At 44.9% G+C, this 144,179-nt stretch overlaps 2 protein-coding genes across 2 annotated transcripts in view; one reads left to right on the forward strand and one right to left on the reverse strand.

Annotated features, from left to right (window-relative positions):
- UBE2S (ubiquitin conjugating enzyme E2 S) overlaps positions 1-8,799 on the forward strand; it is a 24,622-nt gene extending 15,823 nt beyond the window's left edge. The window contains exons 3-4 of the mRNA XM_068241028.1: positions 211-401; positions 8,267-8,799. Of these exons, the coding sequence (XP_068097129.1) occupies positions 211-401; positions 8,267-8,560 (485 nt within the window). The 3' untranslated portion in view covers positions 8,561-8,799. The remainder of the gene's footprint in view (positions 1-210; positions 402-8,266) is intronic.
- A 35,139-nt stretch (positions 8,800-43,938) lies between these two features.
- On the reverse strand, positions 43,939-107,263 carry SHISA7 (shisa family member 7). Its single transcript, XM_068241029.1, has 5 exons — positions 106,500-107,263; positions 93,750-93,904; positions 57,312-57,371; positions 48,244-48,399; positions 43,939-47,081 (listed from the first exon to the last, which is right to left on the reverse strand). The coding sequence occupies exons 1-5, from the start codon at positions 107,054-107,056 to the stop codon at positions 46,498-46,500; spliced, it is 1,512 nt and encodes a 503-aa protein (XP_068097130.1). The 5' UTR covers positions 107,057-107,263; the 3' UTR covers positions 43,939-46,497.
- Between the last annotated feature and the right edge of the window lie 36,916 nt (positions 107,264-144,179).

Below are 144,179 nucleotides of genomic sequence, written 5' to 3' on the forward strand. Positions count from 1 at the left end.
AGTCCCTATATTAGGTTTTAGATTTTAATTATTTTTCTTTCATCAGAACACAAATGAATCCTAGTCCTTTCTCAATAACAATGTGGGCAAATTTGGTTATCAATATTTTTGTAGCCCATTGGCCAAATACAGCAAATTAACACATGTTTTTGAATGACTGTATTTGTCCTATTTTATGTTGGCTCATTATTTTATGCATTGCATTTGCAGAGGGAACCCCATATGCAGGAGGCATCTTCCGCATGAAATTAATCTTGGGAAAAGATTTTCCAGCAGCACCTCCCAAAGGATACTTTCTCACTAAAATCTTTCATCCAAATGTTAGTTCCAATGGAGAAATATGTGTTAATGTTTTAAAGAAAGACTGGAAAGCGGAGCTAGGGATCAGACATGTCTTATTGGTGAGTATAGAGATGTCGGTTCTGCTAGTGACTAGTGATTTTTCACTAGCAAAGCCTGGGATGTGTGCAGAAAATTACAATGTGATCAGACTCCTACCCTATCACAGAATCCTGACTCGTTTGTCAGATTGTTGTCCTAAGTATCAACTTAGAATGTATATTAAAACATTGCTTGTAACTTGACACACATACACTTTCAGTCTTGCTGCTTTTGTGCAGAGATGTTTAGTACTCTGTTGCAGTCTCTGTAAGCTTTTTGGCATTGTTAGTACAGGTTTTTATAGGTTCTTTTGGGCAATTAGATCATGGTATGGATTGGGTTTCTGTAGTGAATGTGAGTGGAACTATGTATGGTCACATTTAAAGGATGACGATCGTACTACGTAGGGAGCCTATCGGTTAACTATTCCAGAGACCATGAATGGGACACACTGTTGTTTAAGGTTGATGGTGAGACCTTCTATTTGTAAATGGGCCCAGAGGCTATGAGGTAGATTTTAGGACATGACTTATTAGTTATTCATTTAGCAATAGTTGCCCTTCTCAATCACCCACAAAGTGAAGGGAAAGGGTGCAGCAGGCTTTACTAGGAGATCATGAGAGCGCATTCAAGGTAAGCCGTGACTGTTTTGGGAAGTGAAGCTTGCTGAAAGAGGTCATACCATTGTAGGTTTTTGGGAAACCAAAGTACTGTTTTGTTTTTTTATAAACCTTGATCAAACTATATGTAGGATGCCTGGGTTCACTTCCTGCAGTGTGGTGGCTGCCATATTTATTTCCTATTAAACGTGTTGCCCCATCACCACCTTTCTACTTTTGAATGGTGCTGTGGGCTGTATTCTAGTGAACCATGCTATGTGGTTGCATCAGTTTCCACTCATGAGGAGTAATTGCTTTCTTGTTTGACACGTGAGTTCCCAATGGTTATCCTAACATAATGCTGTTGGCTGCCTGAGTTGTGGTCTTGCTTAACTACTTTAAGACCGCCTCACGCCAATGGGCGTGACTGCGGCCGCAGCCCAAGGACCGCCAAACGGCAATTGGTGTTAAGTCCTGGGGCTGCACTTTGCATCTCCTGCTCGGAGTGGAACTCCGCCCCGCCTTCAGCCTTCGCTCAGGAGACTGTTCGACGACGTAATCGCCGTCTATTTACATGTACAGCGCTGCGATCAGCAGCATCGCTGTACTGGGGACAGCCGTGTCCCCTCCATAGGCTGGGCAGTGATCAGCTGTCATAGGTTGAAGCCTATGACAGCTGATCACCCTGATTGGCTGGCGAGGGAGCAGGGGAAAGGAAATAAAAAAGCAACATTTATTAATTAAAATAAATATTTATAAAAAACCTGGAGCGATCAGACCCCATCAACAGTTGGTGGGGGGAAAGGGGGGGGGGGGGAAATCACTCGTGTGTGGTGTTGTGCGGCACTGCAGTGGCCATTTTAGCAATAATTAGCCTGGTCTTTAGGGGGGGTTTACCACTGTGGACATCAAGTGGTTAACTCATGGCGCTACGTGCACCTTCTGCTATAAACCCCCTAATATTCCTCTTCCACTGCTACTTGATGGACATAATCACTAGTTAGGTTTTAAGGGTAGGAAGGGAAATAGATGGTCTTTATATAGTGCTTAACCGGATCGGAGATGAAAAACTAACTAGAACAAGTAACTTGTATATATATCTTATCTGAAGTTTAGATAGTTTACACAGCAAATCTAGCTGCAAACCGCTTCAATAGAATATTTCTTCCTGTAATACAATGACAGCAGCCATGTTTGTAAACATTAACCACTTCACCACCACGCGTGTGTATATCTACGCTCCTTTTTTTACACCCTTTGCCCACCAGGAGCGTAGATATACGCACCTCCCGCCGCTGTCCGCGCTCCCGCACGCCGCCGGCCGCTTGTCCGGAGATCAATGAACGGGAAAAAATGTTCCCATTTGTTGATCTCAGCCCCCCAGCAATGATCGGCTGCTTCTATGAGAAGCAGCGCAATCATTGTGAAAGTGTTTCCCAGCCTCATTGTGCTTCCTGTAAGCGTACTTCCGACGCATACAGGTGGAATGAACAAAAAATTACTGTGGCCATCTTGTGGCCAAATGGTAAAACTACATCCAAAACATTTTTTATACACAAATACATACTTTTACACTATAAATTAACTCATTACCTCCCACACTCCCCAATTTATTTTTTGTAATAAAAAGAAAAAAATTACAATAAAAAACATAAATAGTTATATTAGGGACTGAACTTTTTAAATAATTGTCAAGAGGGTATTATTATTATTATTATTTATTGTATTTATAAAGCGCCAACATATTACGCAGCGCTGCACAATAGATAAATGGGTTAACATACAGGTAGAACATACGGAAACTCACAACAAAACAAGATCATGCAAATGATTTGATAACAATACAGTGTCATAGGTCAAGATAGACTGTTCGAGTCTACAAGAAGGGTGGTTGTGAGTAAGATTGCATAATCAAGATGGATACATTAGGGAGGATGGCCCTGCCAGAGGCTTACAATCTAAAGGGTGGGGTGGAGACAATAGGTGCGTCTTTTGAGAGGGGGTCTAACAGAACATATTATGATACTGGTGTAGGGGGGTATGCGAGCGTGAAGAGGTGAGTCTTGAGAGCTTGTTTGAAGGTATTAAAGGTGGGGGCGAGTCTGACGGCTGGTGGGAGAGAGTTCCAGAGAGTAGGGGCAGCCCTGGTGAAGTCCTGCAATCGTGCGTGTGACTGAGTTATGCGTGGTGCGACTAGGCGCAGGTCATTGGAGGATCGGAGGGGGCGGGCTGGTATGTGCCTGTGGACCAGATCAGAGATGTAGGTCGGGCAGGTCTTGTGCACTGATTTGTAGGCCAAGCACAGGATTTTGAAATTGATCCTAAAGCTGATGGGGAGCCAGTGTAGTGCTTTACAGAGCGGAGTTGTAGAGGCACTGCGGTGAGAAGAATGTATCAGTCTGGCTGCCGCATTCATTACCAATTTAAGTGGGTCAGTACGGTTAGAGGGGAGGCCAGATAAAAGAGAATTGCAGTAGTCTAGGCGGGAGATGACAAGGGCATGGATAAGGAGTTTAGTGGTGTCAAGTGACAGGTAGGAGCGGATCTTGGAGATGTTGCGGAGGTGGAAGTTGCAGGATCTGACAATACCTTGGATGTGGGCTGTAAAGGAAAGTTCAGAGTCCAGAGTAACGCCTAGACAGCGGGCTTGGGAGGTAGGGTGGATAGTAGTATTTTCAATAGTGACGTGCAGATCTGGGAGGGGTGCAGCTGTGCGGGGTGGGAATATTAGAAGCTCAGTCTTGTCCAAATTAAGCTTCAGGTACCTGGCAGCCATCCAGGAGGAAATGGATGTGAGGCAGGCAGAGACTTTGTCCATGGTAGAGGAGGAGATATCTGGGGTGTGGAGATATATCTGGGTGTCGTCGGCATACAGGTGATAATTGAAACCCATGGAGGAGATGATTTTACCAATTGAGGCAGTATAGAGTGAGAACAGGAGTGGTCCTAGGACGGAACCTTGAGGAACACCAACTGAGAGGGGTGTAGGAGCGGATGAGGAGCCATTGAAAAATGTTGTGAAGGAGCGGTTGGAGAGGTAGGAGGAGATCCAGGCTAAGGCTAGGTCCTGAATGCCCATTAGCTGCAGGGAGTGGAGGAGGAGGGAGTGGTCGACAGTGTCAAATGCCGAGGAGAGGTCCAGGAGGAGCAGGATGGAGTATTTACCTTCGACTTTGGCAAGGGCAAGGTCGTTTACCACTTTGGTGAGGGCTGTTTCTGTAGAATGGGCTGTGCGAAAACCAGACTGCAGGGGATCGAGAAGGGAGTTGGAGTTAAGGAAGTTGGTCAGGCGTTGTTGGGCCAGGCGTTCAAGAATTTTTGAGGCAAAAGGGAGGAGAGAGATTGGGCGGTAGTTGGATGGCAGAGCAGGGTCAAGTGAAGATTTCTTTAGCAGGGGAAGCACAGTGGCCTGTTTGAATATGGAGGGGAAGATGCCGGTGGAGAAGGAGAGGTTGAACAGATGGGTGAGGACAGGGGCCAGATCAGAAAAATGTGGGCGCAGAGAATCAGATGGGACCGGATCTAGGGGGCAGGAAGTGGCAGGTGAAGTTGCCAGCAGCTGGTTGACTTCCTCCACCGTGACAGGATTGAAGGAGGTAAGGGAGGAGAAAGAGGCAGGAGTCGGATGTGGTGGGGAGGCGGGGGCGATAGAGTGGAGGAGAGAAATATCCCTCCGGATTGTTGTAATTTTGTTGATAAAGTAGTTTGATAGGTCAGTGACTGAGAGGGTGGAGGTTGGGGGGGGAGGTGTGGGGTTAAGTAGGGCATTGAAGGTGGCAAAAAGACGACGTGGGTTGGAGGCTTGGGTAGCGATCAAGTGAGTGAAGTATATCTGTTTACTATCAGCGAGGGCAGTATGGTACGTCTGCAACTTGGTCTTGTATCCCAGGAAATCATTGTTGTGGCGGGATTTCCTCCATTTGCGTTCTGCAGCTCGTGTCTCATTTTGTAGTTTTTTTGTGAGGGCAGTGTGCCAAGGTTGGGGGTTGGGGCGACTGTTGGTACGAAAGGTCAGGGGAGCCGCATGGTCTAAGGCTGCGGAGAGGTTACTGTTGTATTGAGCTGCTGCTTCGTTGGGGCAGGTTAGGCTGGGGAGGGAGGAGGAGAGAGAGTGGAGGGGTGTGGCTAGTACATTGGGGTCAAGGTTGCGTAGATCTCTCTGCCAACGTCCAGTTTGGGGAGGGAGACAGGGGGTGCTGGATGGAGTGAGGGTGAAGGTGATGAGGTGGTGGTCGGAGATGGGGAATGGTGTAATGTCCAGGTTGGTAAGTGCGATGGCTTTGGAGAAAATTAGGTCCAAAGTATTACCAGCACTGTGGGTTGTGGCATTAGTATGCTGAGTGAGGCCAAGGGAGTTGGTGAGTGAGAGAAGCTGAGTGGCAGCAGAGGTGGTAGGCTCATCAATTGGAATGTTAAAGTCTCCGAGGATGATTGTTGGGAGGTCGGAGGACAGGATGTGTGGGAGCCAGGAGGCAAGGTTTTCTAGGAAGTGCGATATTGTACTGGAGGGGGGGCGGTATAGGACTGCAATAATGGCTGGGAGGGGATGATAGAGGCGGATAACATGGGCCTCAAAGGAGGTAAAGTAAAGAGACGGGGGAGGGGTAAGGACACGGAAGGTGCAGGATGGGGAGAGGAGTAGGCCCACCCCTCCCCCAGGCCTGTTATCTGGTCTTGGGGTATGGCTGAGGTGTAGACCCCCGTACGATAGGGCTGCAGCTGCAGGCAGGTCAGAGGGGGTGAGCCAGGTCTCGGTAAGGGCAAGAAAGGTGAGGGTTTTTGAGATAAAGAGGTCATGGATAGTTGTAAGCTTGTTGCGGATAGATCTGGCATTCCAGAGAGCGCCAGATAGCGGAAGAGATTGTCTGAGTATGGGGCGGATGGGAATGAGATTGGGGCGAGAATGTTCGTGGGTATGGGGAGGATGGGAGGTGCGGCGGGGAGAGGGGCTTGGTGGGTGAATTTGGTTGTGGTGGGTGAGGGAGGAAGTATGAGGAGGGGAATGGGGGGGCTGGGAGACTGGAGTGGGCCTGGGGTTAGGATGTGTGGTGAGCAGTGGACAAGGGACCAGGGGGAGGAGCAGATGGAGCCAGAACATGAGGCACCAATAGGGCGGGTGATCAAGGGAAAGAGGTGGTATGAGGGGGGTCCGCATAATGTGTTGGGGATACATACTGTTGCAATGGGAGTGGTGGTGAAAATAGGTAGGGAAAATGGTGTAGCAGAGGTTGGAGGATATACTTGGTGGTGGGCTTACCTAGGGCAATGGAGCAGTGTTTAGTCGTTATCAGTACAGTTTGTGTTTATTTGGTGGGGTGGCTTGTAGGCTGTGCAGTTCAGAATCAAAGGCAGAGATAATCTAGATAGACAGCAATAGTGTGCAGCAATATAAGCAAGATACAACAAAGTTAATGTTACCTTGATGTGGTGCTTATTTCTGCTGAATTACTGGTGAATGCTGGTAAATTCGTTGTTGCCCTTTGAAAACTGCCCTTAGAAAGCGAACCGACTTGTCGAACCGACAAGGCCTTTCTCCTTATATACACATAGCTATAGCATTAGCAATGTGTAATCAGGAAGGAAGGCCCAGTCAGCTGGCAGACAATATGCAAATTAAGTAATAGGGGTGGTCTTATTTCCTGCAACTTCGAACAGATCTGTATGTGATACAGGCTTTGATGGAAATTGCAGATCACACCTTGTTTTCTGGTGGCTGAACAAAAGCCAGAATTCAATAGCAATTACAATACTGTCTGTAAGGAACTCAGGTGCTAACACTATTACAGAGGAAATCAGGAAAGCAAAAAGTGTAGCAAATTAAAAAGAAGGCAGAGATTACACATACACAGCAGATGCAGCAGGAAATTAAGCGTTTGCTTGCAGATATTTTCAGAGCAGTTCAGATTTAGGGATTACACATACCTGTTGAGAGAGGATAAGGAAGATCAGGGAGATTGCAGATTGGGTCACAGATGCAAGTATTATGAGTCATAGATGAGTCAATTAGTTATTTAGTCATAATTGAATTCTGGTAAATTCGTTGTTGCCCTTTGAAAACTGCGCTTAGAAAGGGTATAACACTGTTACTTTATAAACTATGGGCTTGTAATTAGGGATGGACGCAAAACTGAAAAAAATGCACCTTTATTTCCAAATAAAATATTGGCGCCAAACGTGATAGGGACATAATTTAAACTGTGTAATAACCGGGACAAATGGGCAAATTTCATGGATTTTAATTACAGTAGCGTGTATTTAAAAACTATAATGGCCGAAAACTGAAAGGTGATTTCCCCCCCCCCCCCCCCCACATTTTTCCAATTTTCCCATTCAAACACATTTAGAATAAAAAAATTCTTGGCATAATGACCCACCTAAAGAAAGCCTAATTGGTGGCGAAAAAAAAATCTAGTTCATTTCATTGCGATAAGTAATAGTTATAGACGAATGGAAGGAGCGCTGAAAGGTGAAAATTGCTCTGGTGCTCAAGGGGTAAAACCCCTCACTGGTGAAATGGTTAAACACAGGCAAGCTTATCTGCATCTTACACACTGAGCCTGTGAAAAAAACCTAATCCCCCTCCCTCCTCCCCTCTGCCTCTTAAATCTCTGGCTAGTAATACTTCCCCCTCCTCCTGCCCAGACTGAGCTCCCATGAACCCTTGCTACTGTCTGAAAATGCCTAGGCTCTCTGAAAACCTGTGGGCAAGGCTTGTTTAGTTTATGGGGAATAAGAGTTAAAACAAAAACAAAGTATTTGGCTTGAGGAATGCTCTATAAACAATGGGAAAGGAACACAATTATGCAATGAGTAAAAGTTCATCTCGGATCCACTTTAAAGGGCACTGAGTACCAGGATTTTTGTTTTTTAAATAAACCTCCCCACAAAGGGAGTTGTAATAGTGTGTTGGGGGGGGGGGGGTTATGGTGAGCCTCGCTACTTAGGCAAGGGAACAAAAGTGCTGTACCCTGTAACTATGTGAGTTGAACCATCTTCTCCACAAACCCAATCACATCTGCTAAATTTTGTTTCCATGGATGCAAGTACAGAGATGTTCACTCGTGAACAGCATCTCCCGGCATGCATTGCACGCCTGAAACATTGTTGAGAACTACAAAATATGGCAGTCAGTCCATGGAGAAGATGGTGCATCCCATATAGGCCGGGGACCAGAAGAGAAGCAGCAAATAGTAAGCCTCACACCCTCCCCCATGGCACATTTCATAAATGTCTAATATTTGATACTAAATGCATAACACTAATTGGTCATTTTGTTTTTTTTTCAGACAATAAAGTGTTTGATGATTCATCCAAACCCAGAGTCAGCATTGAATGAAGAGGCTGGCCGCCTTTTATTGGAAAACTATGAAGAGTATGCGTCTCGTGCAAGATTAATGACAGAAATACATGCCCAGAGCTCAGCCTTAAGGAGCAAGGACCCTACAGACCCCTGTTCTTCTGCGTCCGCTACATTGGCTCTTGGTGATGGACCCATGGCCAAGAAACACGCTGGAGACCGCGACAAGAAGCTTGCAGCAAAAAAGAAAACGGACAAAAAGAGAGCCTTGAGGCGGCTTTAAATTGCATAAAAACAATAAACATTACCCAAAGGGACAGGGAAGTATTCAGGTGACATTGAGTGAACTCTGGTCAGGTGGGGGGGTGACGAAGAAAGTTGGGGGATCTCTTACATCCATATCCTTTTTTTTTTTTTTTTTTTTTTTCTTTTCCCCAGTTTGTTTTTTCTAAATGCTTTTTTGTTATTTTTTTCAGTCTAAGTTATTTAAATTATAAGTCTATTAAAATACTTTTTCATAAAGCATTCTGTGAACAGTTTTTCATTGCCTGTAATGTGTACATGACTGGTAATCCCAGTGATGGGTTGTAAAGAACTTCTCAATTTCCTACCTGTTAAAGAGACACTGAAGTCTTGTTTTTACCTTGTTTTTTTTTTTCATATAATCCTGTTGTACACGAATGTCCCACTATATTCGCCGCATCCCCACAGCAGGTGAATGATTTATTCCTGTATAATGGACCAGCAAAGTTCTACGACTTGCTGGTTGCAGATTGTGCTGCCCTGGCTCGCTTCCTGGAGAGGCTGAGCTTTGAGCTGTAGCTCAGCCTCTCCGCAGTCAATCTCTGCGGATCTTCGCCTCCTCCCTGCCCCTCTCAGTGAAGGAAGACTGAGAGGCGGCGATCAGCAGGGATTGACTGCGGAGGAGGCAGAGCTACAGCTCAGAGCTTTGCCCCTCCAGGAAATAAAGCCCTGTGAAGCCCGGGATGTTTGCAGGGCTGTTACAGAGGAATAAATCATTCATCTGCTGCAGGAATGTGGCAAATCTATTGGGACATTCATGTACAACAGGATTATATGAAAAAACAAGGTAAACGAGACTTTAGAGTCTCTTTAAACATCCTTTAGGGCTCTGTTATGATTTATGTATTGTCTTTGTGTGTTCAGAAACTGTATTGTGTCCAAATGCAAAAAGGGTCACCATGCACTCAACCAAATTTCCAGTCAAAAGGGCAAGTCTAAACTGCAGCAAAAAACTCAGCCTGGATTTTAAGTGGCCATACTGCAATATCGCATTACGTGCGGAACCAAAGTAATAGCATGACGTTTCGGTCTCCATAACCTTTCTAAAATACGGACTGGTGCACGTAGCTTTTATAAATTGGTGATGTCACACAACGCACCATATTAGGGGCTGGGTACAAACTTGGAGAACGCAGGCAATATCCAAAATCAAAAGAAGAAATAAACCTTTTTTAAAGGCCAACTGAAGTGAGAATATTATGGAGACATATTTATTTCCTTATAAACAATACCAGTTGCCTAGCAGCCCTACAGATTTATTTGGCTGCAGCAGTGTCTAAAGGTACATACACGCGTCTGTCTGTTTTTTCCAAACGACTGGTCGTTCGGACCGGTTGTTAGGATGTCAAATCGGGCATGTACAAACGGTCGTTCGGCTGATTTTAACCAGCCTTATCTGCCAAACGACTGTTTGTACACACGCCCGATTTGACGTCCGTTTGGAAAAATCAGACGTGTGTATGTACCTAAACACCAGAAACAAGCATGCAGCTAATCTTGCTGGATCTGACCGGGCATGATTCGAAAAGCTTTTTAATCTGTTTTCCTGTTTTCACCTTATCTGTTTTTTGTTTTTTTTTTAAAGTGAATCTGTATCATTAAAAAAAAAACCCTGGGGTACTCTCCTCAGGAGTGGGAAGCCCCTGGATCCTATCGAGGCTTCCCCTGTCCTAGGTCCCATGGTGGGCTTGCTGCAGGTCCAAGAACGGCGGGCATGTAAATATTTACCTTCCTGGCTCCGGTTCAGTAGCGGCTCTCGGCTCGGAAATGGGCAGAAATAGCCGATCCCAGTCGGGTCCGCTCTACTGCGCAAGTCGCCAAGCCAAGAGCTGCAACAGTGACCCCGCTGGAGCCAGAAAAGGTAAATATTGCCCAGCCTGACAAATTGTCGGCTGTGCATTCAGACCAGAGGGAGACCACTGTGGGACGGGAGAAGCCTTATTAGGATCCATAGGCTTCCCTCGCCGGAGGTGAGTACCCCGCAGGGTTTTTTTTGTACAGAGTCTCTTTAAGCTCCCAAAACCGCCGCTCCTGTGGGCCGCAATGGTCCACTTTCACTTGCGTGACCTATAGGTCACAACGCTGCAACGAGAGAGTGTCTCTTAGCATGCAAGGGATGCGGCCAAGGAGAGAGCTGCCCAATGACAGTTCTGTAAACCCTGTAGGAACGCCCCTCACGGGCGTTTTAAACTGGGAATTCTCTCCTCACAGTTTACCTCTGAGACAGCGACAATTATTGCTAATCTTGGGGAGGGGGTGGGGGGGAGAGAGTGGGGAGGGACACAGAGGCATGTCAGGAGGCAAAGAACATGCCCCTGTCCTCTGCCTTTCCAGCTGTCAATCAGTTCGCTCCACCTCCACCAGCTTCCTCCAATCAGCAGCTAAACAGGGCCACGGAGAGCGGTGTAAGGTGGCACAGATTCATCCGGTGGGTGGCATGGAGCTTTTTTTACTTTTTTCATGCAGTTTTCTTTAAAGAATACGTCCAGGGAAAATGAAAAACAAAAATCCATGTACCAGAGGCTCCCTCCAGCCCCTGACAGCCGTCCTGTGCCCTCGCGGCAGCTCCGGTGGCTCCCGGTCTTCTCCGCTGCAGAAGCCGACTTCCCCAGGTCAGGGTCAATGTCTCATGTGCTCAAACGCTCCTCCGCTGATGTCATCAGCACTGCACAGGTGCAGAACTGCGCTTGTGTGGTGCAGTGCTGATGACAGCAGAGGAGCAGTGGAGTGCATGAAAAGCCGACCTGGCGAGGTTGGCTTCTGCAGCGGAGAAGACCAGGAGCCACCAGAGCTGTGGCAGGGGCTGGAGGAAGCCCCAGGTAAGTGTCCTTTAAGTGATTATTTTGCTTCTAAATGTGCTGTAAGGATATTTTTATCAATTAGGTGATCAGTCATTGATGAGAAATTTTGTAAATGGAGCCCATTGTCAAACACCTGATCTGCTGCATGCTTGTCCAGGGTCTATAGCTTGAAATATTAGAGGCAGAGAATCAGCAGGACTGCCAGGCAACTGGTATTGCTTAAAATGAAATGAATATTGCAGCCTTCATAACTCTTGCTTCAGTTGTCATTTAAACTGCAATCTTCATTTAAACCATTAGGTGTCAGTGTGCAACAACAATCCATCTGCTTTCACATTGTAATAACCTTGTGGTCATTTCATTCTTGGAGAGACACTTTGCAGCATGCATCACCACAGGTCACTAGCTATTGTGTGAAGTGCCTACCCAAAGGAAATGCAAATGTACTCTTAAGTTTCTCTATCCCTGCTCCTCTGCCCACAGCAGCCAGGTGTCTGTGAAGGAAATCTTTGAGCGGAAGAAGCCAATTTCTGCCAGTCACCCACTTGCCCTGGCGTCTGACAGCTGGCTTGGAGGAACTGATGGCTCGCTAGCTGTTACCATACCAGCTGGTGGACTTTGAGGCCTTTCATAAATTTGTGGCCTTTGGGACACCGCAGTGGAAGATGCCAGGCTGCAATTATTTCTCTAAAAAGGCAATACTCAAACTGTACCGTGAAGTTGAGGCAAGTGGTGTGATCTTTGGCACACCGCGTTGGGTCAAAAGTCCACCTGACAACGGATGCCTGGACTGCCAAGCACGGTCAGGGAATGTACATTATTTACACAGCTCATTGGGTCAACCTGGTGACCGATGTCAAGCAGGGAGTACGTGGCTGAGCAGCGGACCAACTGGTGACACCTCCATGGCTTACAGGCAGACCTGCTGCCACCTCGTCCTTGGCGGAGTGTCAGTTCAACTCTACTGGTGCGGCGATCTCCTCTCCAGCTACACAGTCCCAGCTCCCCAGGGCCTATGCTGCGTGCCATCTTAGACATGTCTTGCCTCAAAGCGAAGAGTCACACTGGAGCAGCTCTCCCTCCTGGCTGCTCTTAAACAGGTGGATCAGTGGCTGACCCTGCACCAGCTGGAGATTGGCAACGTGGTTTCTGACAACGGCAGCAATCTCATTTCCGCTTTGAATTTGGGAAAGCTGACACATGTATCCTGCATGGCACATGTTATGAATCTAGTCATTCAAACATTTGTGTCAAAGTACCCAGGCTTAGAGGACGTCCTGAAGCAGGCCGGGAAGTTGTGTGGGCATTTCAGGCGGTCTTACACGGCCATAACACACTTTGCCGAGATTCAGCGGAGAAACAAGTTGCCGGTGAGACGCCTCATTTGCGATAGCCCAACTCGCTGGAATTCGACCCTCGTGTTCTCTCGCCTGCTAGAACAGGAGAAAGCCGTCACCCAGTACCTCTACAATTTCAGTAGGACACAATCTGGGGAGATGGGGATGTTCTCGCCAAACAACTAGACACTGATGCAAAATGCCTGCAGGCTCATGCGGCCGTTTGAGCAGGTGACCAACCTGGTGAGTCGCAGTGAAGGCACCATCAGCGACTTGATCCCGTACGTTTACTTCCTGGAGCGTGCCGTGCGTAGAGTGGTTAATCAAGCTGTGGAGGAGTGTGAAGAGGAACAGTCACGGGAGGAAGCGTTGTGGGAACAATTCTCATCGGAAACAGATGTTTCCTCAACACCTGTGGCAGCACAGAGGGGGGAGGAGGAAGAGTCGTGTGGGGAAGAGGAGTCAGACTCTGATGATGAAGGTGTTTCTTTGGAGGAGGAGGCGGCGGCGGCAGAAGAACCGCAGCAGGCGTCGCAGGGGGCTTGTGCTGCTCAACGTTCCCGTGGTATTGTTCGTGGCTGGGGGGAGGAGGAGGACTTACCTGACGTCACTGAGGAAGAGCAAGAGGAGATGGATAGTATGACTGGATCTAACTTTGTGCAGATGGCATCTTTCATGCTGTCCAGCTTGTTGAGGGAACCTCATATAAAAAAAACTCAAAGGGAATGAGCTGTACTGGGTGGCCACGCTACTAGACCCTCGTATAGGCACAAAGTGGCGGACATGTTACCAACTCGCCTGATGGCAGAAAGGACGCAGCACTTGCAGAACAAGCTGGCAACTATGCTTTACATTGTGTTTAAGGGTGATGTCAGAGCACAACGCAATAAAGGTACCACTGCCAGTAATCCTCCTCCCATGTCCACACAGGCAAGGACAGGTTGCTCCAGTGATCTCATGGTGATGTCGGACATGCGGACATTCTTTAGCCCAACACCTCGCCTTAGCGCTTCCGGATCCACCCTCCACCAACGCCTGGACCGGCAGGTAGCCGACTGCCTGGCCTTAAGTGTGGATGTAGACACAGTGAGCAGCGATGAACCCTTGGACTACTGGGTGCGCAAGCTTGACCTGTGGCCAGAGCTGTCCCAATTTGCCATTCAGTTTCTGTCTTGCCCTGCCTCAAGCATCCTATCGGAAAGGACCTTCAGCGCAGCTGGAGGCATTGTCACTTAGAAGAGAAGTTGCCTAAGTCACAAAAGTGTTCAGTACCTGACCTTTATCAAAATGAATGAGGCATGGATCCCGGAGGGCTACTGCCTGCCCGAAGACTAAGTCAGTCCCCACACACAGTATCTCTGCCTGCACGCTGTGTGACTGTCTGCCCCAAGACTAAGTCGCTCCCCACACAGCACCTGCCCGCAGTACACTTGACTGCCTTCTCCGCCACCACCAACGGGGTCCAGGACTCCAGGTTGATTCCTGAATTTCTAAGGCCGCCGCTAGCAGCGGCCGCTATACTAATTTTTCTGGCTGCACTGCAGCTGCAACAAAACAAAAGGCATGTACATGTGCCAATTCCCCTTTGTGATCATTACCTTGCCGCGGTGAAGGGGCTTGCGTATCACAATGAAGCAATGACCGCCGGCTATATGAGTGTCGGGGGGGGGGCACACCCAAAATAATGTCGTTGCTTCATTGTGCACAGACCAAATTTGATCAGCTGGACAGTCACTGTTGTTCCATCATTGAGCTACTACAGCCCAGCGACCATATGGGCTTGAAAACCGCCACGGCCTGCACTCTCGCCATGGTGCGCACCAGTGCAGCACGGCCGTCACTACACAAACAGCTGTTTGCGGTCCGTTACACAGTGAGTTTGGTGTGTCAGTGTGAAGCAGTACTCTAATTACACTCCCTGATTGATGTATACACATGCAAGATGTTTTAAAGCACTTTAGGCCTGCAATTTAGCATTCAATGTAATTTCTGCCCTTAAAACTCTGCTTTGCGTCCAATCCAGATTTTTCCCCGGGACTTTTGGCGTCTATCCCACTCCGCCATGCCCCCCTCCAGGTGTTAGACCCCTTGAAACATCTTTTCCATCACTTTTGTGGCCAGCATACATTTTTCTAGTTTTCAAAGTTCACCTCCCCATTGAAGTCTATTGCGGTTCACGAAAGTTTGTGCGAACCAAACTTTCGCGGAGGTTCGCGAACCGAAAATCGGAGGTTCGGGCCATCTAGTACAATTTCAGTAGAAGGCCACAATCTGGGGAGATGGGGATGTTATGGCCCAACAACTAGACACTGGTGTTTGCATAGGTCTGTAGCAGTCTGTATGCTCCCTCCTCCCTGTGGAATAAATGTAATTGCAGTGAGGTTAGGTTCACAGTTACTTTGATACCTAAATTGGTGCCACCTTCATTCTACTGGGCATCTACTGCCCAGCATGAGAAAGTTTGTGCTTGGATGGGGATGCAGCCTTGAAGAAAAGGGGGGGGGGGCTAGTTTGGGAAGCCTCTCTAGACCGTCCAGAGGCTTCCCAATAATTAGGTAGGTATCTTTTCTTAAAGCGGAACTTTAAACCAGGATTGAACTTCATCCCAGTCAGAAGCTGATGCTTTCCCATGAGAAATCTTTACGTTTTTCTGAAACGTAACCTTGTTGCATTGTGAGAAATAACGGCTGTTTCAATTTGCCAAGCAAACGGTAACTCCCTCTGCATAGTAAGGCCTTGTTCACATCATAAACTGCAATCGCTGATGCCAGGGTTTTGCGATCTTGTGAGTGACTTTCTTTTTTTTGAGTACCTCTCTGCGCTCACCTGCTCGTTAGATTTTAGTTTTGTTTTTTCCAACGCTTTTCTAAGTGCTTTTGCAGAGCTTTTTTTTTCCACTTCCTGACGTCTGTCTGGAAGTGGACTCTTTGACCCAGTAAATAATAAATACAATGTATTTATTCTTAAAAGCACTCGGGAAATCGCAATTCAAAGCGCTTTTCGATTTCCCTATACCTGCCATAGGCAAATCACCCTAATAATGGTACAGGCAGTGCTTTGGTGAACGGATCGTAATCGAAACGCTCATGTGAACACTCTCATAGGGGATAATGGCAAAGCGATTTTCAAAATGGCTGGCGCTTAAAAAATCCCGAAAGCGCCCGTAGGGTGAACAAGCCCTAAATGAGCATTCCAGAGATCACCTGGCAGGGCTAAAGATGTTGTCGCCTGTGATAAATTTCAGAATGTAAATCAGGGAGAGGAAAGATTTTGCAGTGGGCAAAAACTACCGGTAACTAAAATTTAAAAATATTGTAAAAAAAATAAGCAATTTTATTTATTTTCACTGCAGTTCTTTTGCTTTAATATACATTTTAGGTCACAAAACAATTTAGGGCTATGGCGTACTAGAGCCGTTTTAGCTGTGATTTCAAAAACACTAGGCTTATCAAGTCAATGGAGCAATTGCAAACGTGGAACCTCTAGCATTTTCAGAGCGATTCAATAGAGGAAAGTGATGGCCCAAAATCTCTTTCCTATAAGTAATTTTGCAAGTCGGCACTCAGCCTGATTGATGCAAAGATATATAAAAACATATTAACCAATTCAGGATTCGGCGTACGCTTAACTACGCTCCTGAATCCTGAAGTGGATTCCATGGAAACGGCCGCTCCATGTCAGTTCACGGAGGGTGTCTCCGTGAACACCCTGCGAGCCGCCGATCGTGGCTCGCAGGGTAAATGTAAACACACGGGGAAGATCTTCCCCGCTGTTTACATGTATACGGCGCTGCTGCGCAGCAGCGCCGTAGCGGAGATCGGCGATCCCCGGCCTCTGATTGGCCGGGGATCGCCGGCACCTGATAGGCTGAAGCCTGTCCTATCCGGCGCAGGACGGAATTCCGTCCTGCGCTGCTCACAGGGGGAGGGAAGGAGGCCAGGAAGCGCTGCGGAGGGGGGCTTTGAAGAGCCCCCCCCCCGCAAGCGCAAACAGCCGGCGGCGATCAGACCCCCCCAGCAGGACATCCCCCTAGTGGGGAAAAAAGGGGGGTAGTCTGATCGCCTTGGCTGCTAGCTGATCGGTGCTGCGGGCTGGAGAGCCCACGCAGCACCGATCAGGCAACCCCCCCCCTGGTACAGAAGTGGTTAAACATACTTGACACAGCAGGTCCCCATGCTCCTCATTGCTGACACTGCTACTTTCTCATTGCCTCTCCCTTCTCTGGCAGTCAGAACGCCACTGTCCTCCAGTCTATAGGTGGAGATGATCACTCAAAGGCTAATAATTCTGAGTTGATCTATTATGCAAAACGACAATGCCGATTCTGTACAGGAAAATGGCACTTGCGACACGTGGGACTCAAAACAGCCCTATAGGTACAGGGGGTTAATAGGTGTGGGTAGTCACAATGTATATACATCAATAATATATTTAATCGTATTAGAAAACATAAAAAAACATGGATCCAAGGAAATGTATGGACTTTGTAGGCGGGTGTCTTTGCTGATTCCCCCCATACACCTAGGTTAATGCTTGGTGTACTATATGTTAAGTGGGGTGTATATAACCAAGCACAGTTAAATCTACTGCTGTGTAACCATCTATTATGCAGCAACCACATAAATAGGAATTGTTGACCATCCCTATGTATAGGCCATCAGTCACCCTGAAAGCATGGCTGCGGCAGGTTATCCAAGGGAGAAGAGTCCACCAGCTCACACTGCAGGAATTCAGCACCAGGGAGTTTACCAGTCCACATCTGGATCCACCAAAGGTGCAAGTAAAAACAGAGAAACGATGACTGGGTCTCAAAAAGAGAGACCCAGTCATCCTTTCTCCTATCGCAGCAGGTTATTTGCCAAAAATTGTGGTTTGCCTATAAATCCTAATGCAAATTGTATGCAGGTTGGCACTGGGCAAATCATGTGCACTTCTAGTTTTATTTGCCTGATTCCAAGTTAAATGCACTTTGTATTATGTGAATGCAAACCGGAATTATTTGCATCTCTTTGACCATCTCTAGTAAGGACCTACCCACTGTTGCACGAAAGAGAAGGTGGTGGCTGTGTTCTAATAAGAAGACGAGTGAGTAGGCAGAATTCTGCTAGTGGTGAGTAGAGAAACAGTGATCTGCTGTACCAGGTAATGTACAAAAACTGAATGCATGCAGTACATTCTTGGTTGTCCGGCACTGACTGGAGCAAATTGGGTAATGCCGGATAAGCGTTCTGGTTGCTTGAGACTCAATGTAAAAATAGGCCTAGCTAATACTGTACTATACCCCACTCTATATACATGCCTTGAACTCTGTATTAAATGTTAAAATACAGTAACTGAAAGTATATTAATATTTGGACCCAGTCTACGAAACAAATCGCCTGAGAAGTTGGCCTTCACTGTGAGTACTGCTGGCGATTTGTGCTGGTTGTTTTTTTCCCCCTTCTAGGTTCTCTTTAAAGGAAATGTTATGGAATTGATTGTGTCCAGTGCCTTACCTGGGGTTTCTTCAAGCTCCTTGAAGTCCTGGTCCCTCGCCGTCACGACACAACGTTCGAAACCTTGCCATTCAGCTGCATTTAAATTGCACTGGAATGGCGCTCATGACAGGCAGATGGGACACTAAACCACTCCACAAGTGAGCCGTTCAGCGAAAGTATTATCTAGTATTTTTTACTTTAAGATGAGAGAACATCCTCTAAGAAAAGTGAAATAAATTGAGACTTCATAGCTAGTGTTGGGCGAACAGTGTTCGCCACTGTTCGGGTTCTGCAGAACATCACCCTGTTCGGGTGAAGTTCGAGTTTGGCCGAACATCTGATGGTGTTCGGCCAAACTGTTCGGCCATATGGCCGAACTAAGAGCGCATGGCCGAACGTTCGGCTAGCGCTGTGATTGGCCGAACAGGTCATGTGTAGTGTTGGGCGAACATCTAGATGTTCGGGTTCGGGCCGAACATGGTCGCGATGTTCGGGTGTTCGGGTGTTCGAGCCGAACTCCGAACATAGTGGAAGTCAATGGGGACCCGAACTTTCGTGCTTTGTAAAGCCTCCTTACATGCTACATACCCCAAATTTACAGGGTATGTGCACCTTGGGAGTGGGTACAAGAGGGAAAAAAAATAGCAAAAAGAGCTTATAGTTTTTGAGAAAATCGATTTTAAAGTTTCAAAGGGAAAACTGTCTGTCTTTTAAATGCGGGAAATGTCTGTTTTCTTTGCACAGATAACATGCTTTTTGTCGGCATGCAGTCATAAATGTAATACAGATAAGAGGTTCCAGGAAAAGGGACCGGTAACGCTAACCCAGCAGCAGCACACGTGATGGAACAGGAGGAGGGCGGCGCAGGAGGAGAAGGCCACGCTTTGAGACACAACAACCCAGGCCTTGCATGAGGACAAGAAGCGTGCGGATAGCAATTTGCATTTTGTCGTCATGCAGTCATAAATGTAATACAGATGAGAGGTTCAATAAACAATAAACAGTAATTGGTGTTGTCCAGAATGCGCACAATGCGTGGGTCGCGTTCAATGCAGTCCTAGGCCGAAGAGGTCATAGCCTAGGGTCACAAAAACCTGTTTATTTGGGCAATTTCAATGGTAGCGAGTCTGACGTACATAAATCGCAGCAATGGCCGTTAGCAACGTCTGAATCTCACGAAATGTCTCATGCAGGTAGAAGACATATTGCTAGACTTGGGCTTCAAAGATGGGTTCCCTACATCTCTGCAAACCAGAGTTACAGGGCTCCAAATTTGGTAAAATCCCCCATAGGCTTTCATTGGGCCTCCTATTTACAGTTCCAAAATCTTACATCTTTTCAAAGGGCAATTGCTCAGCAGTGGCAAATTTTCTAGCATTGTAGGGACCCTTAGGGGGAACATGACTGGTGAGTTTCGGGCCCCTAGGCCAAAGAGGTCATAGCCTAGGGTCACAAAAACCTGTTTATTTGGGCTATTTCAATGGTAGTTATGCTGACGTACATAAATCTCAGCCATGGCCGTTAGCAACGTCTGAATTTCACGAAATGTCTCATGCAGGTAGAAGACATATTGTTAGACTTGGATTCCAAAGATGGGGTCTCTACATCTCTGCAAACCAGAGTTACAGGGCTCCAAAATTGGTAAAATCCCCCATAGGCTTTCATTGGGCCTACTATTTACCGTTCCAAAATCTCACACCATTTCAAAGGGCAATGGCTCAGCAGTGGCAAAACTCACCAGTCATGATCCCCCTAAGAGTCCCTACAATGCTAGAAAATTTGGTACTGCTGAGCCATTGCCCTTTGAAAAGATGTGAGATTTTGGAAAGTGAAATAGGGAGGCAATGAAAGCCTATGGGGGATTTTACCAATTTTGCACCCCTGTAACTCTGGTTTGCAGAGATGTAGGGACCCCATCTTTGGAATCCAAGTCTAACAATATGTCTTCTACCTGCATGAGACATTTCGTGAAATTCAGACGTTGCTAACGGCCATGGCTGAGATTTATGTACGTCAGCATAACTACCATTGAAATAGCCCAAATAAACAGGTTTTTGTGACCCTAGGCTATGACCTCTTTGGCCTAGGGGCCCGAAACTCACCAGTCATGTTCCCCCTAAGGGTCCCTACAATGCTAGAAAATTTACCACTGCTGAGCAATTGCCCTTTGAAAAGATGTGAGATTTTGGAAAGTGAAATAGGGAGGCAATGAAAGCCTATGGGGGATTTTACCAATTTTGGACCCCTGTAACTCTGGTTTGCAGAGATGTAGGGACCCCATCTTTGGAATCCAAGTCTAACAATATGTCTTCTACCTGCATGAGACATTTCGTGAAATTCAGACGTTGCTAACGGCCATTGCTGCGATTTATGTACGTCAGACTCGCCACCATTGAAATTGCCCAAATAAACAGGTTTTTGTGACCCTAGGCTATGACCTCTTCGGCCTAGGACTGCATTGAACGCGACCCACGCATTGTGCGCATTCTGGACAACACCAATTACTGTTTATTGTTTATTGAACCTCTCATCTGTATTACATTTATGACTGCATGACGACAAAATGCAAATTGCTATCCGCACGCTTCTTGTCCTCATGCAAGGCCTGGGTTGTTGTGTCTCAAAGCGTGGCCTTCTCCTCCTGCGCCACCCTCCTCCTGTTCCATCACGTGTGCTGCTGCTGGGTTAGCGTTACCGGTCCCTTTTCCTGGAACCTCTTATCTGTATTACATTTATGACTGCATGCCGACAAAAAGCATGTTACCTGTGCAAAGAAAACAGACATTTCCCGCATTTAAAAGACAGTTTTCCCTTTGAAACTTTAAAATCGATTTTCTCAAAAACTATAAGCTCTTTTTGCTAATTTTTTTTCCTCTTGTACCCACTCCCAAGGTGCACATACCCTGTAAATTTGGGGTATGTAGCATGTAAGGAGGCTTTACAAAGCACGAAAGTTCGGGTCCCCATTGACTTCAATTATGTTCGGAGTTCGGCTCGAACACCCGAACATCGCGGCCATGTTCGGCCCGAACCTGAACATCTAGATGTTCGCCCAACACTCCTAATAGCTCAGTAAATCCCATTTTCTCTCTGCTCCAAAGTTCCCCTCTGCACCTTGTTAAACCTCACTTTCTTGTGTGTTGCGTTATACCTCAGTCCCTTGTGTATTATATTATACCTCAGTCCTTTGTGTTTTATTTACCTAGGTAGAATGGAAGCCTCTGTATAGTCCTGAGTCTCCCGTGTCAGCCTCACCCCCACCGTTGCCTATAAGAGGCTGTCAGATATGTTCTTGGGGCTCTGTGGTTCTACATACGTGTGAGTAAACTATAGGAGGGTCCTGGCCAGAGGGGGTGAGGTAGAGTAGGACATGAGAAGCCTCTGGAGGATGCAGAGGCTTCACTCTTCATATGTATCTTTTTTTTTTTCTTCTGCCGCCTGGTGTGTTTTAAAGAGAATCAGAGGTAAAAAAAACTAAGAATCGATATTTACCCGGGGCTTCCTCCAGCCCCATAAACACGTGTGAATCCCTTGCAGTCCTTCCACGATCTGCCGTTCAGCAGTAGATCCGCGCATGCACAGAATACCCAAACTGATCCCGACTGAGCCAGTTACTGGGGCTGATTGCGGCTGAACGGCAGACTGCTGGAGGACAGCATGGGGCTGGAGGAAGCCCGGGTAAGTATGGATTCTTAAGTTTTCATTTGAGTCTTTTTAGGCCTCTTTCACAGTGGGACGTTAAAGACGCACATTATAAAAATGTATGACGCAGACTTATACGCACAGCAATACAAAGTCTGTGTGACATTCCCAGTGCACACGTTGCGTTGTGTGTAACGTGTAGCAATATTTAGAAAGTGCTGCATGCTGTGCGTTTAGCAATACATTTGCTGTGTTGCACATGCTCAGTTTTCGTTCCGTCAGTATGCGACGAAAACCACACACCAAGAGACACAACGCAGTGCAAAATAACGTCCAATTTCATAACCTACATGCGCCGCGTTAGGGGCACGTTGTGCGACTTTAACGTCGCATCAAACGCAGCGTCCCACTGTGAAAGAGGCCTTAAGCTACCCACAAACCAGTTTCTGTGGAAAGAGATCATACCTGTTCAGTTTATGCATGAACACTGTTCAGAAACTATGCTCAACTGCTGTTCTATGGAAAGTGTAGGCTGAGTGAGAAGTGCTTTGCTGCAAGAACCTTAATAGAAGTTCTGTAAGAACAAGAGAGGTTGGTAATTAGTAATTCAGAAGAATGGATCACTAACAACCACCTCAGTTTTGGGGGGACACCTGTGTGCGCTCAAGATTTTGAACCAAAACAATCCTAAGCAATCATTTGGAACTAGAAAAATCTAAAATATGTACATAGCTTAAAGGACAACTGAAGTGAGATGGATATGGAGGCTGCCATATTTATTTCCATCTAAGAAATACCAGTTGCCTGGCTCTCCTGCTGATCCCCTGCCTGTAATACTTTTAGCCATAGCTCCTGAACAAGCATGCATCAGATCAGGTATTTCTGACATTATTGTCAGATCTGACAAGATTAGCTGTATGCTTGTTTCTGGTGTTATTCAGACACTACTACAGCGAAATAGACCAGCAGGGCTGCCAGGCAACTGGTATTGATTAAAAGGAAAAAAAAATATGGCAGCTTCCGTATACCTCTCACTTCAGTTCCCCTTTAAAGCAAACCTGAACTGAAAAATAAAAGTCAAAATAAACATGCAAGTTACACTTGCCTCCTGTGTAGTCTACTTATCAGTCTCTTTCTCCGATCCTGCACCCTGTTTGCCCACTGTGATCAATGGAATTCTCTGTCCTTTATTTTAAAAATGGCCATTACCCCATAACAACTTCCTAGTCAGCAAACTGTTAAACTGTAATGTCGCCCACTTGAGCCATAGTGAAACCGGGACAATACCTTGCTCATCAGTTGTCCTTTCAGTTATAACTGACAGCAACTGATATGTTTCAGTTCTGACAAAATCTTATCAGAACTTGAAGCAATCGTAAGAAGAAAATAGTGAGCTTCCAAGAGGAACAGTGAAGGTGAGTATATAGTATTAATTTGCAGGTACATCATGTGTTTATATTAAATAATTTTATTCGGTTCAGGTTCACTTGAAGCCAGTGCACAGGGTATAAAGTTTATCTTGCACCTGCTAATGTACTGTTCCTCGACTTTGATGGTTGTAATGGATTCATATACGGAACCCCTCCTCCCTTCCCCAGGCTGGAGCGCATATAGATAATAGCAGGGAGGCCTTCTTGGAGAAAGACGCATTTAATTCAACCCTAAATGTAATTTGGCCTTCTTAAAACAGAGGGTGTTTGTGATAATTCAGCTGTAAGTTAGCAATTGTGGTTTCCCATGATCCATCACTCCCAAATATGCAAATCACCACCTTATGCCCTTGAAAGCAAAGCTGCATATAGAGAACAGCTGGTGTATAGTGAGCACCCTATCCCCTCTCTGCACATGAGGAAAAAGTAGTGCCTCATGATGTTGTTTCTCTCAGTGCCTTGTCTCATTATATCCTCAGTATATTATAACAAACAGGTAACATTCAGAGGTACCTCTGAATGTAACAATACAGCTTGTTCTTGCTGAGACATTGGTATTCCATCTCCAAGTTTGCTATAGTGTATTGGGTTTGCAGGAGTGGTACAGGAGTCTGGCACTGGTGTACTGGTATGGGGGCATAGGCCAGTAAAGAAGGTGTGGGATTCAATCCAGTAACCTCAGTATACTACAGATAGGTATTGTTATGCATCAATCTATTCTGGAATTTTACTTTAGGCCTCATTAACCTCTCTGGCGGTAAGCCCGTGCTGAGCACGGACTATGCCGCCGGAAGGCACCTCTCAGGCCCCGCTGGGCCGATTTGCATAACTTTTTTTTTTGCTACACGCAGCTAGCACTTTGCTAGCTGCGTGTGCAATGCGATCGCCGCCACTACCCGCCGATCCGCCGCTATTCGTCGCGCCGTGCCAACGCCCCCCCCCCCAGACCCCATGCGCTGCATGGTCAATCGGTGCCAGGCAGTGCTGTGGGGTGGATCGGAGTCCCCTTTGACGTCGGTGACGTCATCCCGCCCGTCGCCATGGCGATGGGGGAAGCCCTCCAGGAGATCCCGTTCTTTGAACGGGATCGCCGGAGGCGATCGGAGGGGCTGGGGGGATGCCACTGAGCAGCGGCTATCATGTAGCGAGACCTTGTCTCGCTACATGAAAAAGAAAAAATAATTAAAAAAAAAAAAAACGGATTTGCTGCCCCCTGGCGGATTTTTTGCAAACCGCCAGGAGGGTTAAGCCTCGGACCTACCCTTCAGCATTATCTGTTTCACATACACCTCTCAGTAATCACATTACAACGACCTAGTTGAAAGATGCCCAATGTATTTTATGCATACTGGTAAAATACAAGTACAATCAAAAATGAAGTATAATGTCTTACCTTTCGTGATGTAAGGAGGAAAAAGCAATGCATTTTGCGGGTCTCTGCTGCTTCCTCAAGTCTGTATAACAGCAGTGCCTGCGAGTCTCGATAGAGGCGCTCACCTTTGCTGGCCCCAGACTTGCAGGCACTGTTATACAGACCTGAGGAAGCGGGCAGAGACCCACAAAACGTGTTGTTCTTTTAGTGCTAATAAAACATTTTTTCGGTCATTCAGGTTTCTTTCTTTCTTCAGGAGATGTAAGACAATTGTACCTCTCCTATTTTGATTGTACTTGTACATATAACAGTATACATTAAATACATTGGGCACCTCTTAACTAGGTGGTTGTTACAGTATCACCTCTCATTGAGGTGTTGGTTTTTAGATTACCCCTAAAACAAGTCCATGAGTGCGACTAGGAATTAGCTAGTAATGAAAATCCAGAGCATTGAAGGTAGAAGGCTTTTATTGTGATTTATTACAACAAACAATATTTTTAAATGACAATGCTGCTTTGGAGTCATCCTGGCTCAGTAACATGGTGTAAAGGTAAAGACTGTTAACATAATGTAAAGCAGCAGTTCAATTGGAAAGTTCTTGTTTAACCTTATTGTCAACAGTTTCAAAAATGTAGTAAATTTTGTAACATCAAATGATTTATTCAGAATTGCGGCTATAAAATGGAGTTGTACAAGTAATGCCTGAAAATTAATCCCTTTGCAAATTATCAGTGTTCCTCGTTACGACCAAAAGTCCATGCTAAAACTAGTAAAGCGATTTCTATTTCAATACACTTCTACCCATACAGTGTTAAATGGTGGTTTAAAAGAGAACTCCAGCTTAGAGGGTTAGAGATGGTCATGGCAACAAAAGCCTTTCAGTAAAACCACCTACCATGTGTATATTGTGGACTGAACTAGCTACAGCAAAGTATGAAGTCTGATCCATTCATGGACAAGCTCGTGTTACTACATACTGTTTCCAAATATGTAGGTGATTAAAGGATACCTTAACGGTAATTATTTTTCAAAAAGGACGCCTAATGTGTGTATAGTGAGTTGTACGGATGCTTACCGCACCTCCCGTCCCCGGGGTCTCCCTCCGTTCTCCAGTACTGATCCCTGTAATGTTCTTCCCGGTCAGCGCAGTTGGTGCCCTCTGACCCGGACATACTATGCTGCACATGCACAGTATGTCCGCTTTGGTGCCTTGTGACCGCGCTCACTGGCAACGCCATAAGGCCGGTTGCTAGACGCCCAAGTGAACACACTGAGCATGTGCAGCCGCGTAGTATGTCCGGGTCAGAGGGCAATGACCACACCCACCAGGAAGAAGAATACGTGTACCAGTACCGGAGAACGGAGGGAAACATCAGGGCACGGGAGGTGCATTCCGCACAACTGCCCGTACCCACATTAAGTGTCTCCCCGTACCCACATTAAGTGTCCTTTTTGAAAAATAATTACTGCTAAGGTATCCTTTAACATACAGTTTAAGCCCATTCACTATGTCATGTTTTAAACAAGATTTTGGTTTAGGGTGTCCTTGAAAGACACTTGCAACAGCAGTCCATACAAAATGCACCCAAACTGCTGCATGCAGTTCAGAAATAACATTGATGTTATTTTATGATGTTGAGATGTGAACAGTGCTAGAGCCAGTTATGGCGTGCTCAAGTAGCAAACTGCTCAGGAAATTGCAGAAGTGAGACCTTAAGAATAGATGTAGATATGCAAGTCCTGTAGCATGCTTCTGGCACTTGGAGTATTAAAGCGGACCCAAACCAAACATTTTTTTAATTAAAAATATTTAGTTGCACCACTCTGACACATACAAAGATAAATAAACACTCCTTCAAACCTATGATCATTTCAGTGCATGCTTTTCACCCTTCTCTTTTCATAGCTAGGGTTATACTGGGGGCAGCCATTAGCAATTCCTCCATTGCCAGACACCATCTACTGCACCAGTTTGCCGGAAAAATCCCGGCAATTTGAAAGGAAGGGAGGGGTTCCTCCAATAAATGTCAAATATTTTATATTTGTCATCATGCAGCTGAAAAAGGGCTGCTATTTATTATTATAATTTAGAAAATAGATTTTATTTCTGAAATCTTGTATTTTTAATTTGGGTCCACTTTAAGTAGATCTGTCACATGTATTATGTAACTGGTGCTACATACATGGGTTAACAGTGCAAGTAAACACCTGTTTTGTTTCCAAACTCTATTACAGCCTTTCTCAACCTTCTTACCCTGGAGGAACAATTCTTGAATCTCGGGGAACCCCTACAATAACGTTAGGGTGAGGCTAAACACTTTTTACTATTGTAATAGTCTTCTTACCCTGGAGGAACAATTTTTGAATCGCGGGGAACCCCTACAATAACGTGAGGGTGAGGCTAAACACTTTTTTTTTTACTATTGTAATAGTCCCCATTCCATGTTTCTCCTTTATGGGGCACCCATTTCATGCCCTCCATTATTGAACACCCCATTATAGTTGCCCGGTGTTCGTGTTTTCTCTCTTTCCTCTTCATCTGCTAGACACGCATCCTTAGTTCTGGCATCCCACATGCCACATTTTATTAATCACCAACGTAATGTGTCAGTGTGTCTAGGCCATTGCACCAGTGATGAACATGTAGAGTAGCTAGAATTCAGGACAGGATGAGCAGAAAATGAGTAGAGAGGGCAATCTGTCAGCTGAGACAACTCACCTTGAAGGGCAAAAATGCCAGGGAACCCCTGCAAAGTCCTCAAGGAACCCTGGGGTTCCAGGGAGCCCTGGTTGAGAATGACTGCTCTATTATGTTATAGTATCAAGCTATTTAGACTTTATTGAGAAAGTCTCATACTGGCTACCCAGACATTCTCCTCACTCATGATGTTGCTGAAGGTAAACCTGCCTGCCTTATAATAAAAGAACTTGGACTAAAAGTAAGATTCTAGCTGCTTACAGGTCCAATCAGCCCGGGACTCCTATAGTTCTGTTAGTGCTTGCAGTACTGGGATGTGCTGGTGTAACCCAGGGGTGTCATCCTCTGTCCTGTGCACTAAATGTTGTCTTCTGGTTCACCTGATCTGCACACTTGGGTCAGGTAAGTGACCTGAGCCAGAGGATATATGTTGGATCCAGGAAGCATTTGCACACTAAGGTCAGCAATAGCAATCTTCATATCTCACTTAAATTACTTTAGCTACAGAATGCACAAAGAGACCATCACAGTGTAGGTCTGACTCACTAAATAAAAGTATAGGGGTCGACTTGTACACAAGTCAGACCTAAATTTCTGACTCACAACCTTTGCAGAGCAAGCCGTAGCAGCCACTATCACTACTTTGTATAGCTTATATAGTATGCATTGCCTGTGAGACACTAACACTTTTACCAACCAATGGGCTACAACACCGAGCACACTGAGTAATGTGTGTACTATTGGTGACATTCCCATTTGCACCAATTTACCCCGTGGTAAGTGACACTTTCTTGATAAAAGGAAATGCCAAGAAAACAAGGGCAGGGGACAGATAATGGGCTGCAGTGCTTACTAAGGAGGGGGAGCGGATAATTGCTACACTTAAGGGGGTTAAGGGCTGTAATACTTAATGATGTGCAATCATTAACCCCTCTTGGTCCCCAAGTGCAGCTCTTAACTTTGCTGGGTAAACTTATACTTGAGTCAATAAAAAATTCCAGCTTAAGATGGTCAAATATTGGAGTCAACTTATACATGTGGTCAACTTATATTCGAGGATATACGGTATTTATTTGTAATCACTTTTCCCACTCTTCTCTCTCCTCCATTGTGTCAACAATATAAAGACGTTGCTTCACTTACTCCTTGCTTTTGAAGCTTCTGATCAAGCATTTGAAGAGGACTTTCTAACCCCTACAGTACCATTCCAGATTAGACTAGACTAGAGTGTCTGAGGAATATTAACATTTTGTGGAGCTGGGAACTTATAAATTACAAGCATGCTAGGCTCCTCCTCTGACTCCTTTCAGCACTGTGGGAGGAGCTCTGCACTACAGCAAATGATGTAGAGACCCATTTGATCTTTTGGAAGGGACCATATCCTTCCACCAGGTTTATATCTCCTCTCCCCCTGTAAACCTGAAAATAAAGAGAAACAACCCTCAAACTGTTACATGACTATGATTTTTTTTAAGGACAACAATAAACAGGACTTTAATTACTTATTTTATTTCAGTCCTAACTGGAGTTCTCCTTTAACGGTTGTATTGTAAAAAATGTACATTTCATTTGCAGCATTAAAAAAAATACATTTACGGTAATATGTTTACAGCCCATTGTACAATATCATGCAGTGCTTAGATGTTAAACTGCAATATTGCAAGATATTCCTGTACAGATATCTGCAAAGTCCTATTTTAACCTTCTTGTGAGTTAGGTATCTAAAGAAAATGCTGTTATGGTCTTTTATTTTAATTTTTTCAGTGAAATAATGGTGCTGAGGAAAGCACAACTCCTAGAGGACTTAGATAACATTGCATGCACGCATATAAATAGACCCTTTTGTTTTAACGTCTGATAGTCACTGTTACAATAAAGGCTTTTTAACTAGTGAAGGATCTGCATTGAACAGTTAGGCTCCTTTTCCACGGGTAGTTGATAGGCAGTGAAAAGCCTCTCAAACTCTTACAACTGCTTGCTGCTGCCTGGTAACTGCACACTGCTGCCTGGTAACTGCTTGCTGAGCACACAGTTCAACTGCCTGTGGAAATGAGCCCTACTGTACAGCAGGCAAGTGTAAAGGGCATGGAAATTCACTATCAGTTCAAAAATCTGAGGCAGGAGGAACACAGGATGCAAAAAAATTAAAAAAGAAATTATTTAAATCTACATCTGTGCTCTTCTAGACAATCAGAAGAAAAATCCAAAATATTTCATACAAAATGTTCTATTTCCTATACTTAAAACGAACACACAAACGTTGTATCTACATAGAGATGTAGCTGTATTGTGACATTTCAAACATGTCTAGAAAGAATGAAAAAAATCAAAAACAAAAGGTTAAAAAGTCTCTGGGATGGAAAAAAAAGAACACTTTTCACACTGAGTAATAATAGACACCTAACAAAGTCTCCTGTGCCATGTCAGGTGCCTGTTGGCAGCAAAAAAGGTTTGTGTAGCATTTATTAGCCCTTGCAAGGTTAAACGGAGTCCTACCTATTAAAGGCAGGCTCCATACCATATATAATATATGTTCATATACGTAATTTATAAAAGACATAGGAAGAAGTAAAAAGCTTCCAAAAAGTCTGCAGTAACAAAGTGTAATGCAAATGGGAATAAGTACATGATGGTATATGGTGCATACACAACTATATGTACCTATCTGTATGTTATATATATATAGAGAGAGAGAGCTCTCTAAGTGGACAAATCACACCAATGCTTGTTGGGCACACCGCATAATACAGATAATAACACTATAGACTTAGCGACGATGCGTGTAAAAAGCGATCATGTATGTTGCAACTCTAATTCAAGCCCTATAGCAATGCCTTCTTTCTGGTCTAAAGTGAAATAGTAAAGGATACAGGCAGAATGAATGGCTTTCGGCTATTGAGCCTTTGTATAAGTAAATGTTTCACAGTTCTATGGCTATGTCTACATGGGTACTGGATGCAGAAGGACATGCAAGGCTCGTAGTTTGTGCAGCATTTGGTGCCCATGTCCTGGCAGTGAGGCCCAGAGGGAGAAGTATGCCTCATAATGCCGCCTAAAAGTTGTAGCTAAGCTCGGACTGGTCAGAGGAGTCACCATGCTCACTGAAATCAAAACTTTGCAGAGTACCTTTGCTCCTTCATACCTTGAGTTTGAGGAGCACTGAATGTGACCTAAAGATAATTGCTGATTATTCCCATTACAGATCTGCCTGCCCAGGTTCTGTCTTTTTCAGTAAGTGTTATTCAGTGCATACTCACTTAGAACTTTATTAGGAACGCCCATACATTTGCTTATTCATGCATCAGCCAATCATGCGGCAGCAGTATAGTGCAGAAAATCATGCAGTTGCAGGTCAGGAGCTTTGGTTAATGTTTGCGTCAAACACTAAAGTAGTGAAAAAGTGACCTCTGTGATTTTTACCAGGCTATGATTGTCATGCCAGATGGGCTGGTTTAAATAGTTCTCTAACTGCTGTTTTCCTGTGATTCCCGCACACAAAAGTCACTAGAGTTTGCTCAGAATAGTGCAAAAAATATCCATTTGGCATCTGTTCTGCAGTTGGGATTGCCTGGTATAATGACAGAGGTCAGACTGTTTTTTTAAATCCACTCTTTACAACCGTGGTGAGCAGAACAGCGTCTCAGAATGCAAAACATGTTGAATTGCATTGGGTTCTACTCCGTCCAGCCGACAACCGAAAACCGAGGCTGCAGTAAACACAGACTCAGGCGCTGGACACCTGGAGACTGGAAAAGCTCAACATTTTCTGATGATTGCCTGCCTAATGTCAACAGTCTAGGCTAGTGATGTTTTGGCAGGTGGTAGAACAGATTTGTAGCACGAATGTGTAGCTGACATATCTGTAGAAACTGCATGAGTCGACTATGGACCAGAATCTCCAAGGAATATTTCCAACATGCTGTGGTACCCATGCCATGAAGGACCGAGGCTGCTTTGGGATGCAATCAAGTCAACACGGACTGAAGAGATTTTAAAGTGGACCTGAGCTCTTGCACAGGACATAATGTATTTAAAGAGTGTAGCCAGTCTAAAAACCCCTCATCTGTGACTAATCACAACTCTAATTTGATCTCTCAGCTGTGTCAGCTCTGGAATCTCTGCTCTCAGCAGAGCAGTTCATTTGTAAACACAGGATGTTAACTGCTTCCGTGAAAACAGGAAGTAGATGCACAGCAGATTTATTACATGATTTGTTTGTTCTTTAAAGGTTATTATGCTGTTTCTTATATTTTAGAGCAGAGAGGAAGTTCTGAGTTCAGGTCCGCTTTAAGGGCAAAGTGAAGCCAATCCCAGTATAAGTATATAGAGTTCCTATTAAAGATCTGAGTGAGTGTAGCTGTGTACCCTATTTCCTCCTTCAATCAAGTTATACCATGCCTGAAAAAGAGGCCTGAGATATCTTGGAGGCTTGTAATTGTAATCTACTAAGCCGATAAACAGAATCATTTCACTTACCACATTCCTGCCTCTACCAATGGCTAACCACATACAACATTACTACTAAGAAAATATTTTGCCAAGCTAGAGATCTACCAGATTAAATCTTTCTCCATGTAACATACTAGTGCCAAGCCAGCCATCTTACCATGTTAAATAGGTGCTGGATTGGTCTGGAACTAGCAATGACAGCGCCCACAAGGCAGGTATCTAGCTTGATGACAAATTCAAGTAAACAATGATGATTATGATCAAACATGAAGTTTAAATACTTATTTACAACTTGGCTATATTTGCGCCACAAGCATAAGCATGGAAGAACAATGACGTTTGGGATACAGTAAGTTGCCTAAACTTAAACTGTTTCTTAGACATACATGTGCAAGTATAACATGACTTAATATGCCTTTCATTTGGTTTGATCAAGCAAAAGCAAGTTTATAAATATCTGCCACTGAGGGTTAAATATCCAGTGGGGATAAGCTTGTACATGGCTGGAGCACGACCATGAGAAGCATATTCTACAAGCCCTTGTCGAGCATGTGTAGAGGGAGCCAGCGCTGGAAGGTGGGGTCTAAGAGGATTGGGTAAGTCTCCAGAGACCTACTACTATTGAGGTAAATATCTTGTTTTTAATCCAATTTTCTTTCAGGCTCACCTTAGCCAGGTGAAAAACTGCAGCTAGACATATATGCAAGGGTGGATTCATACTTGGTGTGCCCCTAGGCCAAGTATGTTGTGGTTCCCCTCCCATTCCATGTGCAACCCTATCTTCGATGTGTATCATCCATGTATGCAGCCACTGTCTTTCACAGACAGCCTCCTTTAGCATCAGTTTCCTTTTTTTGACATTTGGCTACTTTCAGCCTCCTCTTTCATATTTAGCAACCCCTTTTTCATGACCAGGTGCTCCCTTGGGCTGCAGCCAGCCAAGGCCCGGGCCTTGGTTGCCATTTTAGAAATTCGGCCCTGTGTATATGACGCATATGCTTTCAGTCTAGTACATGACAAAACTGCAAAATGTAAAGGACTACAGAGACCCTAATATGTTCAAATGTCTTTGTGCCAGTCCACATCTTTCCATCACATTTATTGTGACAAATGCATTGGCTTTTATTTGTTAAGGCAAAGAGCAGTTCATGAAGTTCTTTGACACATAGCAACCAATCAGAAACCTCGTAGAACTGAGTTTTTTTCCCCACATGGCTGCATTTAACTGGGTTAAGTGAGTGCAAGTGTGTGTTTGGCTTCATGTTATTAAATGAAGCTATATTCTGCATTAGTACTGATTACAAAGGAAATTGATTCCGCAAACTGAAGTTTATGTATACCGTACACAGCAGGATTGATTAATTCTACATTTACTAACAAGTGCAACAGTCTTAATACTTTATATTGAATCCATTGACATGTTACCGTAAGAAAGCTTACCTGTGCTTAAAATAGCTTAAGGATCATTAAGCAATATCAATGGCTGAATTGGTTGTTCCCCTCCATACCCTGTCTGCCAGATACCTTTCTGCCGTGTGCCATGTCTTCACCACCTCCCTATAGCAACAGTACATGTGATTCTGCTGTAGCCTAAGGTCGCATCTACTTTAAGTTCTGATCCATATGGGTGGAAGTTGTAGTGCCCAGGGATCCACTTTAAGTATGCTTAAAGTATACCCAAGGTGACATGTGACATGATGAGACGTGTATGTACAGTGCCAAACATATTAATATCTAGGCTGTGTTTGTTTTTTCTTTTTGTGTCTAAAAGGGTTAACCTTCAGGCACGCAAGTTGCGGTTTCTCTCTTGTTGGACCCTTGTTGGATTATATCGTAACCCTCAATGATAAGTAATTACAGCCAGAAAACTTTACCCTGCAGAGAACAACTTCTGAATACAGGGAATAGATTAAAAAGGTCAATAGTTTATGTATTTTTGCTCTGGGACACTTAATAGACTGCCATTGAGCAGATATAGTAAAACATTTAATTAAATCTACTGTAAGTGTTTAAACATAAAATAAACCATGGCATATCTAAAAAAAAAAGCCATTTTTAGGAAAAGGAGGATCGATACAATTGTACAATAGCAATTTAAAGTGTACCTGGGACAAACTTAAAGCCAGCATTTATGCTTAACTGGGGCTTCCTCCAGCTCCATGTGGACCGTGGGCTCCCTTGCTGTCCTCCTTGGCCTCTCCGATCGTCTGCTGGCCAGCCTAGTCTATTTCTTCAGTCAGCTCAGTTGTGTTGTATTGCTTGTGCATGGCCCGAGCCGCTCGCGCACCCCCATTGCACTCCTGTCACCTGGAGCACAATTTGGGTGCCTGGGCCACGCATGTGCAGTACGTATTGTCATGTTGACAGAGCTGTCTGAAGAAAGAGACTGGGCCGACCAAGTGGCAGATCAGAGCGACCCAGGAAGACAGCAAGGGAGCCCACAGTTTACAGGGGGCTGGAGCAAGCCCAGGTAAGTATAGATGCTGGATTTTTTTGTCTCAGGTTTCCTGTAAGTTGTTTTAACTGAACGGTACATTTTTGAATGTATGTTTTCATCAGATGCCAGGGCCTGCAGGTAAGTAGACCTTTTTGAGAATAATGGTAGCCTTTACGATCAAATTTTTCTGTGCAGAGCCCCTCACTGTCATAGTTTAATCTGAGGCGAGGCCTTTTCACACCTGCGTGTCTGTCTGCAGTGCAATGTTCTTTATTACCACAAGAAGATGCAAGGGATAGAACTGCTTTCTATATTGGCTGTTCATGTCTCAGCACTGCATTGCAGTACAGCAAGGAATAATCTACTGCATTGTTTTGTCTGCTCAGCCATGTGCTGAAGGACCAACAGGCATGGATGGTACAGTATCATGCAGGTTAATGTGGAGTTTCATGGGCTTCATTTCTTTGTGAAGAACACAGCTGTCAATTAGCACACACTGATCACTTTACTGCAGGTAAACAGATGTGATCAAGTCGTATGAAACATGCAAATCGTATTATAATTGACTTGGCAGGGAGCAAACTTGTCTGTCAGTTTTCTGTGCGCATTTTTCTGCATGCGTTTTATGCACACAGTGTGTGTTTTTTATGTGGAAAATCATCTGCAATTTTTAACAGGAGCTAATGTAATTGATAGGGAAATACACTGCTGTCTGTTTTTTTCTTGTATGCAAAAATGCATACACGTTTAACCTAGCCCATTGATTAACATGGGATCTCAGTTTAACCCCCCTGGCGGTCTATTAAAAACCGCCAGGGGGCAGCAGAGCAGTTTAAAAAAAAAAAAAAAAAATTTTTAAATCATGTAGCGAGCCCTGGGCTCGCTACATGATAGCCGCTGTGGAGCGGCATCCCCCCGCCCTCTTCGATCGCCTCCAGCGATCTCAGATCAGGAAATCCCGTTCAAAGAATGGGATTTCCTGAAGGGCTTCCCCCGTTGCCATGGCAACGGGCGGCATGACGTCATCGACGTCGTGACGTCATTGGGAGTCCTGATCAACCCCTCAGCGCTGCCTGGCACTGATTGGCCAGGCAGCACACGGGGTCTGGGGGGGGGGGGGGGGGCGGCGCGACGAGTGGTGGCGGCTAATTGGCGCAGAGCGGTGGCGATCAGAGTGCACACGCAGCTAGCAAAGTGCTAGCTGCGTGTTGCAAAAAAAAAGTGTGCAAATCGGCCCAGCAGGGCCTGAAAAATCCTCCTGCGCGGCATAGCCCGTGCTCAGCACGGGCTTACCGCCAGGGAGGTTAAAGAGGAACTGTAACAACATATAGTATAAAGCAGGAAATTATTTTGGATACCCACTTTTACGTTAAATATCCTGGTTTCAGCTTCAGAAACACTTCCTATAGCTATATATTGTTGTATATTGGTATGTAGCCCCAACCAACCACTGGGGATTGTACTGGCTTTAGAACTCTCAGCAATGCACATTCCACAGAGATCACTTGCCAGTACTAAAGATGTTGCTGCCTGTAATAAACTTCAGAAACAAAATCAGGGAGATGAAACATTTTAAAGTGTACAACAACTGACTAAATCATTTATAAAAGAATATTGTAAATAATTATTATGTTATTTTTATGTTATTCTGTTTACAGTTCCTCTTTAAATGTGGTTTATGCATAAAATGTGCTTGGAAACAGACAAGGTGTGCGCTTTACCTTACTGAAAAATCTGTTGCCAAAATCACCATATTAGGTCAGTTCTGTCTAAATCAGTTACCGTATATACTCGCATACAAGGCGAATTTTTGACCCCCAAAAAGGGGGCCAAAAGTTGGGGGGTCGGCTTGTATGCGAGTCGTGGGTGGTGGTCTGCGCCCCCCGCCCGCCCGCTTGCTCGCCCCCTTCCTCCGCGGCCGCTGCTGCTGCTGCTATTACCTGCTTCAGCGGCCGCTTCCTAATCCGGGTTCCCCTCTTCATCCTGCGGACTCCGTAAGTGTATCACAGCAGCGCGCCCGGCGCTGCTGCTGTGACGATGCAGGGGGCAGGAAAGAGCGGTTCCCCTGGTAACGGCGCATCGCCGTTACCAGGGGAACCGCTCTTTCCTGGCCCCTGCATCGTCACAGCAGCAGCGCCGGGCGCGCTGCTGTGATACACTTACGGAGTCCGCAGGATGAAGAGGGGAACCCGGATTAGGAAGCGGCCGCTGAAGCAGGTAATAGCAGCAGCAGCAGCAGCGGCCGCGGAGGGAGGGAGGGAGCGTGTGGGGCAGTGCGGGGCAGGGCACTATACTAGCTATACTGAGCACTACACTAGCTAAACTGGGGCACTATACTAGCTAAACTGGGGCACTATACTAGCTAAACTGAGCACTATACTAGCTATACTGGGCACTATACTAGCTATACTGAGCACTATACTAGCTATACTGAGCACTATACTAGCTATACTGAGCACTATACTAGCTAAACTGGGGCACTATACTAGCTAAACTGGGGCACTATACTAGCTAAACTGGGGCACTATACTAGCTAAACTGGGGCACTATACTAGCTAAACTGAGCACTATACTAGCTATACTGAGCACTATACTAGCTATACTGGGCACTATACTAGCTATCCTGAGCACTATACTAGCTATACTGAGCACTATACTAGCTATACTGAGCACTATACTAGCTATACTGAGCACTTTACTAGCTATACTGAGCACTATACTAGCTATACTGAGCACTATACTAGCTATACTGAGCACTATACTAGCTATACTGAGCACTATACTAGCTATACTGAGCACTATACTAGCTATACTGAGCACTTTACTAGCTATACTGAGCACTATACTAGCTATACTGAGCACTATACTAGCTAAACTGGGGCACTATACTAGCTAAACTGGGGCACTATACTAGCTATACTGAGCACTATACTAGCTATACTGAGCACTATACTAGCTATACTGAGCACTATACTAGCTATACTGGGCACTATACTAGCTATACTGGGGCACTACCTACCCATACTGGGCACTTTACTAGCTATACTGGGACACACTAGGGGAATAAGGCGGCCAGCATTTCCTACCCCCGGCTTATATGGGGGTCAATCATTTTCCCCTGTTTTTTCAGGTAAAAGTTGGGGGGTCGGCTTATATGCGGGTCGGCTTATATGCGAGTATATACGGTATACTTTCTTACGTTTACAGTGTATCTCCAGTGACAGGCATGGCACTGCACAGCTTTCACAATGGCCAGGCTGAAGTCCAGCAGTAGATTATTATTATTTTTACTTATGTACTGCAGGTCTTTGCTATGTAATGTTCTCTGACACCAGTCTACAGCTTACATGGTTCCTAAAAGATCAGGTCGGGAAGTAACTTTCCCTCTCCCTTTTATAAATGTGCTTTTATTGACATGCTGCCTTTGGAGAGAGGAATGAGCCTGAACTGGCGTTACCACCCCTACCTGCTCCCAACTGACCAGCATAAAAGTACTTGGGAATTATTTACCGCTATATGTGAAATGTTAGTTATTTAAATTGTGTGGGGTCTGGGGATCAAATAAGCATTGACTCTTTAGCGGTTGTCCATATACTTTAGCAAATAATTAGGCTGTCTATTAAAAAATAAGGTCTACTACATATCAATGACACATTACAATTTTAGAGAAAAAAACAACTCTAACTTTTATATTCTTAAAGTGTACCTGTCATAGGAGAAAAAGTTCTAATTTACTTACCTGGGGCATCTTGCCTTTCAGGTCCCTCGGTTTCCTCCCATTGCGCTTCATTGATCAGCTGAGCTCCTCTGAAAGTTTGCCGACTGACTAGTCAAGAACTACTGCACATGTACGGTCCTGGCTGTGCTCGCTCCTCGCTTGTGCTCCCATAGCTGGGAGTGCTACTGCGCATGTGCGGTCCTGGCTGTGCTCGCTCCTCGCTTGTGCTCCCGTAGCTGGGAGTGCTACTGCACATGTACGGTCCTGGCTGTGCTCGCTCCTCGCTTGTGCTCCCATAGCTGGGAGTGCTACTGCGCATGTGCGGTCCCGGCTGTGCCCGCTCCACGCTTGTGCTCCCGTAGCTGGGAGTGCTACTGCACATGTGCGGTCCCGGCTGTGCCCGCTCCTCGCTTGTGCTCCCATAGCTGGGAGTGCTACTGCACATGTGCGGTCCCAGCCGTGCTTGTGCTACTGCACAGGTGCGGTCCCGGCTGTGCTCCCTCCTCACTTGTGCTCCCGTAGCTGGGAGTGCTACTGCACATGTGCGGTCTCAGCCGTGCTGGCTCCTTACTTGTGCTCCCATAGCTGCGAGTGCTACTGCACATGTGCGTTCCCGGCTGTGCCCGCTCCTCGCTTGTGCGCCCGTAGCTGGGAGTGCTACTGCACATGTGCGGTCCCGGCTGTGCTCGCTCCTCACTTGTGCTCCCGTAGCTGGGAGTGCTACTGCACATGTGCGGTCTCAGCCGTGCTGGCTCCTCACTTGTGCTCCCGTAGCTGCGAGTGCTACTGCACATGTGCGTTCCCGGCTGTGCCCGCTCCTCGCTTGTGCGCCCGTAGCTGGGAGTGCTACTGCACATGTGCGGTCCCGGCTGTGCTCGCTCTTCACTTGTGCTCCCGTAGCTGGGAGTGCTACTGCACATGTGCGGTTCTAGCCGTGCTTGCTCCTTACTTGTGCTCCCGTAGCTGGGAGTGCTACTGCACATGTGCGGTCTCAGCCGTGCTTGCTCCTTACTTGTGCTCCCGTAGCTGGGAGTGCTACTGCACATGTGCGGTCTCAGCCGTGCTTGCTCCTTACTTGTGCTCCTGTAGCTGGGAGTGCTACTGCACATGTGCGGTCCCGGCTGTGCCCGCTCCTCGCTTGTGCTCCCGTAGCTGGGAGTGCTACTGCACATGTGCGGTCCCGGCTGTGCTCGCTCCTCACTTGTGCTCCCGTAGCTGGGAGTGCTACTGCACATGTGCGGTCACGGCCGTGCTCGCTCTTCACTTGTGCTCCCGTAGCTGGGAGTGCTACTGCACATGTGCGGTCTCAGCCGTGCTTGCTCCTTACTTGTGCTCCCGTAGCTGGGAGTGCTACTGCACATGTGCGGTCCCAGCTGTGCTCGCTCCTCGCTTGTGCTCCCGTAGCTGGGAGTGCTACTGCACATGTGCGGTCCCGGCTGTGCTTGCTCCTTACTTGTGCTCCCGTAGCTGGGAGTGCTACTGCACATGTGCGGTCCCGGCTGTGCCCGCTCCTCGCTTGTGCTCCCGTAGCTGGGAGTGCTACTGCACATGTGCGGTCCCGGCTGTGCTCGCTCCTCACTTGTGCTCCCGTAGCTGGGAGTGCTACTGCACATGTGCGGTCCCGGCTGTGCCCGCTCCTCGCTTGTGCTCCCGTAGCTGGGAGTGCTACTGCACATGTGCGGTCTCAGCCGTGCTTGCTCCTTACTTGTGCTCCCGTAGCTGGGAGTGCTACTGCACATGTGCGGTCCCGGCTGTGCCCGCTCCTCGCTTGTGCGTCCGTAGCTGGGAGTGCTACTGCACATGTGCGGTCCCGGCTGTGCTCGCTCCTCACTTGTGCTCCCGTAGCTGGGAGTGCTACTGCACATGTGCGGTCCCGGCTGTGCTCGCTCCTCACTTGTGCTCCCGTAGCTGGGAGTGCTACTGCACATGTGCGGTCCCGGCTGTGCTCGCTCCTCACTTGTGCTCCCGTAGCTGGGAGTGCTACTGCACATGTGCGGTCCCAGCCGTGCTTGCTCCTTACTTGTGCTCCCGTAGCTGGGAGTGCTACTGCACATGTGCGGTCCCGGCTGTGCTTGCTCCTTACTTGTGCTCCCGTAGCTATGGAGTGCTACTGCACATGTGCGGTCCCGGCTGTGCCCGCTCCTCGCTTGTGCTCCCGTAGCTGAGAGTGCTACTGCACATGTGCGGTCCCGGCTGTGCTCGCTCTTCACTTGTGCACCCGTAGCTGGGAGTGCTACTGCACATGTGCGGTCCCGGCTGTGCTCGCTCCTCACTTGTGCTCCCGTAGCTGGGAGTGCTACTGCACATGTGCGGTCTCAGCCGTGCTTGCTCCTCGCTTGTGCTCCCGTAGCTGGGAGTGCTACTGCACATGTGCGGTCCCGGCTGTGCCCGCTCCTCGCTTGTGCTCCCGTAGCTGGGAGTGCTACTGCACATGTGCGGTCCCGGCTGTGCTCGCTCTTCACTTGTGCTCCCGTAGCTGGGAGTGCTACTGCACATGTGCGGTCTCAGCCGTGCTTGCTCCTTACTTGTGCTCCCGTAGCTGGGAGTGCTACTGCACATGTGCGGTCACGGCCGTGCTTGCTCCTTACTTGTGCTCCCGTAGCTGGGAGTTCTACTGCACATGTGCGGTCCCAGCTGTGCCCGCTCCTTACTTGAGTTCCCGTAGCTGGGAGTGCTGCTGCACATGTGCGGTCCCAGCCATGCTTGCTCCTCGCTTGTGCTCCCGTAGCTGGGAGTGCTACTGCACATGTGCGGTCCCAGCCGTGCTTGCTCCTCGCTTGTGCTCCCGTAGCCAGGAGTGTTCTTCTGTGCATAGAATATCAGTAAGCACATAAAAAATGGGATTACTGATACTCTAGTATATTGGCTTTGTTACACTATTTTTAGCAATGTGTTGTCCCTATGAATCTTTTAGGCATAACTAACCCTCTTATTGATAAAATCTCTTTCCTGAAGTCTCATGGATCACACTTTTGTCTGCAGGAGCCACCGATGATTCATGCAAGCGTTTTCCCGCACGATATGTGTGTTTTGTGTTCAATTCCACCCATGCTTTTGATTTTTTTTTGCAGTAGCCAGTCATTTTGATTGAGGAATCATATGCGTTGTGCAGAAAAGTAGTGCAGAATGTGTCTTTTTTTAACCCTATACAGAATCGCAGGTGCCTCCTAAAAATGCAACAGGCCTATATTGGTTTATGTTTGGATGGAGAGGGGGACAGATAAAACATCAATCCCTTTTTTTATTTTAATGGCTGCCTCATTGAGATTTCTTCTCATCTCCTGCCCCAGTGACAGGCACCGTGAGAAGAAGAAGGGAGGGTATGTTACTGAAGAAGGGAGAAAGAACAATCAGTGTACTTTTGGTAGCATGTGAAGTGCTACCGTAGTTAGAGCATCTAACATTTTCATTTATTGATCTCTGTGTTTCAGGGAAGAGCATTTTCTTTGCTTCCTGTCCCAATGACAGTGTCTCCAAACACAGGAACAAGATTAGTAATGACCAGGGTCGGACTGGGCCACAGTAGTACAGTTTTTTCCCTCGGTGGGCCCTGCCTTAAGGTCTCTGTTGGCCCCCCCCTCCTTGTCTGACAGAGCTCCAATTGCTGCCTGCAGCACAAAAATTCTCTTCTCAGTGCTGTAATCACTCATGCTGAGAGCAGTGGCGTAGCTAAGGAGCTGTAGGCCTCGATGCAAATTTTACAATGGGGCCCCCAAGCACTCTATACATAACAATTGATATGACGCAGCAAAACCTGCCAATGGCAACTACAGTGTCAGAGGTGCAAGAAGGGGATGGGAAATAGCTTGTTAATGATTACCACTGTTCAAAGTATCTATAGAAGTGATTATTATGAGCACAGGACCAATAGAGAGGTAATACTGTAGTTGAGGGAGGGTTCTTTAGGGCCCCGATGCGGTCGCAACCTCTGAAAAGAAGGACATTACTTTATATTGAAGGAGGGGACTCTATGCAAAGTTTTGCTGGGCAGCAGTGTCTCTGAATTACAATGCTGCTAAGATCATGTACATTTGGCCCTGTCCATAATACATCATGACCATGCCCACCTTCCGGTGCATGGTCACGCCCTTTTTTCACCGCAATCATGGGATGTGTGGGCCCCAGGTTGAAATTTCTTTGGTGGGCCCCCAGTGTCCCAGTCCGACCCTGGTAATGACAGATCAGAGTGGTTGGGGAGGCAGAAAGATCAGTAATGACAAATTGGAGAAGTTGGGGAGGCAGCAGGATCAGTAATGGTAGAGAAGAGTGGCTGGGGAGGCAGCAGGATCAGTAATGGCAGATCAGAGTTAATGGGGAGGCAGCAGGATCAGTAATGGCAGATCAGAGTGGATGGGGAGGCAGCAGGATCAGTAATGGCAGATCAGAGTGGTTGGGGAGGCAGCAGGATCAGTAATGGCAAATCAGAGTGGTTGGGGAGACAGCTGGATCAGTAATGGCAGGTTAGAGGTGTTGGGGAGGCAACAGAATTAGTAATGGCAGATTAGAGGTGTTGGGGAGGCAACAGGAGCAGTAATGGCAGATTAGAGGTGTTGGGGAGGCAAAAGGATTAGTAATGGCAGATTAGAGGTGTTGGGGAGGCAACAGTATCAGTAATCGCAGATCAGAGTGATTGGCACCTTAACTTAACTGTACTTTATGATATTAGATCTATAAGCATGGAATAAACACAAAGGACCACAAGTCTGCAGAACAGGTTGCACTCGTTAAAACTCCATATTTATCACATGATAATAGTTCTTCCAACAGCCAGGCACTAGGCCTGGTCATCTTATCACTTGCCCTTTAACTGTTCCATGTGCTTAACCAGATATTGGATCTTCCTTTGGAATTTTTTTGACAGTGATGGACTTTTTTAAGCAGAGAAAAAATAGGTCTTTTTGAAAAAATTTTTACTTTTTTTTACCATTATTCTCCTTCAAATACATAGCAATTTTGGTGATGACACGGCTTTGCTATTAACCCCTAAATCCGGCACAAAATTATGCAAAAATGTATGCAAAAATGCGAAATTATGGTCACATACGAAATCAGTTACGATTTTTTTCCCCAAAATTTTGCATTATGATTTTGTATCGGAATTGTGAATTACTAGGCGAAATCACGATTATGAAAAATGCGTGCTCATCTCTACTAAGGAGGGATAATTCATGACACAGACAGAAAAAGACAGATTCACCGTTAGTCTCGACAGATAAGGGCCCTTAACAATTAACTTTTCTCCTTAGTTTTCTCTCAGGAGATAATCTTTCATCTTCTCTATCTAGCAACCGAAAAAGTGGTTAAGAAGTAATATCAGACATATTTTGAGTATCTTCTTGTTTGGTTGGGGCTCAAAAGTACTTTACTGAAAAGCTGTAAAAACATCTCATGTGAGAAAACAGGGGAAAAGTTAATTGAATAGAGGTCCTTATTAGTCATCACTAAAATACATTTTCTGACCCCAGCAAGCATGAAAATAGAACAATACTTTCTTACCTACTTGTTAGTACTTTTTCAACTGTTTGGTGGTGGAAAGTTATTTTGTAGATAAGATAACAAATTATCTCCTTGGGGAAAAGTTTTTTGAACAAAGGCCAAGGATAGATAAATCACAAAATAAACAAAGGTCAATTATCTTTTTCTCTCGATTTTTATTATAGGAGATGTTTTCACACCTTATAAATAAATACAGGGGCCCATATGCAATTATGTTTTTCTTCTCCGTTTTCTTTCAGGTGATATTTTAAAACGCGTCAATAAAATGCCTTTAAAATCACCAGCAAGCAAGAAAAAGCTCAACATAATTTTGATAATCCCCTTTCAACTGTGTTTTGGTACTTTTTTAAGTTGCAAAATTATGAAAAGTTATTTTAAATAGAAGATGAAAAAATATCTCCTAGGAGAAAACTTAGGATAAAAGGTAAATATAGACCATCATGTTAGTAAATAGTCATAATAAATTTAAAGTGACTTCTTTACCTACTTATTAATAATTTTTTAATTGTGACGTCCTAAAACAGAATTTTGTAGATAATATGAAAATGATATCCTGAGAGATAGATGACTAGTTAAGACAGATAAGGATTCATAAGATACGTTTTGTAAATCAACCTAGTCACTCGTTTTACTAGTTCTTAGGGTTAGTTGAACTGTCCTGGTTGTAGTTTAAGGAAAACATGAATTGCTTCTATGTTGTGTTTATGTGTCTACAATATGCCTATGGTGGGTTTCAAATGTATTCTTTATGATAGCAATAATAACAAAAAAAGAGTTAGCAGTGAAATAAACCAGGTTACACATGGCTATGTAGTACATTGCTTGACAAAAGCAGAAAAGAACGTAAGTTAATGCTCTTTAATAAGATCCAAGTTTAAACACAATTTCTGCTCTCATCTAAATTTCTTTAAAAATTCTTCACAAACCAGAAAGCAATACATGGACAATCCTGTACACAAGCCCTCAATAGGGATGGCAATGCTTGGGAGAACTCATGGAGAAGCTGGAGAAGCATGTGTTCAGTTTGATCAGCTGATATATTTCTAAGGCTTTGATTTGCTGGTCCTGAGCAAGCGTTAAACCAAGACGTCATCACAGCAAATCAGAAGAACCTTACAAATCTATCAGGTGATCAAACTGGTCACATGCTTCTCTATGAGTTTCTCCTAAGCATTGCCATCCCTAGCCCTTAAAATAAGAATCAACCAAATCCTGCCTAACGAAAGCACCACATAGTGCAGGTTACAGTGCCTTGGTGTAGAAAAAAACATCTTTGAGCTGCTTAAAAATAAACTTAAAAGCATATTCCTATAATAATCCTGGGAAGATCTGTGTTACTTTTGCAGCAGCAAAAGTCAGAAAGTTTAATGGAAGTTTTAAAACAACAGCATAATATCTGTTCTATATATTCATGCTACATAGGACTCCCTCCTCTGGTTATCAGTCATCTGTTCATGTCCTTCAGTCCACCATAAGATTACATAACAGTACACTATTTGTGTTTATTGGAGCTTAAGTCAGTATCTTAGCAATATTACTCTCTTAGCAGCAAAAGGTGACTTTTACATGTAATAGGACTGTAGGACTGCCCGTCAGTCAAAGAGCTTCATTGTCAGTACTATTAGTTAACCTCAATAATCATACAAATGCATTAACATTAATTGTTAAATTGTCAGAAAATTGGATATCCTAGCTTGTTGACATCTGGGTTGAAAATGTGGCAGCAAGAAAAGTACTAAACCGATCACTCATGAGGAATCGATACGTTTTTCTTTTCTTTTAAATCCCCTGGCAGAACATGTACAATCTGGAATATTTTAATGAAAAACACAGCCTGAGGGGAGATAATATTGAAGCAGTTAAGGCCATTTGTGTTGGAGAAATCTTCGTGGAAGTATACAGACGTGGATGGGAAGGGGAAGGGGGAATTCCAGGCCATTGGAGATAAAAATTGAAATAGTCTGAAGTATAGTGACATCACTGAGGTAAAAATATAATAATAATAAAATAAAGATTTTTTCATGGCAAGATCCTTATTACACTTTACACAATGCAACCAAAACATTGGAAAGGTTGATATACTGCAATCGGTGCCAGGAAACAGATGGCTTTTTAGTGACGAGAGGGAGGTTTTTTTTTTTGGATGATGGGGTCAGCGAGCATTACAAAAGTAACAGGAAGAAACCTTTTTTTAAACTAATCCTTTCAGAAGAAGTCCTTTATTACTAGAAGCTGAACGTGGATAGTTGCAGCTGCTTAGACTTTGAAGAAAATGAATTACACTAATATCCATGTGAATATAATGGCACAGTTTGTGCTCTGCTGAACCACCTGTAGGACCTACAAGGTTGGATTGCACTGAAAGTTCTGCTGTTAGGAAAAGCGGTTATTTTATTTTTGGGAAAATTTTGAATTTAAAGTCTAGTCCTTGCAGTGCTACTCTATGACATCACTGTGTTCATCCTATACTGAATTTGTTATTGTTAAAAAAAGTGTGCAACTTTTTTTTTTCTCTTTTATCGGTTGGCGTCATATTATTGACCTTACCCTGATTAAATTAGGTTTGCCAGTTCTTTCGTTCTTGGGTTGTACTCTTGCACTGGCAAAAGCACAATGAATAATCAAAGTTTCTTTTTCCACTTCAAAACATGCCATTTCCCTTTAGGCTTACCAGACTCTACCCGCCAGCCACATTAAGTGCTGCATTATTCACATCTCTGTCTCAAAGAGTAGGCTGGCGCCAGGTTCCAGGCTTCCCTTGCCTGCGAACACCTTCATCTTTGACATCATTTGGTGCCAATGACTGTTCCATCAACTTGGCGGTGGAGGCAGCTGCTTACAACTAAGCAGTAAAACTAAGATGAAGAAAAAATGTAAAAAATTCTCCCTTTTCAATACTCCAGAAAGCTGGAGTGCTCTCTCTCTCTTGTTTTATTTCTTTAAGAGCTGTTAAGTACAAACTAGCGAGAAGAAAATAGTAAGGAAGCCACGGAACAAAAAACAACTGCCTCTTCTTCTAATTAAGGGGAAAAAAGAAAGAGTAAAAAAATAAGCAGCTTAAACTGTGACCTCATTCTTGCTTCCTGTACGCAGATGCTGGCTAGGAAGATGGCCAGGAATGAACTGAAGTTGCTCAATGGTATTCTGGCGCTTAGCAGCAAAGGCTTGCCGTCGATTGGCTGTGTGGTTGGCCATATCCCATGTGGTCTTGGGGGAGTTGGAAGATGTCGGGTGGGAATTCATTTTGATCATGTGGTGACGGTCTAGCATAGGCGTGCTAGCACACACGTTTGTGTGTGAGACGGCCTTCTGATGTCCTAGACGCATTTCTTGGAACGGTGGTGGCCCACGGTGGTGTATCCTCTCTGGAGAGAGGAGATGTTCCTGTGAGTGCAATATGTCACGAGATAGAAGACGTTCTTGAGAAATGAGGCGGTCTCTGGGCATTGTGTAATCATGGTGAACTGGGTAGTAATTGTCAGAAAGAATGTGCTCCTGGGACATGACTCGTCTTGGCGTTTGTGATTTTTCCAGGTAGCCATCACGATCGTAGTTCATCTTCATAACATGAGGAAGAGTTCCCCGTGTTAACTCTGCCAAATGTTTTCTCTTTAAATAGAAGTCATCCATATCTTTCTCAGCTTTATGAAACAAAAAAAGTAACATTTGTCATGTAAGTGATATATCTTTTATTGTTTATTATTTTACATGTCATAATATTAAATATTACATATTTTTAAATATCAACAGAGCTTTTGCACTAAAAGAGGCCTCCAATATCAAACCTCGTCCCGATATAGCTCGTTGTTACTGCACGCACCTAATCAACCACGACGGCCCAACATCTTGCAGCATGTCTGATGGACATGCTTGGCCTGAAATTGTTTACACTTTTGATCGGGCATGCACTTGGAGGCAACAATTTTCATTTGATTTGGTAGTAATTATAAAATCGAATGGTTGATTGTCCTCTAAGTCCATAGATGTAAGGGCACCTTGAGTCAGTATCCAAACTAAAAAAAAAAAAAAACATACTACAGTACCTGATCCGGTGTGCTGGCCTGATTAAATAGAGCCCCTTACCACCACTCCCCGCCACTCATTTCGCCAGATATACTGCAGTTTCATTTTTGTAAGAAAGAAAATGGTCGTGACCTTGGGGTCACAACTCTGTTCTCTCTTCCAAAGATCTGCTTGTCAGTAGATTGTGGGAGGAGCTAGTGTGGTGCGGGGGGGGGATGATGTAAGAGCGGGGGGGGGATTAGAGGCATGTCCTTCAGATGGGAACATACCTCTGTGTCCCATTTATATAACATACAAAACCACCTCTGGTACACGTTAACCTCCTTGCCGGTTATCCCGAGCTCAGCTCGGGGTAACCTGCGCAGGAGCATTTCTCAGGCCCCGCTGGGCCGATTTTCACAATTTTTTTTATTGCACGCAGCTAGCACTTTGCTAGCTGCGTGCATATCCCGCTCGCTGCTGATTCACCTTTACCCACCGCCCCGCCCCCCCTCCAGACCCCTTGCGCAGCCTGGCCAATCAGTGCCAGGCAGCGCTGAGGGGTGGACCGGGACTCCCTCTGACGTCGCAACGTCCATGACGACGGGGAAGCCGAGCAGGAAATCTCGTTCTGAACGGGATTTCCTGCTTGCAAAGTTCGCCAGCGGCAATCAAAGTAGGTAGGGGATGCCGCTTGTCAGCGGCATGAATTAAAAAAAAACAAAAAAAAGTGCTGCGCCGCCCTCTTGCCGACATAATTGTAACGGCAAGGGGGTTAAATAAGAAAAGTGTGAAACTTACCCAGCCTCTTAAGTGATGAGTATCTGCTGATGTCGGACTTAATAGCAGCCTCATAGGAGGGCGGCAGGTGAGATAGGTTATGGAAAGAGCGGGAGAATGACAATGTGTTGTATTTTGTGGAAGAAGTTGGAAGCTGAATATTGTTCATTCGGTAATCTAGAGAATGAAGAAAAAGAAATATGAATAATTTTTTTGGTAACATACAAATAACTATAATAACGCCAATCATATTCCTTTAGATTTGGTAATCTGGGGGTTAGGCTACCAATTTAGAATTTGAATATAAAATATGGCAACATTTAAGCCCCTCCCCCTCTCTCCACGCAATTTTTACACCCTCGCCCTGAGTGTAATTTAGCCTAGAAACTGATAAATGTAGATATTTAGGTACAAGTGCTACCAATCAATAAATATTTTCATGGAATGTGTTGCTACAGCCAAGGTTCTCTATTCCACAGATAGAAAAGCCAAATCTACCAAAGGCAAGCCTTAGCGCTCGCGGATAGTGATTATCCGTCACTTACAGAAGTGATGGTAACACCTACTTTAGTCACCTGCAGAAATCCAGTGCTCAAATGGCCAACATGGTGTCCTACAACTCAGATAATTTACAGCACTGTTAGTCTCAAATAGTCAAGCGAAGGGTATTAATTATCTAAAAACACATAGTAGGTGTAGCAGGTATAACGGTACACGCATCTTGGGTCCTGTACAACAGGGACCTAACATTCACCAAAATGCCTTTAAGCACACAAAGTGCTCATAACACATACAGTAGATAAGTCAACTTTGAGATGCCCACTCTCCAGTTCCTACCAGTTTTGGCTCTTTGCCGTAGTCAGGGTTTGCTCAATGTCCATGACAACACAACGTGTTAGATGATAAGGTAGGGAAGGTTTGATTTAATACTCACAGTAAGGTTACAATAAGGTTAGTTTGGAAAGACTGTATGACCAGCTTTAATTTCTAGTATGATAATAGGCATCACCGATCACTAGTTGGCCTTGCGGCATTAAACATCTCATATGACCTATCTAATTAACTTTTCCTCACCTCATGTAATCCCTTCGTTCCTTAGCAAGTACAAATGCTCTCCAAATGAGATAAAAAAGTAATGTTCACATTCTGTAAGGCCTCTTTAACATTTGATAACGCACGCATGAACACGATTTTGTGCACGCGTTATGACCTGAGGCGTGACGTCGGGAAGTTGGGGTGCACCGCTGATCAGTGGTGGTAGTAATTCACGTGATGAGAAAACGCAGGCGATGGACGATTAAAAGCTCCCAGATGCATTACAACATAACTCTCTGCAAGAAGTTTTGAATCAGGATGATACCATTTATTGGCTAACTTAGAGATGGATAAACAGTGAGCTTTCGACTTGTAAAAAGCCTTCGTCGGACTGGTTCCTGACCAAAACTGAAAAACACAGCTGATATACACTGACATACAGAGGAGAAACATTCTTTAGCAAACATAAATGTAATTAGATGCCTTAACTGTTACTGAGGAGGCTTTCCCAGGCATCCTATCTAAATTGATAAGATCAATAGAATCCTCAACATGACATAAAGCAGACTCTGGTGATGGGGAGACATCGTAAATTCCGAATACAAATTGTAAGTGGCCTGTTTACATGCACCATTAATTCTAAGCTTAATGGCCCATACTTACGGGCAACTTTTTGGCATGTCGCTAGCATACGGGAGCGTGTGCGCGACATGCCGGCGACCGCTCGTCGCCAGGTCCCTCCGCATACACACCGGCGACCTGTCGCCGCAATACGCGCGTGCCGCATGTTGCGGCGACAATTGTAGCCCGTGAGTATGGGCCAAAAGAGAATTGTGGCATTTAAAGCCAGCACCTGAAAGCAAATAAAATGAATAGTGACAGTGAATTCCATCTTACACAGCATATGGCACAAACATGAATGAAAAGATAGAAAAATTAAAATTAAAAGAATTGTGGCATTTAAAACCCATCGTACCAGCACAAGAAGTTAGAGTCCTTGTTTAAACCATCTTCTACAGTTTTGAACCAATGTATAAACTTAGTTTCTTGTGTTAGTCTCATGTTTCCTGATTTGAAGCCACCCATTAATACAGTGACGCGAAAATCGCTTAAACTGTGTCCAGGTAAACAAAAGTGTGTTGGTATTGGGAGATCAGTATATTTTGTAATATCCTTTTTCCTGCTGTTAATAGTGGATCTGTGGTGTGTCATGCGATCACGCAGTGGTTGACTTGTTTCTCCCACATAAATTCCTTTGGGGCATTTTGCATACATGATCACGTATACCACATTAGATGAGTCGCAGGAAAAGGTGCCTTGTACTTTGTATTCCTGTTGTGTACCTGGTCTTAGTATCCTGTCAGTGGAATGGATGTGTTTACAGGTCCCACACTTTTTCCCTCGGCAGGGGAATGTTCCATTCTGTTCTTGCCTATTTAAGGCACTCCTCACTATCATCTGCTTAAGATTGGGTGGCTGTCGGAACGCTAGGAGGGGAGGTTCAGGGAATATCTTTTTCAGTCTCTGATCCTTGTGTAGAACAGGATGAAGTTATTTTGCAATCTTTCTTAAGATTTCCAGGCGTGGGTTGTAGGTGACTACCAGTGGGACACGGCTCTCTTCCTGGCTCTTCTTGTACTCCAGGAGCTGAGTCCTAGGGATGTTGTTAGCTTTCTTGATTTGGATCTCAGCCATTAGAGGATTGTATCCCTGTTTTATGAAATTCTTCTTCAGGTAATCCAGGTGTTTGTCTTTGTCATCCTTGTCAGAACAGATCCGATTGCATCTTATTGCCTGGCTGTAAATTATGGAATTCTTTATATGTTTGGGGTGGAAACTGTCATACCTGAGCTGAGGTATGTGGGATGATCAGTCGGTTTGTGGTACATGGACGTTTGTAAGCTGTTCTCTCTGATGTATATGGTGGTGTACAGACCTTTTATAGGAAATTGCAGAGGATCTTAATTATAAACAAGAAGAAAAAACTTCAGAGACTCAAAATAAAGAGTGGACACCTGGATATCGCAGCAGCAGAGAAAGAGCAACCCACAGGTGTCATTAACCTTTCCTCTTATCAGGCCACTGAAGCTGAAACGGCAGTACTGTCCAAAGGCCTGTCATTTTGCCCTGCAAAGCCCATAGACAAGATTGCACTCTGTGGTGATATGGAACAATTCTTCAGGAAGCTACGTCTCAAGGAACACTACTATGACAAGGAATCTTGCAACACTACTGATGATGAGCCAACACACACCAGATCCACAAAAAAACGCGGATGGACCCCTGTAGCTGGAAAAAATCCTACCCTGGACAAATACATCAACAAATTTAGACGCCAAATTTCTGACAGGGTTCTGAATAAAAGAAAAACACTGGCTCATAACATAACATTGCAAGAGCAACAAGCTATCACATCCCTTAAGGAGAATAAGGACATTATTATTAAACCAGTGGATAAAGGGGGTGCCATAGTCATCATGAACACCAGTGACTATATCCAGGAGGCACAAAGACAGTTGTCTAACATCATGCACTATGCCAAATTACAGGAGGACCCAACAAAAAGGTACAGGATGGCACTCAATAGGATGGTAAAGAAATTGCCCGTAAACACCAGGCTTCATGTACAGACTCTTATCCTGGAAAAGCTGAGAACCACCTGCTTTTACATGCTTCCCAAAGTCCACAAAGAGGGGAACCCAGGCAGGCCCATAATCTCAGGGAATGGAACTCTCACAGAGAATATCTCAGGATGGTTGGAAAACATTTTGAAGCCTCTAGTCTGTAAAAGACCCAGCTACATAAAGGATACTACACACCTCCTGAACCAACTGGCAGCCATTGGCCCAGTGCCTGGAGGCACCATTCTTGCCACTATGGATGTAGAGTCTCTGTACACCAACATTCCCCACAATGATGGTATTGCGGCCTGTCGCAAATATCTTCAAGGTTTGGGCACACCTATACACTCAATTGCTGGACTGATGAGATTCGTTCTCACCCACAATTATTTCACTTTTGGGGAGGACCTCTATTTACAGCAAATGGGAGTGGCAATGGGCTCACGGTTTGCACCGCAGTACGCAAATCTCTTCATGGCAAAGATTGAAGAAGAATACCTGAATACTTGTCATATAAAACCCATGGCCTACTTCCGTTTTATCGACGACATCTTGATCATTTGGTCTGCAAGTGAGGAGGATCTTATCCAATTTCACAGGAACTTCAATGCCTTCCATCCCACAATCAAACTGAAATTGAGCTACTCTCACAGGGAGATTAACTTTCTTGACACCACCATATACATCAGAGAGAACAGCTTACAAACGTCCATGTACCGCAAACCGATGGATCGTCCCAAATACCTCAGGTATGACAGTTCCACCCCAAACATATAAAGAATTCCATAATTTACAGCCAGGCAATAAGATGCAATCGGATCTGTTCTGACAAGGATGACAAAGACAAACACCTGGATTACCTGAAGAAGAATTTCATAAAACAGGGATACAACCCTCTAATGGCTGAGACCCAAATCAAGAAAGCTAACAACATCCCTAGGACTCAGCGCCTAGAGTACAAGCAGAGCCAGGAAGAGAGCCGTGTCCCACTGGTAGTCACCTACAACCCACGCCTGGAAATCTTAAGAAAGATTGCAAAAGAACTTCATCCTGTTCTACACAAGGATCAGAGACTGAAAAAGATATTCCCTGAACCTCCCCTCCTAGTGTTCCGACAGCCACCCAATCTTAAAGAAAACCTGAACTGAAAATTAAAAGTCAAAATAAACATGCACAAGTCATACTTGCCTCCCGTGTAGTCCACTCCTCAATCTCTTTCTCCTCTCCTGCGTCCTGTTCGTCCACTGTGATCAATGAAATTCTCTGTCCTCCATTTTGAAAATTGCCGTTGGCCATTAATCCATAACAGCTTTCTGGTCAGCACACAGTTAAACTGTAACTTTGCCCACTTGAGCCATAGGGAAACATGGACACATCAGTTCTCCTCTCAGCTATAACTGACAGCAACTGATATATAACTGACAGCAACTGATATATTTCAGTTCTGACAAAATGTTGTCAGAACTGGAAGGGATCATTGTCAGAAGAAAATGGTGAGCTTCTAAGAGGAACTGATTGCAAGGTAACTATGTAATGTTCATTTGAAGTTACCTCATGTGTTTATTTTAAATAATTTTACTCAGTACAGGTTCCCTTTAAGCAGATGATAGTGAGGAGTGCCTTAAATAGGCAAGAACAGAATGGAACATTCCCCTGCCGAGGAAAAAAGTGTGGGACCTGTAAACACAGTACTTACACTACATAATATAGACATATGGCAATGGTAGGGATCAGATTGTGAGCTCCTTTGAGGGACAGTTAGTGACAAGATATATATATATATACACTGTACAGCGCTGCGTAATATGTCGGCGCTATATAAATACTAAATAATAATAATAATAATAATTCCACTGACAGGATACTAATACCAGGTACACAACAGGAATACAAAGTACAAGGCACCTTTTCCTGCGACTCATCTAATGTGGTATACGTGATCATGTGTGCAAAATGCCCCAAAGGAATTTATGTGGGAGAAACAAGTCAACCACTGCGTGATCGCATGACACACCACAGATCCACTATTAACAGCAGGAAAAAGGATATTACAAAATATACTGATCTCTCAATACCAACACACTTTTGTTTACCTGGACACAGTTTAAGCGATTTTTGCGTCACTGTATTAATGGGTGGCTTCAAATCGGGAAACATGAGACTAACACAAGAAACTAAGTTTATACATTGGTTCAAGACTGTAGAAGATGGTTTAAACAAGGACTCTAACTTCTTGTGCTGGTACGATGGGTTTTAAATGCCACAATTCTTTTAATTTTAATTTTTCTATCTTTTCATTCATGTTTGTGCCATATGCTGTGTAAGATGGAATTCACTGTCACTATTCATTTTATTTGCTTTCAGGTGCTGGCTTTAAATGCCAAAATTCTCTTAAGCTTAGAATTAATGGTGCATGTAAACAGGCCAGTTACCATTTGAATTCGGAATTTACGATGTCTCCCCATCACCAGAGTCTGCTTTATGTCATGTTGAGGATCCTATTGATCTTATCAATTTAAGGAAAACCTCCTCAGTAACAGTTAAGGCATCTAATTACATTTATGTTTGCTAAAGAATGTTTCTCCTCTGTATGTCAGTGTATATCAGCTGTGTTTTTCAGTTTTGATCAGGAACCAGTCCGACGAAGGCTTTTTACTAGGGATGGGACGAATCCACAATTTTTTCGAATCCGAATCCGAATCTGGAAAGGTTCTCGAATATCTCGAACCTTTCGAATCCCGAATCTAACGAATCCTGCACATAAGAATTGTGCGATCCGTGGTATAGTTGCCCGCAGTATAGGTAGCGAGGTAAAGGTGCCTTCAGTATAGCTAGCTAGGTATGGGTGCCTTCAATATTGGTAGCTTTCAGTATAGGTAGCAAGGTATAGGGGCCTGCAGTATAGGTAGCAAGGTATATGGGCCTTCAGTATAGGTAGCAGGGTATATAGGCCTTCAGTATAGGTAGCAGGGTATATAGGCCTTCAGTATAGGTAGCAGGGTATATGGGCCTTCAGTATAGGTAGCAGGGTATATGGGCCTTCAGTATAGGTAGCAGGGTATCTGGGCCTTCAGTATAGGTAGCAGGGTATCTGGGCCTTCAGTATAGGTAGCAGGGTATATGGGCCTTCAGTATAGGTAGCAGGGTATATGGGCCTTCAGTATAGGTAGCAGGGTATATAGGCCTTCAGTATAGGTAGCAGGGTATATAGGCCTTCAGTATAGGTAGCAGGGTATATGGGCCTTCAGTATAGGTAGCAGGGTATATGGGCCTTCAGTATAGGTAGCAGGGTATATGGGCCTTCAGTATAGGTAGCAGGGTATATGGGCCTTCAGTATAGGTAGCAGGGTATATGGGCCTTCAGTATAGGTAGCAGGGTATATGGGCCTTCAGTATAGGTAGCAGGGTATATGGGCCTTCAGTATAGGTAGCAGGATATATGGGCCTTCAGTATAGGTAGCAGGGTATATGGGCCTTCAGTATAGGTAGCAGGGTATATGGGCCTTCAGTATAGGTAGCAGGGTATATGGGCCTTCAGTATAGGTAGCAGGGTATATGGGCCTTCAGTATAGGTAGCAGGGTATATGGGCCTTCAGTATAGGTAACAGGGTATATAGAGGCCTTAATTATAGGTAGGTATGTAGGTAGGTATAGGGGCCTTTAGGTAGGTAAAGGAACCTTCAGTATAGGTAGCAGGGTATAGGGCCTTAAGTATAGGTAGGTATGTAGGTAGGTATAGGGGCCTTTAGGTAGGTAGGTATAGGGGCCTTTAGGTAGGTAGGTAGGTACGTATAGGGGGCCTTTAGGTAGGTATAGTGGCCTGTAGGTAGGTAGGTATAGTGGCCAGTAGGTAGGTAGGTATAGTGTCCTGTAGGTAGGTAAGTAGTTAAAGGGACCTTCAGTATAGGTAGCAGGGTATAGGGCCTTAAGTATAGGTAGGTATGTAGGTAGGTAGGTATAGGGGCCTTTAGGTAGGTAGGTATAGGGGCCTTTAGGTAGGTAGGCACGTATAGGGGGCCTTTAGGTAGGTATAGGGGCCTTTAGGTAGGTAGGTAGGTAGGTAGGTATAGAGGCCTGTAGGTAGGTATAGGGGCCTTTAGGTAGGTAGGTAGGTAGGTACGTATAGGGGCCTTTAGGTAGGTAGGTAGGTATAGGGGCCTTTAGGTAGGGAGGTACGTATAGGGGGCCTTTAGGTAGGTAGGTACGTATAGGGGGCCTTTAGGTAGGTATAGTGGCCTGTAGGTAGGTAGGTATAGTGGCCGGTAGGTAGGTATAGTGTCCTGTAGGTAGGTAGGTAGGTAGTTAAAGGGACCTTCAGTATAGGTAGCAGGGTATAGGGCCTTAAGTATAGGTAGATATGTAGGTAGGTAGGTATAGGGGCCTTTAGGTAGGTAGGTATAGGGGCCTTTAGGTAGGTAGGTATAGGGGCCTTTAGGTAGGTAGGTAGGTACATATAGGGGGCCTTTAGGTAGGTATAGGGGCCTGTAGGTAGGTAGGGATAGTGGTAGGTAGGTAGGTAGGTACGTATCCTTTAGGTAGGTATAGGGGCCTGTAGGTAGGTATAGTGGCGGGTAGGTAGGTAGGTACGTATAGGGGGCCTTTAGGTAGGTATAGAGGTAGGTAGGTGTCGCTCCCCCTCCCCCCCGTGCCTCCTCCGCTCACCCCCACGGCCTCCTCCGTCCCCCGTGCCTGCATAAGTATCAACTCACCTGTCTAGTGGAGCGCAGAGCGGCAGACCTCGTCGTTACTTCTCGGTTCCCTCTAGTGGCCGGACCGGCTTTTACTGATGACGTCATTGTAAAAGCCGTCACTAGAGGGAACCAGGAAGTGAGCGAGAGGTCTGCCGCTCTGCGCTCCACTGGACAGGTGAGTTGATACAATGTATGCGGGCGGGCGGAGGAGGCGCGGGGCGGGCGGAGGAGACGCGGGGGGGGCTTGGAGGAGGACGAGTGCGAGCGGCGGATGCGCGGCGATGCAGCGTCGGGATTCGGCGGATTCGCAAAGTGGAAAATGGCGTCGGGATTCGAATCCACGAATCTCGAATATTTCCCAATATTCGAGGGATTCGTGGATTCGCCGGATTCGTCGTCCCATCCCTACTTTTTACAAGTCCAAAACTCACTGTTTATCCATTTCTAAGTTAGCCAATAAATGGTATCATCCTGATTCAAAACTTCTTGCTTTTACTCATGGCTAACACAGTACAACACTTTACTGCTTCTCACATAACTCTCTGGAACGCTTTTTGTCTGATGTGAAAGTTAAAATGAAAGTCAAATAGACTTTCATGTTACCTTTCTAAACGCATCCTGGGAGCGATCCGTCACAATGCACAGATCAGCTTCTAGTGAATGAGCCCTCAAGATATCTGGAGAACATACATTGCAGCTGATACATGGAAGTTGGTCTTTTAATGACTGCGGTAGGACTTACCTAATGTTGCTGAATGCTTTGGGCTGTTAACAGTGAGGATAAAGTTATGATGCATGTTATCTGTAAGACAAGGGAGAGATCATTAGTATCATATGGCTAATAAAATAGTATTTCCATTCTCTTGAGGAATAGAAGCTTTAGAACATGTCTATACTTATATGTTTATTGGCATTGCAATATACAGGTGAAACTCAAAAATGTTTAATATCATGCAAAAGTCCATTTATTTCAGTAATTCAAGGTGAAACTAACATATGAAATAGGAACCCTTTGCACGTGTTAACCTGCCTGGCGTTCTGATTCCCGCGGCCATGCGGCCGCAGGAACGTTTTTTGAAAATTTTTTTTTACATTTATCATGTAGCTAGCCTAGCGCTAGCTACATGATTCCCCCCTCCCTGCGGCATCCCTCCCACCCCTCCGATCGCCGCCGGCGCAATTACCCGTCCGGATATCCCGTTCTGAACGGGATTTCCAGGAGGGCTTCCCCCGTCGCCATGGTGACGACCGTCGTGACGTCATGGACGTCATGACGTCACAGGGAGTCCCGATCCACCCCTCAGCGCTGCCTGGCACTGATTGGCCAGTCAGCGCACGGGGTCTGGGGAGGGGAGGCTGCATCGCGGCGGGCGGCGGCGATCAGGCGCAACACGCAGCAAGCAAAGTGCTTGCTGCGTGTTTTAAAAAAAAAATATTCAAATCGGCCCAGCAGGGCCTGAGCGGCGACCTTCGGCGTCTCTGGACGAGCCTAGCTCGTCCAGAACGCCAGGGAGGTTAAAGGATTCTTAAAGTGACGTGTGACATGATGAGATAGACAGGGGGATGTACAGTGCCTAGCACACTAATAACTATGCTGTGTTCCTTTTTTTCTTTCTCTGCCTGAAAGAGTTAAATATCAGGTATGTAAGTGGCTGACTCAGTCCTGACTCAGACAGGAAGTGACTACAGTGTGACACTCACTGATAAGAAGTTCCAACTATAAAACACTTTCCAAGCAGAAAATGGCTTCTGAGAGCAGGAAAGAGATAAAAAATAGTTCATAGATTTTAGCTCTGGCATACTTCAATTAATCTGTCATTGCGCAAAAACAATAAAACAGTTAAAACTTATAAAGTAGATTTAAACATAAAATAAAACTGTGGGATATCTTAAAAAGTCATTTTTAGGAGAAGGAAGATAGGTACAATCATTTATTTGATTAGTTTATTTTCGCTTTGGGTGTCCTTTAATTAGTCTGACGCTTTGAGCTTAGAATATTGAACATTTTCACAATATTCTAATGGTCTGAGATTTTGATTTTGAGGTTTTTCATAAGCTGTAAAGCCATAATCATCAAACCTATAACAAATACAGGCTTGAAATATCTTGCTTTGCATGTAAGTAGTCTATTTCATGTATTAGTTTTACCTTTTAAGTTGAATTACAGAAAAAAATTGACTTTAGCACAATATTGCATTTTTCGAGTTTACCTGTAATCATTATTTATGCTTTAATATAGTTGACATTTGTTGTGATCTTAACCTGTTTGCTTTTCTTGTATATAAAGTACGTCTTCTGTCTGTATTTGACATTAAACAAAAGCTGCATTTCACCCTAAAACTGCTGTAACTCTTTGAAATATGTAAACATTCGACACAAGCTAAAAAGTTATATACCACCTTTGTAAAAAAAAAAAAGTATAAGCAGAACACGTTTCAGAATTTAATGTTGGTTAACCATTTAATGACAATGTAACTTATTAAAACGCCCTGTTTGAGCCTGTTAACGGCAACAGGATGTTTTAATAAGTCGCTCGCTCCCGCCACCGTTCCGCACGTGTGCGTACACCCCCCCTCCACCGCCGGTTACCGTCAGGACTCCATGTTCTGTGATTGAGGAAGAGGACCGATGTCCTCTACCCAATCACAATGCCTGGAATGAATGGACGTGACCGCGTACAGCGGCCACGTCCATTCATAAAACTGAAAACAGCCACAGTAGTAAAATGGAAAATGTAAAAAAAAGTGTACACTTCCTGTAAAAAGGGAGAGTGTTCATTAGCGCCATCTAGTGGCCAAAAAGTTAAATTACACATACAGGCAAATACATACACAAACACTTATTAAAATATCAATAAAATGAATAATTTACACTTCCAAAGCCCCCCCAAGACAACTGGGCAAACAAAATGTGTCAGTTTTATCCACAGGAGAACGTTTAATTTTAAAACTATAATAGCCAAAAACTGAGAAATAATGATTTTTTCCCCATTATTTTCTTATTTTTCCCATTAAAATGCATTTAGAATAAAAAAATTCTTAGCAAAATGTACTACCTACAAAAAGCATAATTTGTGGCGAAAAAACAAGGTATAGATAATTTTGTTGTGATAAGTAGTAATAAAGTTATTGGCGAATAAAAGGGAGGAGCACTGGTGAAAATTGCTCTGGTCCGTTAGGGTAAAAACCCTTGGGGTGAACTGGTTAAAGAACAACTGTAGTGAGAGGTATATGGAAGTTGCCATATTTGTTTCCTTTTAAGCAATACCAGTTTCCTGACAGCCCTCCTGATCGTCTGTCTCTAATACTTTTAGCCATAGACGCTGAACAAGCATGCAGCAGATCTGGTGTGTCTGACAGTATTGTCAGATCTGACAAGATTAGCTGCATGCTTGTTTCTGGTCTGATTCAAACACTACTAGAGCCAAATACACCAGCATGGCTGCCAGGCAACTGGCACTGCTTAAAAGGAAATAAATATGACTGCCTCCATATACCTCTCACTACAGTTGTCCTTTAAAAATGTCTTTCTATTTCAGTTTGAAACCTACTGTGCATGTCTTAAAGGGAACCTTAACTGAGAGGGATATGGGTGTTTCCTTTTAAACAATACCAGTTGCCTGGCAGCCCTGCTGAGCTCTTTGGCTGTAGTCGTGGCTGAATTCCACACCTGAAACAAGCATGCAGCTAATCCAGTCTGACTTCAGTCAGAGCATCTGATCTGTATGCATGTTGAGGGGCTGTGGCTGAAAGCATTAGAGACACTGGATCAGCAGGAGAGTCAGGGAACTGGTAGTATTTTAAAAGGAAAAATCCATATCCTCCTCAGTTTAGGTTCCCTTTAAATGTCCTGGACACTCGGATAGTAATATTTTTCATGCCTGTGACCTGTACTCTTTAGTGTTTTGCATAACATACAGTACATACAGATGGGTAAATACTCCAGGAACTCACCTCTTCGCATACATGTAAATAAGGCGCCTGGAAAATAGGGAGAGATTGCCGCTAGAATATTAGTAATATTCTACTACTGAATTCCAATAGTAAAATATTGTTAATCTTTATCGATATTTTACTACTCCTAACCTAACCCTACTGTCACTAATTTCTCCCAATATAAAAGTCGCAATTTGCGCCAAAGAAGATAAATCCCCCCATAGGTGCTCCATTGTGGGCACCACCATGCGCCCAAGTTCCCTTCTTTGTCACAAGTTGCAGCTTTTATAATAGGCGGCACCCTTTTTTTGATAAGCGCTGTCTAATTACTGGTACAGCGATGCGATCTACAGCAGCACTATACTGGGGACAGCCATGTGACACGGCTGTCCCCTCCTTAGGCACAGGGGTGATCGACTGTCATAGGCTGAAGCCTATGACAGCTGATCATGGGGATTAGCTGGCGGGGGGAGGGAGGGAAGGGGGAGTATAACAAATATTTAAAAAAAACACATTTTTTAATAAAAAATAAACATAAATAAACAAAAATACACAAACAAACAAACAAACATCTGGGGGGTGATCAGACCCCACCAACAGAGAGCTCTGTTTGCGGGGAGAAAAGGGGGTGGGTAATTACTACTGTGCTGTGTCGTGTGGCCCTGCAGCTTGGCCTTAAAGAGACACTGAAGCGAAAAAAAACATATGATATAATGAATTGGCTGTGTACTATGAATAATTACTAGAAGATTAGCAGCAAAGAAAATATTCTCATATTTTTATTTTCAGATATATAGTGTTTTTTCTAACATTGCATCACTCTATAATATGTGCAGATTACACAACACTCAGCATTCAAAATGAGTCTTTCAGAGCAGTCTGTGAAGTAATGAACTCTCCTCTAGCAGAGGAAAAGTAAACAGTTCAATTACAGTTGAGATAATAAGTCAGATAACAGCCCTCTCCACGACTAAGTTAGTCGGAGAGCTTAATAGCTTTTTTGCATAGAGATAACAACTGGAGTTTCACAACTCTTCCTGTACTGGAAACAATTAGACTGATGTATCTGATCTTAATGTTTTTTTTCTTAGCTGTACTATACATACAAATCATAATATCATCATTTTTTTTCCGCTTCAGTGTCTCTTTAAAGCTGCAGTGGCCAATTTCTCTAAAAATGTCCTGGTCACTACCCCCCAGTGGTCCTCAAGAGGTTAAGACAAAACATTTAAAAAATCCCACGTCAAGAGCTACATGGATTGTTTTTTATCAGTTAGAATGGAATTATTTTTTTAGCGTTATCCTACATTGTCAAATTCTCTCTTTGTCCACAAGGTGGCAGTGAATGCACAGCCAAAACCTTTTTTTTTGTGTGTGTGTGTGACTAATTCTTGGTTGAAATAGAAGTTCTTATTTTGTATACCTTTTAAAGGTAACCTGATGTTAGAAAAATAGGGAAAGTGTCACATCTGACTTTCTTTAAAAAAATGTCTCCTGTCTGGCTGTCATTGACCCAGAACAGGTATATATATATCAGGTGTTTTTACTCCACAGGCAGCATGCTTGTTGCAGGTGTTTGACTAGGCTCTGCCGAAGACAAAAGATTATAATTGCAGCCAGGGAATGGAATATTTTCCGTTGTGTTGTCATCTCATGTCATGTTCCATGTAACTTTACATTGCCTCTGTGGACAAATGTTTTCTACCTAAACCCACCCTGCTCCGGAGCAGTAAATGAATGTTCTTGCAGTGCACTGCCCATGCACCAAGAATGTTAATTTACTGACCCCGTTCTGGGTGGCTGCACACCCTTGTGTCAGCATCTATCTCTTGGGCTGCATCAGAGACTGATTGGGGACCAATTACTGTAGTCTCCAATCGCATGACGCCAGAAAGGGTTAATGTTTGCTGGACATCCTGAAAACATTTAAAGGGAAATTATTTTAAAACTGCTGTAAATATACACTACAGCTGTGCCAGACTTTTTGTGGTTTGCTCGGCCAATGCTACCGTTTAAGGTGCCTAATAACAATACAATTTTAGCAAACGTGTGACTCTCCAATTGATCAGATTGGGTAGTTTGAGGTTGACTGGCATAATCAATATCAAACCATCACTTTATCAATGGTTTCATTGATTAATTTTGCGGACCTACTTGAAATGAGGAGAGGTTATATATTTTATTCCATTTATGTGCCCAATGAATTTCATTCCCAATGATTCCTTCCGATAGTAATTATCGGATTGGAAGGATGAACGTTCACTAAAATTGCACAGTTAATGAGTACCTTTAAAGATTTAGCGTGCTGGATCTTAAGCAAAATTGTGGGAGGCAGCCTGGGTGCTCTAGACCAGTGTTTCTCAACATTTTATAAGTGTGTACCCCTTTTAAAACCCTGTACTCATAGAGTACCCCCTAGCATAGTAAACATGATCACAAGTACCCCTTGACAAATATATATTTAATCATAGTACATGATAATTGGTTCTAAACAATGTGCAAGCATTTATTATTGCTTTTAATTAGCTAAAATACTAATTTGGTGTTGTTTAAATAAGAATTATAATCTTCTAAATCTCTAAATTTGTTATACTTGGTTAAGTATATCAAGCCCGAGTACCCCCTGGAACCCTCAGAAGTACCCCCTGGGGTACGCGTACCGCATGTTGAGAACCTAGGCTCTAGAGCACAAAAAGGCGGATACAGGACATATTAGACAATTGTCTTTTGATGCGTAGCTGAGGTAATAGTAGAGGGACCTGTAATTGTGTTGGAGTTAACTTGTTCGGACGTCTCAAACTATCTAAAATGATAAAACCTAGAAGGTATGTTCTACACAGGGAGAGGGAAGGGGGGTGGATGATTATTCACATTTTTGGTAAGGAGGGAAGTGTCAGGATTTTTCTGGTTGCTCCCAAATCTTTTCTAATACGGTACCCAAGTTAAAGGGATACTGTAGGGGGGGTCGGGGGAAAATGAGCTGAACTTACCCGGGGCTTCTAATGGTCCCCCGCAGACATCCTGTGTCCATGCAGCCAGTCACCGATGCTCCGGCCCCGCCTCCAGTTCACTTCTGGAATTTCTGACTTTAAAGTCAGAAAACCACTGCGCCTGCGTTGCCGTGTCCTCGCTCCCGCTGATGTCACCAGGAGTGTACTGCGCAGACACAGACCATACTGGGCCTGCGCTGTGCGCTCTTGATGACATCAGCGGGATCGAGGACACGGAAACGCAGGCGCAGTGGTTTTCAGACTTTAAAGTCAGAAATTCCAGAAGTGAACCTGAGGCGGGGCCAGAGCATCGGTGAGTGGCTGCGCGGGCACAGGATGTCTGCGGGGGACCATTAGAAGCCCTGGGTAAGTTCAGTTCATTTTCCCCCGACCCCCCTACAGTATCCCTTTAACTAACAACAGCTTTATGGAGTATTTAGATGACATCTAGCATGGTATTTGGAAATATTTGTGAATGCTAACATTTTTTTGAAAATTATTCAATACATTTTATTTGGAAAAAAAAGATTTGGGGTTAAAGGCCTATAACCCCTAATAAAAGTACAGTACTCCCCCTGATCAGTCAATGTCATTTTAAGGGCAAAGCAGGACCACTCCACTAATAGGGTTGATCTACTCCAGTGATTGCCGACCATTTTCAGTGGAAATACCATAAGGCTATGTTCACATTGGTGCATTACAGTGCGGCATAATGGCTTGCCGCAACACACTGGTGCGTTATAACGGCATGCGGCATCATGACGCACTGCATAAAGTGCATGACCACAAAACGCGCCTGTTTACAGCAAAGGTGAAGCATACATTACATTATACAGCAGAGTCCCAGGTATCTAACACCAGCGGGGGTCGCCTAATGCCAAATGCATTGGCTTGGGCACTGGGCAAAAAAAAGCACAACCCCCCCTCCCCCCCAAATACTCACAGAGCCTCCAGCGACGTCTCCTCCCTGCAGCTCCTTGCGGGCTCCTAGTAGCTTTCCAGTGTCCTCTGTGCACCCGGGTCAGGTGATACGTGGCTTCTGTGCACGGACGCCTGAAAGCCAGTAGGAGCTGCAGGGACACGTCGCTGGAGGCTCGGTAAGTATTTTAATGCCTCCAAACCCACCCAAACCCCCCTTTCCCCCCCCCAAAAAAAGTCCTGGTTATCCATCAGGAATGCCGGTTAGTTGAGACTTGCCTGAGTTCCGGATAACAGCAACTTTGCTGGATTTTGTTTTTGTTTTTTTGTAGCTATTTAAATATTTGGGGGTTTTTATGTTCAGTAGTGGAAAGCCAAACTAACCACAGAGAAGAATAACCAGTAACCAAGCTTACACTGTTTGGAAGTAAAAATTCTGGCTGTGTCTGCCCAACAACAGAGTAGCTACAGTATTACACGGAATACAGCTCTATCTAGGGATAAATCCTTGTCAACAATAACAACAAGCACATGACCCTTCTTATATACAAGCTTGATATCTTGCATTTGCTATGTTTATTTTAACCTGTGAAGCATCGTTCCTTTCTGCTAACAAGCAGTTGGCACCGCTCTCACATAGCTGCTGTGCACACCTCACACTCGTTGCGCTGTGTGAAAAACAATGTTAATAAAAAAGCTGTGAAGTCTGCTACTTAGTGATGAATGAAAACACTGTGATCTGCTGAGATGAGGGAGGAAATATGGTAAAAGGGACATTGTGATTCTTGTAAAAACACATCAAATTAAACCTGTAACACTGGCAGAGAGATTTCACCCCCTCCCCCCAGTGGTAGTGCCTTTAGATTAGCTGTATGGAAATTAGTTTTACCGGAATAGTGTAGGGGGCTATGAGCAGTGCACCTTCATATTTGCTGTTTGCCTCCTCTGAGAGTGTGTATGGATTAGGCACAGAGTATCTGCAGAGTGATTGCTGGTGCCCCTGTGCCTTGGCTGATTAGGCACAGAGTATTTGCAGAGTGATTGCTGGTGGCCCTGTGCCTTGGCTGATTAGGCACAGAGTATCTGCAGAGTGATTGCTGGTGTCCCTGTGCCTTGGCTGATTAGGTACAGAGTATCTGCAGAGTGATTGCTGGTGCCCCTGTGCCCCTGGCTGATTAGGTACAGAGTATTTGCAGAGTGATTGCTGGTGCCCCTGTGCCTTGGCTGATTAGGCACAGAGTACCTGCAAAGTGATTGCTGGTGCCCCTGTGCCTTGGCTAATTAGGTACAGAGTATCTGCAGAGTGATTGCTGGTGCCCCTGTGCCTTGGCTGATTAGGCACAGAGTACCTGCAAAGTGATTGCTGGTGCCCCTGTGCCTTGGCTAATTAGGTACAGAGTATCTGCAGAGTGATTGCTGGTGCCCCTGTGCCTTGGCTAATTAGGTACAGAGTATCTGCAGAGAGATTGCTGGTGCCCTTGTGCCTTGGCTGATTAGGCACAGAGTATCTGCAGAGTGATTGCTGGTGCCCCTGCGCCTTGGCTGATTAGGCACAGAGTATCTGCAGAGTGATTGCTGGTGCCCCTGTGCCTTGGCTGATTAGGCACAGAGTATCCGCAGAGTGATTGCTGGTGCCCCTGCGCCTTGGCTGATTAGGTACGGAGTATTTGCAGAGTGATTGCTGGTGCCCCTGTGCCTCGGCTGATTAGCCACAGAGTATCTGCAGAGTGATTGCTGGTGCCCCTGTGCCTTGGCTAATTAGGTACAGAGTATCTGCAGAGTGATTGCTGGTGCCCCTGTGCCTTGGTTGATTAGGTACAGAGTATCTGCAGAGTGATTGCTGGTGCCCCTGTGCCTTGGCTGATTAGGCACAGAGTATCTGCAGAGTGATTGCTGGTGCCCCTGTGCCTTGGCTGATTAGGTACAGAGTATCTGAAGAGTGATTGCTGGTGCCCCTGTGCCTTGGTTGATTAGGTACAGAGTATCTGCAGAGTGATTGCTGGAGCCCCTGTGCCTTGGCTGATTAGGCACAGAGTATCTACAGAGTGATTGCTGGTGCCCCTGTGCCTTGGCTGATTAGATACAGAGTATTTGCAGAGTGATTGCTGGTGCCCCTGTGCCTTGGCTGATTAGGTACAGAGTATCTGCAGAGTGATTGCTGGTGCCCCTGTGCCTTGGTTGATTAGGTACAGAGTATCTGCAGAGTGATTGCTGGTGCCCCTGTGCCTTGGCTGATTAGGCACAGAGTATCTGCAGAGTGATTGCTGGTGCCCCTGTGCCTTGGCTGATTAGGTACAGAGTATCTGCAGAGTGATTGCTGGTGCCCCTGTGCCTTGGCTGATTAGGTACAGAGTATCTGCAGAGTGATTGCTGGTGCCCCTGTGCCTTGGCTGATTAGGCACAGAGTATCTGCAGAGTGATTGCTGGTGCCCCTGTGCCTTTGCTGTGCAGTGCTGTTTTGTCTGTACGTTTGGTGCATCTCCCCATTAAAGTGACCATCAGGGGAATAACTACATTGTGTGTTGGGCCACCCCACTGAAATTCACCCCCCCACCATACTGCCATCCTGCATGTAGTGTAGGAGAGAGCCCCCTTAGTCCCTGGGCCCCCCTCGACGGTGGGGGTCGTAGAGGCTATTGTTACACTCCCAGTGCCCATTAATAGTGCAACTTCAACAAACGATCATCAATCAATCATTTGTTGTTGATTGGCTCCATCAACAATCTCTAATCCAATTGTAGTTATTACAGTAAAAGGTCAATCGTTTGCTAAAATTGGACCATTAATGTCCACCTTGATATTATTATTGATTTATAAAGCGCCAACATATTCCGTGGTGCTGTACAATGTAAGAAACAAACATGGGGTACATAATAATACAGACAATGGTGTAAACCAATATACAAAATGCATTACTGGTGACAAAATACAAAATACAGAATTGATAATGACAGTGATAAAAGTAACGTGATGAATAAAATGTATAATGAATTCCAAGACACAAAAGGGGGAGAGAGCCCTGCCCTTGTGAGCTTACAATCTAAAGGAATGGGGGTAAACAAGAGGTGGGGTAGTATACAATATTCATACCTAGAGGCAGTGTGTTTTAGGATATCTAGTAGGAGTGAAACTTGATCTAAGGACAAAGGGGAAGTAGCCTAAGGTAGAGCATATGCTTGTTGGAGAGAGCGTTTTGAGTTTTGAGAGAGCGTTTAAAGATGACAAAGGTTGGAGAGTGACGGATGTGTTGTGGGAGGGCATTTCAGAGGAGGGGTAAAGCACGTGCAAAGTCTTGTATAAGTGAATGCGAGGAGGTAATTGTAGAGTAGGACAACCAATCCCTTTAACGTAGGTCACGCTTCCGTCAGCAACCTTATCAGACCTTTAGACACATCTCTTCTCCCTGCCCCACTGTCATAGTCACGTGAGGCCTAGGACCAGGGACGGATCTAAAGGGGGGGGGGGGGGGCAGGCGGGTCTCTTGCCCTAGGCGCAGCTTGTTAAATTCTTAAAAAGGTGGCAAAACGAATGGCAGTTTAGGCGCCAAAACCTGACCTTTAGGCGCCAAAACCTGACCTTGCCCCAGGCGCAACTTGGTCTAGATCCGTCCCTGCCTGGGACTCAGCAGATGGCAGGAAGGCAAGAGAAAAGTCATGAGCAAGGGTCAGGGAGGAAAATATATTATAATAACACTGTGGTCTGTTGCCTGTTTCACAAGAGACAGAAAGGGCACTAACGGCGGACACTATAACAGGCAATGATTGAGGACAGTGAAAGGTGTATAATTTGGAGCCATAAATTAGGTATTTGTAAGGGGGAAGCAGTGTGTAATGGGGGACATACAAGTCTATGCCTATCCTGACCAGAGCTTATTTTTCCCAAATCCCAAGCCTTTTCTTAGGTGTTTGTGATGTGTTGGTGTGCTATAAAGACAGGAGGAAGTGGAAGCCAGCAGAGATACAAGGTGGTTTAGCACAGGCACCCGTGGCTCTCCCATCTTAATGGTGCCTTGCGTCACTGCTCAGGTTGCTCACACTAAAGACTGCAATGAAGAGCACTGTACCGGGGGATCTGTAAGAGGGGACAAGGGGTACTATAATAGAGGAAACTGTAATGAAGGGATGCTATAATGGAAAAAACAATAAAAGGGTAGTAGGTTGTTATGGGAGGAGCAAGGAGGACAAAATGGCAGCACATGTTATGAGTTAGTTTTGTTATCATTCCTCTTTTCTGTTTTATTCCAAGTTTGTAGACATTCTGGGAAAAGCTACATTGGATATTCTATTGATTTTTAACATAGATGCTTGGTGAGAATATTCTGAGACAGGACATCAGTGCTCTGAGATCAGCCTCTGCGAAGGTGGAGGTCTTGTCACCCGGACTGGAGCCTGATCTCTGAGATTCTGTCTACTCAGTAAAAAATTCCTGGCAGGACTTTTGCCATCCCTACAGAAAGAACTGCTCTCAGCATGCAAACAAGATTGACCTCTGAACCTGGTCATCATTGACAGCCAGCAGGGCTTGGTTGTCCCTTCGCTCTTTCATCATCCCTAACTCTACTGGTGTCTGGCATATACTGCACTGTCCTTTTCTTCATCTCAAAGACTTTAGTAATATCTAGAAAACTTTCATTTAGAATGATTCTCATTTTCTGTGCACTGTGTTGCAGCTTTTACAGAGGCTGTATAGCTAGAATTAGATTCACAGTTCATTATGCGATTACGAAGATGGGATTCATTTAGGTTCAAGCTGTAGATCACTGCAGAGCTAAATATTGATTTACACGTCTGAATGAATTTGTTACTGTCAGAGGTCAAGAGGAGCAAATTGTCCAGAATTTGCATTGTTTTTAGAAAATCTATACTGTGCTTCTGAGTATTGTGAGGACCCCAATTCATCCCTGTGTTGCTGGTTGCTTTTGGATAAGTCCCTCCTACAAAGATATTATATACTGTACAGCCTGATAAAACAATATGTATGCATCTAAGTATTTCATTTGTATACAGTGTCCTTGGTCACAATGTACATACAGGGACAGATCTCTGCAAAAGCCATACAGACCACAGCTATGGGGGATACTGTTAAAGGGGAACACTTACAGAAGCAGGCGCTCTGCTAGGAATGAGAGGAGCGTTGATGCACATGGGGGCATAGTGAATGGGGCTGTACCGAACACATGGAGGTTGCTGTATATGGAAGAGGGGGGTATTGCACATGGGAGTCTATCCCAGGAAAAAAAAACACATATTAGTAAATAATTATTCTACTTGCATATGTATTATACTGTCAACGTTATTATTTCAGTAAATTTTATATAGTAAATAAAGAGAAAACTGCTACAGGCATTTTCCATCTTTACTGCCTGTGACTGGAGCCAATCCTGATGTCATTTCCTCCCTTTCTCTTATTTTCTCCTAGAAACTGCACCATCATATCTAGCTTGCTTTGAAGACACTTGTGAGCACAGCATAGATCGTATTTCAGCAGCTTCTGCAAAGGGGTGATGTTTTTTTTCCCCATTCTCAGCCTTGTGTTGCACTGAACTGCCCTCAGTCAATCAGTGAGGAGCAGGAATGTGGAATGGGAGATACCAACCTTCCCTCTCCCCAGCAATGTACCAGAAAGTAGACAGGCTAACTGAGATAAGATTAATTACAACAGAAACATTTATGTTTATATTGGAATGCTTGCAATGGGGACTGCATGTAGACTACATAATAAAACAGAACAGTGGTTAAATGGAATTTGATTTTATGGCTGACAATCCTGTTTTATCGAGAAATGCAGTAAATGCACATGTAGCGATACTTCTCTTTGCATGGAGGAAATAGCAGCCATGGCAAGAAACGTCAAACTCGCTACATTCGCCAGGCCAATGACAAAGAGTGGAGCTGTTAGCCATTGATAGACCTTACACACAGATGCAGATGGTCAAATGGTCATTCAGTTTACACCACATTGTTAGATTTTTGTCCTTTGTGTATGGGGACCATTAGCTAACCCTTCTGTTAATAGCTGGGGTACATCTCTTTGTTCAGTTTCTATAGTTTTCCTGGATTTGCTTTAAACATTTTGGCAGTGTCACCACTCCCACCACTGCATGCAGTGTGTGTTTAGCTTTAGTATGGCTTGCAGTGTTATTCAGCCCAGGGGTGGGCTCGTCGAAATTCTCAATAGCAAAACCCATCTGCACAGTAAAGTGCTGGATTTCATTACATTGAAGGTTACAATAGCCTTGCATGTTCCAGGATGATGTACCTCCATTCAACCCGTTAGCACCTAATTTATTTTGAGGCTTGCAAGTGCTCCAAGCCAAATTATTTTAGCACTTTTTTTTACTTACCGTATTTGGTACATTTCCTTGCTACTAAATAGTACTGCTGTAATGTGTATTTATGGCTACTTGTCAGTAGGGGGCAGTGTGAGACAATAGCAGAGGATTTCTGCTCTCTATATCCTCTGCTAGCAGAGAGACATCAAAGCATTCCAAGAATTTACAGCACAACGAGAACTCGGCTGAGGTCAAAATCAGTGCACTATCTCAAAAGAGATAACTCTATTAAAGCTGCTAATGGGTTAAAGGGTTTGACATGTGGGGTATATTCACTGAACTGGGGTAAGTAGAATAACATGTGTAAAGTCTTAGGCTGTATTCTCAGTGGTGCTGTGATGAATGCAAAGTCACCCTCCAGTTCCTGTTCCTTTTGCTGCCGTTTACCATTCAGCCTCGGACTAAAAGTAACCTTTTAGATTGGTTGGTGAGTCCACACACAGTACAATTTTGGTTGTATGTACAATCGAGGCAATCTGCAATCTCATATAGAGATCATGTCGCTGCCACCCATTTGTAATAAGTGTGCGAATACATAAATCTAACTCCTGTAACTAAATCCTGTAGGCAAAAGGATAAATACAACAACCTTTCTAGAGATAGCAAAACATAACAATATTAATAAAAACTGTTATGGTAACGTTTCCCTTAGAATATGTGGAAACTCTTTGTGGAGCTTTCATTAGAAACGATTTTTGTAATCATTTATTTTATAATAAATGAATGCATAAACTAAATACAGCAATTGAAACAGGTCGATACAGTAAAAATAATAAGTACTAAAAGTGAAAAATGATAACTAGTTATAGTCCGTGCAGTGAGTCAAGTTACCGTGTCCTTTGGAATTGTAAGTCCAAAAGAGTATGATATGATAGTCCAATTATGGAAAGTTCTATGGGTAATAATTGTCCATGGTTAAATAGCTAAATCCTTGATGTTATATGGATAGGCTGGGCCTCTCTCTTCACAGCCTGTGTGTCCAGCCATCTAACCCTTTCTCCGCTTGAGGGGGGAGATGGTAAGGGGAGAAGGGCAGTGTTTGCCACATGATCCAGCTCCACCCCTTTGTCATGACAGGCAGAAAAGAATATGAAATACCTGAAATGATCATATCTCTGTGTCAATTGATTAGACCATATCAAAATAACTCTTGCGCCTATGCAAATTACTTCTGCAAGAATAAATTCCTTTTTATTAAAATATCTAAGATCAGATAAAATACATAGTATAATACTAGTCTACATTCAATACAATGTTTTTCCTTCCCAGTGTCACCACACTGTCTCAGATTATATCCAGATAACCCACCAACAGTATAACTGAACAACTGTCTATGCAAACATACTTGATGTACTACTAAAATACTCTTTTAAAAACTCTATTAGTCAGAATCCTCTTCGTAGCTACAAGCACTTGCCAGATTTTTAAGCCAACTTCCAGCCTAGGGATACCATCCAAATGCCACAGTTAAACGCCACTTCATTGGCCAGTATAGTCCACTTTGTCAATTAATTTCCACAATTTCAGGCAATAACTGATCAGTTATATATGTTTCATTCCAAGGTTTCAATCAAAAGAACTCCGTGGCTAGATAGCCATATACAGTTCATTAATCGGCTCTCGCTGTATCGCGAAAAACGTTCTGTCGTATTACCGACACACTCACGTGTCTTCAGAAGGTGATGCAGATACTTCCACTCCTGAAGTTTTCAAGCTAAGATAGTCCGCAAGCAGCTCGGGACCCGGCCGGTGACCCTCAGATCTTAGTTGCCGCTCACCTCCAGAGAGTGGGATATTAGCGTGCAGGCAATTGGCTGATACGTGGTGACGTCACCCCCGGACTTCCTCTTGTTCTAACTAGGAAGTACCGGCACGCTAATATCCCACTCTCTGGAGGTGAGCGGCAACTAAGATCTGAGGGTCACCGGCCAGGTCCCGAGCTGCTTGCGGACTATCTTAGCTTGAAAACTTCAGGAGTGGAAGTATCTGCATCACCTTCTGAAGACACGTGAGTGTGTCGGTAATACGACAGAACGTTTTTCGCGATACAGCGAGAGCCGATTAATGAACTGTATATGGCTATCTAGCCACGGAGTTCTTTTGATTGAAACCTTGGAATGAAACATATATAACTGATCAGTTATTGCCTGAAATTGTGGAAATTAATTGACAAAGTGGACTATACTGGCCAATGAAGTGGCGTTTAACTGTGGCATTTGGATGGTATCCCTAGGCTGGAAGTTGGCTTAAAAATCTGGCAAGTGCTTGTAGCTACGAAGAGGATTCTGACTAATAGAGTTTTTAAAAGAGTATTTTAGTAGTACATCAAGTATGTTTGCATAGACAGTTGTTCAGTTATACTGTTGGTGGGTTATCTGGATATAATCTGAGACGGTGTGGTGACACTGGGAAGGAAAAACATTGTATTGAATGTAGACTAGTATTATACTATGTATTTTATCTGATCTTAGATATTTTAATAAAAAGGAATTTATTCTTGCAGAAGTAATTTGCATAGGCGCAAGAGTTATTTTGATATGGTTTCAGAGTGTAAGGTGGTGGTTTTCCTTATTAAACTCTGTGCTGCCAATCGATATTGCATAAATAAGCGCCACAACAATATTTTAATCAATTGATTAGAACCCTCAGACAATTATACAGGTGTATTCCTGGCATTCTCTTCTCTTTACTCTGCGTCTATTTCATTTCAGAGCACACTGGATCGCGGTGCAGGAAGATGCTAGACACACGCTTTGTGGTTCAGCCACACCCAAATCAGATCTAATACATATCTGATAATTGTAAAATGCCTGGCATCTACTGGAAACTGATTAATTTAGGAAAATGACTATGAATATTCTTTTATGTCAAGGTTAATAATAGGTCATTGGATCCTCTTTCCCTGAAAAGATATGGGGAAAGAAATGTAGCTTTTTGAACAGCCAGAGATTTATGAAAAGGATCTGGTTTCTAGCTTGTGCATTCTCCGTATCAATATCCCTTAAAGTAGATCTTGAAGGATATGAGGTGGCTCTGGTTTAGCGTTTGTGGGGCTCCCTATAGGGAACGATGAATGCAAAGTGAATCTGCTGTGGAGTTTTTTATGGCTACCCTCTCCAGGGAAGAATAAACCCCACACCACAGTGCAACACACCACCTATGTAACGTTCACAGTGTAGCCAGTGCTATTTAACGGTATGCAGCACCCCAACACACTGCATGAAGTGCGTTACCACAAAACATACACCTTAACAGTGACAGAAAAGCATACTTCACCACTGTAAACCTAGCCTTATGGGTAGAGCACAATGCAATATATCACATTATGCAATGCATTACGCTCTACTTATCATGCATAAGACTTTACACAAGTTATTCTGCTAAAAGAGGAACTTTCCAAGTTTAACCAAGGATAGAACTTCATTTTAATCTGTAGCTGATACCTGCTTTCCCTCAGGAAATGTTTAACTTTTCTCTAACAAATTATGGTGGTTGGGGGGGGGGGGGGGGGAGTCTGTGTGGATGATATTGAGGTTAAACCCCTCCCACAGTGTGATGTCATGACCATGGTCCTGACAATATTATGTCTGAACCTCATTGCATTTTGGGAAATAATGGACTGCCAAGCAAGCAATATATTCCTCTGTGCATAGAACTCTCAGTAACGAATATTACGTACAGATCACCAGACAGAACTAAAGATGTCACCACCAGTGATAATTGTCAGAATGTTAATCAGGGAGAGGAAAGATCTTACAATGGGCAAATACTAACTAAATAATCTATAAATGAATACTGTAAAAAATAAGAAATTTTATTAATTATCTTATTTTCACTACAGTTCCTCTTTAATGCAGTTCAGTGAATTCGGTATAGCCTAAAGTGTCTCAGCTTAACAAAAACTGCAGCACACACACCTGTATAAATCCGCACAACCTAGGCCTGCCAGCACTGAGACTACGCTGCTGATTAAGCACAGACTGCTTCTCTAATTAATGTGGAAATTCATGCATGACTCTGTAGGATCCATTATAGAGGGTCCACTGTCACCTATTGAACTATAATGAATACTGTATATGAGCCTCCTCACCATCAAGATCTATAGCACATCCGTGTGAAGAATATTGATGAATGCACATTACAGCTTTCTGCATTTGATGAAATCATCCTGCAACATTTAGACCAACTGCAAAAAAAAAAAAAAAAAAAAAAAAAATCAAAAAAAAAAATCCCTGTAGTCCCTAGCTAAATGCAGTGTAATTTGGAATTGCATTCTGGGATGTGATTTGGTTGCCACAGTAACCTATTTGCTGCTAGTGTCTTCTAGCCATCGTTTAATGTAAATATAGAAAGAAGAAGCCTTCAGATGAATTGCCATAAACAGCTGGAATAAATGTGAAGATCAGAGCCTGCTGGCTTCCCAAAAGAAATGGATTGCCCTCCCGTGTTTATGCAGCATCAAGAAAGACATATACGTGACATTCCTGCTACTCCATTTTAGCTGAGCAGTTTAATAATAAGCTCTGCTCTCCAAAGGCTCTGCTTTGTTCTCCATGGCATGACTAAAGGCAGGGAGAGATAATGGGAGCTCAGTTATGATCTTCTGTGTTTGTGTGGTCATGGAATGACAACATCTAAGGGCTGGCTTCCATATTTCATGTTCCCTTTGCCACACAGTCTCACACTGATTATTTTTCTTAGTTGTTAGAGCTGTTGAGCTTTATTTATTTATTTTTTATTCATTCGCGTTTTTTCCCATTTATATTGCTTGCTCTGGAGTTGCGTTAAAATGTATGTAAATGTACCTACTCATCTTGAAACACTTGTTTTCTTTGTGAGCTTTCAGCAAAAGCAATGCTAATCTTACATGAAGAATTATTTCTAACACTGAACAACCTGTTATCTTTAGACAATGGCCTGTCTAGGGAAAGCAATACCTACAGCAAACACTGAAACTGCCCCAGGGTTGCGGGTAGCTTGCCCCCCATCCCCCCAAAACAAACTAACCAGGACGTAGAATACCTCAAATAACAACAAAGGAGCAGCATGTTCCTCATAAAAACTATGCAACATAATAATAAAAATAGGCAGGCTTTTTTCCCCGACCAACATAATTAGGCAGAATGAATGTCCCAGTACGAAATAAAAAAAATAATCCCAAGATATTCCCCAGTAACAAAAAGTTCTCATGACAGACCCTGCTAATAGATAGTTCCCTCCCTCTCTCCTTCAGTCACATGCCCCCATGACAGAGCCCTCATTAGCAACCTCCAGTATATGACTGCCCTCCAAAACAAACCTCCAGTTACCGACTACCCCTAGTGACAACCCACCCTAGCACACAGCACCCTCATGACAGATTCCTGGAACATACCAGATGCTCCTCCCCTTCCTATCTACTGCATGTAAGAATAACTACAGAAGGTGACAACTTAAAGAGGAACTGTAACCAATGATTGAACTTCATCCCAATCAGTGGCTGATACCCCCCTCCCATTATTATTATTATTATTATTATTTTTTAGTTTTATATAGCGCCGACATATTACGCAGCGCTGTACAGTGTATATATATATATATATATATATATATATATATATATATATATATATATATATATATATATATATATATATATATCTTGTCACTAACTGTCCCTCAAAGGAGCTCACAATCTAATCATGAGAAATCTTTACCTTTTCTCAAATAGATCATCATCAAATCTGTATGGCTGATATTGTGGTGAAACACAGTGTGATGTCTTGACCAATGTCAGTTTCCTTTTTGTAGACCTTCTTGCATTTTGGGAAATAATGGCTGTTTCCAACTGCCAAGCAACCAGTATTGCTCTCTGTGCATATGTATATCTATAAAAAATAACCTTTTAGCCTATCGCATTGTTAGAGGGTGTGGTTATAGATAATGGCAGTTGGTGCTGTCTGTTTTTTTCATGTCGGCCAGTAGTAAAGATGATTACATGCAGGTTGATTGTGGATTTAACAATATAAACAAATTACATGGTGAATATCAATCATTTCTTGATCTCTCTTTTATTTTTAACGACTCACATTGCAATGTATTGATTTATTTTTTCCCCCTTGTCGCTAAAGTTCCTCTTTAAAGACCTATACACACTTTTGTTGTGAAACAAGTTGAAACAACCCAAAAAAAGTTGCTTGCTATTGTTCACACAACTGATAAGACTGATAAGACGTCAATCCAACAGTTGGATTGACGTCTTATCAGTCTTATCAGTTGTTTGTTTTTCTGGTTGCTTTAACTTGTTTCACAACAAAAGTTGTTTGATGCTTTTTTTGATGCGGCCCATTGACTACCAATTTTCCGCAACGCTAGCGTTTCTGCTAAGTGTGTTCCCAGCCTGAATGCTCTGTGTTTATTATGTAGTCTACATGCAGTCCCCATTGCAAGCATTCCAATATAATCATAAATGTTTCTGTTGTAATGACTCTTATCTCAATCAGCCTGGATCTATTTGGTACAATGTTGAGGACAGGGAAGCGTGGTATCTCCCCCCCCCCCCCCCCTCTCCACATTCCTGCTCCTCACTGATTGGCTGAGGGCAGTTCAGTGTGACACAAGGCACCTCTGCAGAAGCTGCTGAAGTACAATCTATGCTGTGCTCACATGTACTTACAAAGCAAGGTAGATATTACAGTGCAGTTTTTAGGAGGAAAAAAGAGTAAGGGAGGAAATGACATCAGGATGGTTTTCAGTCAAACAGTTAAGATGGAAAATGCCTTGAACAATTTTCTCTTTATTTACTATATAAAATTCACTGAAATCAAAACGTGGACAATACAATAGTATGTTATGTAAGTAGAACAAGTATTTATCTACATATATATATATATATATATATATATATATATATATATATATATATTTTATTTATTTTTTTCCCTGAAATAGTATGGCTGTCCATGCTGCTTTAATCTTAAAAAATAGATATACAGTGGCTTGCAAAAGTATTCGGCCCCCTTGAAGTTTTCCACATTTTGTCACATTACTGCCACAAACATGAATCCATTTTATTGGAATTCCACGTGAAAGACCAACACAAAGTGGTGTACATGTGAGAAGTGGAACAAAAATCATACATGATTCCAAACATGTTTTACAAATAAATAACTGCAAAGTGGGGTGTGCGTAATTATTCAGCCCCCTGAGTCAATACTTTGTAGAACCACCTTTTGCTGCAATTACAGCTGCCAGTCTTTTAGGGTATGTTCCTACCAGCTTTGCACATCTATAGACTGAAATTCTTGCCCATTCTTCTTTGCAAAACAGATCCAGCTCAGTCAGGTTAGATGGACAGCGTTTGTGAACAGCAGTTTTCAGATCTTGCCACAGATTTTCGATTGGATTTAGATCTGGACTTTGACTGGGCCATTCTAACACATGCATATGTTTTGTTTTAAACCATTCCTTTGTTGCCCTTGGCTTTTTGTTTAAGGTCATTGTCCTGCTAGAAGGTGAACATCCGCCCCTGTCTCAAGTCTTTTGCAGACTCCAAGAGGTTTTCTTCTAAGATTGCACTGTATTTGGCTCCATCCATCTTCTCATCAACTCTGACCAGCTTCCCTGTCCCTGCTGAAGAGATGCACCCCCCCGAGCATGATGCTGCCACCACCATATTTGACAGTGGGGATGGTGTGTTCAGAGTGATGTGCAGTGTTAGTTTTCCGCCACATATGGCGCTTGATTCACAAAGCGGTGCTAACCTACTTAGCACGTCTAAAGTCTTTAGACGTGCTAACCAGGGTGCTAAGTAGGTTAGCACCGGATTTCTCAATCAGATCGCACGCTAACTTTGCGCGCGCAAAGTTTTACGCGCGCTAAGTCCCATAGGCTTTAATGGGCACTTCGCGCGCAGCGTGCAGTGTGCGCGTAAAGTTTTACGCGCATAAAGTTTTATGCGCGAAAAGCTCGTTTAGACGTGCTAAGGGGGTTTTAACAGGCGTGCTAACAGTTAGCACCGCTTTGTGAATCAAGCCCATAGTGTTTTGAATTTAGGCCAAAACGTTCAGTTTTGATCTCGTCTGACCAGAGCACCTTCTTCCACATGTTTGCTGTGTCCCCCACATGGCTTGTGGCAAACTGCAAACGGGACTTCTTATGCTTTTCTGTTAACAATGGCTTTCTTCTTGCCACTCTTCCATAAAGGCTAATTTTGTGCAGTGCACGACTAATAGTTGTCCTATGGACAGATTCCCCCACATGAGCTGTAGATCTCTGCAGCTCGTCCAGAGTCACCATGGGCCTCTTGACTGCATTTCTGATAAGCACTCTCCTTGTCCGGCCTGTGAGTTTAGGTGGACGGCCTTGTCTTGGTAGGCTTACAGTTTTGCCATACTCCTTCCATTTCTGAATGATGGCTTGAACAGTGCTCCGTGGGATGTTCAAGGCTTTGGAAATCTTTTTGTAGCCTAAGCCTGCTTTAAATTTCTCAATAACTTGATCCCTGACCTGGGAGTTGGTGTGTTCTTTGGACTTCATGGTATTGTTGCTCCCAATATTCTCTTAGACAACCTCTGAGGCCGTCACAGAGCAGCTGTATTTGTACTGACATTAGATTACACACAGGTGCACCCTATTTAGTCATTAGCACTAATCAGGCAATGTCTATGGGCAACTGACTGCACTCAGACCAAAGGGGGCTGAATAATTACGCACACCCCACTTTGCAGTTATTGATTTGTAAAAAATGTTCTGAATCATGTATGATTTTCGTTTCACTTCTCATGTGTACACCACTTTGTATTGGTCTTTCATGTGGAATTCCAATAAAATTGATTCACGTTTGTGGCAGTAATATGACAAAATGTGGAAAACTTCAAGGGGGGGGGGGGGGCGAATACTTTTGCAAGCCACTGTATATCCTCACACTGACCTTCACTAAAAGTAAGCTGAAAAAAGTTGTTTAATGGCATCATGTATTATGCTAACTATATCCAGCCAGTGGGCTGTAATATAATATGAAGTAGAAATGATCGCTGCATGGCTTTGGTGAGCACAAAGGGACATTCAGACAGAATGGCAATTAGCAGAATCTGCTGCTGGTAAAGGCTTATTCATTCACTTTGTTTTTATAGTGTCTTTCCTATAATGGATAGGCTGGAGCTTAGTTAATTAGAAAAATTAAAAGCTCCTCATGGGTCCTGGAAGACAAGATTGGAGATGTTCAGCACTTGTAATTACAATGTCTGTAAGGGTGGTAACTCTTCAGCCTGGGAAATGTAGCTGCTTTGATCATCACTTATAAGGCTGTTATTATCATTCATTCGGTAGAGTAGCCAGTTGGGGAAAGTTATAAATCAGGACATTGTAAGAGACATTATCGTCTTTACGGAAAATCCTTGTTTTTCGACTAATGTGGCTTCATGGCAAAGTTGGTTGCTGAGCAAGACTGGTACTTATTCTTTGCGGGACTCAACTTCCCTACTCTGTACGATCCTCCACACCCTCTGGGTATGTTTTCATTATTGAGAAATTAATAAAGTCAATAGTGAAGTCCAGGCCTGGATTTATCGAAAAGCCACAAAGGCTCGGGCCTTGGGCGGCTGCAGCCCAAGGGGGCACCTGGACATGGAAGAGGGGCTGCTACATATGAAAAAGGATGCTAAAAAATGGGGAGCAACTCATGAAAAAGGTAAACTGATGCTCAAGTGAGCTGTTCATGAAAGAAAGGGACTGCTGTACAGGAATGATACATATGGAAAAAGGGTCTGCACATGGCATGGGAGGGCACTACTGCACAAGAAAGGGCAGCCACAACATACCTGGCCTAGGGGCGCAAAAAGTATAAATCCAGCCTGGGTAAAGTCCCCAACATCTGGCTGCCACGTTTAAAAAAAAAATCATGTCTTATTTTTTTTTTTTTGTAGAAGCTGAAGTCACATGACCACAGCTGCTCTGCAGCAAACTCCCTGCACTCCTGCAGTGAACAGTGGGAGTGGGCGTGTCCCAGACTGCCAGCACGCGTGACCTTGCCTGGCCCTACAGGACAAAGGAAGAAAGCAGCTGTGGTCACATGACATGCCCTTTACCATAGGACAAAAAGTAACTAGACATTTTTTCTTACAAAGCAGTAATAAGAATCTTAATATGTTTAAGCAGAGCTGCCCTAATCAAGTTTTTTATAATTCCTTCAGATGGGTTTTAATACTTGAAATATAGGGCACTTAATTAATTTGTGGAGAGAATAGATGGGGGATATAGAGAGAGCATAGACTGGGGATATATACAGTATCATTACCAGTTAGCACTCTCGCCTTATATTGTAGGATCCAGTTTCAAATCTCAATCAGGACTTTATCTGCATAGAGATACTGTATATTGTATAATGTAACCAATTTAAACTCAATGTATCTATTTGTCTATGGTGTTGATAAGGGGCGTTTCTAGGTTACTGGGAGATCCGGGGCACCCCTGGGCACCAAGAGGGATTAAGTTGGGCGTGGCCATGCCGTGTAAAGTGGGCATGGTCATAGGTAGGGCCAAATGTACTTGAACATAGCAGTGGCGTAATTTAAATATATTCAATAGGCAGTATTTCACATACAGTGGGTTGCAAAAGTATTCGGCCCCCTTGAAGTTTTCCACATTTTGTCACATTACTGCCACAAACATGCATCAATTTTATTGGAATTCCACGTGAAAGACCAATACAAAGTGGTGTACACAGGAGAAGTGGAACAAAAACCATACATGATTCCAAACATTTTTTACAAATCAATAACTGCAAAGTGGGGTGTGCGTAATTATTCAGCCCCCTGAGTCAATACTTTGTAGAACCACCTTTTGCTGCAATTACAGCTGCCAGTCTTTTAGGGTATGTCTCTACCAGCTTTGCACATCTAGAGACTGAAATCCTTGCCCATTCTTCTTTGCAAAATAGCTCCAGCTCAGTCAGATTAGATGGACAGCGTTTCTGAACAGCAGTTTTCAGATCTTGCCACAGATTCTCGTTTGGATTTAGATCTGGACTTCGACTGGGCCATTCTAACACATAGATATGTTTTGTTTTAAACCATTCCATTGTTGCCCTGGCTATATGTTTAGGGTCATTGTCCTGCTGGAAGGTGAACCTCCGCCACAGTCTCAAGTCTTTTGCAGTCTCCTAGAGGTTTACTTCCAAGTTTGCCCTGTATTTGGCTCCATCCATCTTCCCATCAACTCTGACCAGCTTCCCTGTCCCTGCTGAAGAGATGCACCCCCCGAGCATGATGCTGTCACCACCATATTTGACAGTGGGGATGGTGTGTTCAGAGTGATGTGCAGTGTTAGTTTTCCGCCACACATTGCGTTTTGCATTTTGGCCAAAAAGTTCCATTTTGGTCTCATCTGACCAGCACCCCTTTTTCAACATGGTTGCTGTGTCCCCCACATGGCTTGTGGCAAACTGCAAACGAGGCTTCTTATGCTTTTTGTTTACAATGCCTTTCTTCTTGCCACTCCTCCATAAAGGCCAACTTTGTACAGCGCATGACTAATAGTTGTCCCATGGACAGAGTCTCCCACCTGAGCTGTAGATCTCTGTAGCTCGTCCAGAGTCACCATGGGCCTCTTGACTGCATTTCTGATCAGCGCTCTCCTTGTTTGGCCTGCGAGTTTAGGTGGACGGCCTTGTCTTGGTAGGTGTACAGTTGTGCCATACTCCTTCCATTTCTGAATGATCGCTTGAACAGTGCTCCGTGGGATGTTCAAGGCTTTGGAAATCTTTTTGTAGCCTAAGCCTGCTTTAAATTTCTCAATAACTTGACCTGTCTTGTGTGTTCTTTGGACTTCACGGTGTTGTTGCTCCCCATATACTCTTAGGCAACCTCTGAGGCCCTCACAGAGCAGCTGTATTTGTACTGACATAAGATTACACTCAGGTGCACTCTATTTAGTCATTAGCACTCATCAGGCAATGTCTATAGGCAACTGACTGCACTCAGATCAAAGGGGGCCGAATAATTAAGCACACACCACTTTGCAGTTATTTATTTGTAAAAAATGTTAGGAATCATGTATGATTTTCATTCCACTTCTCATGTGTACACCAGTATGTGTTGGTCTTTCATGTGGAATTCCAATAAAATTGATTCGTGTTTGTGGCAGTAATATGACAAAATGTGAAAAACTTCAAGGGGGCCGAATACTTTTGCAACCCACTGTATATAAGCCCCTCACCTGGCTTCTGTCTTGCCTTCGGCTGGCTGGCCTGTGCGCTGTACTCGGCTGGTGGTGATGCTGTGCCAGCCTGGCTGACGGTGATGTTGAGCCGGCCTGGCTTTGCTAGGTGACTTGCTTGAGCATTGCTGGGCAATTTGCTGGGGGCATTTTGGAGGGCTTTGCTGGGCTGGAGACTTTAGTAGGCTTTGTTTGGCTGTATGCTTTGCTGGGCTGGGACCAAGAGGCTTTGCTAGGCTGGGGGGTTTACTTTGCTGAGGGCTCTGCTTTGCTGGGCTGGGGCCTTGGGGCTTTGCTTGGCTGTAGATAGGTAGCTTTCCCCAGCATAGGTTAGATAGGCAGCTTCCCCCAGTATAGATTATATAGGCAGCTTCCCCCAGTGTAGGTTAGATAGGCAGCTTCCCCCAGTATAGGTTATATAGGTAGGTTCCCCCAGCATAGGTTAGATAGGTAGGTTCCCCCAGTATAGGATTATAGGTAGGTTCCCCCAGTATAGGTTAGATAGGTAGGTTCCCCCAATGTAGATTAGATAGGTAGGTTCCCCCAGAGTAGGTTAGATAGGTAGGTTCCCCGCAGTGTAGATTAGATAGGTAGGTTCCCCCAGCATAGGTTATATAGGTAGCGACCCGCAGTGTAGTTTAGATAGGTAGGTTTCTCCAGTATAGGTTATATAGGTAGCTTCCCCCAGTAAAGATTAGATAGGTAGGTTCCCTCAGTATAGGTTAGATAGGTAGGTTCCCTCAGTATAGGTTAGATAGGTAGGTTCCCCCAGTATAGATTAGATAGGTAGGTTCCCCCAGTATAGATTAGATAGGTAGGTTCCCCCAGTATAGATTAGATAGGTAGGTTCCACCAGTATAGATTAGATAGGTAGGGTCCCTCAGTATAGGTTAGACAGGCAGCACCCCCCAGTATAGATTAGATAGGTAGGTTCCCTCAGTATAGGTTAGATAGGCAGCGCCCCTCAGTATAGATTAGATAGGTAGGTTCCCTCAGTACAGGTTAGATAGGCAGCATCCCCCAGTATAAATTAGATAGGTAGGTTCCCTCAGTACAGGTTAAATAGGTAGGTTCCCCCAGTGTAAATTAGATAGGTAGGTTCCCTCAGTATAGGTTAGATAGGTAGGTTCCCTCAGTATAGGTTAGATAGGTAGATTCCCATAGTATAGATTAGATAGGTAGGTTCCCCCAGTATAGATTAGATAGGTAGGTTCCACCAGTATAGATTAGATAGGTAGGTTCCCTCAGTATCGGTTAGATAGGCAGCGTCCCTCAGTATAGATTAGATAGGTAGGTTCCCTCAGTATAGGTTAGATAGGTAGGTTCCCCCAGTATAGATTAGATAGGTAGGTTGCCTCAGTATAGGTTAGATAGGCAGCGTCCCCCAGTATAGATTAGATAGGTAGGTTCCCTCAGTATAGATTCGATAAGTAGGTTCCCCCAGCGTAGATTAGATAGGTAGGTTCCCCAGTATAGATTAGATAAATAGGTTCCCCCAGCGTAGATTAGATAAGCAGCTTCCCCTAGTGTAGGAGGGGGCACTGGGCGGAGTGGCAGGGGGAAGCGGGCAGTTAAAAACTCACCTGTCTTCAGATCGCCGCAGGCACAGCTTCCATGTGCTTCCGGCTTCCTCCCCGCGCCGTCCCTCGCATTGGTAACAGCACCCCCTGTGATGTCATCACAGAGGGCACTGTAACCAAGACAACGGATGCCGCAGGGAGGAAGTCGGAAGCACATGGAAGCTGTGCCTGCGGCGATCTGAAGACAGGTGAGTTTTTAACTGCCCGCTTCCCCCCGCCACTCCGCCAAGTGCCCCCTCCTGCCAGTCAATAGATCCAGGGCACCATGGCAACAGGTATATAATATTTTATGTTTCCTTATCTGTTTATCTCACTTTATCTGTCTTTACTGCCTTTAGATTCTTACCTCACTAGTGGGAAGCCTTTGAATGATACTTCTATAGGCCAGCAGAGCATCCCTCATTGAGTTGAGTCTTCTGGTTGTGAGCATGGATATGGACAAAGGCATCTGCTCTGAGCAAGAACATGCATGACCAGTACAAAAAAGCAGTTGCGCACAGAGGAAAAAAAGCTATGTAGGAGTGTTGTTGTTCTACTGGGCATGTGTGGACCTTACTTGCAGATGCGCTCATCCACGCTTGGGAGTCCGGCTAGAAGATGAAGAGGGACCCTGCACTGGAATGATGGACTCTACCAGGATCCGAGAAGCCTCTGTCCCCATTTACACCAGTTGGTGTGCGTTAGTGTGCATTAGTACGCGTTGGTATGCGTTAGTATGCGTTTTTTCCATAGCAGTGTATTGTGAAAAAGATTTCATTTAAAACACGTTAAGTGTGAAAAGTGCCATAGGAAAACATGGGCATTACTTTGAAAATCTGTTTTCTTTCAGTTATAACTGAGAGCAACTGATTAAATGTAAAAGGGTCCTCTGGACCACCCAGATACTTACAGCAAGTATCCAACATTCCCCCAGCTACACCTCAGGTTTGCTTTAAAGTGACCTCAACTCTTGCACAGGACACAAAGAAACCAGAGAGAACTGTACCATGTGTGTTTTTAGAGAGAAGAGCCTGTCTATTTCTTCCTCATCTTGAAAGGGAACCCGAACTGAATAAAATTATTTAAAATAAACACATGATGTACCTGCAAATGAATATGACATACTTACCTCGCTGCCAGTTCCTCTCAGAAGCTCTCCATTTTCTTCTTACGACGATTCCTTCCAGTTCTGATTTTGTCAGAAATGAAATATACCCGCTGCTGTCAGTTATATATCAATTGCTGTCAGTTATAACTAAAAGGACAACTGATGTGCAACCTAATGTCCATGTTTACCTATGGCTCAAGTGGGCGATGTTACAGTTTAACAGTGTGCTGACCAGAAAGCTGTTATGGGGTAACGGCCAGCTTCAAAATGGAGGACGGAGAATTCCATTGATCACACAGTAGACAAACGCGACGCAGAGAAGAAAGACATTGATGAGTAGACTACACAGGAGGTAAGTAGGATGTGTGTATGTTTATTTTGACTTCTTTTTTTTTTTTTAGTTCAGGTTTGCTTTAAGTAATCACTAGTGTAATTTGATCTCTCAGCTGTGTCAGCACAGAAATTATGCAGACCAAGCTAATATGTAAACACAGGATTTCAACCCTTTGTCTGCTTCCATGAAAGCAGGAAGTAGACACACTGCAGATTTCTTGCAGGAGTTCTGTAAGCTGTAACAAAGAAATGTTTTTCTTTAAAAGTTATTATACTGTGCTTATCTTTTAAAGCATAGAATTCAGGTCCACTTTAAAGTAAACCCAATGTAAAAATAAACTGATGAGATAAAGAATTATATTTATACTCCTAGTACTACTCCTAAAAATGACTTTTTTTTTTTTCAATTTTTTATATTTAAATATACAAAACATTTACAAAATAAGTTGAATGTTTTACTGTCTCTAATCAGTGGCAGCCTATTAAGTGTCCCAGAGTTACAAAAAGGTCAATAGTTCATGTATTTTATCTCTCCCTGCCCTCAGAAGTTTTATTCTGCCAGGAAAACTTTTATGGCTGTACTTTGCTTATCAGTGATGTTTACTATATTCCCGATAAGGTACAGACAACACAGAAGCTGTCACTTCCATGCCTAGAAATTAACTCTTTCAGGCACCAAAGTAAAACAAAAGTAAAACAGCCTGGTTATTAATATGTTTTTCACTGTACATACACCTGTTTATCTCATCATGTCACATGTCGCCTCGGGTACACTTTAACTCTCCTGTTTATTTCATGGGTGGTCTCTCCATATCTATCTATCTATCTATCTATCTATCTATCTATCTATCTATCTATCTATCTATCTATCTATCTGTGCATCCATCCACCCACCCACCCATCTATAACTATAACGTATATAGAGCTCTGTTAGCTACAGAAGATCCCTAGTGAAAGCCTGTGTGTGCAATTAGCCACTAGAAGATATCACTTGGACAGTTTGTTTTGCCTATCTGTCAATGGAAAGGTTTGTGTAAAAGGTTTTTATTTGATGTATAAGCTCTTGGTTCCTACACACAAGAAACATGACACCTTTTGTTCGTTCTCAGGCATAAGGCTCAGTAATGGCTTCACAGTGGCATTCGGCATTCTTCAGTGTAAAAGATGTCATTGTCGGGAACATCTTATTTGTAGCGCTCCCGAGTTCTGTCACATTCAACACAAGCAACACATCTGACTGGCTGAAGAGTGCCAAGAAACAGGACTTAATATTAGTAAATGCATGAAAGTTTGATGAAAGGAGACATTTTCCAAAGGAGCTATGTGCTGATGCATGAACATTGAACGCAAGGCCCGGGGAATGGTTAGTGTGGGGAACAGTATATATATATATATATATATATATAAAGGATGCTGAACCGGATGACTAATGAGGCAAAAGCTTGTCATCACAATTAATGTTCTGCATGTTTCCATACACTTAAAAGACCACTATCAGAAAAAACTGTAAAATGAAAAAATTCATGTTTACGCATGTATCCCAGGGTCAAGCCCCGTAAACATGCTAGATCAGGCCAGGGCAAAGTTTAAATGGCCTGGGCCGCTGGCTGCAGACCATGGGCCACATTCCATTTTTAAAACTATTCCTCCTTCTCTATCCAGTATGCCTTGATAACATAGGGGATAGATTAGAGGCACCTACACTCTATCCCCTATTCTATCAAGTCATTTTGTATTGACCTGAGGAAGCAGGCCATGCCCTGTGAAACGCGTTGTCAGATTGCCTTTTGAATAAACATTTTTCCAGTTAAAAGGAACCAGAGAGGAATGCATTTTTAAAATAGAAAAAGATTTTATACATACCTGGGGCTCCTTCCAGCCCCATAAGCCTGGATCGCTCCCATGCCGCCATCCTCTGCTTCCTGGATCCGCCGGTACCGGGCCCATCACTTCCGGCGGACGCGGCCAATTGTCAGCATCACAGGGGCTCCCTCCATACCCGTACGCATGCGGCTGCGCAGTAGGCAGCCACATGCATAACTGTATGGAGGGAGCCCCCTGTGATGCGGAGAATTGGCCGCGTCCGCCGGCCGACTGGCTGACTGGCGGTAATGACGGGACCCGGTATTGGCGGATCCAGGCAGCGGAGGACGGCGGGGAGCGATCCATGCGTATGGGGCTGGAGGAAGCCCCAGGTATGTATACTTGATCCTCTCTGGTTCCCTTTAAACTGATGTCTATATCTTCGGGAGAGGTAAGTGATTTAGTAATAGCTTTGCAGTTACTGCCCAGTATCCGGCAGGACCTGGAGTACCGAGCAGGGATGGTTAATTCCCTGCAGGCCTATACGGTGGTTGCAGGAATTTCAATTCACCATTGTGAGTATATATCTATATAGTTTTATCATCCCGATACCTGGTGATACTGCACCATTGGGCTCCCTACAATCTTTTGTTTTTTTTTTTATCTTTTTTTTTTATCTTTAATTGATTTTTGTCCAGTTCTATGAAAATCGATAAAAAAAAAAAACAATTAAAACAATGATCGGAAAATCGAAAAATGTATCGAAATTCAGATTGGACATGTTGGAAATAATCGATCTGGCAGGTAAATCTGCCAGCAAATTGTATGGTGTGTACCTAGCATCAGTGTAATTTGCTTGTATGACAAATAGGAGGAACTCAATAACAGATCCTTGGCTTGCTGCTCTTCTGGCTGCACTGCGGGGCACACGTATTTATGAGAAGCTAGGTGCATACAAACACAGAGCAGTGCTCTCAGAGGCTGGACTAATCTTCTCCGCCAGTCTGATGCTGACAAAGGCGCAGCACTGAAGAGGCTGCACAGAGCTTCTGTAAAAGGATGTGGCTCTCAGAGGCAGGATTGTATGACGCCTGACAAAGAAGCCCAACATGTTCTGAAAACCTACACTGTCAGCTTGTAGAGTTAGCAAATGGATTGAAACGCATTAACATGGTGCAACACTGCTATATATTTCATAAAAGGCAGTCTACGGCACAATGCTAACAATCTGTTATGGTTTAACTAGATTTTTTTTAGTGTAGACTTTTTCTATGGGAGATGTCCTTTCATCATAAACTGGTCTTTTGTACTGAAGTTTAGGTTGCTAGAAAAGGTAGAATAGAAAAGATTTATCTTCTATGCATGAAAACAGCTTGAGTTTAGCGTCTGCAGTACACTTTCACAGATTAAAGGACAACTGAAGTGAGAAGAATATGGAGGCTGCCATATTTATTAGATTTAACAATAATGTCAGAAACACCTGATCTGACTGCTGCATGCTTGTTCAGGGTCTATGGCTAGGAAATAAATATGGCATATTCTTCTCACTTCAGTTGTGCCTGCGACACATATGTTGCTATGGAAGGGGAAGGAGGCACGACGCACGGTGATACCTGCTTTCGCATGAGAAATATTTTCCTTTTCTTAAACGGATCATCAGGGGGCTCTGTATGGCTGATGTTGTGTTGAAACCCCTCCCACAGTGTGATGTCAGGGCCATGGTGCTGACATCGCACTGTGGGAGCCTTGTTACATTGTGAGAAATAAATCTGTTTCCAGCTGTTTCCAAAAAAGCAAGCAGCATCTCTTCCACTGACATCACCTGCCAGCAGTAAAAATGTCACCATGTGATAAATGTCTGAATGTATATCAGGGAGAGGAAAGATTTTACAATGGGCACACATTGACTAAATCATTTATACATAATTATTGTAAAAATTAAGCACTTTTGTTTATTACGTTATTTTTACTGGAATTCCTTTTTAAGTCCAAAATGAAAAGCTACACACAAGAAAGGAGTCGCTATGCTCATCCTGCTTAGGCACCATGATTTTAAATGGAATAGCATGTGTTGAGGGGAGTCGTCAAATTTACATACAAACAATCATTAACCCTCTGCACTCATGACACTCACATCAAGCTGGAACACTAGTAGCATTAAAAACAACCTATACCAGTCAGCACGCAAGCAAACATTTTATACACATAACCTTAGGTAGAGTAGGGACCCTTACCAATAACTGGGAGACCTCATCGCTGGTGTAAGGGTCTAGTACACAATGCAATTGCATGCAGTCCATTTTGGAAGCTAATGCCCCCTTCAATCGCATGATTTTGCAGCCTAGTTGATTTTAATGCTATTAATGTTCCATCTTGATGTGAGTGTCATGAGTGCAGAGGGCAAAATGAAAAGCCGCCTGTTTAGTCTGGCATTTATGAACACCTGACTATTCCCTCTGTAGCACAGTCCACCCTGCCTCAGCCGACTGTCATCATTGCATGATTACCAAAGTAGAGTGTCAAAGGGGGCCTTAAATAGGTTGGGTTAGTGTCACTGTAGGTTTGGAGAAGTTAGGCAGACTTAGGCATTAGGGGGCTGTTTAGTTGGAGCATTGGGGTGGGTAAGGAAAGCATGGGGAAGGCTGAGGTGAGGTAGTTAGGCATCAGGTATTAGATAAAACATTATGGTTAGGCACTGGGGTGGTCCAATGGCAAACGCGGGGGGGGGGGATTACAGCTGCCCAGAATCCCTCCGAGACCAGGGCCGCTTCAGTGTCTTGGGACAGGCAGAAGTTGAGACACCAGAATAACTGCAGCCAGGTATCCTGCAGCTCACAGCACTACCCCCTTTCTTTCCCTGCAACAATTGACTTTGGATGGAGCAGAAGCGTGTGTACAGAGCATGGAGCAACAGCGTGTGTACAGAGCATGGAGCTGCAGTGTGTGTACAGAGCATGGAGCAGCAATGTGTGTACAGAGCATGGAGCAGCAGTGTGTGTACAGAGCATGGAGCAGAAATGTGTGTACAGAGCATGGAGCAGCAGTGTGTGTACAGAGCATGGAGCAGCAGTGTGTGTACAGAGCATGGAGCAGCAGTGTGTGTACAGAGCATGGAGCAGCAGTGTGTGTACAGGGCATGGAGCAGCAGTGTATGTACAGAGCATGGAGCAGCAGTGTGTGTACAGAGCATGGAGAAACAGCGTGTGTACAGAGCATGGAGCAGCAGTGTGTTTACAGAGCCTGGAGCAGCAGGGTGTGTACAGAGCATGGAGCAGCAGCGTGTGTACAGAGCATGGAGCAGCAGCATGTGTACAGAGCATGGAGCTGCAGGCGTGTGTACAGAGCATGGAGCAGCTCTGGGAAACTTAACAGAGTCAGGTATGAGCACAGCCCTGTGCCCTGCTGTGTGAATGCTTCACTTTCCCCTTCATTACCAATGTCAGCTGCTATTATCTGTATCCAAACTGCTCCTGATTGATCCCGGTGTCGATTGGGAGCAGATTGGACATGTCAGAAATAATTGTCAGATCTTGTCAGTCGGACGGGAAATTGCATTATGTGTACCCAGCATGATGCCCTACCATATTATTATACTGTAGTGTGTGTGGCAGAGGGAGAACTTCCAGGAATCCCCCCCCCCCCCTTTGAAAATCCCGGGTTTGCCCTTGTGGTCAGTAATTTTTTGCAATCAGGATGGAGGAGTATAGTATATCACAATTGTGATCACCAAATCTTGTTCGTCAGAGATTCTTTTTTTTTATTATTTAATAAACACCATTGTACACGTCATCTCCTATTTTCAATATCAGAAATCAAGACTCACTCCACATTTGTAATAGATAAAATGCAATGGCAGCTGTCAGTTTCAGGCTCAAATGTACCCTTCCCCAAGCATAACCTTTAAGCTTATAGGTAGGTGTGTCCATTGACTAACAAAAAATAAAACAATATTAGGACAAAAGGATATCAAAGTAAACATGTCCTTTGTTTCTTTGCTCCATCATGACTGGGAGAGTACACACTGTGTGAGAAACTGAAAAATGACAATTGTTATTGTCTTAAAAACCATCTGCGAATGAACTGCCCTAGCAAGCAGGCAGCACAGCACTGATCTGTGAATGAACTGTCCTCTGTGAGGTGTGATCTCCCAGGCACATAGCAAGCAGGCAACACAGCGCTGATCTGTGAATGAACTGTCCTCTGTGAGGTGTGATCTCCCAGGCACATAGCAAGCAGGCAACACAGCGCTGATCTGTGAATGAACTGTCCTCTGTGAGGTGTGATCTCCCAGGCACATAGCAAGCAGGCAGCACAGCACTGATCTGTGAATGAACTGTCCTCTGTGAAGTGTGATCTGATCTCCCAGGCACATAGCAGGCAGGCAGGCAGCACAGCACTGACTGATCTGTGAATGAACCGAACTATCTTCTGTGAGGTGTGATTACCCTGTCACATAGGAAACAGGCAAGCACAGCACTGACTCTGTGAATGAACTGTCCTCTGTGAGATGTGATGAATGATCTCCCAGTCACATAGGAAACAGACAGCACAGCACCTGTGAATGAATTGTCCTCTTTGAGGTGTTATGATCTCTCAGTCACATAGCAAGCAGGCAGCACTGCACTGAGGCACAACATCAGCAACACTGGACACCAAAAATATGAGCTAATGCCGCATGCAGGTAACAGTTATCAACAGAAAATCCTTAATATAAAATGTGTAAAACTAGAATTTCATTTGAACTCTCTCAGCAGCACAACACTGTGGTAGCTTGCTAAAAAGCACGAGGGAGCAGCAGTCCTACCAGGCCAGCAGCATCAGGAAACACCTCAACACACTTTAGATTTCTGTCTAAAGCAACTGTTTTAACCAAAGGAAACCTAGAGTTTATACATTCAGTGTAAGAATAGCAATAACATTGCGCTTTTCTCCTGGCGGATTCAAAGCGCATGAGCTGCTGTCACAAGGGTGCGCTCTATAAGTAGTAGCAGTGTTAGGGAGTCTTGCCCAAGGTCTCCTACTGAATAGGTGCTGGCTTACTGAAAAGGCAGAGCTGAGAAACAAACCCAGGTTTCCTGTGTCAGAGGCAGAGCCCTTAACCAGCACACTATCCAGCCAGTAGGTTTAACAACATATCAGTATCAGTTTAATTTATGCTAGATATTACAATTGATAATATAAGCAATTATTTTACGCCTAACTAACAACCAGCACTGCTGATAAATCTTTTAAAAATGTCAGCCCTTGATATTGATTGTAATATTGATCGAAAACAAAATCAAGTAATAACTGAGGTATGTATGGCCAAGTTAACAAGAGGGCCAGCAGATCACAAGCATTTGAGATATTTTTTCAGGCAGGCCCTCGGTGTGAGAGGCAACTAAGATTGTGAGCATCCTTGAAGGGCAGTGATATAACTGGTATAAATTACAGTATCTGTGGATAAAAATTGCCAGTCAGACTTTATAGTGAATGGTGTTCACCACTGTATAATTTGTATTGGACTACCCATTGTATAAGGTATTTTCTTTTTTTTGGGAGGGGGGGGGGGGGGGGGGGAGACCTCTGACATAGGAGACCTGGGATTGAATCTTGGCTCTTCCTGTTCAGTAAGACAGTACCTATTCAGTGAAGAGTCCTTGGACTAGACTCCCTAACACTGCTACTGAGCATGCCCTAGTGCAGTAATGGCTAACCTTGGCACTCCATCTGTGACAAAACTACAAATCCCATCATGCCTCTGCCTCCCCGAGTTATGCTTAGAGCTGTCAGAGTATTGCAATGCCTCATGGGACTTGTTGTTCCACCAAAGCTGGAGTGCCAAGGTTAGCCATCACTGCCCTAGTGGCTGCATCTCAAGTGCTTTGAGTCTGTCAGGAGAAAAGCACAATATAAATGATATTTGTTTTGTCTGATATACAGTACAGTTGATCTGGTAACATGGCAGCCCACACACCAATTTAGTTCCCCTCACCGATACCCACAATGCCCCCACCATATGCACTCACCATGGTTGTTCTTTCCAGACTTGACTGGATTATAGAGGTTTTTAGGAGGACGTGATGGGCCATTGTCATGAGGGCCTGAACTCACAGTTGTGCTGTTATTTCTTTCTCCGTGGCTCCCTGCAACTGACTGGTGGCGGAGAATGTCCACAAGAGCTCTGAAAGAGGGACACAGGGAAACATCACAAAGGTATTTGTGGCAGTCAACTTTAATCTAGACTTAGAGAAAAGGAAACTAGAAAAAAAATATTTAAAAGACCTCTGAAATAACTACTTCTGGCCAGTTCAAATGGACTTCTGTCGGCATCTCGTTTAGCCGATACTAAATGCGTTTCTGCAACGTTTGGCATTGGTGCCTGTCCTTTCCTTGTCGTCATGTCACATTTTGAGTCCACAGGGCTTTGCCTGGATTTCTGAGCAGGCTGCAGCAGCAGCAGCGATCTGCTAGTGCTGACAACAGAACTATTTTAGCATGCAACTACAACAGAGCATAAGGCTGCAGCTTGACCAATCTTTCTGTTTTAATAATATTTGGTGAGCAGTTGTTTTATCGAAGATTGAGTATAAAAAGTCCTGCCCCCAGATCTGTGACATATACATATTAATAGTTAAAGGGAACCCGAAGTAAGAGGGATATGGAGGCTGCCATATTTATTTCCTTGCAAACAATGCCTGGGACAAGCATATGGCTAATCCAGTAAAACCTGAGTCAGCTGAGTCAGAGTACCTGATCTGCTGCATGCTTGTTCAGGGTCTATGGCTAAAAGTATTAGCGATACAGTATTGTTTAAAAGGAAATAAATATGGCAGCCACCATATTCCTCTCACCTTGGGTTCCCTTTAAAGTATTGATAAAGCTTCTTTCTAGGAAAACCTACTTTCCAACCTTTTTTTTTTTAAAGTACTGTCTGATATGAACCCCCTGCAGGAGGCCTCCCCTCCCCTGCACTTCTGCATGTTTTAGGCATGCCCCCCCTGCAATTCCGCATGTTTTAGGCACGCCCCCCCTGCTGACATCACATTCCAACTTCTGCGCCAATACAATGGGCCTTATTCAATTCACTTTTTCTTCAAGTATTCAAGTTTTCTCCTAGATGATATTTTCACACCTTATCAATAAAATGCCTTTTATAATGTATCTGTAGGTAAGGGGGGGGGGGGGGGAGTATGGGGGGTTACTTACCTTGGGAGGGGGAAGCCTCTGGATCCCAAAGAGGCTTTCCCCTTCCTAACTAGAGGCGGTCCGAAAATCCCCTGATAAGCCTTGTCGGTGGGGAACTGATACTGCGCCTGAGCAGGAGCGCGGATGTAAATATTATTGCTGTGTTCTGTTTGGGGGAGCCGGCGCTGAAACGATAATGCACAATAGGATCCAGAAGCTTCTCCCTCCACAGGCAAATACTCCCCTGGGGCACTCTTTTTCCTTACCGGTTTTCTTTAAGCCACCAGCAAGCAAGAAAGTATACATACTACAATATAAACATAATAATTGTGACAGACTTTCCACATACTTTTTGGTACTTTTTCCATTGCAGAGTGAAAAAGAAGGTGAAAAATGATGTCCTAGGAAACAAATTTGGAGAAAAAGTGAATTGAATAAAGGCCCGAGTCTAGAACATGACGTGGAGCTGATGACAAAATATTTTAAGAAACAAGTCTTGTAGTTCTGTATTGAGGCTCAGGCTGCTGCCTGGTTAGCAAACTTACCTTTACTTCAATTGAAATTATTTTTCATAGTGTCCTAAATGTTTAGCTGTGCAACATTTTTCACAAGGGCCTCTAGTACCAGTTGTCCTCAGTCTTTGCCCACAGGTACCAAAAGGGTCAAAAGGGCAATGACTCATAGAAACACAGGCAGGGTTATTAATATACTCCACATTTTTTAAATGTATTTAAAGTCCCTCTGTTACTTTCTCCAAAACACACAGACTGGCTAGAAAAAAAAGCAATGGCAGCTACAAGGTGCTAAGTTACCAGTACCCACAAGTGCGGCTGCGAATGACCCAGAATAGGGGCCTTTGGAAGAGTGTTAGGGGACCTGAAACAAGCACTTAGGATAAGTTCACTTTATAGTATGTTTATGCTTTAAGTATGACACCTTTCTCATGCTTAAGAGGTTTAATTCTGGGAGTGGCATTTATTATGAGTAAAGCATGTTCTGAGATGCAACAGAGGGCATAAACAGTTGTACCAGTCTTCCCTGTGATCCTACAGCCTGAATTCAAAGATAAGGTGCCAAAAATTAGGGTTAAAGTTAAGCAACAATAAGAAAGGTTGAGGTTGAGTGACAATAAGGAGGGTTAAGGTTATGCCACAATAAGGATGTTGAGGCTAGGTGACAATAAGGAGGATTAAAGTCAGGTGACAATGACTCCTCATTGTTGGGTTCTGGAGATGATAAGGAGAAGGATACAGAGGAACTTTAACCTGGGACTGAATTTCATCCCAGTCAATAGCTGATACCCACTTCCCCACTACTTTCTTACTGTGTGGATCTGGCCTCTTACCCCAGCTACTGTAGTTCATGTATCCCTTGGTTAAGTGTTTGCTTCTTAGGCCAATATCATGATCATTCTAATGCAGTCTATTCTATGTCTATGTCAATGTACAGTATGTACAACTGCCATGCCATGTGTTCCAAAACCAATCCTAGATACGTCACTCGGCATACTAGCTGAATAAAGCTGATTCTGACTAGAAATTTTTACCCCTGCACCGCCACGTGCAGTGCTGGCATACCATCTAATTGTTTCGCTCTGCTGCCCTATGCAAAGCAGAACACGGCCAGTCAAAAGTGCTGAAGGGAGTGGAGAGGCAAGTGAGAGCCAGTGTCTGTGGCCCCTCCCCTCCAGGCTGTAACAGGGAGTCTGATGTGACATGCCCCCTCAGTAGTTCGAGTCCCGTGTTGGAAATTTTGTGTGCACACGTGTCGAAAAGTGTGTGAAGAGGCGAGAGGGACAGGTGGGCACTGGGGGAATTTTGTGTGTATGTATAATAAATGCGTGAGGCCTAACATTTTTTTTTTTTTGGGGGGGGGGAGTCTGCTTGATAATGAGGTGGTAGGGGGAAGGTTCCTGCATTTGCTTAATTGTGCCTTGATGGGGGGGGGGGGGGGGGACACTACAGCCACCCAATTATGCTGCAATGGAGTGGCAGATATGCAAAGTTCAGCATTTGAAATGTTAGCAGATCTCTCAGGCTTGGTAATTTTCAGAGTAGCTCGCGAGCCGAAAAAGTGTGGGCCCTGCTGCTCTAAGCATTCATAATCAAATTCTGTAACCAACATTTATATTTTTAAACATCACAGTAAATTCACATTTATGATGACCTAAAAGGCAAGAAAAGGTACAGTATGTTTCGACCATCATCAACACAGAAATGTCAAACATACAGTATAGGTTATTGCCTCTTGTGTGAAGTGAACACGAAGAGCAATATTTTACTACAAAGCTACAAAGCTGTAATAAACTACATAGAAATATATCAAATCTCTAGTTGCGTGTGGGCCGGTGTTAGTCATGGAGAGAATCCGAAGACATAATAACAAAAGTTGTTTAGGGGATACCTTTAATGACTAACTGTACAAGGTTCCTTTGCAAGCTTTCAAAACTTTAGGTTTCTTCTTCAGGTATGTTTCAGAACTGGATCAGTATGGTTCTGATCCAGGTCTGAAACATGCCTGAAGAAGAAACTTAAAGTTTTGAAAGCTTGCAAAGAAATCTTGTACAGTTAGTCATTAAAGGTATCCCCTAAACAGCTTTTGTTGTTAGGTCTTCGGATAAAATCTTTAAACATCAAGGAAGTCTCTACCACAAAAAAACAGAACACATCCTGCAGCCCCGTAAGTCTATTTATGGGGAACGGACCACATGGTGCCATAATGGGTAAATATTGCAGAAACCGTGATCACAGTACCAGTGACATAGCTAGAGATTCTAGGGCCCTCAGATGTAGGCCACCTGCCCCTACCCTATGAATATGAGTTAATAGGGCAATTTACATTCTCATACCATCAACACTGCACATAGTTCATGGGCACTGAGACTAAGTCAGAGGGTGGAAAAACACAAGAAAGTTAATGGTGAATACATTAAGTACCCAATGGCACCTATGCTCCAGGGCCCCACAGCAACTGCTATGGTTTCTACGGCTATTGCTACGCCCCTGCACAGTACATGGTTACATACTGACTCGTTTGCTTCACTGCTTTACATTATTTGGTTCCTGTGCATATTAACTTTACATTTGTCCCGCACAGGATGGTTTGGTTACCTCCATAAATAGAGTGCACGTTAGAACTTTATCCTAATTATAGTGCAAGGATTGTGAGCTCTGCTCCTCCCATAAATGGCATGTATGCAAGTCTTATCTATCATAACTACTATCATTAGTGAGAGATCCCATCCATCAGTCTGTTTATTGGAGTTGGCCTGGGATTGAATATGGATTGAGGTTCTGAGTGTTATTTCTACTGGTCTTTTTCTACCACAATACTCACATTGCTGATTAAATCTATCTGGTAATTTTTAGTTTATTAGGTGTTGGATGAACTCATGTCAGTAACTGCAGTATATGAACGGCTTTATAAACACGCTTTTTGCATAGCATGTGTGTAGACATCCAGGGCTGTAAATGAGAGACTAGCTAGATTTTTTAAGATTTTATATATATATTTTTTATGTGGTTTAATTAATGGACAAGAGGGATATTGAGGCTGCCATATTTATTTCCTAGTTGCCTGGCTATCCTGCTGATCCTCTGCCTCTAATAACTTTAGGCGTAGACCCTGAACAAGCATGCAACAGATCAGGTGTTTCTGACATTATTGTCAGATGTGACAAGATTAGCTGCATGCTTGTTTCTGGTGTGATTCAGACACTTCTGCAGCCAAATAGATCAACGGGGCTGCCAGGCAACAGGTATTGTTAGAAAAGGAAATAAATATGGCAGCCTCCATATCCCTCTCACTTCAGGTGTCCTTTAAACTTTGTTATAATAATTTTACAATTCACTCTTTTGGCCTTATTTGTTCATACAAATAATTGCTGATTGTTCAGTATATTCAGTTTTCCCATTAGAAAATGTAGGTCTCCAATACTACAGAATTAGTTCTACACATATTTAAAGGGATACTGTAGGGGGGTTGGGGAAAATGAGTTGAACTTACCTGGGGCTTCTAACGGTCCCCCGCAGACATCCTGTGCCCACGCAGTCGATGCTCTGGCCCCTCCTCCGGTTCACTTCTGGAATTTCAGACTTTAAAGTTTGAAAACCACTGCGCCTGTGTTGCCGTGTCCTCGCTCCCGCTGATGGCACCTGGAGCGCATGGCGCAGGCCCAGTATGGTCTGTGTCTGCGCAGTATGCTCCTGGTGACATCAGCGGGCTTGAAGACATGGCAACGCAAGCGCAGTGGTTTTCAGACTTTAAAGTCTGAAATTCTAGAAGTGAACTGGAGGCGGGGCCGGAGCATCGGTGAGTGGCTGCGTGGGCACAGGATGTCTGCGGGGGACCGTTAGAAGCCCCAGGTAAGTTCAACTCATTTTCCCCCGACCCCCCTACAGTATCCCTTTAAGGTTAAAATGTACCGGTGACCATTTGCAATTCACCTTTTCACCTGAGTTTTCTCCTAGGAGATAATTTTTCATCTTCGATTTAAAATAACTTTTCAGCAATTTTCAACTAAAAATTACCTAAAAGTAGGTGAAAAAGTACTATCAAAATTATGTTGAGTATTTTCTTGCTTTCTGGTGGCTTAAAAAGCATTTTATCGACAAGTTTAAAATTATCACCTAGGAAAAAACTCAGGTGAAAATATGAATTGCATATGGGCTCTGAAGTGAAAAAACAAAGTTAGATACTTACCTCAGCAGTGAGAAGCCTCTGGATAGGCCAGAAATTTTCCAGCTCCTCCCACAGCCCACCGTTTCAGCGCAGGGCTCCTGTAAACCCATTTGACAAAAGCTTGTCAAATACGTTTATAATGGCCACACCCCCAGCCGTGGATGAGCGAATCTGGGCTGCGCATGCGTGAGTAAAGTACACAAATGCCCAGTAGAACAAAATGGCCGTGCACCGAGGATAAAAGCTGTGCGCTTCGTTCTACTGGGCATGCGTGGGCCTTACTTGCTCATTCCCAGTCCAGATGCGCTCATTCAGATAAAGACAGTCCCTGCGCTGGAACAGTGGGCTCTACGAGGATCCGGAATGGCTTTGGGCCAATCAGAGACTTCCAGTTACTGACGTATCCTGAACTCAGAACTTCCTCTCTGCTCTAAAAGATACGCAACAGCATAATAATCTTTAAAGAAAAATATTTTTTTGCTACAGCTTTCAGAACTCTTGCAATAAATCTGCAGTGTGTCTACTTCCTGCTTTCATGGAAACAGACAAAGTGATAACATCCTGTGTTGACATATTAGCTGAGTCTGCCGAGACTGCCACATTTCTGTGCTAATACAGCTGGGAGATCAAATAACACTTGTGATTACTGACAGATGAGCGGGAATTAGACAGGCTCTTCTCTATAAAAACACACAGGGTGCATGTCTCTCTGTTTTCCTTGTGTGCTGTGCAAGATTCAGGCCCACTTTAACCATTTGTCTGAAATGCCAATTGCCTTGAAGTAATGATGATCTTGTGGGAATATTCACACAACTGAAACAAGTGATGCAGGTCAGGGAAGTTAAGACGTCCGACTTGAATATTTGTTCTAGCTGTTGAATATTGAAAACACAACTTTTCAACCCTCTGGAAACTGCTATTGTTTCTGAGTTTACTTTTAACCTGTTTCTAAACAATTCTCTTTTGGATTCAGTCTTTTTCTCTTGTAGTTAACAAAGGCCAAATTTAGTACACACTGATCAGCCAGCCTGACGCAGCAAACTAACCAAGCAAATGCATTGTCTTCTTCTGTTCTTCATTCAGTGTGACAGGCTGCTGTCCTGCAGCATACAACGTTATCTCCCTGCCCTGCGTATCGTAAGGGGAAGGCTGAGGATCTTCAGCCAGGCAAGGGAGCAGTGAATTTGGGCCTGTGGAAGAAATTATTCATCCTAATGCAAGAGTTGCTGCCCTGTGATGTGGGTTAACAGAGATATTGATTGGGGGGAGCCAGAACGCACCAGACAACAGAGCAGGATCATCCACCAGGCAACCTAGGCAGGTGCTTGGGGCCTAGTGGGTGTCCAGGGGGCCCACCTGCCATCTTCTTTGGCCTCTATCTACTTTAGCTAACCAAAAGGACGACGGCCGGGCCCCATTACATTTGAATCCATCTTAGCCAGACAATGTTGGTGCTGTCATGAACGAGAAGTTAACTACAGATGTAGCTGGCTTGTATGCTTCATTCTTTTTTTCCTAGAAAGCTGCTTTTGTGTGGACAGGGCACAGACTAGTCATTATAACCCCCAGTAGGCTCTTGTAGGAGACAAAAAAGGCACAGGGAGACCGGGAGCCGGATCTGGTGTATTATCGACGAGGCACCAGTATATGTGTACAATAAGAAATATACTCACAAAATTGGGTTGCTATACATAAGCAACCACTTTGTTCGCATGTGAGGAAGTACCGTCCTCACTCGGCCTTGCTTCTGATGTTGGGATTGGTCGCAGCTCCAAGAGAAAAATGTGCCACTGGAAGAACTTCCGAGTGTGCACCCCTGTGGAGGGGTAAAGGGGACTGGGAAGAGCTAGGAGGCGCCCGTGGACGTGTATCTGTGGTTCTTGAACTGAGTGTACTAGTTCACACAAGGTACTTATAGTCCTACCTTATAGTAGTGCGATTCACACGTACAATGATGGTTGAAGTTTCTCAAATTTTATTGGGGCACAAATGACAACGCGTTTCGCGGCCAAGCCGCTTCCTCAGGTCTATGGGTGTGCCTGGGGTACGAATGTCTCTATCCTGAGCGCCATGTTGTGTACAGTCTGTCAGGCAGACTGATAAGGCTGCTTTGGAACGTTCAGAAACAGCCTTATCAGTCTGCAGACGCTGTACTGTCGCTGGAACGCCCGCCCAGCGGGAGGGTCTGACGGACCCGTCGTTCCAGCCTATCAAGCGTGTGTACGAGCCTTAAATCACATAACTGAAACTAGCATGTGGGTAATCCATTCACACTTTAGTCAAAGCCATGGGCGTTGCTAGCCCCAAAGATCAGTTCAGTGGCACAGGCCCCAGATCTATTCTAGGGTGCCCCGGATGTCCCCCAAGCAGAGTCAGCAGGCCATCCCACCCAGCAGAAAGCCAGACCAGCCAGCACAGAAGCCAGGTTACTCTGCCTAGTTATGTTTAAGTGACACTGCTTATTTATGTGATTTGCTGCATTTTTAGCTTCTATTTTTTTTTTATTAGATCGGTGGGCTTCATCCAACATTATGCAGGGCAGGTCTACTTAGAAAGCTCTTAAGTTCATGTAAATTTGGCTCCACCCATGGCCACACCCACATTCTGGAGCACAGCCACACCCATTTTCCATCTGGAGTGCCCAAAAGTGCCCCAGATCTGTTAGGATCCTAGCAACGCCCCTGGTCAAAGCACCTGATCTGCATGCTTGTTCAGGGTCTGTGGCTTAATGTATTAGAAACAGGATCTGCAGGGCAAGGTAACTTGTATTGTTTAAAAGGAAATAATAAACATGTCGGTCTCCATATCCGTCCCACCTCAGGTTCCCTTAAAGGACCAGATTGACACATGTAGCCCCCTGGACCCCTGCCCTGGGCCCCAATCAATTGCTATAGTTGCTTTCTCAGTAAACAAACTATACTGTATTTCCACAACTGCACTCCTTTTCAAGCCTGAAATCTGTACTTGGCTTGCAGTACAGCCTGTTCAAGCAAAACATTGATGGAGACCCCCTACTCAGTAGTCAATCTCCACCTTTCCACATATTGACCCCTCACTGCCAGGAACCATGTATAACAAACGTTCTCATCATTAATCCTCACATAAAGTTGAGGCTACCCCCAACCCATAACACATGTGGCCACAACAACATCTGCTCTAAAGGTGCCATCCCCTTGGAAGGAGGAAAACCAAAACATTGGAGCCCCTCTCAGCCGCAGGTCCCCAGCACCGGCAGGGGTTGCATCCTTTATAATTAGGCTTCTACCAATTATTTTGAATTACACACTGTTTTGGATATAGGTGGTGAATTTGGATGTAGAGGATGTAAGAAGATTCATGTGTACTCATATGACTGTTATGGTGTCAGCAGATCGAGCCACTATTTATTATCAGAATAGGATATGAGCTACAACTTTTTTTTTTATAGCAGTTGTATCTATGATGGTGGATGGTGATATTTATGTACGGATGTGTGGGCTGGCCATTGAGCAGTGTGATAGATAGAGCACTCTATTACTGTGCACAGAGGTGTGTGCGACAGCCTGGAGGTTTAAAGGGGCACTACAGCGAAAAACTGTAAAATTTAAAATATGTGCAAACATATAAAAATAAAAAGTACATTATTTCCAGAGTAAAATGAGCCATAAATTACTTTTCTCCTATAATGCTGTCGCTTACAGTAGGCAGTAGAAATCTGACAGAAGTGACAGGTTTTGGACTAGTCCATCTCTTCATAGGGGATTCTCATCAAGGTTTTTATTCTTTATAAAGATATTCCCTAAAAAGGATTTAAACAATGATGTTGGCCAGCTTCCCTGCTCGCTACACAGTTTTTTGGCAGTTGGACAGAGCAACTGCCATTCACTAAGTGCTTTTGAAAATAAATATATCCCTGAGAATCCCCTATAAAGAGATGGACTAGTCCAAAACCTGTTACTTCTGTCAGATTTCTACTACCTACTGTAAGTGACAGCATTATAGGAGAAAAGTAATTTATGGCGCATTTTACTCTGCAAAAAATGTACTTCTTATTTGTATATGTTTGCACATACAGGGAATGCAGAATTATTAGGCAAATGAGTATTTTGACCACATCATCCTCTTTATGCATGTTGTCTTACTCCAAGCTGTATAGGCTGGAAAGCCTACTACCAATTAAGCATATTAGGTGATCTCTGTAATGAGAAGGGGTGTGGTCTAATGACATCAACACCCTATATCAGGTGTGCATAATTATTAGGCAACTTCTTTTCCTTTGGCAAAATGGGTCAAAAGAAGGACTTGACAGGCTCAGAAAAGTCAAAAATAGTGAGATATCTTGCAGAGGGATGCAGCACTCTTAAAATTGCTAAGCTTCTGAAGCGTGATCATCGAACAATCAAGCGTTTAATTCAAAATAGTCAACAGGGTCGCAAGAAGCGTGTGGAAAAACCAAGGCGCAAAATAACTGCCCATGAACTGAGAAAAGTCAAGCGTGCAGCTGCCAAGATGTCACTTGCCACCAGTTTGGCCATATTTCAGAGCTGCAACATCGCTGGAGTGCCCAAAAGCACAAGGTGTGCAATACTCAGAGACATGGCCAAGGTAAGAAAGGCTGAAAGACGACCACCACTGAACAAGACACACAAGCTGAAACGTCAAGACTGGGCCAAGAAATATCTCAAGACTGATTTTTCTAAGGTTTTATGGACTGATGAAATGAGAGTGAGTCTTGATGGGCCAGATGGATGGGCCCGTGGCTGGATTGGTAAAGGGCAGAGAGCTCCAGTCCGACTCAGACGCCAGCAAGGTGGAGTTCATTCAGGACAATGCTCCATCACACGCATCCACGTACTCCACAGCGTGGCTGGCAAGAAAGGGTATAAAAGAAGAAAAACTAACGACATGGCCTCCTTGTTCACCTGATCTGAACCCCATTGAGAACCTGTGGTCCATCATAAAATGTGAGATTTACAAGGAGGGAAAACAGTACACCTCTCTGAACAGTGTCTGGGAGGCTGTGGTTGCTGCTGCACGCAATGTTGATGGTGAACAGATCAAAACACTGACAGAATCCATGGATGGCAGGCTTTTGAGTGTCCTTGCAAAGAAAGGTGGCTATATTGGTCACTGATTTGTTTTTGTTTTGTTTTTGAATGTCAGAAATGTATATTTGTGAATGTTGAGATGTTATATTGGTTTCACTGGTAAAAATAAATAATTGAAATGGGTATATATTTGTTTTTTGTTAAGTTGCCTAATAATTATGCACAGTAATAGTCACCTGCACACACAGATATCCCCCTAAAATAGCTAAAACTAAAAACAAACTAAAAACTACTTTCAAAAATATTCAGCTTTGATATTAATGAGTTTTTTGGGTTCATTGAGAACATGGTTGTTATTCAATAATAAAATTATTCCTCAAAAATACAACTTGCCTAATAATTCTGCACTCCCTGTATTTTACATTTTACAGTTTTTCGCTGTAGTGCCCCTTTAAGGCTTTCTTCACACATAAATCTATACATTTCCAGTCCAGTCCTGTTAGTTTTGCATCAGTTTTACCTGACTGGACCGGAAATGTACCCATAGAAACACATACAAAACGGATAGATAGAAAAGTGACAAAACTGGACTGAACTGAAGCAAACTGTCAAAAACTGTCGGACAGGACTGGACAACTTTTATGTGTCAACCAAGCCTTATACTTTTGTAACTCAGATTGTCCAGCAACACATTATTTATACATAACCAGGATAAGATGAGTGATCATTCAATTCTTTACGTATTATCATTATTATTACCAATGACGTTCCAGTCCTATCAGCAGTTCTAGTTACTTTATGTAAGCAATCCACCAAGATATTTATTTGTAATGATTATACTGTAGATTGATCTATAATATGCACACAAGTAAGCCTTGAAAGTTGAATTACTATTTGCCACTAATCCCTACAACATGTAGAGCTGAGTTGGTGGCATTGCTTATTTCTCAACAGATATCACAGCTTATGTCTGCTTCACTGTGGACCTGAAGTCTTGCACAGGAAAGATGGAAAAAATAGAGAAATGCACTCTGTATTTAGAGAGTTTAACCTGTCTAATTCCCCCTCATCCATGACTAAGAACAAGATGTAATTTGATCTTTCCCCGTGTCAGCTGACTGCCACGGCAGAGAGATAATTGATAAACACAGGATGTTAACAATATGTTTGCTTCCATGAAAGCAGGAAGTAGACACACTGCAGAATTATTGCAGGATTTGTATCAGCTGTAACAAAGAAATGTGTTTCTATAAAGGTTATTATGCTGTTGCGTATCTTTTAGAGCAGAGAGGACATTCTGAGTTCAGGTCCGCTTTAAAGGACAACTGAATTGAGAAAATATTGAGGCTGCCATATTTATTTCCTTATAAACAATGCCAGTTGCCTGGCAGCCCTACTGATCGCTTTGGCTCCAGTAGTTTCTGAATAACACCAGAAACAAGCATGCAGTTAATCTTGTCAGATCTGACAATAATGTCAACACTTGATCTTGTTTAGGGTCTATGGCTAAAAGTATTAGAGGCAGGGGATCAGCAGGATAGCCAGGCAACCGGTATTGCTTATAAGGAAATAAATATGGCAGCCTCCATATCCCTCTCACTTCAGTTGTCCTTTAAGAGCCTCTGTACTGTACTTCAAACACCTTCACCTACATCTAGTCCTAAGAAAAATATTAAACACTTCCAAATATACAAAGAGACTGACATCCTGGTTTGCCACTGCAAATGCATCTAAAATATGAAACATTTCCGAACACACATCTTGGTTAAGACCACGTAAAGCAACTAATCCCCATCATATTAATGCAATGGTTTTACATCTGATAATTCTCATAACTCAGCACCAAGGATAGTAACCATTTCCTGGAAGTTGTTCCCAACTCACCTGGGCACATTAATCTCTCTCCCCCGTGGACGCCGGGAGGCCTTATTGAAGGCAATCTTGGCTCCGATGGCCACGGCTAGAGTGAAACTAATGACACCACAGATGACATAAACGGTGCTATTGGTCTGGTCTGCATGTCCATGATCGTTCAGTTTACTGTTGGCACTGGTAGTGATGGGCTGCGTTGTATGTGCCCAGAAAGGGCTGTTATAGTTTCCACAGCTGTCCTGGTCCAAGCGCTTGTGACGATGCTCACAACAAAAGCGGTAATGGCAAGTGCCACAACAGTAGCGATATGTACCAGTGGTACAGTTAAAGGTTGCGTCATACTGTCCCATCACATCATAGTACCCATGACACATATCTGGCACGCTCTGGCTCTTTCCTGAAGAGGCATTCTGGGATGCCGCTGGTCGTTTTATGTGTGCAAGTAGCATTGGCACTGCCTGTGTTTGGTTCTTTTGCCATCGACTCTGGGCAACGCCAACACTGAGTGCTGAGTGCACACTGAGGGCATCCAGGGTAACGCTGAGCAACACTGACATGAGATGAAACATGGCAACCACCGCTCTGATAGTCAGTGTAAGTAACAAGTGGAACTCTCTTTCTCTCTGACGTGTGGTGGGGGAGGCCCTTCTCGTTTGGCTGTGGTGCTTTTGAAGTCTTCACATGACAAACAGTTTAACTCATTTCAGACTTCAGTATTTGCTTTTATTAAACTTCATTTAAAAAAGAGTCTTCAGTACAAAAAAGGACTCCAAACAAAACCTAAAAGAAAACAGAGAGAAAGAATTAGCAAACCAAATAATGTGAATGGACTAGGAAGTCGATGATCAGGCGATCAGGTGAGTTTTAACCCATTGTTATCATCTAGTCGCGACTCTGCAGGGAGGGAGTGGGGGGAGGAGAGGCACCCGGTGCCTATTGGCGGGCTGGATTTACAGCCGTATCCAGTCTGTGGGCCGTAGTTTGGCCAGTGTTGTGTGGTGGCTGGAAAGTGTACTGGTTAAGGGCTCTGCCTCTGACACAGGAGACCAGGGTTTGAATCTCGGCTCTGCCTGTTCAGTAAGCCAGCACCTATTCAGTAGGAGACCTTGGGCAAGTCTCCCTAACACTGCTACTGCCTATAGAGCGCGTCCCAGTGGCTGCAGCTCTGGCGCTTTGAGTCCGCCAGGAAAAAAGCGTAATATAAATGTTCTGTGTTTGCTTGTTTGTTTGTGTTCTAGGCAAAAGCCTGAACTTGTGGTGCCTGTTAAGGTGCCCATTAACAGTACTATATTTTCATCAGATGCAATATTTCAACGCAGTATTTACAATCGAATTTTACAAAAAACAGCACAGTGTTTGGTGAAAATCGATGTGAAACGATTTGGTCGATTAGAACTTAAAATTCAGTCAATCTGTAAGTTGGACTTTACAATTGTATTGAAAGAGAGAAAAGGCCCTAATCGACTTGTTTATGGGAACAATCGAGAATTACCTTCCGATTATATACTATCGTAAAACGTTTGTCGAAAGATTGCATCTGATGAAAAAATTATACCGTTAATGGGCACCTTAGGTCTGAGCTTGAACTAATAGTGCCTGTAGTCCCAAGCCTAAACTAATGGTGCCCATAGGCTTAAACCTGATCTAGTGGTGCCCCCGCACCCCACCCCCCCACACACACACACACACAACTCCAATCACATCTACATCACACCTCCAAAACAAATCACCTTTTTTTTTCTATCACTCAGTAACCTTTTCTCAGTAGATCTAATCAGCAGGCCAAAGCAAGGAAGAGGGACAGGGGGGGTGCTTCACAAAGAGCAGTTGAGAATTTCACTTATGATTTAGAAATAAAGTTGATTTCACAGCCTGATCTCATCACAAGTGAGATGCAATAGAAAACATGTGGGCTGACTGTATGTATACGCTTACAAGAATCCATGCTGAATGTATAATGAATTTCCCATAAGTCATTTCATACTATGCACCCCTTTGAGAAGTTTTCTGTAGTTTGACAGTTTATCTTTCAGAAGCAGAATGTTGTCACAGTCAGAAGTCTGCCATGCTTTCTATCTCTGCAGTGAGCCCATTAGAAGATCTAATATGCTGTTATATTACAAAAGAGCACAATGTAAAATTAGTTTAGGAATAGGACAGAATTTAGGAACCACTACAGCAATTTAAAAAAAAAAGAAAATATAGATAATTTGAGTTTTCAACTGCTAAGTCATCCTGCTGCAGAAAGCATCATTGTGGAAGGCTTATTGAGGCTACTTTCACACGCAGCCCGGCCAAGGCAGAGGCGAGGGAGGCTCCAGCCTCAGGGCGCAGTGTAGGAGGGGGCGCAGAGAAATAAGAAAAGGGGATACATGGCAGTGACTGAAAACCAGATAGCTAGAGAATAAGGTGTGTGTGTGTGTGTGTGTGTGGGGGGGGGGGTGTTGGGGGCCTCTGAGTCTAATAGCAATTAGAGTTGGGCCGAACGGTTCGCCGGCGAACCTGGTTCGCGCGAACCTAGGTGGTTCGCGTGCGGGTACCGCACGCGAACTTTATTGCGGAAAAGTTCGCCCCATTGCGGTTCGCCCCATAATGCACTGAGGGTCAACTTTGACCCTCTACATCACAGTCAGCAGGCCCAGTGTAGCCAATTAGGCTACACTAGCCCCTGGAGCCCCACCCCCCCTTATATAGGCAGGCAGCGGCGGCCGTGGCCACTCGTGTGCCTGCATTAGTTAGAGTAGGGCGAGCTACTGCAGTCTCTCATAGGGAAAGATTAGTTAGCCTTAGCTTGTCCCTGGCTGCATACCTGTTCATTGATCCTGCCACTGCATACCTGTTCATTGATCCTGCCACTGCATACCTGTTCATTGATCCTGCCACTGCATACCTGTTCAGTGATCCTGCCACTGCATACCTGTTCATTGATCCTGCCACTGCATACCTGTTCATTGATCCTGCCACTGCATACCTGTTCATTGATCCTGCCACTGCATACCTGTTCATTGATCCTGCCACTGCATACCTGTTCAGTGATCCTGCCACTGCATACCTGTTCATTGATCCTGCCACTGCATACCTGTTCATTGATCCTGCCACTGCATACCTGTTCATTGATCCTGCCACTGCATACCTGTTCAGTGATCCTGCCACTGCATACCTGTTCATTGATCCTGCCACTGCATACCTGTTCATTGATCCTGCCACTGCATACCTGTTCATTGATCCTGCCACTGCATACCTGTTCAGTGATCCTGCCACTGCATACCTGTTCATTGATCCTGCCACTGCATACCTGTTCTGTGAACCCACCACTGCATACCTGTTCTGTTCAGTGGACCCGCCACTGTATACCTGTTTAGTGAACCCGCCACTGCATACCTGTTCTGTTCAGTGGACCCGCCACTGTATACCTGTTCAGTGGACCCGCCACTGCATACCTGTTCTGTTCAGTGAACCCGCCACTGCATACCTGTTCTGTTCAGTGGACCCGCCACTGTATACCTGTTTAGTGAACCCGCCACTGCATACCTGTTCTGTTCAGTGGACCCGCCACTGTATACCTGTTCAGTGGACCCGCCACTGCATACCTGTTCTGTTCAGTGAACCCGCCACTGCATACCTGTTCTGTTCAGTGGAGTTTGGTGTGTCAGTGTGAAGCAGTACCTTAATTACACTCCCTGATTGATGTATACACATGCAAGATGTTTTAAAGCACTTTAGGCCTGTCATTTAGCATTCAATGTGATTTCTGCCCTTAAAACGCTGCTTTGCGTCAAATCCAGATTTTTCCCGGTGACTTTTGGCGTGTATCCCACTCCGCCATGCCCCCCTCCAGGTGTTAGACCCCTTGAAACATCTTTTCCATCACTTTTGTGGCCAGCATAATTTTTTTTTTTTTCAAAGTTCGCATCCCCATTGAAGTCTATTGCGGTTCGCGAACTTTAACGCGAACCGAACCTTCCGCGAAAGTTCGCGAACCCGGTTCGCGAACCTAAAATCGGAGGTTCGGCCCAACTCTAATAGCAATCAGTGTGTGACAGCTGGGGAGGGAGGGATGGAGGGGCGCACTTTGTTGTCTCAGCCTTGGGTGCTGGTGGACCTTGTCCCGTCTCTGCTTTCACACACAGTGTGGTGGCATTGTCCTGTGGCATGAGACCCTGACGTAGAAGTCTTACTGTACCATTTCCCCTTGCACATTACCCTGTGGCAGAGTGCGCCAACAAGGTAATATGCATAGCTCCGCCTCTGAACAGGAAGTACTGAGGCAGGGAACACGCTTGACTGTTTTCGTACACGTTTTCTGCACAAAAAAACTGAGAACTCATGTTAATCAATGGGCTAGTACACACTTAATATTTTGTTCGCGCGCAGAAAAAAAACTGACATTCTGCATCATGACTCTGCACATTTTGTCAGTTTTTTGTATCAATTACATTAGCTGCTATTGATTTGCATTGCTCCATAATCTGTGCAGTAGGCACAAATCATGCCACAACACACTTCAGAGTTTGCAGTGGCCTTATGTGGATTTACCTATTTCTGTTGCACTGGGTTGCCTTAGTGTGTAGGTCCCTATAGACTTACATTGACCTTACGACAAGCTGCAGGCAGGAGAGAGTAACGCGACACAATAAAATAAAAAGTGTGAAAGGGGCCTTAACAAAGCAGAAATCACACTGCAGTGAACTGACATCTGTCTTGTTGCCATGGGTTACTGCACATAACCAATCAGCACAGGATGAGAGATACATGTTGGAATAATGGTCCCAGGGACAAGGCTTTAGTAATAACAGCTCCCATATCTACTGCTGATTTTATTGTCCATTTGTGTAATCCTTTAAGATAGTGGAAGATTGGTAAACCAATTAAATTTGTTTTATTTGACAGCCACATTCTATGTTTTCATTCTTTTTGCAAGATATGCTCCCTAATTTTTGTTGTAACTTAAAGAGAAACTGTGACCGAGAATTGAACTTCATCTCAATCTGCCAAAAAAGCAAGCAGCGTCTCCTTCCAGTGACATCACCTGCCAGCAGTAAAAATGTCACCATGTGATAAATGTCAGAATGTAAATCAGGGAGTGGAAAGATTTTACAATGGGCAAACACTGACTACCGTAAATCATTTATACATAATTATTGTAAAAATGAAGCACTTTTTTTTATTACATTATTTTCACTGGAGTACATTTTTTACTAAATGCGATCTTTCGATGCAATTTGAATGATCACAACTAGAGTTGGGCCGAACCTCCGATTTTAGGTTCGCGAACCGGGTTCGCGAACTTCCGCGGAAGGTTCGGCTCGCGTTAAAGTTCGCGAACCGCAATAGACTTCAATGGGGATGCGAACTTTAAAAAAAAAATTATGCTGGCCACAAAAGTGATGGAAAAGATGTTTCAAGGGGTCTAACACCTGGAGGGGGGCATGGCGGAGTGGGATACACGCCAAAAGTCCCCGGGAAAAATCTGGATTTGACGCAAAGCAGCGTTTTAAGGGCAGAAATCACATTGAATGCTAAATGACAGGCCTAAAGTGCTTTAAAACATCTTGCATGTGTATACATCAATCAGGTAGTGTAATTAAGGTACTGCTTCACACTGACACACCAAACTCACCGTGTAACGCACCGCAAACAGCTGTTTGTGTAGTGACGTCCGTGCTGGACTGGTGCGCACCATGGCGAGAGTGGCTTTACAGCCCATATGGTCGCCTGGTATACAGTGGCGTGTTCACTGAACAGAACAGGTATACAGTGGCGGGTCCACTGAACAGAACAGGTATGCAGTGGCGGGTTCTCAGAACAGGTATGCAGTGGCAGGTTCACTGAACACAACAGGTATGCAGTGGCGGGTTCACTGAACAGGTATACAGCGGCGGGTCCACTGAACAGAACAGGTATGCAGTGGCAGGTTCACTGAACACAACAGGTATGCAGTGGTGGGTTCACAGAACAGGTATGCAGTGGTGGGTTCACAGAACAGGTATGCAGTGGTGGGTTCACAGAACAGGTATGCAGTGGTGGGTTCACAGAACAGGTATGCAGTGGCAGGTTCACTGAACAGGTATGCAGTGGTGGGTTCACTGAACAGGTATGCAGTGGTGTGTTCACAGAACAGGTATGAAGTGTTGGGTTCACAGAACAGGTATGCAGTGGTGGGTTCACAGTACAGGTATGCAGTGGTGGGTTCACAGTACAGGTATGCAGTGGTGGGTTCACAGAACAGGTATGCAGTGTTGGGTTCACAGAACAGGTATGCAGTGGTGGGTTCACAGTACAGGTATGCAGTGGTGGGTTCACAGAACAGGTATGCAGTGTTGGGTTCACAGAACAGGTATGCAGTGGTGGGTTCACAGAACAGGTATGCAGCCAGGAACAAGCTAAGCCTAACTAATCTTTCCCTATGAGAGACAGTCTGCAGCAGCTCACCCTACTCTCACTAATGCAGGCACACGAGTGACCGTAATGGCCGCCGCTGCCTGCCTTATATAAGGGGGGTGGGGCTCCAGGGGCTAGTGTAGCCTAATTGGCTACACTGGGCCTGCTGACTGTGATGTAGAGGGTCAAAGTTGACCCTCCATGTGCATTATGGGGCGAACCGAGCCGTGGGGCTGATATTGTGGTGAAACCCCTCCCACAGTGTGATGTCAGGACATGGTTCTGACATCACACTGTGGGAGCCTTGTTGCATTGTGGGAAATAACAGCTGTTCACAGCTGTTTCCAGCTGCCAAAAAAGCAAGCAGCATCTCCTTACACTGACATCACCTGCCAGCAGTAAAAATGTCACCATGTGATAAATGTCAGAATGTAAATAAGGGAGAGGAAAGATTTTAAAATGGGCAAACACTGACTTAATCATTTATACATAATTATTGTAAAAATGAAGCATTTTTATTACATTATTTTCCCTGGAGTTCCTCTTTAAGGTAGACATCCTGCTGCTATTTCCAACCAACCGCTGTACACAAAGCTGCAGATTAGAACCCTCAGTTCAGTTACCCTAATTATCAGGAATGATATGGGGCCTTCAAGTAACAGCCATCATTGCAGAACCCGGAGGAAGCCAAACCTGGCCTACAAAATGTAAAGCTGTTCCCTGCAGCGCTCAGCAATTGAAAAAGTACCAAAAAGTAAGTGATAAAGTACTGTTAAAATTATTCTGAGTATTTTCCTGCTTGCCGGTGGCTTGAAAGGCATTTTATTGATAAGGTGTGAAAATATCACCTAAGAGAAAACTTAGGAGATGAAGTGAATTGATTAAGGGCCATAGTTTGAAAATGACTCTAGCTATGACCTGCTTGGTGAGGGCTAATGACTCCTGAAAATGCTGCTCATGTGAATATATTCTGTCCTGTTCTTAAAGCAATAGCCAGACTGGTTTATAGGAAGTATGTTTATTGCTTGATTGTACTGTCTGCGTAGAAATCAATCACTGATGTAGTCATTTGGTGATCAAACCAATCACCCGGGCAAAAAAAGATCAATGCACACATAATAAACATTAGTCAGCAGCACCTGTGCTAACAGTCACTACTAACATCCCTGCTAGCTGTGTGATTTATGACACCGTGGTCTCTGCATCATCCAGCTCTGTAAGATAAGGACTAGCCCAAAGTAGTGCAAAGCATTATACAATTTGGCCACCCCTATTATGGCGGCAAAAGCATGTATTTTTTACATGTCTTAAATGTAGTTCAGAAATGTATTTTTGAAATATGAACTGGTTTTGCATTGTTACATGTCCCTGTCAGAGATGGATTAAGATGTAATGGGGAAAGGTAATTTTTTTGCCCCCCCCCCCCCCCCTTGTGGTCCTTTTGGTAAGCTGAAGTGGAGAGAGGTCAGAGAAGGTGGCAGGTAGGCCCCCTGACACCCATTACGTCCCAAGCACCTGCCTAGGTTGCCTGGTGGATAATCCTGCTCTGGTCCCTGTGCATGAAAGCATTTCAAAACACATTTGGACATCATTCCTACATTATATCTACCTCACAAAGCAGAGGCGCTAGTTTAGTCTCTGGTTGGGAGCACACTTATTAAAAAGCGTTTTGGCAAAAACGCATTCATCTTACACATGGTAGAATCCGATGGAGATCACATTTGGTGTCCATATTATTTGTGTTGCGCGTGTGGAAAAAAAATTCTTGTGTTTTTGTTTCAAAGTTGGCATCAGTTGTGCATCAATACAACTCTATGGGATCACACTGATAGCACAAATACAACACATTTTGTGCATACAAGATGTATTATCACCTACAGCCATTTTGGCATTTCTAAAAAACGCACTACAACACAATTGAAAACTCTGAAAAATGCACAAAAAATATTGCAGTACACTAAGCAGGGAAAAACACACAGAAATGTCAAAACGCATATGCAATGTTTCACACATTCTTTGCATGGACCGGTGCAGTCCCAGCATTACTCTCCTTCATCCCCGCTGTCCTTCCCTTCATTCCTGCTGTCCTTCCCTACACTCCCCCTGTCCTCACATTCATTGCTGTTGTCATCAAGTACATTCCTGCTTTCCTCGCCTTCATGCCTCCTGTCCTCACTTTCTTTCCTGCTCATCTTGTTCATCTTTTCCTTCATTCCTGCTGTCCTTGCCTTAATTCCCGCTATCCTCGCCTTCATTCACACTGTCCTTGCCTTTATTTCTACTGTGCTTATCTTCATTCCTGTTGTTCTCGCCTTCCCTGCTCTCTCTCTTTCTCTTAAATACCTACTTTGTTTTCTCATCAATTTCTCTCTACTCACAACCTGTTTTGCTGATATCATTGATCATGTACCCTACTCTCTCCCTCGGTCCTGCTGTCTTTCCTATACCTTGCTCACCTGCTTCTCATTTATGCTGCACCTTTGACTGTCTCCATGATTTCTTTAATTCACTTTTAATCTCTTAGCTAATTCTCCTTGACCTACTTTCTTCCTTTCATCTCCTCAACACTTAATGGAAGTGTTACATTAAAGTATCCACCTAGTTATCAGTTATTGAGGTTAATATTTACATGCTATATTGTGTACTCTGGGGGCGGCCCTACTTACAATGGGGAAGATTAACTTGGGGCACCCCTGACAGTCCCCATCCCTTCCTCAAGTCAGATGGTCCTCAGGGCCCCCGCAGAGTCTTCGGCAAAGTAGCATCTCACCTGTCCCGGCAGACGTACTTCTCTGTTAGTCTGTGGCTCCATGAGCTCAGCATCTTCATCCATCACTACCTGCATCTTCTCTGTGACCCATAGCATGTTATTAGGCAATAATGTGCTGTGTCATGGAGGAGAGGTGCCTATGCAAGGACAAAGACGGGGAGCGCATGGAGCCTTGGCCACCGGGACAGGTGGAACACCACTCTACCAAATTCTCTGCAGGGGCCCTGGGGACCATAGTTAAGTTGAGAGGTGACTAGGGGGCCCTGGGACAATTGCCCAGGTTGCCCCAGGTAAGGCCAAATGGTATCCAAAGTGGGTGTCCGATAAGTTAATTAGTGGCAGGCACCTGTATTGTGGAAACTAGTTTAGGTGGCAAAACTCAGGATGCTAAAGTCCAAGCCGATAGCAGAAAATTTGCATCAGTTATCCAGTAGGCTTAGGCATTGAGATGGGGTGAGGTTGTGGTTAGGCACCAGGAAGTTATAGCATAAGCATAATAAGCATAAATAAGTCACCGGGGAAATGTTAGGGTTAGGTGTCAAGAAGGGAATTTACCATTTAGGGCATACATGTCAAACTCCGGCCCACGCACCAAATTTGGCCCTCGGAGCCATTCAATTTGGCCCTCAAGTGGTTTCCCCACTTTGCATTATGTTTGGCCCACTCTAGACCACCAGGGAAGCTATATTGGAGGTGAAGCCCTAGAACACCAGGGAAGCCATATGGGAAGGTAGGGGGAAAGCACTAAACACCAGGGAACTGTATAGGGGAGGGTGGAGCCTCGACTAGACACCAAGGAACTGTATAGGGGAGGGAGGACCACTAGACACCAGACAACTTTATAAGGGAGGAAGGTGGCCAGTAGACATTGAGGTTGGCCCGCGACTAGGTCACAGTGTACAGTTTTGGCCCGCGACTAGGCCCCAGTGTGCAGTGTTCGGCCCACTTTGTATTTGAGTTTGACACCCCTGATTTAGGGGGATCAGTTGTGTTTAGGCGATCAATGGGGTTGGCACCAAAACATCAATAAAAATACAGTTGGAAACAAAACATAGCAAAGTATAACAATACTAAAATAAAAGTAGTCCAAAATTAGACAGTAGAATCTGCTCTTTGCGCGAGTAGCCCCAGCTAGAGGCACATACACATGAGTGAGTACACGGAATATGCTGACATACAGAAATATTATTATAGTTAATGTTTCGTTCGGCTAATCAAATCAGAATTCTTTAGCTCCCTCTGGAAGGTTTTCTGTTAATTTATGAATTATTTAGGTTATCCAGAAATGTTTTGCGCACTTCTGCATGCCTGAGTGGTGTCACATTGGATGTCTCTGAGTCCTGAAGCACCAGGTGGTTTCAGAGAGAGGAGACTCCAATCTGGTTTTTGCATTGTCTTCTGACTCATACTGGATTACTCATACCGGCTTACAGCATGCTTTGCTGCACTCATTTAATGGGAATGTTATGTAATACAGTTTTCTTAAATATGTTTTCCTACTACTGTAGTCAATTTTTTTCTGTTACCAATTCTGTATCTGCACTACTTTTAACCCATGTTTACCCTCTGCACAAGGTAAAATGCATACTTGAGATTTAAAGGACATCTGTAGTGAGAAGAATAGGGAGGCTGCCATATTTATTTCCTTTTAAACAATACCAGTTGCCTGGCAGCCCTGCTGATCTATTTGGTTGCAGTAATGTGAATCACACCAGAAACAAGCATGCAGCTAAACTTGTCAAATCTGACAATAATGCCAGAAACACCTGATCTGCTGCATGCTTGTTCAGGGTCTATGGCTAAAAGAATTAGAGGCAGAGGATCAGCAGGACAGCCAGGCAACTGGTATTGCTTAAAAGGAAATACTGTAAATATGGCAGCCTCCATATCCCTCTTGCTTCAGCTGCCCTTTAAAAAAAGCGATGGAAATACTGTAATTTTGAAATCACCAGATGTAGTTAACTCTCCCCAATCCTCCCCAATGGATTACAACAAAGCACTGTTCACAACTTGATGGAAGGGGTCCCAGGGAATGTGGGGGCCTTCTTCTCCTCCCTCCCCCCACCCACATGCAGAATAGCACAGGGAGCAGCTATTATTTACCTGCTCCAGCACCGTGGGATTCTTCTGTACTTCACAGCCGCTCACTCTCTGCTGCCATTTGCCAGCTCCCGATCACATGACTGATGTGAGTCACATGATCAGGAGCCAGAGGATGGCAAGAGAGAGTGTGGGGCTGTGATGCATGGATGAGACCTGCAGCGCCAGAGAAGGTAAATATTATTGTGCTCCCTGTGCTACTCTGCATGGCGGGTTGAGGTAGTGGGGGATGGTTTGTGTGTTTTTCTTTATTGGCTGGCTTTACTTTTGGAAGGGGGCAGTGAAGTAGGTTTTTGGGTGGCCTATGGACCCAGGGACGAACACGCTGAAACCAGCGCAGGAGGTGTGGGCGCAGCCGGCGCCACCATAGGCCGTAATGGGAATTACGGCTATAGCAGGCACAGGGAGTAATGAAGACGGAGCTGAAGTTACTTTTAAAACATAATAATAATTTCATTCCCCACAATCCATGGCGGCCTGGAGGGGGAATAGTATTTAATACGGCCGGGACTTGTGCGGCAGCAGGATCAGCCATATACCGGCTGAAAACTGCACCCAAGTCTCCAGCGCCGTTATCTCTCTTACGCTCCCCCAGGCCCCTCTGCAGTCACAGGGGTTATTATTATACCCCTGTTTGTAATGATTTGCGTCTCCCTCTTCCATTTATTTTGCTTTGGGACAGTCTCCCTAGGCCACAGCCTGTGATGCCTTTGTAGAAACATAGCCCTACCTTAAACATACGATGCCAGTGGGACCTAGAGAAATGTCTTATTCAATGCCACTCATTGTACACTACCTAGAGCGCTAATCTATAAGCATATAGTAAAAGGTGCTCTGTTTTCTGAGAATCACATACCTTATATACTCGCGTATAAGCCTAATTTTCAGCACAAAAATGTGCTGAAAAGTTACCCCCTCTGCCTATATGCGAGTCAGTGGAGCACAACGGATGGTGAAGTGGGTTATGCTACTGGCAGGGGAGGGTAAGGATCTTGCACTAGTGATCCAGCTCTTGCAAGCTGGCTCCCTGTTCTGTCTGTGCCCCCCTATCCCCTGCAACATGGTGTGCAGAATGCTCTGCTCAAGATTACCTGCGTCCCCTGGCTTGTGGAGCAGAGCGTGCAAGCAACGAGTTAGTGGTGCAATGATCAAAGATTCTGGCAATTACTGTGTCTCATAACTATGACGCCGTCTAGTGGCGTGTTGAGGCGCAGCTGTATCATCCTTGGGGCACATCTGGCTATGGGGAGAGAGGATGACTTGTCCTGGGGGCACATCTGGCTAATGTTGAGAGGGCAATACTAGGGAGGGGACTTATATGCGAGGCCATCAGAGGGAAAAGTTGGTACCTGGGCTTATACACAGGTCGGCTTATATGTGAGTATATACGGTATGACTATAACAAAAGTATTTAAAATCCCTTTTTTACCCACAATTCCTTTCAAGGCCATAGATTACCTTCAATAAGCTGCATGATTCTGTACTATAGCAACAATGGCATTTTAACTGCTGACACAGTACACACGGAAACATAATGACACATGGCATGCACGTGTTAAATCCATGTGGTACATTATTTGTATTAAATATTCATCAACCATATTAGGCATCTAAAGCCATAAACTGTAAAAATGTTAACCCTTACACATTGATGTCAGTGTTTTGCACAAGGATTTTGGTCTCCTCTGATGGCTCTTTCGCTGCTGAGCTGTTAAAAGAGTACTGGGCCATGTTATGGAAGTGTATGGGAAGCAGTGCCAGATTTGCTCTGTTCCTCAACCCCTGAATTTGACGACTCATGATTTTTAAAGATTTCCTAGGGCTCTTTCACACTAGAGCCCATTTGCTGCATTTCAACGCAAAGTCAAAACTTTGCATTAGCCAAGGTAAAATGAAAGTCCATACACTTTCATTTTACCTTTCACACCCGACGCTGCGTTTTGATGCGTTACGGTACGACGCACCTGGTAGCTTTTTATCATTGGGAGCCAGCGTTTTCCCGTCGGGTGAATTAATAGCTACCACCGCTGATTGCGTTGCACCACTACATCCCGACGACACGCCACAGGCTATTCAACGCATGCAGGAGAACAGCTCCTGCACGTGTTGTCTGATGTGAAAGAGCCCTTAACGTTATTGTTACTGGGAGTCCATGCCATGCTTTGGGCAACACCTGCATAGCAATAAAACTGCTGGTTTTACCCATGTTGTGGGTGATTTTTCATGTTTTCATGGTCAGTGTGACCATCTGCACGGATTCTTCCAGCAACCTAAGTGCAAACAGGTTTTCCCCACACTCCTATATCAGTGGTTGCTGCTGTAGCAACACAGATTTATGAGTACCATTCTATTTATCTTTATTCTACATTTATGAACTTTTCTAGACATACTACACCCTCAGATCTCCCGGTGTACTCTTTGCGTATTTTTAAATAATAGCCCCTGTCTCTCATGCAGAAGTAAAGAAAGGAGAGGTGGCATATGAGAATGTTAACTGAAAAGGATAGAGGAAGGTCAAGTGATGTGGTTACCTGGAAAAGTTTGACTTTTGGAGTCAGGAGGACTTATTTGTCAACCTATAAACAAGGAAGACTGAACTTCATTTAACGTACCCCTGAACCCAAAGAAAACCTGTGAAAAAATTACATATTTTCCAAGTACTTACCTCCCGCAGAGTCTGCCCAGCTTCCTGTCTTGTTCCTCCATGGTCCCGTTCAACTGCAGTCCACATGTGAAAAATAGGTCCTCTATCTTAAAAATGGCGATGACCCTGGATCTGCTTTTGGGGTCAGCGTTTCCATGTCCAGAAGTGCCCACACATCTGAGCTCTCTCTGTGCACTGAGAGGTGGGACATGCTACTAAGAAATGACAGGAGCATGCACAGATGGACAGATACTGGGTGGTAAGGGAGTGGATACCGGGTGTAAAAGGAGTGCAAACTAGGAGAGACTGGGCCCAGACAGGCCAGAAGGAATGCCTTTTCTCCTTGACACTATTCAATGGGCTTTCCAGTTGAATAAAAGAAAGAGTGCAGTATGGAGGGTGCTGTAGGCTACTTCACAGCACCAAGTAAATGGATATCTGTTTACTTTTATATTTAAGTGCTCAATTCAGTGGTACTTTATTTACTGTACTATGAAACACATCAGCCAAAATGTAACCGAGGAATACCATTTCAAGCTATACAGTTAAATGAGCAAAACAAGTGGATCTTCGTGGTTCGTGGGAAGTGGCGTGTGCAGAGATAAATTATCTCAACACATGGAAAACACTTCAACCGGGAGATGGAATGTTTTACACGGTAAAGTGTGATGATTGCTGAAGGAGTAGTTTGTGAATTGAGGTTATTACGCAAATATGCCGGATCTGATCAAGACCATCAATGGAACGCTCAAGTTTATAAAAATATCCTATGATCAACTGAAATTGCGCTGTGATGTAGTAGAGAGAATTGTATGAGTGACTCAATTACCTGTATACAGTTTTATGCCTGGAGAGAAGCTAGCATGTATTTTTGGCATGGCAAGCTATATGCTGGAAACGACATTGAAACAGGAGTATAATGAGTTTATAAACTCTCGACCTTATATTCACTAAATCCACCACCATTGCAGACCTCGACATCGCACCATTTCCACCCTCAGACCATTACCTTCTCGCCTTCAACCTCCTCACGGAAGGCACCTCCAAACTACCCGCCCACCCACCTGGTCGATGGCAGCGAGACCTACGCAAGCTCAACCCTGGCGTCCTTGCTGACTCCCTCCATGGCCTATCCTCCACTCTCCCCACCCTAACCTGTCCTAATCTTGCTGCAGCTCAGTATCACCAAATTCTCTCATCAGCCCTAGAGAAAGCTGCTCCACCAATATTCCGCCGCAACCGACCCCCTAACCGCCAGCCCTGGCGCACTACCCATACTCGCAACCTCCAGAGGGAAACACGCGCCACTGAACGAAAATGGCGGAAAACTCGACTAAACCAGGATTTCCTACAGTACAAGACTAACCTGCAGCAGTTCCACACTGCCCTTGCTCATGTGAAGCAGGAATACTTTACCAAGCTCATCGGAGCACAAGCTTCCAATCCCCGGCGTCTTTTTAGCACCTTCAACTCCCTGCTTAAACCCACACCCCCACCTTCTGTTTCCTCCCTCTCTGCCACAGATTTAGCCACCCACTTCACCAACAAAATAGTCTCCATCCGTCAGGAAATATCCAATCTTCAATCTTCACCTCCCACCTGCTCACAACCTACTCCTTCTCCACCCTATCCTCCCCTCACCTCCTTCACTCCTACTACCACTGAGGAGGTCAACCACCTACTGCAGACTTCCCATACCACTACCTCCCCCCTTGACCCTATCCCTTCTGATCTACTTCAGCCTCACTTCACGGATCTGGCCCCAGTCCTCACTACCATGTTTAACCTCTCCCTATCCACAGGCACCTTCCCCTCAGACTTCAAGCAGGCCACTGTACTGCCTCTGCTCAAGAAACCCTCCCTCGACCCCTTGCTACCCTCCAACTACCGCCCGATCTCCCTCCTCCCCTTCGCCTCAAAACTACTTGAGCATCTGGTTCACAAACGCCTGACCCAGTACCTCAATGCCAACTTACTACTAGACCCACTGCAATCTGGATTTCGGCCTGCCCACTCAACCGAAACGGCTCTCACCAAAGTGGTCAATGACCTTGCCTTAGCTAAAGCTGAAGGTAAATACACCATTCTCCTCCTCCTTGACCTTTCAGCAGCTTTTGATACAGTAGATCATCCCCTACTCCTCCAGTCCCTCCAATCCATGGGCATTCACGATCTCGCCCTGACCTGGCTTTCATCCTACCTCTCCAACCGCTCCTTCACGACCTCCTTCAATGAGTCCTCGTCCACCCCCAACCACCTCTCAGTGGGAGTCCCCCAAGGCTCGGTCCTTGGACTGTTCTCCCTATACACATCCTCCATTGGCAAGGTTATCTCCTCCATGGGTTTTAACTATCATCTGTATGCAGATGACACCCAAATCTATCTCCACACCCCTGACATATCCACCACTACCATGGACAAGGTCTCCTCCTGCCTATCTGCCATCTCCTCCTGGATGTCCGCTAGGTTCCTAAAACTAAATCTAGACAAAACGGAATTTATGATCTTCCCACCCCGGTCATCCCTGGACCTCCCAGATGTGCAGGTCACTGTTAACCACACTACTATTCACCCTACCTCTCAAGCCCGCTGTCTGGGTGTCACCCTGGACTCCGCACTCTCCTTCACTCCCCACATCCAAAACCTCACAAAGTCCTGCAACTTCCACCTTCGTAACATCTGTAAGATTCGCCCTTTCCTGACCCCTGCCACCACCAAACTCCTCATCCATGCCCTCATAATTTCCCGCCTCGACTACTGCAATGCCCTTCTGTCTGGACTCCCTAAGACCCGAATAGCCCCACTGCAGTCCATCATGAATGCGGCTGCAAGAATTATCCACTCCTCCCATCGCTCCACCAGGGCGGCTCCCCTCCGTGAATCCCTCCACTGGCTTCCTATCCAGTCCAGAATCAGATTCAAGATATTGTGTCTGACCTACAAATCCATCCACAAAACCTGTCCAACCTACATTTCTGATCTTACTCAGAGGTACATACCTAGCCACTCACTCTGCTCCCCCAATGAACTTCGCCTGACCGTCCCCCGCATCACCCAGTCCCATGCACGCCTCCAAGATTTCTCAAGAGCCGCTCCGACACTATGGAACTCCCTACCTCCACCCATTAGGACAGCCCCCTCCTTCAACACCTTCAAGAAGGCCCTCAAAACTCACCTTTTCATTCTTGCCTACCACCCCTCACAATTGCTCTAAACCCACAGCCGAACTCTGGTCCCCTACCTCTCGTGTCCCTACCTCTCCCTCTAGATTGTAAGCCTTTGGGCAGGGTCCTCACTCCTTTTGTGTCCTACCTGATCATGCACCTCCATTACTGTGCACCCATGCTATGCATTTGAGTGAACCTAACTTGCCTAATCTCCATGCTCCCATCCAGTGACTGACTAAGCATTACCTTGTACTCATACTGTGCTGTGTGATCTGGTTTTCTTGTATTCCTGTATTGTCATATTGCTGTATGTCACCCCTAAATATTGTCTGTAACCTAAACTAATGTCCAGCGCTGCGTAATATGTTGGCGCTTTATAAATACAACAAATAAATAAATAAAATAAATATAAACCCTTTTTTAACTAGTGAGCATGACATACATTTTACATAGCCACACTTGGCTTATAGATTTGTCCAGGTTTTGTTAACTGTAGAATTTGGAAGGAAATATGGCAAGATAATCACACAATGGTACACTTGATCTGACCACATACCCCTGTGCAAGCTACATCTGGTATATAGAACAATATAATGTTATAGACAAGACACAGCACATTTATATCACGCTTTTCTCCTGGCAGACTCAAACCACTTTGAACCCTGGTCAAAGGGCTCAAATCCCACATCAAAGGCAACAGCCTTACCAGTACGCAGAACTTTCATCTGTGAATTGTGCAATATTATTGTCATGCACTTATATAGTACCAACATCTAAGCCAACATCTTCATCAATTAACTTATCTATATGTCTTTCAGATGTGGAGGAAAACCTGAGCCTCCAGAGGAAACATGAGAAGAACCTACCAGCTCCGTGCAGATAGCATTCTGGCTAGTGTTGTCCGGATCATGAACGATTCGGATCTTTGATCCGGATCTTTGTTGTGAGTCGAATCATCCGAATCATCAAAATGAACGATTCGGTTCACAAAGGGGGTGGAGCCAGGAGCGGCACGCCTCCCCCCCTCTCAGCGGGCAGGGGGGTCCTGGAAGCAGAGCAGAGATGGATTGCTCAGTTGGAGGGGAGCCAGCCTTGCAGGGACTGGTAGATGAGAGAGGGGACATGGGTGCCACTGCCAGGTATGTGTAGAGCACACGTACTGGCTGGAATGTGCTGCTCATTTTAGGCTGTCTGTTCCGTAGTTGTGCATAGTGAACAAATGGGAAACTTTTGGCTCAAAAGCACAGCTCAGTAAATATGCAGACAGCGTACTGGGCTAGAATGACAGGTCAGGCACTGTGATTGCAGTGCAATATGATCCTCCTTCACTCTGCTCTAAACAGCTGCACTTAACTTCTTCCTACATTTATGATGAGTGTTCCAGGTGAGAAAAGGACACATTGGGGAATGCTTTTTTTCACTGTGAGACGTTTGCATTCAAAGTATACAGATGAACATATAGGTGAAATATATTTAAAGCATATGATTGCAACATGTGGGTAATGTGTGCAAAAAACATTTCTGCTCTCCCCTCTTCGTCCACCTCCTCCCTTCTCTGTCCACTCCCTGCCCTTCTCTGTCCACCATCTCCCCTTCTCTGTCTGTCCACCCCCTCTCCTTCTCTGTCCACTACAGGGGAAGTCCTGTCCTGCTAGTCATTTCACCCCCAGAATGCTTCCCTAGTAAAATGATTCGAAGATTTGGTTCAAAGATCCGGATCTTTTCAATGATCCGATTCGAATCATCCGAATCATTGAAAAGATCCGGACCTCCCATCTCTAATTCTGCAAAGTGTGCAACCTGGTATTCTAGTTCTACTAGGCAAGAATGCTTGTCGTTGTGCCACTTAGTGCCTGTCTTAAGGCAGGCCCAGATTTACATCACAGGAGCCTATAGGCATAGACGTTCTGGTGCCCTTGACTCCGCCCACAAATTCCGAGGGGAACGCACACCAAACCGCTCCACAAGTGTGCTGGCTGGCCCGGCTGTCACCTCTCCCCTGCCCAGCATAGTTAGCCAGAGGTGCCTTCCAGTATTAGGTCGTCATATGTACCCCCCAGTATTAAGTAACTGGAGGTCCCCTAAATATAGATAGAGAAGAAACCAAGTATAGGTAGGCAGAGGTGCTTACTATAGCGTCTTATGTGCCACATTCCATTCTGGAACCGCTGCTCCTCCGGCCCTATCCTGCACTTTTTCATGAAAGGTCCCCCACTTTCACTCCCTGTGCAGGCAATGGAAGAGGCATCTTTCAGTGTGGAGTAAATTTCCATACACACTTTTAACATGCACTGAGCAGTAATCTGAAACATATGCAACAAGCCTCAAGCTCATATTGAAGGCAAGGACAGCTGCCTCCTTATGGGTCGGGTGCCTTACTGCGGATGCGTGGAAATCTGCTCCATGCGTAAAGCTGCCTCTGCTCTGCAATTACCTGCAAAAGGGGTGAAAGTGGGGGAGCTTTAGTGAATAAGAGTGCAACGCGGGCCAGCACTCCGAGTGCCTGGACATATGACAGCTAGGGGAGTAAAGGGAAAACATTTAAAAAGGATTATACCACCTAGATACAAGCTGCTATCCTGTCCTCTCCCAGCTAGAGTTCAGCTGCAGCCGTGTGTGGTTGGAATTCCACTTTAGCAACTCTTTCTATTCTGCTGCTACAGCTGGGGAGGTCTTATTCCTGCTGATTCCATAATATAATGTAAGAAATATCACAGCAAGAGGCAGATCTGCCAGAACTTTGATTCACTTCAGTGTGAGAACCCATCAAGGGCTCAAAGTGGAGGATTGTTAATAAAGCAGCTGGCCAGCTCAGGAAGTACAGGAGGAATGTTCCCTACAAAGAAGTCTTACCGTTACTTTGATTTCATCTTTACAGCAGAGTTCAGCTCAGTTTTAAAGGAGGAACTCACTGCATTGACATCTTTGATGAGTTATAAGGGTACAGACTTGCACAGGTGGCTCAAAGAGGCGCTGGGTGGGCTTTCCTGCTGCTCATCACTACCCCTGTATCCCTGTGCCTAGTGCCCAAGTCATTACATGGAAAAAAAACTTATTTTATAATATATTCTGCCATTTTCCCAAACATCAGCTCACACCTTTGAAATCACCAACAACTCAAGATACTGTATTTGCGCTAGAGCTACACAGTTGCATCTTAGTTTGCAAAAAGATAAGAGATTCAGATTTTAGCAATACATTATTTTACTGGTCAAATTGATACGCAACCAAAGAAAAAGAAGAAAGAATAGTAAGAAACGGAAAGAAGAAAAGAGAAGCAAAAAAGAGAGAAAATACAGTAAAACAGAAAAGGAAAAGTAGGTGGATGAACTGTAGGTGAAATCAACTTTTTTTGGGGGGTCACAAACATCCCTACGTTGTCTAACAAAAAAGTGCGTCCATACTTTACTCAACCATTTACAGAAAAAGGAAAGGCGATAAGGGAGAATAGTAATGACACCCTTCAAAATGTTATTCCAATACACGATAAGTGCCTATAGAATTGTGCAGATATTGCCAAGCAGTAATTATTGTCCCTCTTTTTTCATGCTCTTAATCTTGCTCTCTCTCTTTCAATAGATTACACCAGCATTAATTAGTGAGATAGGTTAAGAAGTTCAATGGTGGCCATGTTTGGAGAAGGTCTCTAAGTTATGGTGTTAGTCATGGACATGAGGTTCATGTAAAAACATATATCTATTACATTTATTGTGGCAACTCTACTTTAATATCATCAAGCTACCATTCAAAATAGCAGACCAACAGGTACAGTATATACTTGCATATAAGCCGCCCCGTGTATAAGCCCAGGTACCCACTTTTCCCTTAGAAACCAGGAAAAGGTGATTGACTCGCATATAAGCCCCTCCCCAATATAGCCCCCTCCACAGTAGCCAGATGTGCCTTCAGTACAAGTCAGCCCCCCTCCCCATAGCCAGATGTGCTCCAGTATCATACAGCTGTGTCTCAAGAAGCCACTAGATAGGGTCATAGATATGAGACATAGCGACTGCCACCCCGATCATTGCACTGCTGACATGTTGCTGGCACGCTATGTGCTCCACAAGCCCGGGGACACAGGTAGTCTTCAGCAGCACACTATACACACCATGTTGCAGGGGATTGGGGGGCACAGACACAGCAGGGTGCAGCTGGCAAGAGCAGAATCCCTAATGCACAATCCTTATGCTCCTCTGCCAGTAACAAAACCTGCTCCACCATCCATTCTGCTCCACTGAAGCCAAGGGGGTAACTGTTCAGCACATTTTTTATGCTGAAAAATTAGGCTTATACGCTAGTATATACAGTTAATCTATACCAGCCGAATGTAGCTGTTCTTTTTCATGTCTTCAAAATTCACTTAACTACTCTTCAAGGTAAATTTGAAGCATGGAGCAACCCCCATGGCAGGAATTTGAAGATCCTGATGATTCCCTTATGAATATGCCATACAAATTTAGCACGGCCGACGCTTCCATAGGTTCAAACTTGGCAATATCCCAGGGCCCCAGAGTATAGTGGTCCCCGGGGCCCCTGCAAAGTACTTGCAGTGCAGCGAACTCACCTGTCTGACTGGCACACTCCCTCCTGAAGTCTGCGTCCACCTGTCCATCCTTGCCGTCACCCATTTCCCTGACCCGGTGGCATGTATGTACTCACTTAACATGCTGCCGGTAAGTAAAAGAAGTGCCGGCGAGGTTGGAGAAAGGAGGACAGAGGAGGGAGAACCCCATATCTATCTACATATCTAGCTCTATAGAATGACTCCTGCATGCACAGTGTGTTGCAGTTCTTAGTAACAGGCTCGGACTGAGCCACCGAACCACCGATGGTCCCATCGGTGGGCCCCGACTGCCCCGCCTCCTGGGGGCCCCAGAGCTAAGAGGGAGGGGGGCACAGCTTGGAAGGGGGGAAATTGGGCACAGAGCGGCGGGGAGGGGGGGAAGCCTCCCCCCCTCCCTCACCTAGGGCCCCCCCCTTCCGCGCACCCCTCTCCTCCAGAAGTGCAGCCAGCAGCGAGCGGAGAATAGCTACAGAGCTTCAGATGATGCTAGCTCCGCATGCCGCTGCTGGTCTCCGTCTCCTGTAGTGACGCTGTCCAATCACGCTCTCGCAGTACTTCCCGCGAGAGCGTGATTGGACAGCGTCACTACAGGAGACGGAGACCAGCAGGCAGCAGCAGCGGCATGCGCGGAGCTAGCATCATCTGAAGCTCGGTAAGCTATTTTCCGCTCGCTGCTGGCTGCACTTCTGGAGGAGGGGGGTGCGCGGAAGGGGGGGGGCCTAGGTGAGGGAGGGGGGGAGGTTTCCCCGCTGATCTGTGCCCGCTGCCCCCCCTTCCAAGCTGGGGGGGACTTGCATTTTGTGGGGGTATCTTCCACCAACCTGATTGCATTTTGTGGGAGTATCTGCCACCAACCTGATTGCATTGTGTGGGGGTATCTTCAGCCAACCTGATTGCATTTTGTGGGGGTATCGGCAGCCAACCTGTTTGCATTTTGTGGGGGTATCTGCAGCCAACCTGATTGCATTTTGTGGGGGTATCTGCAGCCAACCAGACTGCATTTTGTGGGGGTATCTGCCACCAACCTAATTGCATTGTGTGGGGGTATCTGCAGCCAACCTGATTGCATTTTGTCGGGGTATCTGCCGTCAACCTGATTGCATTTTGTGGGGGTATCTGCAGCCAACCTGATTGCATTTTGTTGGGGTATCTGCAGCCAACCTGATTGCATTTTGTGGGGGTATCTGCCACCAACCTGATTGCATTTTGTGGGGGTATCTGCCACCAACCTGATTGCATTTTGTGGGGGTATCTGCCACCAACCTGATTGCATTTTGTGGGGGTTTCTGCCACCAACCTGATTGCATTTTGTGGGGGTATCTGTCACCAACCTGATTGCATTTTGTGGGGGTATCTGCAGCCAACCTGATTGCATTTTGTGGGGGTATCTGCAGCCAACCTGATTGCATTTTGTGGGGGTGTCTGCCATCAACCTGATTGCATTTTGTGGGGGTATCTGCAGCCAACCTGATTGCATTTTGTGGGGGTATCTGCCACCAACCTGATTGCATTTTGTGGGGGCATCTGCAGTCAACCTGATTGCATTTTGTGGGGGCATCTGCCGTCAACCTGATTGCATTTTGTGGGGGTATCTGCAGCCAACCTGATTGCATTATGTGGGGGTATCTGCAGCCAACCTGATTGCATTTTGTGGGGGTATCTGCCACCAACCTGATTGCATTTTGTGGGGGCATCTGCCGTCAACCTGATTGCATTTTGTGGGGGCATCTGCCGGCAACCTGATTGCATTTTGTGGGGGTATCTGCTGCCATTTGACTACTTGATGAATTATCATGAGGCATGTAACTACTTGAATATTTTATCTAAAATGTATCTGGTCAGACCTAATCTCTGTGAATAACACCGCTACTTATTTTGTGTTTTGTATTTTTTTTTTTTAAGTCTGCCCATGACTCATCATGACCACGCTGATGTTCCAGTGCGTGGTGACACCCATTTAGTTTCGCTGCGCGCGCCGCATTTAGACATATCCCTATTGGAGACTGTCCTCAGAATTGCTCACAATCTATTCCCTACCATAAAGTCATGCAAAATTTTTAGAGTACATGTGTATGTGAGCCCAAAATGGGGGAGGGGGGGGAGGAGGAGTGTGGGGTTGGGTCCCAGGCTGAAACTTCCTTGGTGGGCCCTTAGTGTCCCAGTCCGACCCTGCTTAGTAACATTGCATCTAAGGCTCCCTGCACACTGCAAATTCCTTTCGCGATTCCGATTCTGAATCCCAATTTACAATTCCAGTTTTTCCCTGAATACAATCAACAGAAAAACTGAGGAAAAAATGCAGCATGCAGTAACAATTAAGAATCGGAATCGGATGTAAAAATCGATTAAAAATCGGAATCGGAATTGCATACAGTGTGCAGGGAGCCTTACTCTGGCTTCCTAAGTCTTAGTCTGCATGTGACCAATTGCTTTCTCCACAACAAACGAGTGTTTGTCAGCTTTTTACAACCCCCCATCCCAGCTTGCCCCATGTGCTTTCCTCGTTATTTCTCATTTATTTTTTATGTGTTGTCACAAATCATGTACCATCTGAATTTTCTACATGAATAACTAATTGTAAAACACTTCCAGGGGAGAGAAAAAGTGTGTTTTTAAAAGCATATGGCATGCAGCAAAGCATAAAGTCATCATGTGGAAAGGGCATTTTTTCTGCTCTTACCGTGACAGTATAAAAGACATTCACAACAGCACAATGTGAAGATGTGTGAATGTGACCTATTTATTAGGTAGATTGTTTATGGTTAGTCATACCACTTTTATATCATTTTGTGGACCTGGAAAAAATAATGTTTTTCGAACTAAAAAATTCAAATACCGTACTTTTTGCACTGAAGATGAAATAGTTAAAGCAGCTCCACCCACATCTAGCCAAGTTGGCAAGAAAGCCCCGCCCACACACAACAAACAATACAGTGAAAGAACATAGACATTGCTATTACAGAAGGACAGATACCGCAGCAAAACCTAAACAATCTACTGTTACTTCCAGGACAAGAAACAGAGGTAATAACTATTATGTTTATTCAGCCACAGATACAAAAGACTGAAAATATAATAAAGTAGATAAGGCAAGCAATTCCAAAGCAATTCCAGGTAAATACTTCTGCCAGATGCCCTACAAATCTGCTCTACAGAAGTACTGATCGTGGCTGACAATGGTGTTTTTTTAATGCATTTTGATAATCTTTAAAGGGAACCAAACTCCATTCCCTCCCTCCCCCCCTCCACCCCTCCACCGGTTTCAAAATAGCTATAAGAGCTGCCATGTTCCCCCTTCCCATTCTAGCTACCTATTATTTGTCCAGGGGAAGGTGTGAAGATAGCATCTGTGACTTCTCTGAAGTCTGTGAAGCACTGTGTCCTATGTCAAACCCCAAGCCCCCCCCCCCCCCCCCCACACACCCCGACAAAAGCTTTTATTTGCTCTCTTCTAATGTGTGCAATAAAATACTTGGATCAGTTCTTATCTGCCTGAAATTCATGCAGTCGGGCAGGCCTTGGCAGTAGGGTAAAAAGCAGAGCTAACCTTTTAAATATAAAAACAAAAAAGGTAAAATTTACATTTATTTTTAATAGTGAGCCATATTATGGGCATGCATTTTTAATGTGCTATTGAGATGCACTGGGTGCTAAAAATGGTGCTTGGTTCACTTTAAGGATATTTGTTCAAATGCTTTCATACATTTCAAGGAGTGCTGGCCATTGTCTGGTATAAGTGTTGAGGCTCTATTGACACAAATGGTTAAAAGGGGCACTCAGTGAGCGTTTCCATTGTTTAAAGGGAACCTAAACTGAGAAGGGATATAGATGTTTCCTTTTAAACAATACCAGTTGCTTGGCAGTCCTGCTGATCTCTTTGGCTGCAGAGGTGGCTGAATCACACACCTGAAACAAGCATGCAGCTAATCCAGTCTGACTTCAGTCAGAGCTAGAGGTGTAGCGAACGGTTCGCCGGCGAACGGTTCCAGGCGAACATTGGTGGTTCGCGTTCGACTTGAACTTTTACGGAAGTTCGATTCGCCCCATAATGCACTATGAGGGTCAACTTTGACCCTCTGCATCACAGTCAGCAGGCACATTGTAGCCATTCAGGCTACAGTAAGCCCTGGAGCCCCACCCCCCCTTATATAAGGCAGGCTCCGGCGGCCATTACACTCACTCGTGTGCCTGCTAGTGAGAGGAAAGGGACAGCTGCTGCAGACTTGTTCTTCTAGGGACAGATTAGTTAGGTTCTTGGCTGCTTAGTTTGCTCCTGGCTGATTGTTATTGCTGTATAGCATCCTAGCTTTTGTCAGAGCTCATCCTGTACTTTTTTTTTTTTTTTTTTTTTACTGTGTGTCAAACTGACACTTTTGTTGCATGCACAGCCTTGCTAATTGATAGTGTGTGTGCCACTGCCAGCAGTCCAGCACATTCAGTGACTAACTGCCTGTGTGTGTGACAGGGAGCTGCACATTGTACTACCCAGTACTGCATATACCCAGTACCTGTTGTGTTTACTTAACCCACCTCATCACTGCATATACCTAGCTTTGTGTTGAGTGAACCCAGCTCACTGCATCCTACTACTACCTGTTGTGTTTACGTAACCCACCTCATCACTGCACATAACTACCTGTAGTGTTGAGTGAACCCAGCTCACTGCATACACCTACTACCTGTTGTGTTTACTTAACCCACCTCATCACTGCACATAACTACCTGTAGTGTTGAGTGAACCCAGCTCACTGCATATACCTACTACCTGTTGTGTTGAGTGAACCCAGCTCACTGCATCCTACTACTACCTGTTGTGTTTACTTAACCCACCTCATCACTGCACATAACTACCTGTAGTGTTGAGTGAACCCAGCTCACTGCATATACCTACTACCTGTTGTGTTTACTTAACCTACCTCATCACTGCACATAACTACCTGTAGTGTTGAGTGAACCCAGCTCACTGCATCCTACTACTACCTGTTGTGTTTACTTAACCCACCTCATCACTGCACATAACTACCTGTAGTGTTGAGTGAACCCAGCTCATTGCATATACCTACTACCTGTTGTGTTTACTTAACCCACCTCATCACTGCACATAACTACCTGTAGTGTTGAGTGAACCCAGCTCACTGCATATACCTACTACCTGTTGTGTTGAGTGAACCCAGCTCACTGCATCCTACTACTACCTGTTGTGTTTACTTAACCCACCTCATCACTGCACATAACTACCTGTAGTGTTGAGTGAACCCAGCTCACTGCATACACCTACTACCTGTTGTGTTTACTTAACCCACCTCATCACTGCATATACCTAGCTTTGTGTTGAGTGAACCCAGCTCACTGCATACACCTACTACCTGTTGTGTTTACTTAACCCACCTCATCACTGCATATACCTAGCTTTGTGTTGAGTGAACCCAGCTCACTGCATATACCTACTACCTGTTGTGTTGAGTGAACCCACCTCACTGCATCCTAGTACCTTTACTGTTCAGTGAACCCAGCTCACTGCATATACCTAGCATCCCCCCCAGATGGACAAAATGGACAAACGAGGAAGAGGTAGAGGCAGACCCAGAGGAAGGCCACCAGGCACCGGCAGGTCTGTGCGAGGTGGTGTTGCTGTGATTTCGTGCGGACCTGCCCCAAAATACAGTGCTCAGAAGAAGGCACGTGCCATCACTTCCCAAAATCGTGAGGAGGTGATTGAGTATTTAACACAGAACACCTCATCTCCCGCAGCCACCAGCGCTACAACAAGCACCACATCCGCTGCATTTGACACTTCGCAGAAGTTATTTGGTGGTGGTGGTGGTGAAATCACCGATTCACAGCCACTACTGCAACAACAAGAAGAAGGCGCAGGTACACCACCTCCTATGTCTGAGTTAGGTGGCGATAGTATGGACGTAACGTGTATGGAAGGGGCTGATGAAACACCTGAAGTTGGTGCAGTTGAGGAGGTGTCTGAGGAAAGTGCAGCTGGCCAGGAGGATTATGATGACGATTATACGGATACCACATATGTTCCCTGTAGAGGAGATGACCAGGGGGACAGTTCAGAGGAGGAGTCAGAGAGGACTAGGAGGAGACGACTCCATGATAGAAGCAGAGGGAGCTCGTCCTCAGAAACAGCTGGGGGCAGTGTCTGGCGCCATGTATCGCCAGCTATGGCCAGACAGCCAACATGTCCTTCAACGTCAGCTGCTGATGCCACCGTAGCGCCATCACCCCAGGGGGGCTCAGCGGTTTGGAAATTTTTTAACGTGTGTGTCTCCGATCGGAGCAAAGCCATCTGTTGTCTCTGCCAGCAAAAATTGAGCCGTGGAAAGGCCAACTCTCACTTAGGGACAAGTGCCTTACGAAGGCACCTGGAGAAAAGGCACAAACAGCTATGGCAAGAACACCTGAGGAAAAGCAGCACCCCTCAAAAGACAAGCCACCCTCCTTGTCCTCTTCCTCCTTCAGGTGCATCGTCTTCATCCACTTTCTCCCTTGCACCTTCACAGCCACCCTCCTCCACACCGCCTCTTCCCTTCAGCGGTTCCTTCTCCTCTGCCCACAGCAGTACCCAGCTGTCCGTGAAGGAAGTATTTGAGCGGAAGAAGCAAATGTCTGCCAGTCACCCTCTTGCCCGGCGCCTGACAGCTGCCGTGGCGGAACTATTAGATCGCCAGCTATTACCATACAAGCTGGTGGATTCGGAGGCTTTCCGTAAGTTTGTGGCCATTGGTACACGGCAGTGGAAGATACCAGGCCGCAATTATTTTTCCACAAAAGGCCATACCCAAACTCTTCCGTGCAGTTGAGAGGCAAGTGGTGTCATCTCTGGCACACAGCGTTGGGTCAAGGGTCCACCTGACCACGGATGCCTGGTCTGCCAAGCACGGGCAGGGCAACTACATTACATACACAGCCCATTGGGTCAACCTGGTGACCGATGGCAGCAAGCAGGGAGTACGTGGCTGCACAGAGGACCGACTTGTCACACCTCCACGGCTTGCAGGCAGGCCTCCAGCCACCTCCTCTCCACCTGCTATCACCGCTTCGCTGTCGTCATCCTCCTCCTCCTCCTCCTCTTTGGCTGGTGCCGCCATCTCCTCTCCAGCTACACAGCCCCAGCACCCCAGGGCCTATGCTGCATGCCAGGTGCGACAGTGTCATGCAGTGTTAGACATGTCTTGCCTGAAAGCGGAGAGTCACACTGGAGCAGCTCTGCTGGCTGCTCTTAACAAACAGGTGGAGCAATGGCTGACCCCGCACAAGCTTGAGATCGGCAACGTGGTGTGTGACAACGGCAGCAATCTCATTGCTGCGTTGAATTTGGGAAAGCTGACACACATACCCTGCATGGCACATGTGCTTAATCTGGTCGTGCAAAGATTTGTGTCCAAGTACCCAGGCTTAGAGGACGTCCTGAAGCAGGCCAGGAAGTTGTGTGGGCATTTCAGGTGCTCTTAGAAGGCCATGGCACGCTTTGCGGAGATTCAGCGTAGAATGAACTTTCCGGTGAGACGCCTGATTTGCGATAGCCCGACTCGCTGGAATTCCACCCTGCTGATGTTCTCTCGCCTGCTAGACCAGGAAACAGCCGTCACCCAGTACCTGTATAATTACAGCAGAAGGACACAATCTAGGAGGATGGGGATGTTCTGGCCCAACAACTGGACACTGATGCGAAATGCATGCAGGGTCATGGAGCCCTTTGAGGAGGTGACCAAACTGGTGAGTCGCGATGAGGGCACCATCAGCGACTTGATCCCCTACGCCTACTTCCTGGAGCGTGCCGTGCGTAGAGTGGTGGATACAGCTGTGGAGGAGCGTGAACAAGAAGAGTTACGGCAGCAGGAGTCGTGGGATCCATTTACACCCAAACCCGATGTTTCCACAACACCGGTGGCAGCACAGAGGGGGGAGGAGGAGGAAGAAGAGGAGTCGTGTGGGGAAGGAGAGGAGTCAGACTCTGATGATGGTGATGATGAGGAAGGTGTTTCTGTGGAGGAGGAAGAGGCGGCGGAAGGAGAACAACTGCGGCAGCCATCACAGGGGGCTTCTGCTGCTCCACGTTCCCGTGGTATTGTTCGTGGCTGGGGGGAAGAAGAGGAGTTGCGTCCCGTCACTGAGGAAGAGCAAGAGGAGATGGAGAGTACGTCTGCATCCAGCTTTGTGCAGATGTCCTCTTTCATGTTGTCCAGCCTGTTGAGGGATCCCCGTATCAAAAAACTCAAGACGAATGACCTGTACTGGGTGGCCACGCTACTAGACCCTCGGTACAGGCACAAAGTGGCCAACCTGTTACCAACTCAACAAAAGGCGGAAAGGATGCAGCACTTTCAGAACAAGCTGTCGATGATGCTTTACAATTCATTTAAGGGTGATGTGGATGCACAACGCAATCAAGGTACCACTGGCAGTAACCCTCCTCCTCCCAAGTCCACGCAAGCAAGGACAGGACGCTCCAGCGATCTCAGGGTGATGTCGGACATGTGAACGTTCTTTTGTCCAACTCCTCGCCATAATCCTTCTGGATCCACCATCAAACAACGCCTGGAGCGGCAGGTAGCCGACTACCTGGCCTTGAGTGTGGATGTAGACTCTGCGAAAAGCGACGATGAACCCTTGGACTACTGGTTGCGCAGGCTTGACCTGTGGCCAGAGCTGTCCCAATTTGCCATACAACTTCTCTCTTGCCCTGCTGCAAGCGTCCTGTCAGAAAGGACCTTCAGTGCAGCTGGAGGCATAGTTACTGAGAAGAGAAGTCGCCTAAGTCATGACAGTGTTCAGTACCTGACCTTTATCAAAATGAATGAGGAATGGATCACGGAGGGCTACTGCACGACCGAAGACTAAGTCAGTCCCCACACACAGCATCTCTGCCTGCAGGCCGCTTGACTGCCTTCTCCGCCACCACCAACAGGGTCCAGGACTCTAGGCGGATTCCTGAATTTTTAAGGCCGCTGCTAGCAGCGGCCGCTACACTAATTTTTCTGGTGTGTGTACATGTGCCCATCCCCCTTCGTGATCATTACCTTGCCGCGGTGAAGGGGCTTGCGCATCACAATGAAGCAATGACCGCCGGCTATTTGAGTGTCTCGGGTGGGGGTGGCACACAAAAGATAATAAGGTCGTTGCTTCATTGTGGTAAGACCAAATTTGATCAGCTGGACAGTCACTGTTCTGTCATTCAGCTACATCAGCCGGGCGAGCATATGGGCAGAAAAGCCACCATCACCTGCACTCTCGTCATGGTGCGCACCAGTCCAGCACGGCCGTCACTACACAAATGGCTGTTTGCAGTCACTGCATACCTTTCACTGCATCTGTGACTGCACATTATACCTGGCAGTCAATGCATAACTTGCACTTGCATGGAGACACTTTTTAAACAATTTAAAAATACAACCATCTAAACTTGCAAACAATTTAAAAATATATCCATCTAAACTTTCAAACAATTTAAAAATACAACCATCTATCATTTTCAAACAATGTAAAAAAAGGGCAAAAAAACTTGCCCTCCGTAAAACATTCTTGGCAAATGCTTTCGACTTGGTTTGTCTTCCGCTGGCTCAAGGGTCCATCTGACCACAGATGCCTGGTCTGCAACGCACGGTCAGGGCAGCTACAGCATGGGTCTCAGCAGGCTCCCACTTGGGGCCGCAATCCAACCTTCATTCCCCGCGGTGACAATGGCAGACTTGCCCTCCATAACGGATTCCCGTTGAAGGATTTAAAGTTAATACATTTCAATTAGGGCCGCAAAAGGTCCTCCTGAGTCCTGTATTGTTATTTTTGGTCACTACCTCGGGGCGGGCGTGCATGCCTGCCTGCCTCCCTCCTTGCCTGGATGTGTGGTGGTAGCCGTTGATCAGGCTCCAACTCCGGAATGCAATACAAGAGGGAGCTCGTCCTCAGAAACCGCTGGGGGCAGTGTCCGGCGCCATGTATCGCCCGCTATGGCCAGACAGCCAACATGCCCTTCAACGTCAGCTGCTGATGCCACCGTAGCGCCATCAGCCCAGGGGGGCTCAGCGGTTTGGAAATTTTTTAACGTGTGTGTCTCAGATCGGAGCAAAGCCATCTAGTGTCTCTGCCAGCAAAAATTGAGCCGTGGAAAGGCAAACTGTCACGTAGGGACAAGTGCTTTATGAAGGCACCTGGAGAGAAGGCACAAACAGCTATGGCAAGAACACCTGAGGAAAAGCAGCACCCCTCAAAAGACAAGCCGCAGAGAAAAACCGCGGCAGCCGTCACGGGGGGCTTCTGCTGCTCCACGTTCCCATGGTATTGTTCGTGGCTGGGGGGGAGGAAGAATGGCTGGCTACACTTAAGCAATTTAAAAATACAACCATCTAAACTTTCAACCAATTTAAAAATACAACCATCTAAACTTTCAAACAATTAAAAAATACAACCATCTAAACTTTCAAACTATTTAAAAATACAACCATCTATCATTTTCAAACAATGTAAAAAAAGGGCAAAAAAACTTGCCCTCCGTAAAACATTCTTGGCAAATGCTTTCGACTTGGTTTGTCTTCCGCTGGCTCAAGGGTCCATCTGACCACAGATGCCTGGTCTGCAAAGCACGGTCAGGGCAGCTACAGCATGGGTCTCAGCAGGCTCCCACTTCGGGCCAGAATCCAACCTTCATTCCCCGCGGTGACAATGGCAGACTTGCCCTCCATAACGGATTCCTGTTAAAGGATTTAAAGTTAATTCATTTCAAATACACAGCAGGGCCTCGAAAGTCCGCCTCCTGTATTGTTATTTTTGGTCACTACCTCGGGGCGGGCGTGCATGCCCTCCTTGGATGTGTAGTGGTAGCCGTTTCTCAGGCTCCACACCGGATTCCATCCCTCATTCCCCGGCTATTACCCGGGGTCACAAATGGCATACTTGCCCGCCTCCATATGATTCTCGTGAAAGGAATGTGGTGTCATCTTTGCCCGCCATAACTGGTTCTCGTTCAAGGATTTAAAGTACATTCATTTCAAATACACAGCAGGGCCCCTATACACATAGGGGTCCTAACTCTAGCCCTGTAACATGCATAGTGCAGATATGCAAACACATTCATTGCATCAAACCTATCAATGGATTAGGAGCACACATCCTGACGTCCTCTCCTGGGACAGATAGTGCATCTTACCAATCACACAAGGGAGCTAACGTTTTGTGTCCATGTGCACCATGCACATACACCAGCATAAGCTGTGTGCATGCTGACAAACACATACAGTGGAGGAGGGAGTGCACTGGATTAGACCCTAGCCACAGGGGTCAGTAACAAGAACAAAATACATATATCCAGGCACATCACATCTAGTTAGCTAGATGTGATGTGCCTGGATATATGTATTTTGCATGTTACAGGGCTAGAGTTAGGACACCTATGTTTACCTGGGTACTTCTGCGCAGTATAGGTGACTAAGCATAAGAATGCATTCTTCTGTGAACTAAGACCCCGGCTTTTAATTTAGCTGTAGGGATAACAGTTGTGCCTGGATGAGTGAATCTGTGAATGCATTTGTTTGAACATTTGCATGCGAGAGTGCGAAGGGTTAATAGATTTTTGCTGTTTTCTAGCCACACCCCCTTCAGCACCTCCCTTTCCTTAACTTATTTAATGTCCTAACTAGATGTGATGTGCCTGGATATATGTATTTTGTTCTTGTTACTGACCCCTGTGGCTAGGGTCTAATCCAGTGCACTCCCTCCTCCACTGTATGTGTTTGTCAGCATGCACACAGCTTATGCTGGTGTATGTGCATGGTGCACATGGACACAAAACGTTAGCTCCCTTGTGTGATTGGTAAGATGCACTATCTGTCCCAGGAGAGGACGTCAGGATGTGTGCTCCTAATCCATTGATAGGTTTGATGCAATGAATGTGTTTGCATGTCTGCACTATGCATGTTACAGGGCTAGAGTTAGGACACCTATGTTTACCTGGGTACTTCTGCGCAGTATAGGTGACCAGGGCCGGTTCTAGACAGGCACATATAAGGGGGCAGCCAGAAATTTGCAGGGGGCATAAAAAACCCCTGCGCCGCGCGTAGCGCGGCGCGCCAAAAAATGGGCGTGGTCATGCAGCAGACCGTGGGTGTGGTCATGGGTGGGGCCAAATATACATGACTTTAGCAGTGGTGTTAAAGGTCTGCTGGGATAGTTTGAGCTCTGCTGTAGTGCATCCCCCAAAAATATATGTGATCTGACAGCATTTCACCAAAAATACACTGCCAAGTTGCTGATGTATGGCACCCTTAAAGGAAACCAAAGATGATTGATACTGTTTTATACATACCCAGGTCTTCCTCCAGCCCCATGCACACAGATCGCTCCCACGCCGCCGTCCTCTGCTGCCTGCTGCTGCGGTATTGGGTCCCGTTAGTTCAGCCAGTCTGCGCAAGAGGAACTGCGCTCTTTACGTATCTCTCCAGCGACCACCGAAGAGATACGTAGAGGGCGCACTTCCCTTGGGTAGACTGGCAGAACTAACGGGACCCAATACCGCAGCAGCAGGCAGCAAAGGACGGCGTCGTGGGAGTGATCTGTGCGCATGGGGCTGGAGGAAGCCCCAGGTATGTATACAACACTGTCAATCATCTCTGGTACACTTTAAGACATTCTTAATAGGAGACCAGCAGCAGCTACAAATGATTAAATTAGGATACACAAAGCTTAAGAAGCTAGGACAGGCAGTGAAAGGGTTAAAAGAAAATGCAGGCTGAAGTGAGCAGAGCAGATAGAAGAGCAGAGGGCAGGTCAGTCAGTGAGACTGAATAGTGAAAAGAAGGGGGGTGAGCCATTACACAGAGTATATCTGACCTCTGTGCAGATTGTTCCTGCTCCCTGAGCTGCAGATAGGAATCAGTTATTAATAAAAGAGTATCCCCCTGCCCACCAATCATCACAGTGATGTGGGCACAGGGTCCTCAGGTCAGTGTGGGAGGTCAGGGGACTCGTACATTATACACAACATAGCGCCGTCCATCAGCAGCACACAGGCAGTCTGACAGGCTGTGTCCTGTGTATGCAGAGAGCTGGGCGGCTGGGACTGGAGACATAAATCACTTGCCTTTTCCTCTCATGTCTCCCCAGCGCGCCCATCCTTCTCATTCAGATACAGAGATACTTGTGGCTGGCTGGCCGAGATCACATGGGGCGGGCAGCCAGTGAGAGAGCAGAGTGTCTCACTCCTCTCTCACTGGCTGCCTGGCCCCATGTGATACCCGACCAGGCTACTGAGTGTCTCTATCTCCGCCCTCTACACACAGCACAGCGGAGATAGAGGAAATGTGTCTGCGTTCCATGGACCAGGAAGCAGCAGCATATTTGAGGGGGCAAGAAGTCTATTTGAGGGGGCTCTGCCCCCTCTTGCCCCCCCCTAAAGCCGGCCCTGTAGGTGACTAAGCATAAGAATGCATTCTTCTGTGAACTAAGACCCCGGCTTTTAATTTAGCTGTAGGGATAACAGTTGTGCCTGGATGAGTGAATCTGTGAATGCATTTGTTTGAACATTTGCATGCGAGAGTGCGAAGGGTTAATAGATTTTTGCTGTTTTCTAGCCACACCCCCTTCAGCACCTCCCTTTCCTTAACTTATTTAATGTCCTAACTAGATGTGATGTGCCTGGATATATGTATTTTGTTAAAGCACGTTAGGCCTGCAATTTAGCATTCAATGTGATTTCTGCCCTTAAAACGCTGCTTTGCGTCACATCCAGATTTTCCCCTGGGACTTTGGGCATGTATCCCACTCCGCCATGCCCCCCTCCAGGTGTTAGACCCCTTGAAACATCTTTTCCATCACTTTTGTGGCCAGCATAATTTTTTCTATTTTTCAAAGTTCGCCTCCCCATTGAAGTCTATTGCGGTTCACAAACTTTTCCGCGAACCGAACCTTCCGCGGAAGTTAGCGAACCCGGTTCGCGAACCGAAAATCGGAGGTTCGCGACATCTCTAGTCAGAGCATCTGATCTGCATGCTTGTTCAGGGGCTGTGGCTAAAAGTATTTTAAAGACACAGGATTAGCAGGAGAGTCAGGGAACTGGTATTATTTTAAATAGAAAAATCCATACCTTCTCAGTTTAGGTTCCCTTTAATAAGTGGCCCCTTAACTGCCTACATGGAATAAAGGCACCCAAGAATTTAAGCGCCAGGTAATGCCGATAGTAGAAGATCGGTAATGTGACTTACTAAGCCACAACAATGCCTAACCCATTGTTTCTCAAACCTGTCCTCGTGACTCCCCAACGGTACATGTTTTGCAGACAACCTCCCCATGCACAGGCGGGGTAATCAGTGTCTCAGTTTAGGTGGATTCCATGTAGCTGAGACACTAATTTCTCCACCTGTGCATAGGTAAGGCTGTCTGCAAAACATGTACCGTTGGGGAGTCACAAGGACAGGTTTGAGAAACACTGGCCTAACCATTTTGGTACAAGACCAGGTTAATTGGCAGAGTGGGGCTCAGTGAGGTATGGTATTCCTATATCAAGAAGTAGGGAGGGTACATACCACACCTTGGTACATACTACTCCTAATGGCAACTAGCTCTGGCTGTTTTGAGTTCTAGTGTTGTTTTTCACCACCCCATCAAGTTCTTGGAGTACATTCTTCATGTCCTGGTGACTTCTGATATCACCAGGCATTCACAGATCCAGATCCACATGTTTATCATTCATTTATAGGCTTTATTATTATTGATTTATAAAGCGCCAGCATATTCCGTGACGCTGTACAAAGTAGAAAAACAAACAGGGGATACATAATGATACAGACAGTGGCGTAGCTAAGAAGTGGTGGGCCCCGGTGCAAGTTGTACATGGGGCCCCCCAAGCACTCTATACATAACAATTGATATGGCGCACCAAAACCTGCCAAGGACTACAATAGTGTCAGAGGTGCAAGTAGGAGATGGGAAACAGTTTGTTAATGATCACTACTATTTAAAGCATCTATAGAAATGATTATTACCAACACAGGGCCAATAGAGAGCTAATATTGTGCTTGAGGGAGGGCCCCTCTGACCCAAGGGCCCCGATGCGGTCGCTACTGCTGCAACCCCTATTGCTACGCCACTGGATACAGACAATGATATACAGCAATATGGACACTGGTACAATATACAAAACTGGTGATTACCATGACAGATATAACATCACTAATACAATCTATAACAGAATTTAAGCTATGAAATGAACAACAAAATCCAAAACACATAAGGGGAGAGAGCCCTGCCCTTGCAAGCTTACAATCTGCCCTTGCTGATATATAGCCAATGGAGTTATTTATAGCAATAGTAATGAATCAGTACCCTTCTAGCACCACAGAGGTAGACTGCTAAAAACTGACAAGTCTAAGTTGTTCCTTTTGTTAGCAATTGCATTAGGATTCACTGTAAAAAAAAGTGGGCAAGAATAATGTAGCAGTGCCTCCTGCATCCACACCGACTAGGTGCGGTATAACAGACTCTACAGAGGACAATAGCAAGGGAGGAAGTTGGGTTGATCATTAAAGGAACTGAGAGGGAAATATAGAGGCTGCCATACTTATTTCCTTATAAACCATTCCAGTTTCCCGGCAGTCCTACTGATCTCTTTAGCTGCAGTAGTATCTGGGTGACACACCTGAAACAAGCATGCAGCTTTCAACTGAACCCCGAATAGATTAACAACTTCCTGACCACCCATAGAAGGTGGCAAGTGGCCACATACATACACACGCGCCCCGACCCGACCACTCCCCACCCCCACCCCAGGCACCCATCGGTATATTGCGATCGTCTCTCCTGCAAAACAGATCATTTTAACCATTTACCGCCATCCTAACGTATTAAAACGTCATGCTTACCGCTATTAACAGCAACATGACGTTTTAATACGTCGCGCATTCCCGCCGCTGCTACCGCCGTGTGTCCGCCGCTACCGCCGCCATTACCGTCGGGATCCCGTGCTGGGCGATTGGGGAAGAGGACTGAACAGTCCTCTACCCAATCGCAGTGCCTGGAGTGAATGGACGTGACCGCGAACAGCGGCTACGTCCATTCACAT

This window comes from Hyperolius riggenbachi, chromosome 6 (genome assembly GCF_040937935.1).
Source record: "Hyperolius riggenbachi isolate aHypRig1 chromosome 6, aHypRig1.pri, whole genome shotgun sequence".
NCBI classification, from domain to species: Eukaryota; Metazoa; Chordata; class Amphibia; order Anura; family Hyperoliidae; genus Hyperolius; species Hyperolius riggenbachi.

Coding starts and splice junctions, on each gene's coding strand:
- SHISA7 (XM_068241029.1), bottom strand. CDS start 107,056: ATGTTTCATCTCATGTCAGTGTTGCTCAGCGTTACCCTGGATGCCCTC. Junction 93,905..106,499: donor AGAGAGATTAATGTGCCCAG/GTGAGTTGGGAA, acceptor TCCCTCTTTCAG/AGCTCTTGTGGACATTCTCC. Junction 57,372..93,749: donor GTCTGGAAAGAACAACCATG/GTGAGTGCATAT, acceptor CTTGTCTTACAG/ATAACATGCATCATAACTTT.